We start from the raw sequence: 132,198 nt of genomic DNA on the forward strand, positions 1-132,198 counted from the left end.
AACTGAAGTGCGAGTGTAGAGGAGGAGACGGTGATGTCAGCAGGTCGGTGTTTTTCTGAAGTCATCTTTATTAATCTTATATTATTTGGTGTAACTTTGAGACTATTTTTATATTCATGCACAGACGCTTGTAAATATCTTTATTGAAATCTCCCATAAACCCCTCTTCAGTTTGGAAGACAGTTAAACTGTGGAGGCTTGTAATTTAGCTAGTAAAGATCATTAATGTGAAGGAGTGCCCAATAATTCAATGCCACAATGTTGCATCATATCTGGCCATAAATTCAGTCACCATCGCTCATGCAAGAGCTGCTGAAGTGCAGATCCTTATTTGGTGAAATATGTTGTAATGATGTAATTTGCTATGTCATAATGCAGTATAATGTTTATTTGACAACACAGTAGGATCATGCAAAGTAAGTGCAGGTTTAGTCTATTACAAGATTTTGACGTTACAATATGTAACAGATCAAGAGCCAGAACTGGACCAGGCTGAGATGTAAGTTTGGATCACCTGCTGTGATGCTGGATTTAATATTCAAACAAATCCTTGTTCAAGTGTTTCTGTTGGGGGCTTCAGTACATTTGGTTTTCATAATAAGGTTGAATTATGTCAAGTGGAACATGAGTCAAAACAACTGGAAGTGGCCTCTCAGAACTCGAAGCAGAGTAAAACAACCGCTATACAGCTCGTGTGTCTGAGAGCTATTTCTGAGACAGGTGAGAAAGAAGTGTACCTCCTCTTTATCCCTCTTGGATTTCAGCATTGTCTCTCCAAATCAAACCTCGAACAAAAGGTTCTCTGATGATGAAATTGGGACCCACCTTGTGTCAGTCCTAATCCTGTCAGGCAAATGATTCCACCTGGTAAATGAAGTCTGTTATATTCTCCAACTCTGGAGTCATATAAAAGCACAGAAAACAGTAGTTACAAAAGACAAAGGCAATGCAATGTGACGGAGATCTGGAGAAAGGGGCGTTAGGTAGCTCTTCAGACATCTTCAGCTAAATCATTTATTAAAGTTGAATGCATCAAGGAGAAGAGTGATACAAATGTTAATTAGTCAACCAAAGCAAGGCTACACAGTTCTGCTGTCTGGTGTGATCACATGTTGATGATACCGACCAAATAAGGTTGTTCTATATCTAACATAATTTTGTCCAATCTGCATAACAAACTGACATTGATTCAAAATATACACCTGATATTAAAATGTGTTTAATATTCCGAATACATCTTTATGTGGCGTTAACCTAATTACATTCATACATGGTATTAAAAAATGTATCTCCCCTGAAAACATTGAGATCTAATAGTGGTCGCTCTCTCTATCCAGCTTGTGTTACATCCTCTAAGTCCATGTGGTTCTTTCTTCAGAATAGACAGATACATATGATGATGTGAAGCTACTGTGTCAAAAGACTTTCAATATTTGTTTAAGCAGTACTAAAGAATTACTGGGAGTGACACTTGCCCAATTGAGATTAAAGTGTCCTGTTTGAAGGAAAGGAAACAGTAAAGCACAAAAAACTGGTCATTTCTTTCATTCCTTTATTTCATAAACAATGCACCTTGTGTTACCGCCGTGCTTAAGCACAAAATAAAGAAGCATTTAAAAATAAAGGGGGCAAAAAGTTAAAGCTTGCCTCATGCTGGGAAACACGCTGATGGTTGACGTACTATGTTTGTATTCGGTTGCCAGTGAGGTCATTCCAGGAAACAAGGCTGAGGATGTGTGAGAGTTTGCCTGAAAATACAACGTGGCTCCTGTGTGTTGTGGTGCAGCTGATAGTGAGCACAGATGTGTGTGTGTGTGTGTGTGTGTGTGTGTGTGTGTGTGTGTGTGTGTGTGTGTGTGTGTGTGTGTGTGTGTGTGTGTGTGTGTGTGTGTGTGTGTGTGTGTGTGTGTGTGTGTGTGTGTGTGTGTGTGTGTGTGTGTGTGTGTGTGTGTGTGTGTGTGTGTGTCCGTGTCCGTGCTGTGCTAATTGTGGAAGAGGGCAACACCCTTTCCCATAAAGTGGTCGCCCCAAGACTTTCGAGTTTTTGTTGCTCCCAGGAGCTTCTTAAGTTGAGCTGTTTTGACATTGTGTTCCCCAAAAACAATTATGGAAAAAAAAGACTATCTGATATCAACCATATTCTTTGTGGAAAGTTAAGTTGGAAGTGTTTATTTTGAGGGATGCTGGTGTTTGGGGCTCTTGGTCTGCTCTGTTCCATCAAGCCCTCGACAGTTAATTTACTCTTCATTTGAAAAATGCACGACACTCGGGTGGAGGCTGAGCTGAGCGAGCACAGCGACAGCCTCGGCTCAGGCAGGATAATTGAATGTAGAGAACGAGTCATCACTCTTGTCCTTAGTGTTTTATTTGAGCCAAACAGTGTCAGTGGTGTTCAAAACTCATTAGCCTGTGTACATTGCACCGCTGACACTTGTCTGTGCTTGATACTGCTTTTTGTCATATTAATAGTTGATTCATGATGGCCAAGAGAAGGGAGCCTTTTTAATTTGATCAGGACAGACAAGGTGTTGCTGGGAGATTTAATGGAATTTGTCAGGTTTGAAGTGGGTTTGTGAACAGAAAGTTGTCACCTCCCGCTTCTGGCCCTGCACTGACAGAAATGTGGCAGGGCAAAGTGAGGGACAGCAAATGTCAAGGTGCATTTGTACAACTGTGGTTGTTCTGAGTGGATCCTTGTTGCCACCAGCAGGAAACTGGTTGAGAGTCTTGCGCCTAGCTGTCCTTTCTTGAATTAGTTAGGTTTTGAATAAATTTGTATCAAACATGGGGTTTTAATCGGAGTCGGGAATCAGCGAGTACAAAAATATATGTACCGATCCGATACCACGTCTTTAAAGTATATTACCTTCACCCTGATGAAACTGCAGTTGTGTTCTCTTGGAAATATCTCTTCTTCTTCACAGCTCCAAAAAAGCAATTTTGCGCCAGTGACAAATATAGTTTTTAGAACTGCGAAGAAGAAGTGATTTCTGATTACACAGAGCCAACACCTCTAACACTAGTACGGATTGATTCTCGATTCTTGATACTCAAGTCCAGGTATTTGGAATTTGTATTGGGAAGGTAAACATTTGAACATCTCCAGTTATAGCAATACAATAAGTTATTGACTAGTTCCTTCATTTTTAAAAGGGAGTTGAGTCCTTTGAAAAAGGATTTGAATGAAGATCTTTCTGTATAAACTTTATAAAAGGTGTTGAGACTCTCCCCTGTCAGGACCGGAGAGACCTAATCCACAAACGCAGTCTTGAAATGTTATGGTAACGTCTTATCTGTTTGCCAAACCAATTTGTGGCCAGAAAGGCCTTTCATCCACATCAAAGACCGGCTGCTGCTCAACACATGCTGCTCACACAAGCTCGGCTTTACATCCTCGCAATAATCACCTGCTTAATGTGGAAAAAACATCCTTCTTTGAGAGGCATTTTACATTTGAAGCGTGTCCCCCGCCAGACTGCAAGTGAAGTTAGAGAATCTCAAGTACAACCCGACAATTGACAGAAAACACAACATCATCGAGATAAACATCGGCTTGTGTATTGAATTTCTGCACCATTTGTTTTTGATCACATATGAGCTTCAAACCACATGAATCCCTTCACTTTTTATATCATACCATGCCCCCAGTTATATGAACCATCCATTCTTTTTTCAGTTGAGAAATGAACAAGTCGGGCTTGGATGCCTGGATTCTAGCTGGGTGCTCTCATCAAGCAAAATCTCTGTGTGTCGCGTATTCACGACCTGCATGGGAGGGACAGAATTCCTGAGTTATTTTTATTCACAGGTTGGATATTTGTCTGTGGGAGTCCTCCTGATTATCTTCCTCTTGTGGGTCCCACAGGAAGAGAATGCTGAGCTGATACCACCGCTTTTGTCGGCAGCAGTTGAGAACTGAAGTGAAAGAGGAAGAGAGCGGAACGAGGGAAAGGAAAGAGGTGAGCGAGTGAGGAAGGCCGTTTGTCATGCTGTTCACAAGTGGATGACAAATGCTCGGACGGGTCCAAGTTAGACACATTATTTTCCGATTAAGTGAGAGCGACCTCTCTCATCAGCTGCCCTATGAATGTGCTGACCTCTGCTTTTCACCGCCACACCTGTTTCTATTCAGAGAAGCTAAAAGTTCCACTCAGTGTAAAGAGCTTCCTATTGAAAAGCCAATATGAAGATGATACTACACCAACTTTTGACATTATGTTAATAAGCCCTTACTATGTTTTCCATGGATATTGGGCTCTGGTAGGATTTTTTCTGATCTTGATGGATCTCAGGGTTGGAGAATAGTGTTCGGTCTCGATCCTCCGCTTCTGGCAGATAACGGGTTCTCTTTACTTACAGATCAAATGTGACCTCAAGTCCACACTGGGTTGGTTTTGCAACCCAGCATGGAGCAGTGGGGATGATAATCAGCACCTTCAAATGTGAGGCACTGGTTCCCTACTGGAAAACAGGGGAAGGCTCCATCCTGTTTGGATGTGAGTCACCACCTAAAGAGCTTCAGGTAGTTTTTTTTGTTTTGTTGGTTTGGTTGGTGAGGTGTCAGTAGCAGGTGTTAGACCAAACCATTCTGGTAAAGAAGAAGGTCGAACTCTAGATCTTGTGGCCCGTCTACAAAACAGTCCTCATGAATGGCCTGAAACATTTTGTAGCAACTAAAGTAAAGTGGGAAAAAACTAGACAGAGTTAGTTTGCATTGAAAGGAGTCCGCTGATGTGGTCTGATAAAGAAAGCCTCCTGGCATGTCAAATTTGTGGTAGACTGGTCGGATAAACCAGTTAAATCCCGGAGGGATTATTTAAGTAATCTGGCATGGGTGCTCCACAGAATCCCTAGAAAGATGTGGAGGATGTTGCAGGGGAGAGGGATTGGCTGCATCGGCTGCGGCTTCGATAACCCACAATCCTGGATAAGCAGCGGAAAGGGATGGATGGATGGATTCCATCAATCTGTTATTGATCCCAAGAGTAACTTCTTGACTATATAGATTACCATATAGATTGTAAAATGTCTGTCTTCATTATGTACCAGTAGCAGATAGTTAATATGTCCTGATACAGACACTGATCTCTTATTTGCATTTGGAATCAGACATTGACTGATACATTTATTCAAAGTGACTAAAGATTAGTGCAGTGCCAGTGATTACTTATCATTAGGAGAGATATTTAACTCAAACATATAACATAAATGAAAAACCATTAAGAGTAAGAGCCAGTAAATGTGTACACTACTTTACAGTTTAATGTGTGTTTGAATATATTTGTTTTGGAATCTTCTATTTTCACCAACTGAGGAGCTTCCACCTCTTTTGTATTTGATAAGGTTATTGCTAAAGTTCTTGGCATTCAGAGGAGAGGAACACATGTTGGGCTCCATTGACCAGCCTGTTGTCCTCCTATTATCAGACAATAATTATGGTGAGTCGTGGCACAATATGAGTACGAGACGGTGATGGTGACTGGCAACAGGCAGCCACTTTGTTCATAATTAACCATGGTTTTGTTAGTGCACCGCATGCTAAGTAGTTAATATGCTAAATAATGAGCTGTATTGAAAATAAATGAATGTGTTCAGAGTCATTGATTTGTAACCGTAGTTCATTATTCAGTGCGCAGCAAATAAGCCTCATTGAAAAACATGAATTAAGTGAGCACGCAAATGTGCCCTGTTTATTGTCAGAAAAACCTGCAACTCTTCATCGCCATTGTGTTGGAGACACAATGGCGATGAAACAGATTCAAAATACAGCATTACATCAAAATCATAGTGAGTCATACATAACAGGCAATCATTTCATTTACCCAATCAGCCCTATTTTAATAAACCCAGCAATTAATGATGTTTCCTTCATGTTTTCACTGCATGCAGTCCATTCAGGGTTTTCATAGAATCTCATAGAATTAACAAACATCCAGATATTAAGCTTGGAAGTCTGCAAGTATTTTCAATGTGCCTTACAAATAAAATGTATTACTATTTATTATTACAGTACCTCTATTCGGCCTTAACTGCAAACTTTTCTTTACCTTCGGACTACGATGACTCACTGGAATCCCTCCGGAACCGACTTGGGACGATATCTCATTAGGAGCTTAATGATGGTAAAATGTGATTGTCCAAAGAGGCGCTTCTCCTATTGGCGGCCTCCTTATACCTCTGTTTGGCCACCTTCTGCTGTCACTATTAAAGTGCAACCTCTCTGGGGAAAGGTCTAACTGGGGCTGTCGATCGTGTCTGACCGTGTAGTTATGGCTGACAAAAGGTTGTTTACCTCCGACACGGACTGCTCTCTCAGTGGTCGGCGGGGAAATCGTCTTTTTTTGCGGGCAGGTATTGAAAGTCTAATCTGTTCTGTTCGGGTAATTCCTTCATGTAAAAACTGAGATGTTCTATGTGTGGAGTCTCAGGAGGGGTGTTCAAATCAGTTCATGGATATTAATGCATTTCTCATAACGTTCAGTTTATTGAGGTTTGGAATGCATTCGTAAGTGTTCTCATCTAATGTCGGCATGGGGGGGTTCCAGCCTCCTTGTGAAGGTCAAACAATGGATGGATGGATGAGCCTCTTGTCACTCTTAGCTCATCATGTGTTTTATTTGTGAATCAACTGACGACAAGTTCTCTATTTCTGTTTCTTTTTAACGGGTCAGTGTCACTGGATCCAGAGGTGAACACTAGCATTACCATGGTTGAAGAAGAGGCTGTAATCAAGGTTAACCACTGACTTCAACAGTTAAAGTCGACAGTGCACATATACCGATGGAGTCGGGGAAGTGACTGGCTGTGACGTTGCATTTGTAAAGATCATTCCCATATTTACCTCTGGAGTAAAAGGAGGTCATGTTTTTATTGGCACATTAACTGCTGAACTGTTTTCCATGAAACGTGTTGACGGGGTGGACTCAAGACCCAAGAATAAACTCACTTCTTTTTCGAAAGTGCAGGCAAATTAAACAATTTACTTTCTACTGTCTTTTTTACTATTCTAGTTCCAAACTGACTTTGCGAAACACTATAAAGTGAAAGAGCAACTTTTTTATTCATGAATTATTAGCTGTTGTGGTCGTGTGTAGCATAACATGACATCCTACATTACTTCATATGGCTGTATTGTGTCTGTAGCTGTTAAACTGTTAGAGGGATTATTACTAAAGTATAACTGTGTGTGAATGTTGCGTGTACATGTGCGGCCTGTGTCATCATTTGTATGTTCAGCATGTGCATCCGCGCAGACTGTTAATCACTGCAGCCATCCGCAGCCTACTGTGAAATTATGATCTGTTTTTGATTTAAGCTCAAAATATCATGCTAATCTGACTTGTTTTCTCTCATTATCTCTTCTCCAACCCATCCCCTTCTCTCCTCTTTTCTCCTCATTATCTGTCCTCTGCTTTTTCGCCTTACTTCATCCACATATCTTCCCTCTCATTTGGTTTTACATCTCTCTCTCTCTCTCTCTCTCTCTCTCTCTCTCTCTCTCTCTCTCTCCCGTCTCCTCCTTCCTCTCGCTGTCTCCCTCTCCAGCCCATCAACGTCCACCGTGGTGCTGCTCATTGCTAACTAGGCTGCCTCTCCGAGCCCACAGGTACGTCCCCTCCCCCTCCTCTTCTTGGTGCTCTATTTTTAACTCCACTCTGCAGGATTCTTCCCCATGATTCTCCCTCTCCAGCCCAGACTCACATCTCTGTCAGCACCTCTCTGCCATTCCAGCCAAGTGGAAAGAGACTTTGGACCAATACACGTTTATTAATGTATGCCCATGCTCTGTCCTCTACTTTTGTATGGGAGGAACGCTGCCTCAACTTAATTTTGAACATCTGAGAAGTGAGTGGTGCTGAGAGTCTAGCCTATAGGTTGGTCCCCAAGTTGGTCAAGTGTCTGCATATAAAATGACCTTGTACCAAAACATATTGAATATATGAAGGTATAGAGCCTGGCTGGGACAGACAGGATCCTTACATTGGTTCTATTTCATAAAGCTTCCTTCCACCAAGTTTCATTCATCCTTTGAGTAGTTTTTGTGTAATCTTGCTAAAACAAAAATGGACTGGGGTGAAACATAACCCCTTGGCAGAGCTTATAAGTGTGATGGATAGGAAGCATGTGTAAAATGATAAGGAATTAGTTTAGTGAGAGGTGGTGCAGAAGCAAAGGGATGAAACAGGACAGAGGCTCAAGTCCTAACTGGTACTCAATCCCAGAATGTTACAAGCACAATAAATATAAAACCTGCATAGAGCCATGTTGGCTTGTACTGGTGGCATGGCTGTGGTTCAGGAGCGAGAGTGGTTTGCCCACTGACAAGACGGTTGGTTGTTCATGGTGTAATTGGGCAAGACACTAAATGCTTGCCTGGGACAGCTGTTCTGGCAGAGTGTGATATGTGATAGAAAAGCACTGTGGCTATAAAGAAGCATTATATAAATGCAGCCCATTTACCATTTACATAAATTACTGGAGAACACTGATTTGTGTAACCAGTGAGACCTTCATTCATGCCAAAAATGAATTGCTTCTTTAAGCTTTTTCTTTGAAAACACAAACCACTTGTTGGACTGTAAAGATAAAGTCCAGGTCCTCATGAGACCGCCTGACTGTCTTCTCCTGTGGCACATCCTCCTGACAAGAGCTTAAAGCACGTAACCTCCCTCAGCAGTTGAGGACCACACACTAGAAGCTCACTGCATGCGGATGGAAGAAGCGTGTTTACTAACAGGTTGAGGGGGTGTGCAGTTCTCTCATGTAAACTGTTGCTGGAGGCCTTTTCGCTCCTGTAGTTGTAAAGAACAGCTTTAAATGATTTGAACTGTAAGTATAGCCCTGATATGTAGGCTTATGCTTAGTGTCTTGACCATTTTACGTAATTTATCTAAAGATATAATGAAAAACCATTCTTTACTACATCTAAAACAACTAGACCTATGTTATATGTTGTGTTGACTGTGAGCTTACGTGATCCAAATCTTTCCAACACCCTGAGGGATTTGCTCCATTTTATTCAGATAATGGGATGTTTCACTTCTGTCGCCTTTTGATTGTTTCATATCCGCTTTACCCGTCGTCCAATGACATATACGACGGAGGAAAAACACACTGCTACCCAGTTAGCCAGTCGTAATGGATCATGATTGTTATTTGCTGCTTAATACATAATGTGATTAAACTTACCTCATCCATGAACACGATTTGAACGTGAGAGGCTTGAGGTAAACAACAACTGTAATGATTCCACGCTGCTTCACACCGTCATCAATCTAGGTCTTCTTTTACTTTTTTGATTGACAGACCCTGTGTTACATATAATGTATACAGATCAGAATATCTTTACGAGAGGATTCTCTTTATTCTCACTCCTAACAAAATATCTTGTGTAGATGATGCAGCTCATAGTCGCTGCTTCTCTGTAATAAGAGGTTATCTGTGATCTGTTATCTGCGAGGATCCTATAATATACATGAAGAGAACTACAGACAAATAAAACATTGTGTTCATGAACGATCGGATTGGCTCCCATGGTTACATTGTTTGTCCTTGTTGAAGCTTTTAGGTTCAATGTGTACTTGATCAAAGTTCTCTTTGATGCAGAGGGGAGGAGTGAGTATACTTCCACAATGTAGATGACGGTAATGCACCTTGATGTTGGTTGCCAGCCGCCAATAAACCAGACAAAGAAGAAGAAGAAGCTCATTTAATAAAGAGATAATGCACTTTGACGTTAATGAAAGGAGGCACCTGCTGTTGGCCCGAGCAGAGGAGAAGAAGAAGACACAGTAGATGGCGGTAATGCACCTTGCTGTTGGTTGCCAGCCGCCATTGAACCGAACAAAGATGAAGATAATTTAATAAATAGTTGCATGTTGACAAGCACTGTTTGCTTTTAATGAGATCCTCTCAAGCACAGATTACATTTTAAATACCTGCCCACTTTAAAGACAAATTCCCAGCAGTCAACTGAGAGGGCTGGCGGTGTCTGAGGTAAACAACCGTTTGTCAGCCTTAACCACACGGTCTGACGCGATAATGATCCTTGTGTTCCCAGACGTGGTATTTAGGGCTAAGGACAGACCTGCCTCGCGGCACTCCTGCGTGAGCTCCCCCATGCAGAACTTACACAGGTAGACAGCTGCGAGAGAATCCATTTGTCAAACTCACAGTCCTTCACGGCCATGGACAGCCGCTGTCAATGGGGGGCTTTTGAGTTATTATCGGCCTGTACCAAAAGAAGCATGCAGCCTGTTTTTAGCGGTAGGTTTTCAGAAGGATTTGGCACACATTGGCATTGCAAAACACACAAACACACACACACACACACACACACACACACACACACACACACACACACACACATTATCTTCCCCTTCACAAACCCTCCATGTGCTCAGTCTTTGCTTGTCAAGCAGGCACACTCTGCATCAGATGCAATAGGCCAAGCAGCGGCATGCTGAGATAATGTAGACCATAACACTTCCAAAGTCATGATGTTCCATGCAGCACTGAGTCGAACAGACTTTATTTAGGTGCACTGCCATGTTCTTTGGCTCAATGTCTGCAGCCCTTTCAAGGAAACGTGGAAATGCTCGGTTGGCAAAGTAAGGAGCATCACCACATCCTTACTTGATAATCCAGAACAGGATGTTCGAGGCATGTCATCCTCCCCTGTCTCTTTTTTCCTATGTTGTTTCTCACTAGAGCAGAAAGGCTACACTTGGCTGGAATTGTCTTGGACAGTGATATTTTAGGCGAAAGCATGAGACCCAAGTTGCTGCATTAACTGGAGCTGTATAAATTGGCGGTCCTCAATGAGCCACAAGGGTCTCTCTCTGTCTCTCCTCATTCTGCTCTAATTTTTGCTTCCCCCTTCCATGCTCTCACTCTTTTCTCTCTGATGTCTGTTTCGCAGTCATCCACATTTCCTCCCTCTTTTTCGGGGGGGCCTGGCAAAAGGATAAATAGATGATTTAAACACAATGGGCATTTTTTTCCCGGCCTTTTGTCTTTCCTGCTCGTTGCATTTCATTTCCCGTCCACTCGTCTCCTCCGTCCTCTGGTTTTAATGGTTTCAGACAGCTGTACCCTGCAGCCCGCCTCGGCCAGGTACAGCACTAGATGAAAGGTTTGCAGCCATAGATCTCTTTCAAAGATGCCTTCTGCTGCATCTCTGCTCTCCATGGGAACCCAGCCGTCCCTGCCTGGCAGATGGAGGGAAAGAAGGGAGGAGAGGAATGTTGGAATATTGGTGGAGAGTAAAGGAGAGATGACCAGAGACAAACAGCAACAGAAAGTAGAGGCAGAGTTAGATCTTCGGGGCCTGCGCCGACTCCAGATGTGGAAGTTGCACCTGGCCTCTGTAGCTGATCAAAGAAGCCTGGCATCCATGTGAGAGGGGGGGGGGGGGGGCTGCTTCTTTCACCCTTGTACAACCTCACTCCGTCTGGAGGCTGTGGGATATGACTTTTTTTTGGAAGACTAGATGTGTTTTCATCATCTGACGTGTTGGAGTCACCCTCAGGTCTGAGTTCAGATGAATAGAAACCATCTTCAACCCTCCACCAAATCGTCAGAACCTCATTTGAAATGGGGAAATTTAAGTATCTTGTTCTTCAGCCAATTAGGTCAAGATTGAATTACTCATATATTTGCTCTCTCTCCCAAACTGAAACATGTGGACCAAAAAGCAAAATAACAGTCTGATCTGGAGGAAACATGTTATTTCAACAGAATACTACCTGGAGATGACTTGCGCTTGTTTACAACATTTTGTTTTCACATGAATCCAGGGTACGATCGAGGGGCAGGTCCAGGCACTAGCTGCAATCTCATTGGCCCCCCTGATCTCATGGAAGAATCTTCCAATCATATTCAATGATGTGTGTATTTGCTCAAGAAAAGCTAACAGTAAACAAGAAATGACTCACATGTGTGCACCTTACTGAATAAGGAATTGTGCATGCATGTTGGACATATTATTGGCCCCTCGGCTTAAATTGTGGCCCCTGATGTAGAGAATTCCTTGATCTGCCGCTGCATGAATCCTAAATCTCTTCTTAAATAATCACTCAGATCTGCTGAGTCTCCAGTTTGACATGCAGGGGATATGTGTCACCACTGCTCCAGAATGAGTTAGCGTGTTATTCCACTAGTCTCATGGCCTCAGCTTCCGAACAGTTTTACAAGCCATTACCAGACTAAATCAAAACGTGGCAGCGTGCTTGCAAATTCCAAACCGACTTTTATTAGCTTTTGTCGGGGAACTCATTGCCTTGGAGTAATTAAAATCTTTAAGCGTAAAAGAGAAATGGCGTTTGTCAGCAGAATGCAAAGAGTTTGTTTCTTTAAAATAACAATCCTTGAAAACGTTCTCCTGTGTGATTGCAGGCGAGACAGACTTGGCTGTATGGTTTACGCACATAAATCCTATCTGAAGACAAGCAAGATAATACACTGTCGGTCCAAGCTCCGAGATTTAGCCTCTGGATGCTCAGGTGACAGAGAGGGAGGCAGCGAGGGCAGTAAAACAACTGACAGTTGGTCATTACAAAAGACGCAGGTGGGCCGAAAATCAATCAAGCCGAGACCAGTCTGCACTCTGACAGATGCCTGACGTCTGCTTGATGAAGTGCTCTGCTGTTCTTCTGAGTGAGGAGGAGGAGGAGGAAGATGAGAAGGAGAGGTGTGTGACAGGAGAAAAAAAGTGATGGGAGATTAAGGCATTGAGGAAGCCCTGAAGAGGTGGGAAGGTTATAATGAACAGAATTAAAGAATCAGCAGGAAAGAAGAAAGGGGAAATTGTTGCTAATGCTTGTGAATATATATTGGAGAAACGTCAGAGGAGATCAGCTTCGTGGAAAATGAAGGATGAAAAGAGATCCCCAAAATAGTTGAAGGAAAGATAAGGGAGCTCCGCGCAGGGGAACAAGGCCCCAGACATTTCAAACACCTAAAGTAATTTCATGTGGCTACAGTTACAGTAAAAGCACTGAACAGCACTGTGCGCTGGTTGTAGAGCAGGCCAGAGTCGGTGTTTTGACAACACTTTTACCTAATAGGCTATTTCATGCTGCCTGCTCTGACAGTATGAGAAGGTATTTCAAGGGTGAAATGCCACTGCATTATTGGCCGAAACTCAGTGACTGGAGGCACTTGGTTCAGTGTTTTTTTCTGGACTCATTTAAAAGAAAAAAGTATTTATCAGGGGAGAGTTTTTACTCCGGAGCAACATCTGCGTTGTAAATTCAGTCTTAAAGGTCGACCAAAGTCCAAAGAGAATCATTTCCAACCGGCTTTGCTTCTCTAACAGTTTCAATTGAAGTTATTGAGAAATATAGAGTAATCTTATTTATTTTATCACAGCTTTGTCTGCCGCGGTTTATGTGTGAAATGAAGTGTTGGCACTTGGTAGCATGCACCTGTGTTTACTGTTTATAGTCCCTTTGTCATTTTAACTATACCTGGAGTCTCTGTAGCACAATATCAAACATGTTTACTTACTGACGCTAATATCCTTTGTTTCACTGCAGATCCAGATTAGGGGTCGGATCCAGTTTGCTGCAGCTTCATTGAATATAAGGGACTGTTGGGCCCTAGTCGAAGGTATACACTCTACTGTGTGGCGTTCTAGTTACTCCTGGGTTGCTACTTGGAATATTGCATTGTAAATAGAATATAGCCTCTTTCTTCTCTGTACTCAGTGGAATTAGATTGCACTCAAATACGAATTGAGAGGAGTGATAGCAAGCAAATTCACGGTGCCTGTGTCCCGACATCGTGCCAACCAGCTTCTTCCTCTGAGTCAGGCAGCTCCGATTAGTAGTGAATTTGAAGAATTATTGATTCTGACAGCCTCCTAAATGACATGCCCACACACATACTGCATCTTCCAAGGAGCCTCCAGTCAATCCAATACACCCACTCATCAGACCTCCTTATGCTCAAGTGATGACTATGTAGGTCCAGACCCCGTCCTGGTAGCTGCATTCAGGTAAAGCAAAATTATTTTTGGCTTCACACATACAGAAAAAATGTCTCAAACCCAGTGTAGCCTGAAATCTCTTTAAATAGTCATGGGGACATTTGCTGCAGAATCAAGAATTATGCAATTTAAAGAAAGCGAGTTGGACATGAAATCAGTGCTGAGTATGAATTATAAATTGAGGGAAAGATAGTGGGGGTTTTCAGTTGCTCATCCCTCTGGTCTCAAGTAGGCATAAATCACACTCTTACTACTACTATATATTACTGTAGATGCATCTTTACTCTTATCTTCTTACATAAAAAATTGCATGTAAGAATTGCCTTGATATGTGATGATGAGCATCATTGGATCAGATTCACTGGATGTTCCTTGGATGGACAGTAACATCATTGCTGATCATTATATTGAAAAAGAACAAGTTGCCGTTTCACAGAAAGCAGTTTTGATGGTTATTTTCCATTTGTGGAAAAATATATTATGGTTTCAATACCCACAAGCTATCACAGTGTCACATAAATATCACGTTTACACACACGTACAACGTCACTATTGTAAAAAAAATGTAAAGATACTCTTGGCCATTTTCCTTTATTGATAGGATTGTTCAAGCGAGAAATGGGAAGAGGGAATAAAGAAAGACACGCAGCAAACGGCCGGGTCGGAACCGAACCCACAGCCAGGGCAGGAGGACTAGAAAATAATTTGCAGTGTACTTTGACTTTTTTCGGTTTGGTCCATGTTACATCTGCTAACATGGAGGAGATGGGGTTTATGGCCTATACTGCAGATATCCACCGGGGGGCGATTAAGATAATTTGGCTCCACTTTTGAGGAGCTGTCATATCATCCATCTTTTATATACAATCTATGATGCCACATTTGGACTGGCACTATTTGATCTATTATGCTGCTACTCACACGTTTTGCCACCTCCCTGTATACGTAATGTATTTCTGTACGCCCAGTATACAATACATCGTCAGGTCTTTACACATGTCGCCTGCAAGTATCTCTCAATCTCTATTTATCTCTCCTCTATAGGATTCTCACTCCATTCTCTGGGACATCCTGTATCTCCCATCTTCCTCTCCTTCTCCATCTCTGTCCTCTGTCTCACTTCTTTCATCTCCTGCTTTAATCAAGCATCTGATCACAGGCCCGGGAGGACGGGGGATAATGAGATTAAGCCTGTACATGTTTACACATTCTGATTTACACCGAGCTTTCCCTGTCTTTCTCTGTCTGACCCATATTTCTCTGTATCCCTCCTCCATGCTTGTGCTTTTTATGTCTCCAGTGTGCCTCTCAGGGGCTCTACTGCTCCCGCTTCTTTTGGCTTCCACTTGCTGCAGTTATGGTGCCAGTACACATGCTTTGTCAACCACTAATCAGTCATGTTATTCACCGCACATATGTGAGGCTTTAATTTGAACACTGCTGTGTCCAATCTGATTATTTCACTTCAACCAGTGTCTGATACCTACTCGTTAACTCCCATTGTTTAGCATGGGGCTGCAGTTGTGTTGAGGGTTATGTAACGAACACTCACCTCGGGACTTCATGATGAAACCAGAGCCATTTTAGTGCATGTGTGACTCTGTGTGTGATGCACGTGCACTATTTACACTGACTGATCATTCTACAGACCAGTTCCCCTTTAGTCATCTGTCGTCGAAACTGGCCACAGCGCGGCGTCCCCTTCATGTCACCTGACACTCTGAGAACCAGAGAACCACTCAGCTTTAGCACAGCAGAACAATGTGTTACTGAGGCTGCGGCTACTACAAGGTGTGCAGGATGCCAGGCTTTAGAGAGGAAACATAAAGTATTTGCCATGGGGTGAATTAAAAGTCTCTGCACTGAGCAGGACGGGCCTATTGATCCACTCTGACAGAGATAAGGTGAGTGAGGCATTTCCAACTGTCTGTAATCCTAAACGACACCCGTGGCCCCCAGAGGACGTGAGATACTCATTTGACATAATTGTCCATATCTGAATAATTAACCAATACTAATCACCTTTGTAATTCGTAATGTCTCATCCCTGATCCAAATGTAATCACAAGCAAAGTGGCAAAGCTGCAAAAACCCTGAAACCTGTTATCACTCTCATATTGAGAAGTCTTCTAATAAGATTTCATACGTTGGGCGACATTGTGCCATCCTCACTGTCAGTGTGTTCCAACCGAATGTTGTCCTCCTCAGATCTGTTTTGATCTCAGTAAGAATAGATGTCAGTCATTTGTGTGCTGCCATCAGATAACGTAGCTCTGTACTAATTGACTCACACATCCCGACCTCTCCCTCTTCTGTGGAAACTAGTCTAGACAAACATACGAGTAGTTTTCTCTGCATTTCTTTCTTACTCTCACTCTAATACGCTAATTAATGACTTTGTGATAGACTAATCATTAAAAACTGTACACTCAAAAACACATAAGTCATCCTAACTCCTCTGGAGACGAACAAGGCTACTACAGTCTGTTGCTACCAGGCCAACAGGATTATGGGACACCACAACTCAACAACATTGGGAAAAAAAGCTGTCTCATGATCCTACAATCAGTGTCAACCAAGTGTTTCCATGCCAGGCTACCACTCGAGCGGAAAACATGAACGTCACATTATTTTAAATCTAGATTTGACTCCAGATTCCTTTTAAAGTTTTCAGATGGCACTGCTGATGGGAATGCTTGTCAGACGGAGTCAGATAAGTGTTGTCATGAAACATTAATTTGGCTGACAAACAAAGCGCTTGTTGTTGGGTGGTGTTGCTGTCGTGTCCTGGCATGACTCATCGCTCATTGGCTTTTGTCCATTTTGATTTTCTTTACTTCTTTTTTTATAGCTCTGTGCTGGATTCTAGAACAAATTGTAGGTCTTGTCAGTGACATATTACAGCACCTTTCAAGTATTTAACTTGAGATGCATGGACTGTAAGTGACGTCCTCCCACAATGAGAATATTTGAAGCTCTAGTTTCAGACCAGACATGTAGCTCGCTTTGCCTGTCTGCTAAACTTGAGCCTCTAAATGCATCTGAATTCTATATGTGGTATAAGTTACACATTTCTGGCTTGATGAGCACTGGAACTATCACAAACAGTGCCTAGTTCACACTACACGATTTGGTGTGTAATTGTGTAGAATAATGAAATGAAGAGCTACTCTGGTCCTTAACTCACACAGAGCCATTAAAATCTCTGTTTAGACCTTTCAAAGGGTCCGATAAAGTCCAGGCTCGCAGTGATGCTGCAAAGGTCAAATACAGTTTTAGCAAACTGGAAATTCTGTTCATCTTCTTTATGATTTGTTTTTCTCTCTCGTGTATGAAAAAACACAGTAGTAGTCACCACTCGGTCTTGGCTCCGTGTCCATGGACAGCCTGTCCTCGGCTCCATCCTGTCTTGGTGCCGAGCCAGAGGGTGAAGAAGGCAAATGTGGCTAAGATAAGAAACCCTGGGCATTCCCTCTGCTGAACACACACACACACACACTTAAAGGTACGTTTTTAATCAGACAGGGGTCACCATGTCTTCCGTTTGGTTTATACTATCAGCTCCAGTCCAGTTATAGACCTGAACCTGCCACCGTGTGACCGGTTCACTGTGCAAATATATTCACCACTGCACAGTTCAGCGTCCTCCATATATCTCTGTCAAACTAAGGACAAAGCAAAAGTGTATGAATTCAGCGCTTTTAGGCTTGCGTCTGTTAATGTACGTTTACTGTAGATAGTGTTACACACTACCATCTAGATAAGTGAGCAGTTATAATTGCGTGGTGTTTATGGCCTTCATAGGATTAATCACACCCTCTCATTAAAATGCACACTGGCCACAACTCTCCACTCAAATAACTGTTGAGTATCTAAACCCATCTGCAGCATAGACAGCTTTACTGTTGCGCATGATGAAAGAACACATGCAGCCAGACTTCATTGGAAAAAATGATCAGATGTGAGGTGGCGAGACTAATGGAAAAATTATGGAGTGTACTGTTGCCACACCCGCCAACTTGTTTGGTCATGCCCTCTGAGTGTAATATTGATTTGTTCATGATGATCATTCTTAAATAAGGAAAAAGGGATAGCCAGGAAATACCTTTAACTACTTTAAATATCTTTATTTCTACAGACCTGTGGCATTTTATCACACTGAAATAATAACGAGATTTAGTAAGTTGCTTCAGTTACACAGCTACCATTGGTTTGCTCTGTGGAGCACAGTTAGATTACTGCTCCAGAAGATATTATGCCAAGCGACAGTGACATGTTCAAATGTTCACAGTACACTTTTACATTGTTCTGGTATCTTCAGTATATTAAATATTAATATAAAGAACAAGTGTCAAGCAAGGTTGCACTTTTACATGTTCTTGTGTGTTAGAGAGACACATACAGACACACACAATCATTGGTAAATATGGCTGCTCATGGTAATTTGATATGTAATATGTGCTGTGCCTGGACCATAGTAGGACAACTGGAAGGCCAAGTCTCCAGGGGACAGTGTGTTTACTGTCCCCAGCAGCCTCAGTCCTGCAGCCTGCCCTCATTCTGTCACTGGCCCTTTGTCTTTCATAAGTATTCATCACACTTTCCAAACCATTTGAAAAGAGACATATGCTTTTTCAGTTTGTTCTCTTTCCTCTATAAAGTTTTTTGTTGTGTGCGTAAGAGGTCTGCAAAGTTAGTAAATGGCCAAAGTCGTTCGATCAATACTTGTGCATCACCGTGGAGCTTTGTGATGTCATACTATGCAAACGTTTGTAAAATAGGTATTTGCATGATGTATGCCTGAAAGGTAGTCTGGGATACTCCCCTTACAAAACGCAAAAATTAAGCCGATATTTCCTACGTACACTGGAAGCAGTTGACCAATCACAAAAGACTGGGACAGCTGACCAAGTGTTTCATACAGAGGCTGACAAGAGGAGTGGCAGCAATTGACAATTAGAGGAAAGTGATGTGTTTTCTGAACATTAGAGATTGTATACTGTTTCAAGTTATCAATCAAATTAAAAATATTAACTCGACTGTGAGGATAATATGTCTCCTTTAATTTGCCCCTGGTTCAGTAGAATGTTGCTTGCGGTACAGATACAGTTACATCACAGATGTGAGGTTATTATATAAGGTAAAAGTGACACTGGGTGACCCACAATTACATTTTTTTTTTTCCAATAAGGTTTTGATTTAAGAATCGTTTCAGTTGAAGCTACTTCAAGCAAAATTCATATTCTCATCTTCGGTCCAACTCTGAGCACTGAACAGAGACATAATATATAAGTCAGAAAATGTCTGTTTAATTCTAATGGGCAGTTATGTAAAAGTAGACTACATAGAGGATGGATATTTGGTATCCAGGCTCTGACCTCATAACTCCGAACAAAGAAATGACAACCTCAGCAAGGGGAGTGAGGAGTAATGATAACATCTTCCTTTCAAGTGGAACATGGCTTTAAAACCTACTGGGCCTGTTTAAAATACAACATGAAAAGCAGAGGCCGCCCGAGCAGTGAAGCTCTCAGGTGAGCGTTGTGGCAGAAGGCCGCAAAAGGGTCTGCAAAGCTGTGGCGGCTTTAGTACCCATACATAACCAACAGCAGACTCAAGTTGACCGACTGAAGTAGCTCACAGACTTTGCTTTATCAGTGAAATTCAAAGACTTTATGACATTTTTTATCAGCCTGCAGTTTGCTCTTGTACTTGCTGTAATCACATGGCAGTCTGATAGCCAGCTAGTGCTGCAGCAGCAAGTGCAATATGTTTTGAAATAGCAATCCTCAGACCAATCGCAGCAAAGCAGCAAGGAGCTGCTTTGCACACACTCTGAGCAAACAGGCATTAGTCCCGTCCTGGCCACAAATTGCTGAGTTCATTCGGAGTGCTGGACGCTGGAGCTGACTTTAGAGGAGAGGAACGAAAGACACAAAGTTCAGATGTCCATGTGGTTTAGGTATGTGGTTTAGTATCCTGGCAATCAGTTGTGCATATAGCTGTACTTTTATTTAAGGAAATGCAGTGATCATACTAGGAACCTCACATTGCATTCCTAAAATGACAGAAATCATCATTGAGAAATATTAATTTGACCTGCCCTTGGACTTTTTAGATAGGTCCATGTCTCATCCACTTACATGGAGGAGGCAGATTTTTTATAAACGCTATTGCAGCCAACCATCAGCGAACGATTGAGATGAGTAGACTTTACTTGTGGGAATCTGTGATGTAAGGGATAGAATGCTTATACTGTCATCCAAAGCTATGACATAAAGTGTAAAAAAATAAATAATCTAAATCTTGGTGAGCAAATGTCTATAAGATGAATTGCTAGTAAACCAGTAACAAATTAACAACAAGTAAAGGGGTATTACAGCAGACAGTGAGATGACAAACAGGGTCTTACAGATCTGTGGAGCAATTCACCCACTTGGAAGCCAACTCTGCTTCAGTTAGGAAGACATGGTTTGGCATAGATTATAGGTCCACAAACAGTTATTAAGACAAGGAAGGGCATGACGTCTTAGTCAGTAGATATTTTCAATACAAACACACAACAGCAAACAGTATGTGTTTGAATCAACAGCTCTCAGAGGATTGGTGGTGGATCTAGGTGTCAGTCGTACAGAACACCTGCTTTTCAGGCCACACCTCGTCTGGGACCAGCCACCTCTTACTGTGGCCTACCTTAATGCCAATGTGTGTTTATACCATATGTACAAAGATGGACGACACGACTGCTCACTTAAAGTGAAGCCAAACCATCATTATCATCCCCTGGTGGCTGGCTGTGGTATAGGTCTTAAATCTCACTTCTTCCTTGTTAGTTAATGGGAAATGGACCAAACAAACGTTAAATAATTTGTTTCTTTAATATAAAGTAGTGCATATCACACGGGAGTTTGTTCCAATGACCATTAATCATTTGAATGTGTGAGCGTATTTGATGCTATATAAATAGTGAAACTTCATGAGTGACAGCAACTAGTGATGCAAATATAACCTGTGAACCCTACTGTGCAGACGCTGTCTCCAAATGACATCATCACCTTAAGATAGCAGGAATATTTTGACTTCAACTCTCTGGATAGTTGGGAGAAACCAGAGAACACGTTGTTCATCTTCATGTTCAGTCTATGTGACGCACACACAGCATACAGATAACAAACCACTGGGAAAGAATTGTATTACAAACGGTGTTGGATCAGATTAGTGCAGGACAGGCTGGAACAGAGCAGCAACAACACACCGCAGCAGTGTCCTGGAAAGATCTCTGCTAAAAATCTCCACACCACTTTACACAAACACACACACACACACACACACACACACCCAGACACATACACATACACATACACGTAGAGGTGATTCTCTGGTTTATTTCCCACCTAATGTGTCCTGCATGTGTGATTTCCTGTAGATATGTGAAAGAATATGATGATACAAATACAAGACATATGAAGTATAACTAAGGGACAGATGGAGAATATCATTGCACATACAACAGAGACTTGCTCTGGATGATTAATCTAACCTTCACCGAAGTTACAACTTGCTTAACCCTAACCTAACCTAACCTTAACCTTAACCTTAACCTCACCTTAATTTACCTTACCTAACCTAAACCGTAAAACAAGTCTTCGCCTTAATGACTTCCGTTATAGGGTCTTAATTATTGTCCTCACAACCTATATAAATACAAACACACACACACACACACACACACACACACACACACACACACACTTTAATTAATCCATGACAATAAAATGTGATCTCACCATTATTATAAACCACCTGCACAACTTTAAATCTATGAATATTCTAATTGCTGCCTCTGGGCCTTTTTTCGCAGTTGAGCACGGTATCTCTCACACACACACACACACACACACACACACACACACACACACACACACACACACACACACACACACACACACACACACACACACACACACGCGCGCGCGCTCCTGTTTTACTTATTGATACAAACGAACTTTTAATAACTGCAGCCTGTTTTATTACCCAGGGTTGCATCACTTTCCAGAATAATGAAATGAAGAGCTACCCTGGTCTTTAAATTCAGACAGACAGAAACCTGCTGTCACCTGCCACAAGGATTAAACAGATTGTGACTAAAGAGTTTATTTCAACAGTTTGCCCTCAGATTCAAACTAGATTATCCAATAGGCTCCACAATAACAGTTGTTTGGATATTGTGACATGCGTAATGCTTTGGAGCGGCGTGTCCAGCTCTGCGCCGCTGAACGCACTGAAGCCTCTATCTGCTGCTTTTTGCTTTTTCTATTGTATGGGAGGAGGAGCCGCTTTCCTGTGATTGTCTGGCTGCGCGCTCTCTCTCTCTCTCTCTCCCTCCCTCCCTTGCTTGCTCTCGGTTCCTGTCCTCTCTCTCTTCCCTCTCTCATTTTCCAAAGTTGAATATTCCGCTTGCCTGGGAGCAGTCTGCCAGCGGAGCGCAGCCCCACTGCCTGAACGCACCGGGTTGGTGTCTGGTTCTTTTTTCCTGCGCTGCGCCGTTTGGAACAACACTTGGGGGAAGAAGCAGAAGAAGAAGGAGGAGGAGGAGAAGCAGAACAATAAGTCACAGTATCCCTCCTCTTCTGTCCACACCTCTTTTTGTTTCTTCCAACTTTCATTCCGGGCCACTTCCAAGATGACCGAAGCAAAGGGCGCTCGGCGCGTAAAGCTGGTAGGTGTCTGAAACCCCTCCCCTGCGCGCACCGAGGTGTCTGGCTCGCTCCGGCTGCGCGGGGCTCACAGCAGACACGCCGGGGCTGGGAAAGAGGAGCGCCCGCGAATAGAAGAGGGAGCCGCTGGTTACATGTTTTTTTTTTTGTTTTTCTTCCATTAACCATTTGGGGATTTCCTTGACGCGCTTTAGCTTTTGCTTGAATGGATGAGAGTCAGACGCGCGTGAACATGTGTGAGGTAGGCTGCTGCTCAAACTTACACACTTAGCGCCTCGCGGACAGGACAGGCTTCCTCGTGTGTTTCTGAGAGGACACGCGCGCTCTCCAGCTGATGTGTGTTGTTGTGATAGCCGCTGTTTCGGTGTGACACATTGCGCCAGAACTGCGTGTTTTTCCTGTGATGATTCTATATGTTGCCCCTGAAGTGTCCTGTGCGTCCTGGGATGGTGACAGACTCTACAGTTTGTGTTCCCGTGCTGCGCAGAGGACGAGATGCATGTGTTGCTGCCACACAAAGCATGTGGAACAGTTTGAACCTGCACGTGCATTCCGTCTGCTTATTCCAGAGTCTTTACAGGCTTGGATGTGGAGATGCTGGCTTTATGTGGCATGGAACACATTTTACATATTTATGAAACTTTGTATTTGATCTAGTCAGGAATCGTACAACATATTCATGAGGATTGTTGTGGTATTTTCATTCTGTCAAGCTTGGTTTGCTCATTTCCCAAAAAACGGCAGAACATGGCAGGTTTGTCTTCGTAGGGATCTGGTGACTGGGTCTTTATTTCCTGCTGTATTCATTTTTCATATGGATGAATCCGAACCCTGTGCTCTCTGATTCCGGATCGCCCGAAGCAACGTCTGCAACTTTTAAGTCCAAAACAACGGCCAGCGAGTCGCGTTTGAGTAAAAGCTCCAGTGCCCCAGAATTAATAACTTGTCACATTGTGATGAAATGCACAGAGTTGTCAGGGGAGTGTTGACGTGTCTCCACACATAATTCATCTCATGTGGCGCTGCGTTACCAGACAGTGAACTCAATTGAGTTCTGATGATGTCGCTGAGCTCAGCTGTCGGTGTGAGGGAGCGTGTTGGATGAAGAGCTGCGTACGCTGCAGGGCAAGGCTGCTTTAGGAGATCAACACTTGTGTGAGAGATCAATGTGTCAGCTTTAACAGGTGGAGTAGCTCGCTGGGTGTTTATCCGGCTCTAACCTTTTGCTTAAATCGCTTGTTCTGAGCTGAATCCCCTTTCCCTCCGTGTCTGTCTTTTCCCGGATCCAGCTGCTTGAGCGAATCAAAGCCATGACAACATGGACTAAACGCACTAACCAGTTCAGCCCCTGTGTGCTCGTCCTATGAGTGCACTGTAGCAGCAGTTTACCCAGAGCTGCCCCGTCCCATACCATTACACATCATGGCCCATCAGACTAGTTACACATCAGCACTCTCATGTATGCTGGAGGCCAGAGCAGCGTCGGCGCTCCAGGCTGCCACTTATACCTTCAAAGGCCATATGTTCTCTCCCCTGACTGTCTCCGTCTGTCTGTAGGGTTGTTATCATGTGGGCTTCCCTCTCTCTATCTCCCTCTATTTCTCTCGCTCATCCTCGTTCTTTCCCTCTTATTCCTAGTGGCCCATTTCCCCTTCTCTCCTCTTCCATCCGACTCTCAGTCTCTCTCTCTCTCTCTCTATCTCCCCTGTTACCTACTGAAGAGTGGGTGCAGAACCCTGTGCATTACAAAGCTCCCTCCTCTGTGTCTGCTTCACCTGCTGTAAACCGGTTTTGTTTGACCTCTTGTTCTAAAAGTTATTCTATTCACCGAGGACAAGGGATTAAGAGAAAGGGCTGGATTTAAAGAAACATTAATAGTCCAACGATTAAGGCTCTACGACCTCAGTTCAATTCCATTGTTGACGTAGACAGCTGCAGACACCATGTATGCATAGTGGATTTAATTATGCTCTGGTTGAAGGATGCATTCTGTACATGCTCAGTAGTTCTGCTACTCTATATTCTAAGCATGAGCAATTAAATTAACTGAACAAATTAATTGGTGACATCCATGCAAGAAGGAGAAGCTGCTTTGTTGTGGTGTTGTCTTTGTGTTTTTATAATGAACGTTACAGGGGAGGTTAGTGGTGGATTCAGAATCCTTTTGTTTTTTAGATCATGCACAGTTGGTGGATGCCCTGCGTACACTCACTGAAGAGGAAATACACGTCACCCTGACCTGAGAGGACCCTCACATACTTGATGTGGACAGTACAACACTGGTTTACTGGTCAATGGATTGAGGGAAATCAATTATCATTGTTCAGCAAAACTAGGTTTTGAAAGCATGGGCCCAAATCATTCCCCTTCATGCAACATTTTTACATTCCAAATAGAAAAATAATTATCTTGTTAATTGAGTCTTTTGACTTTTTGTGCAGTTTGTGCATTAATCGGACCATTAGAGGAACACAGCACAGAAGGTCACTGGTGTCATTGTGTCCTTTTCATTCCCACAGTGCTGATAGTTTAAAACCAGGGGATTAAATTTGATTTCAAAGAGATCAAGCAACAGCAAATGTCCTCAGATGTCTGGGACATTGTTTCGAAACATGGTGCATGTAATACTTTAATTACTTAATGAACAATCTCAACACATTTAAACAATTGACCAGCTTTAAGTCCTCCGTTGGTCTTTCCTATCCACCACGAGTTTCTCTGAATTGCCCTTTGGCTTGTTTCTCCTGACTCACGCCACAACGATTGTCTGAGTAGCATCATGTGAGATGATTTACAATGCATACAATTGGTCTATGAGTTTCCCAGGGTGATAAACCTGTGTGTTGTAAAGGCTAGAAAAGCTTAGCCTGGTTAAATAGAAACGCTTTGTCTGATTTCAATACAGCCAGAGTATTTGTCGGTCTTGATCCCGAAAGGGCAGTGTCCTGATTTGGACCGCAGACCATCTATAAGTAACCTTGGGTCCAAAATCATATCTCAGATTGCCCTCTGCACGTTTTTTCATGAAGGGAGTTGTAACATTAAGCTGATTCATAAAGGTGTCTGGAAGTACTTAGCAGATCATAAAATATATTGTTTTCCACACCTATATTCAAGTCCTTAAGAGTCCTTGAAGACTTAAGAAATAAAGTGGAAAGTTCAGCAGCTTAGACACAAGCCAAGTCAGACCTGTAATCTTAGTGGAATTTCTTTCATTTTCTTTCGAGAGGTGAAATAAGTCATATATGTATGATTCCAATAGTGCCAATGAAAGTTCTTGAAACTCTTCCATTGACTGAGATGAAACTTTGAAACAGAAAAAAACGGAACATGTGAAGTTGATGCTGCTGCCAGTGATGCACCTTTCATCCCAGAACAGCATCTGAATCTGATGAAAGGGGGGAACAGCTAAAGACCATAATGTGTGTGTGTGTGTGTGTGTGTGTGCGCTGAGGTGGTCAGTTTAATGCAGCCGCGGCACATACCAAGAGAAGCCATGAGGCTGCACCCCCGATGTTTTAAAATCCCCTGCACTCTGCTTCAAGCCTCACCATTCGTCACAGTGTTTCAGCTTTCTGCAACAAATCCACACCGAAGCGATTCCACTAATTCTACTCGACAGTTCAGCAGCAACAGAAACTGTCCGTTTCAAAAAACAACACATGCTCTCCTGAGTTATTTCCCCTCTGCCGTAGTGTTTGCGCACATATGGTTCGTAAATGAGCTGCGAAAAAAAAACTCTGTATCGGTGAAATGTTGAGCCTAAATCAGCGGAAGAAGGAGACAATTCGAATACACTGTTAGGTTTTAGTGTTTGTGTTATGGTGGTTGAACGAAAGGCATTTACTTTTATTTTTATTTTTTATCGTAGCAATGATATCCAAGAGGACAGGCTTTTATGGGGGGCACATAACTGACGTGTTAGCGCATAATCAAAGTATGGATTTCAAATGCTCTTCAGGGCCTCATGAGTTGTGAAGAGCAGCTTCAAAGACACAAGCAGTGACACTGCTAAATATATCTACATATCAAAGTATTGAAAGTGCAGCGAAACCACTGGAATCCAGTGACCTTATTAATGACAAGTGTAAAGACAATGTGGCGCTTAGCTATGTTAAACGGGAGGTGTAGAAACAGGTGGAACAGTGGTTACCTTCCTCAGCCACAAACCAGGCACAGTCTGAAATCCAGACAAATCCTGTTTAGAGTCATATATAAAGAATGAAAGATTCCCACCATCTTTTGATTCCCTTAGATTAAACCTCCTGCAACAGATTGACGGGCATCACAAGCGATTTGCAAGGACTGGCCATCCCGTTCAGCCTGAGTGGCTAAAAACAGAATAGAAGTAAATTGTTTTTATTTTATTTATATTGTTCATACAAAGATGAGATGCAATTTATCTGCACGCTTTAGTAGCTGCAGTTATGACTGTAATATGTGTGAAATTATGCATAAATGAAAGCAGTAATCATTAGTTGTGCAGTTTACAGAAATTGAATGAGAGCAGCAGACTGCAGAGTCGTGCTCGGGTGAAGTCATTAGGAAGTGGTTTCCTGTGTGATATGGACTTGATCAAGGGTTTGAGTGTGGGAGCAGAGGCAGACATAGCATGGACGAATGTATGGTGTGACAGACTGCCTCCTGTTATTGTCTCCACACGTCTTTGATCTCCTCGCTGCACTGGGTTCAGGGAAGGTCCCTGCCAAGAGACACTCGCCCCTCTCCCAGATTCACAGTGCATGTAGCGCAGTAAAAAATACCCATGTGTACGTCTCCCCTTGGCCAAAAACTCTAGTATTATTATTAGTATTATTGTTATAATTACTTTGCCTGTACTCATTTGGTGTAAAACATCAATCTGTGCCGTGGTGAAACTTTATATGAAGATAGATGATGTGTCTCCACTCCCTGCCATTATCCAGAACACTAGATACGAACACTGCCATCTTTTTAGTAGCGGTCGGGGGATGTAGTAGTTGTATTCCGTCAAATAAGTAAACAAAACGTAAGTATTAAATTCAAGTTCTATCAAATGTGACATGGCGTAAAATTCATTTAAATATATTGAAATTAAGTGTTAAAACAACGTAACATTACTGCCTTACTGTACTGATCGGTCGGGTTCGATTGAAGGTTTAAATTTTGAAAGAAAGTGACAGCCGTGTTGGACATACACCAGTGTGATAAGAACGAGCTACTTCACTGTTCCTAACATGCAGCAGGTGGGATTTATGACCAAGACTACAGCCAGCCATCGGGGGGGGGGGGGGGGGGTCCAGACTCTTTTAGGGAGCTGTCTGGTCCCTGCTGGTCAATAGACACGCAAGTGCAAACACGGGGATGAGGGATAAGTCCATTTCAGGAGGCTGCTGAAGAAACTCTCATAAACCTAAGATGCCTGAGATTCACATTCCTTAACGTGGCCTGGCACAGAGCAGTTAGCATTTGGTCAGCTAAATGCATCAGACTCCTCAATTACTATGCATTTGAGTTGATCAGTGTTAAACCAGTCAGAGCTGCAAACCAAGCACTGTGCTCATTCCCATCATCATCTAATCCACTTCCCATAGTTTGCTGATTGGTCCAGCTTCCAGCTGCTTCTCTCAATTGATCCTCTGTGGATGTTTTCCAGTCTTAAATCTTCGAGCAAAGACTGAGCTGGCGAGACTGTGGCCGTCTCCTGGAAGGAAACTAAGCCTCACGTATACTGGGGAAGAAAATTCCTATTTTGCAAAGGAAAGAATGGAACACACTCTCTCCAGCACTGTACCACTTTGGACCACTAAGAGGATGAGGACCTCAGGTTGCTTACTATTCCAAAACATATTCCAGGCCAGATTCTTTGTGCTGTCTACTGTAATGTGGAGCGCCAGGGTTGGGTCGTGTGATTTAAGCCGCTGCTTATTAGGTTATATGTTTACATGTGTGAGTGGATCAGATGACAGAGTAGCAGAGGCAGAGAACATGTTTTGGACCAGTCCTCAAAAGTAAACCAGTGAAAGCAAGTGAGCTGCAAGCAGATCTCAGGAGCTGCAGCTTAAGGCTCCATATCCCACATATTCTAGATTCAACGACTCACTGACCATAACGAAGAGAAATGGAATTAGGAAACACAAGATGACTACAAAAAAAAAAGAAAAGAAATGAGGACAAGTATGGCTATCGCACTCCTGCCTGTGCATCCCTCCATCTGCTGCCAGTCCCTGTCTTTATTTTTTTTATTTCACCGTCTCATCTCCAGCATCATCGAACAGATGTGACAACCTATTCCACTGACATTAACGACAGTGTGATGTGCACAAGTGTTGCCTACGTGGATGACAGATTACACACTCTGTTCCAGTTAAGCAAATAAATGTTCTGGTGCAACATGTGCGCTGCAGATTACAAACATAGAAAGATCTGTCACAAGCGACAGGTACTTGTTTACACGTCTTTACTACATTAAAGGTTCGCTGGCTGAACTCCAGAGGGCCAGAGGGTGAATGTCCTGAGAGTTTCAATAACCTTACACAGCATCAGTTTGCACTGGAAGCCCCATGAGGTTCAAATCTAATAGTCTGCCACTGCCCCAGCTTTAGCTGGAGTCTATTGCCCTGAGAGTGGTGCCATTTGAAACTAAATTAGCCACAGAGCTCTCCACATTGAACCCCATTTGACTGTCTCATTGGCCACAAGAATATTCTTGTCTTTTGAAACTGTCTTCACAAGGAGATTTTGAAGAACTTGATTCAAATTCTGAGGCGTTAAAAGGATAGTTCACCCACAAATTATAATTCTCATTATCTACTCACCACTATGCCTATGGAGGGGTGGATGAAGTGTCTGAGTCCACAAAACATTTTTGGAGTTTCAGGGGTAAGCAGCGTTGCAGCCAAATACAATACAATTGAAATAACTGGGTCACCACGTTTTAAAACACATTAACCTTAAAAGTTTATTCAGGTTCGCACCCCAAAAAAGGAACGACCATTGGGTTTGGGACTGTCTTGGGTTATCCTCTCTTGGGATCAGGTAGGGTTTGGACAGAGCCCGAGCCGCACTCTCAATGAAATGTGTCACAAAAATATAAAAATAAATACTTGTGGCTTAAAATCCTGCAGTACAAGCTTTGAAAAAGCTTCATCTACATGTAAGGATTGTAATGCTATGATCAGGCATCTCTGGGTCCTCTTATTTTGAAAACAGTGCTCACTTTCTCAGAAAACATGCATATTATAGTTTGGACTGAACAGTAGACTTCCAGCTGTAGGAGTGATTGTGACCTTAGCTTGACCTCGACATCTGAAGCGTGCAAATCTCCAAAAACTCCAACCACTTGGGTCTTAATCCTGAGAATCCAGGAAGCGAGAGCCGCTTTTTTTCCACTCCAGCCCAACGGCAGCAGCTGAGCCGAGGAGGCAGCCAACCTCCCACCACGCTAGTTAACAGCCAGCTGCCTGTGTCCGCTCCTGCAGCAACACACGTGCTTCCCATGATCTCAGCTGATGGCACCAGGAGCCTGGGATCAGAGCCCAGGTCTGGCGTCACGCCGCCCGGGCCAGAAAGCTCTCTGTTGGGTAGAGTGCACCACACCTCCTCTCTCGGGGGGGGGATGCAGGAGCCTTAGAGGTTGTGAAGGTGTGGAGCTCTGCCAGGGAGTGTGACCCACGGGCAAACACTGCACATGTGGAGTCAAACAGCAGGGCGTGTGAGCGGAGTGTTGTGCAGCTGTGTTTTCAGGTTTATGGATTTTTAACATTGCATGGATTGTCTGAGGACGTGAAGTAAGAGGACTTGCCTCCGACAATTCCCAGCGATAACTAGATGATGACTTTTGTTTGAATTTATCAGTACGCTTGATTTGCTGTATCAAGATCCATTATTATACTGAGAAGTCAAGGGGAATGTTGAAAAACGTACAATGTTTACTCAGATCTGCATCCACGTAATCTTGCTTAAAGTCAAACCAACAAGCATATACACCCGTTATTAACCATCACTCTCTTTATTTTCTGGTCCATTTAATACATTTCTGTTGCCAGCACAGGCCAGGAGGCAGTGGGGATAAAAATAGAGGGATGGGTCACTGGAAAATGGAGGAATAAGTTTAAAGAGATGGATCGAGCAGGTAGGAGTCGGCAGCAGGAGGTGTGTGAAGAAAAAAAGATGAACGGAGCAGAGAGCAAAGACAAAGTCATGAGGAGAGAGGCGGCAAAAAGAAGCTCGTTCCTCGACTGACTCATGCACTCACATGCACACTTTATCACACACACACTCATTCGCTCAGCAGGTATTTTGAGGCGCACGTCTCTGAAAGCTGCTCTTTTCTTCAATTGTTAGTTGATATCAGATTTCTTCCCCTCTGCTAAACATGGATCATGTGTCAGTTCTTGCTGAAGGTTCATATTGTAAGAGTATCAATTCCTTAAAATGTTCAATTGCTCTTCTGAAGTTTTATCCAGACCAGTCATTAATAGGAGTGGGAGTTCTCGGGCGAAAAGCGCTTGACCTGAGCTTCTTTTTTTTCTGTCTCTAAGCCATTGGTTCAGTCCAATATTGATATAACAGCAGGCATTGTTAACCTTCACAATTATTCTCTCTGGTTTTGCACCTCCCCCAGAGACCGGCTATTTTTAAAAGGCCGGCAATGTTGGGCAGCTATTGTTTAACAAACAAGCTATTGATTTGTGTCGGTTTCAGTTGAGCTGCAGCGAGGGGGAGGGGAGGGGTATTTTGGATCCAGGGTCTTTAAAACATTGACAATTTAAGCCATCTGAATTTAAGGCCTTAAAAAAAATTCTGTAACTTACTAGTATAAGAGTATCAGAACACTTTAAGTTATAACGTTATGAGAAAATAATTTCAGTTTTGAAAATAATATTGAACTGTGAAGAGAATTAAAGTCAAAATTGTATTCCCAGCATTTATTGCCTGTAAAAGGACAATATAATTATTAAAGTGCATTTTTACTTCTGTTAAGAAAGATCCACATAGACTGGAGGAACACTCTTTTTTTAATGATCTTTTTTTGTAATGTTATCACTTTTCTCATAAATTATGACTTTATTGGTCTGATAGTACAACATTATTCTCAAAATGAGTACTTTTCTTCTACATTAACTAATATTAGGTTGGTCTTAATTGTTTTGACATTAAAATAAATCTGCCTGTAGTTCGCGAGAAATTGTGGCTGTTCCCGAGTTCTCTACTGGAACCTCATCTTCAGTTGTGGGGCTTCACATGTCTGTGGGACTTGACAAAGGTCTGAGATTGAATTCATTATGGTCTTTAAAAGCAGAAAGACACTTTTCCTAACCTTCTCTACCTTCACATAATTCATCACTAGAAGTGCTTTTCCTTTTCTGTGACTTTGGAAAAAATCCCCCTGTGTTTCCCTCTTAGTCAGTGAAGTTTTCCCTAAGTTAGCTGTGACAGCCCTTCACCACAAATGATTGTTTTTCTTTGTGCTGCGTGTCATAGAGACGTCATTGTTGCCGCGGCTGTAATGAGCAGCCTCATGTCTGCCTCTGTGTTGCGCTGCGGTCGCCTTTCCCCCCAGAAAGTACACAACAGCAGCTTCCAACATGTCTCACAAGGGAGGAAATAGCTGTTGTACGATAATAAGATTTCCCATTTCGATGGAGGCACTAATGATTTGTTTATCAGCGATCGCATGAAGCTGATCGAAACAGATAGAGCTGTAAAGCCGCCGACCTTTCAGCACGCGGAGCCTGCTGAGCCAATCGAACGGCAGCCAAGAAAAACAATGGCTCATACACGTCCCCCCTCAAAGGAAATGCCAAACATTACATTGCTGTATAAATAGAAGCCTCTGACTTTGTAGAGCAAGAGAGCAAGATAGAGGACAGGAACCCCCTCTGCCACCTCCTCTCTCCTCCTCACTCCCTCACGCTCCCCCCCCCCCCCGTCTTTAATACCTTTTTTACTTTTTTCTCTCGGGGTGTGTGAGCTATTTTTGAGCCGATCTCTCTTGACCTCACCGTGTTTCTCCATCTCCTTTAGTTTACCTTTGTATTTTTTATATGCTCCTCTCTTCCTCTCTCCTCTGTCTTCTCGATGGAGGGTCACCATGAATAACTGAACAGCCTAGTAACACCTCCTGCTTTATTAATGCCACCATCTACTACAGTTGAAGTAGCGAATGGTCCTCCTGGACGTACTGTGTTGCAGACTCTGACCCAAGGTGAATGCTTTTCTTAAAGAGCAAGAAAGCTGGTATTTAATAGCTTTTGGTCAAGCATCCTCCTCTCGCTGCTGACGGCTCCGAGCAGTTCGGTATAATTTATCGGTAATGAGAACTTTCCCTTTGCTTACGGCTAACTGCAGCCTGGGTTCGTCTGGACTCGAGTGCCAGCACAACAAGCTGCGGGAGGTGGAGCAGGGAGGTTGCACAGCGCCGGGGCAGAAAGTCCATCAAGGGTCTGAAATATTAAATAGTTGACTTCATTTTGTCAGTTCACACAGTTAATTTGGGAAGAAGAAGTGATCCCCAAAACGAAGTTAGCTGCTCTGACTGTGTGACGGGGTTTTGCCGACGATTCAGACGGGACAATTCCAGCAAGCCTTTCATCTGTAATATCTTTTTCATCAGCTGTATAAAGGTATTTCCCTCGGCAGGCACTCTGCGCTGACACTTTGGAAGATTGAACCCCAGCTGCCAGCGTAGGCGGATTTAGGAAACGGCATTGGTACAGGGTGTAGCACGCACACTAATACCCAAGGACCCACACACATTTGCCACCAAGGCCATCTCTCGTTGACTCTTTGCCTTTAAAGGTTTCAACAGTTTTTATTTTGCAATTGGAAAACTTTTCAGGAAAATATTGTCAATCTATTGTTTTCTTGACAGTCCAGTGAGATATAGGTGTAGGGTTGTTGGGGGCAGGGAAGGCAATTTCCTGCTGAAAAGATCCTCTCTTCGGGAGCTGAAAGTGGTGCTTATATGGTGCATAGATTGCTTTTTCACGTGGATGTGGAGTAAATTTGCATATTTATAGAAAATGTCAATATAAAGTAAGCCATTAACTTGGCACTGTCTTCCTGTGCGCATATATACACAAACATTCAGATGAAAATGTAGAAAAATTGCGGCTGAATTGGTGTCAACTGTCAACAAATCCAAGCTCGTTTTCTTGCGAGGCGAGACTATGCCATTTTCTTTTCTTTTTTTTTACATTCCGCTGCGCGTGCCTCTTATTTTTCATTGTTTTAGTTTCATCCCTTTCTTGTCGGGGAAACGTTTTCCTCCAAAAACTAAACGTCAGTGCAGATTTGTCACAGTCAGTGTTGTAGCTCTTGGACAAAATGAGCTGGCTTTGAAAATGTCAATGTCTATGACAGTAAACTTAGTCATACAATTCAGCAGCCAAGTCGAGGGGGGGGGGGGGGGGGGTATATCTCACTTTCATGGGAGTAAAGCAAGCTAAACTGTGCAGATTGAGAAAGAGAATGATTAGAATGTAAAAAAGAAACCTGTTTCTTGCTGATTGTGGATACATCTCCACTTGTTCCTTTTTGTTTTGAACTAGCATTTTATCCAGGTCAGATTAGCTTGTCTCAGAAAATCACCTGAATCGGAATAGATGAAATACACTGTACTTTGCCCAGAGTCTGTGACCAGCCTGAGAGAGCAGCAGTTTACAACCTAAACTCGAGCCACTGGGCTTCAAGCTGGTGCCTCTGTTCTCCTTGTCTTTTTATACTTTTGTTGCTCCAGCACGCTCAGCCACGACTAAATATCTAATAAGCTGCTCTGCCAACTTCTGATCCTGGATTTGCTCTCACCTGGGCAAATGCACATGAATAATGGAGGCGGCGTGAAGTGAGGCAGGGGCATCATCACCACACAGCATTGTGTTGAGGCCTGATAAGGCTCTGCACCGCAGCCGAAGAGCCTCGCAGAGCTCATGAGACGACGTCTGACGTTATTAACATTATTACCCACTGGCTGCCAAGCCGTAACAGGAGCGAGTATTAAGTGGAGGGCAGAGGAGGGGAGGTGAGCTCTGCTCCCTGTCACAAGCCTGTGAAAAATCTCATTTCATTTTGCTTTCATGTATAAATGCATTAAACCAATTAGCAAATCTGGCTCTGGCCTCGCGCTTGACATGAATTGACTGTTTATTTTATTTTCCGTTACTTGCATCAGAGCCCTCATCAGCACAGTTGACAGACGGTAAAATAAACCCACACGAGACAAACACGGCCTTTGAGAACGAGTGTGGGTGTTTGTTATCATGCACACAGCTGCAGCCACAGGAACAAGACAGGGGCAGACGTGTAGCACTGACAATTCAGCATTTAAACATAGTAGTGCAGGGCCTGTTGTAAACATGTCTGTTTGGTGTGGGTGGTAATGGCGGATGCAGCTATCTTTCTGAAACTTTGGAAGTGACCTGCAGTAGCTGGGCCAGACAGATTTATGGAATTATTAGATAATAAAAGATAGATAAAAAGCAAACAGTGGTCATGTGAAGGAGCACAGCACTGCACAAACTATTGCCTATCGCCATAAGAGATGCACTATATATTTAAGTGACAGAGAGAAACAATCCAAGCAAACACAAATTCACCAGCAAAGCTAATTTAATATAGAAGTGGGGCATAGTAGCAGCACTCAGAGTCACATTTAAATATATGTTAGAAGAGAAACATGCTGGTCCACATACAGTTGAGATAAACACAACCGGTGCTCCCCTGTGTTTCAAGAGTTGAGAGATATGAATAAATTGTAAATCAATGGAAGGCAGTGTTAGCAGACGTGCCCACTTTAATGAAAACATTTTCCTCTAAAAACAGGGTTAGGGTTAGTCTAAATGGATGAGACAAACATGATATAAGATGGAAGCCACATAATACCTTCAGATGTGTCCGAGTGCAACTAACGGACTCTAGATTTATTTTGAAATTGGGTTAGTAATAGGAAGCGTCCACAGTGTGGCAGGGGGGGGTTAAACTTAAGCCTGTCTGCTCCGACTGCACTGAATGTGAAATGGAAACACCAGCTTGGCTGCATTACTGTTTACATTCTATGAATAGGAATCACATGTTCGATGAAACCAGCCCGCCCTGAGGTCTCTCTGCAGGGAAAGAGAGAGAGAAAGGGGGGGGGGAACAGGAAAGAGAAAGGGAAGACTGGGGAAGAGGGAGGCAGGAAGAGAAGAGAGAAGGGGAAGGAGATAGGAAAAAGGTGAAGGACAGGAAGAATGATGAGGGTGGACCGAATGAAACCAGCTTCCTGTGTGATAACATATTCCTTTTTATCCTGTGAAGTAGCTGCAGTGAGACACACTGCTCCTGTCGACATCCGCATGGAAATATAACACAACAAGTGTAAAGCGTTGCTAGATCCCACTTATATAATCACACACTGTAGGTGTATCTGCGTCTGCGTGTGTGTGTGTGTGTGTGTGTATGTGTGTGTGTGTTCTGGTCGACTAGAACGTTGGATCAGCCCAATTTCTTTTTTTCCAAAACCATACATGTGAATACCAGTATAGTTTGGTCTGGACAAACTCAGTGGTCCCTGGTCTTGACATGCGTCTTCTATGCTTGTGAGTATTTTTAACCCCCAACTGCTAAAATGAATTGAGCTCCAAAAAATGTCAGTTTTCCAATCCACTTAGCAGCTGAGTTCCACTGAATCCACTCGAACAATGTCCCAGTTCATTTAGGTTGAAAGGCTCTGCTAAGGTGATTAGGGTGAATGGCCATGTTTGGATGCGGGTCACTAATGAAAGTGTCCATAGAGCCGTGCTACACGAGGCTGTTTTCATTAGGTCTTTTAATGTGTGCACCCGTGATTAGTATGTGGCTCACGGCAAACTGTGTCAGATTTACCATCATTGCTCAGACAGGACAGCCTTTCTCTGTGGAGGGACACGCGCCGGCTGCAGACGTGGTGTTTAGTTTCCCCATAAAGTCATGAATGAAAGCTCCCTCTTTTTTTCGAGTGCAAGTCGGAGAGAGAGAAATCAATCCCTACTGTCTGGTGGAGCCATGTGTCTACATCCTCACTGCTCCATGAAAATGTCAAGCTTCATTTTTGAGATTTCTTCCAGGCCAGCAAATTTCAATCAGTAATGTTTTACCGTTTCACAAATCCGTTCATTTGTTACTTCCATCTTTAACCTTTTGCCCCGCTCGGAGTCATGCGAGGAATGCTCGCCGCATAACAACAGATGGAGGTCACAGACTGGCGGCTGGGCTTGTCCGGTGAATAGCATCTGTCTTTGTTTAGTCCCATACAACTGTGGAGAATCAACCTGATGGATACCATGCAGCTGGCCTTTCACACACCTCTAGCAAACAACTGCTGTACCAGAGCACACTGGGTTTCAAACCAGCACGGTGTCCCCTTTATATAAGTGGAGACACCAAGAAGTTTAGCTAGGATCGGGATTAAAAAGAAGCAGGAAGTGAATGCTGGGGACTGCGTTGTTGTTTTCAAAAGTCTGTCCAAACTAAAAAAGGCAGACAAAATACAATGTGGCAAGCAGTCTTTCTAAACTCATCAGTTTCAGACGTTCAGAAACTCTGCGGTAGTGTTTTAAAACTAAAGCAGAGAAGTGTGGGGGTAACCTGATGTGTGTGTAAGAGTTAAAGATACACATTTGGAATTGGATGGATGGATGCTCGGTATAAACCTTGCACGGAAGTAGGTCTATAGCATTTCCTGGAAGTTATCACACAACACAACAAATCTCGCTGATAGATGTTAACCATGTGGCTCTGGACGCACCTCAGCTCGTCCTTTGTATGTTTGAAGTGGGAACACTTTGAGAGGAATGTATTTCTCATGTCCAGTCAGTTTTAGCAAATTATATTATAAGTCCAGTATTTTTGTATCCTGATTTAAAAATGAGAATATTTTTTTGTGTATTTGTTTGTCTGGGGTATGTTAGATTAGAATCACTACATACGATTTATGTTCGAGGGTTCAACTTGTCTGTAACTACCCTGATGCAGTGAGCATTAATACAAATGAATCAATACAAACATAACTTTCTCTATAGATGTAGAAAAACAAAACAATAAATGTTATCCAGTATTATAAAAACAAATTGTAAATAAAATATGGATTTCCATCACAAAGCAGAAAGCATGAATTAGAGCCTGGGCGCTCTAGACAATGGTCCCATTAAATGTAAATATAACTGCTGAACAATACCCTGTGGTCCGGAGGTCGGGGTGTGGCGATTTTGTTTTGTCTGTGTTGCCCCTTCGCTCTAGCATCATCAAGTGTCCCATTAGAACAGTGATCCTATTCTCTGGCTCGGCAATTTTTAGAGTGCAAATTCAGCGGGGAGCAATCTGGTTTTTACGAGAGGATTGTTTGCACAGGGATAATCATCTCTGTTCCACAAATGTCTTCTAGTGCATGCGTCAACAAAGTGAATTCACACACATGTAACCAGGTACCCAGGGGACTGCGCTTTTAAAAGCAAACTGCCGCTTTTATTGTTTCAACGTTTTGCAGGATTATGAAATGACAGGAGTCTCTTAAACTGGCGGGGAATTTATTACCGCTGCCATATTTATCTGCTGTAATGGAACGGCTCTACACAGATCTGCTCTGTACAGATCTGCTCTGTACGTGCTTCAAGTCGAATTGAATTGGGCTTATAAAATTTGACAAGTTGGAAACTATATAAATAGAGATTATCAGTAGCACTTATTCTTTTTTATTTACAGGCAGCTTTAGCTATACACATTTTTAAGGATTATAAAATATTTTTTGGACAAACCTTCAGTAGCAATGGAACAGCTTGAATGCTACTAAACAGTCTCTTATCAAACCTGAGCAGGCAGCGCACGTATGATTGACTGCTGTGCTACTATAAAGCTCACACAGGTGCAGCTCCTTCTCAGAGTCGGATGTATTAGTATCACTCCATGTCCTGTATCTGACAGCAGATCAGCTTCCACATCCGCACAGTGAAACATGCTTTCTCTTTATCAGTGTTAAGCTTCACATTTTGAAGGTGCCTATATATAATGTCGGAGGCAAACGGACAAAGCAGGTGCTAATGAGAATTGACTGAATGTGTGTGTGTGTGTGTGTGTGGTGTGTGGTGTGTGGTGCGTGGTGTGTGTGTGGGTGGTGCGTGGTGTGTGTGTGTGTGTGTGTGTGTGTGTGTGTGTGCTCTGATGAAGATTATTTATGTAACCCTCCTTCTCAGACAGACTCCTGAGACATCAGCCATGTCAACTGTCTTGATTTTACCTATATGTTTCATTCTGTTTCAGTAAAAGCTCTGAGTGACACAGAAAAACCAGTGTGTGTGTGTGTGTGTCTCTGCCCTGAAGCACCAGCTCAAGCTGTTCTCCTTCCAGATGGGACACTTCACCTAAACAAGAATGGCGAGAGAGACAAAGAGACAGACAGAGTTTGTGGCTTGTAAATGTGCAGCTTTGGCCGTGTGTGTGTGTGTGTGTGTGTGTGTGTGTGTGTGTGTGTGTGTGTGTGTGTGTGTGTGTGTGTGTGTGTGTGTGTGTGTGTGTGTGTGTGTGTGTGTGTGTGTGTGTGTGTGTGTGTGTGTGTGTGTGTGTGTGTGTGTGTGTGTGTGTGTGTGTGTGTGACTTCTATAATGCATTTTATACACAATCATAAAGTCATACATCGGCTTTATAAAACTCTATAAATGTTTTTAATCAAGTATGGCACCTTGTACCAAGGGAGTTGTAAAGTGTGGTGGTGGATGTTCCTTAAGTTTAGCATTCATAATGCTGTATATGTCCAGGGCTGCTCTAACATTTAAAACAGATGACAAAAAAAAAGATTGGAAATGATGACACAGTCAAGAGGAGTTATAAGTATAAGTAACTTAAAGAGCAAGACAGAAAATATAATGAAAGACCATTAATGATAATGACATACTGACAGTAACACAAAACACAGTGACCAATGGTTCAAGACAGATTATATGTCTTGCATGAATTTAAACAATCAAGTAGTTGTATAAAGCTTTATAAATGTATCACTGTGCTTATAAACACGCGTGTCCAGGAGAGTGTCACCCAGACATCTTAACACAAAGCTGGTGATAAGTGTCTCCCCTCACAGCCGACACTGTTTCCCCTGAGTGACATAGCTAAAGCTTAATGGGCCTGTTGATGGTGAGTTAAAGCTCAGTGTTAATTATAACACCATGCTCCGTTAAACTCAGTCACATTAACATCAGCAGAGGCAGCTCTGGCCTGGGGAATTAACTGAGGCCGCTGATTCACTCAGTGTTTGAATATGATAATAGAATTGTAAAAAAGAAAGATCCAGCATATAGTAGCCGTGCACTCTACCAGCTTGATCGGCTGAGTAATTGAAGGTTCAGATTCTGCTTCTAGCTTCTAGCTTCCTTGACAGATACGATTCCTCAGCATACTTGTTCTGGTAACATATGGTTTGTTACTATGAGGGAAAAAACGGAGCTGTGGGAGTTGTGTGATTTATTTTTTACCCTCAGTTTTATTTGTCAGATACTGATTATAGAGAGAGACAGAATTTGTAGAGAATTATTTTCTCAAATGGAATAGTAGAGTAGATACTTGACCAGAGCCTGTTGAGATCATAGAATTTAAATAAAGATGGACGACATGACAGCTCCCCATAAAGTGAAGCCAGAGCGTCTGGATCCCCTTCTGGTGGCTGGCTGGAGTGTAGGTCGTAAATTCGACCTCCTCCGTGTTAGTGAATGGGACCTGGATCAAACTTAAAAAGTCAAAGTACATCTCAAATGCATTTTGCTCAAAGTTGGTTTTCTGTAATTTGTGTTAGTTCTTATCACAATGATGTTTGTTCAAGGGTTCATTCTTCTGATGAATTTGGTTTTATTACTTTTTTTGAAAATGAGTTGAAATACTGTATTGAAAGCTGACACCCAGTCCTGATTGACCGAGTACGTGTATCGATGGAATCTTGCCCCTGCAGCTCCATCACCTGATTGCTACTCAGCAAGATTGCGGTGTTCCCATCAGGGATAATTCAGTTTCATTTTTGGATTGTGGGAGGAAATGAACACTCCTTACACTCTACGGTCGGGACCCACTGAGACCAGATGGGCCAGGTCGGGTTCGGACAAAAAGTTTCTAAATAATATTCAGTTTCAGGTCAGTCACGCTGGCTTGGATGGTTATTTACACAGCACATGCCTGTAGTCAGGGACACAGGCAATACCCATGTGTGTCAGGGACAGTGTCACTCCCGCTTACATGAACTATATCAGAATCGGGTTCTGTTTAAACACCAAAAAAGGGCTCGGTTAGTTTTCTCTCAGGCACAGACGGGTTCAGATGGAAAAATGCAGCCCAAGCATCACTGGTGATCATGAATGGTTTGACAATATACACTGTTGTTCTTTGTTGCATCCGTTTTAGCTGCTCCCAGATTAAAGATCACGTGTTCCTGTAATGACCTGATGTCCTTCACTGTGTACTGGAGTGACTCAGCCTCATAGATAGGAGCCGTGTTTCCTGCCGTTGACATATTCTATCCCTGATAGCAGTCGAATGAAAGTGTTGTTCAGCCTCAAGCTGCTATCAATCATTCCAGGCATTCTCACTGAATATTGTAACGTCGTTTTTTTTTGTGTGTAAATTTGTCATTTGTAATATCTTATCAAGTCCTAGCCGTAGTTTCAATTATTCTACTCTAAAGACATTTAGAGTTTTTATCGCTCTGAATGAAATAATGTATTTTTTCACATTGGATCAAAAGAAAAGGACATTCTATTGATTGTGTGCAGTGTAAAGGCTAAAGGTTATTATCATATCATTACATCATATTTGTACCTTGAGCACTCAGCCCGAGGGGCCAGCGACCTTACCTGTCATCAACAGTTCTTGAAAGTTGCCGTCACCTCTCCTCCTCCCTCATCCTGTTTGTCTGATTATTTTCTTGTCCTCTGCAGTGGATATAAATCCAACCTATCGCTGGTGAGATGAAGCAGAACTTCATGTGTGTTAGCTCACCACTGAACTGTCTGTTTCTCTAACACGGCCAGACTGTGTGATAACAACCACATAAAGCATCTGATAAAAAGCAGCCAGGGTGAATATTGGAGGAGGGCATAATGTGCTTGTGCACACATCAGCATGACTTTCTCCTAACTAAAACGCACACTCGGATACAGCCACACACACTCATACACAACCCACACTTATTTGCAGACAAGCACAATGCCCATTTGCTTCTATCAGTGTAATATCTGCATGATTGCCCGCAAGGAGTTACTCACTTCATTTAACGATAATGCGTTTTGTAACAAAGCCTCTGTATGCACATAACTAGTTTCTTCAGTTGAGTGCCTTTCTCAAGCACTTAGTCGCTCCTCAAATCATGTTTGCTTTGAACACTGCTCAGAGTCGAGCCACAGTTTCTGGAGCAGCAGAAGAGAGGAGACGGTGGAAATGATTCTGAGGCTTCCAGCTTCGTTTCTGACTTTACACAGGCCTGTGTTCAGCTGCTTTGCGCTGGTTCCTGAGATCATGGTGCCTGTGAATGCATCTGAACGACCATGTTAGGATGGAGTCACAGCTCGACAATACAAATAGGTTGTGGATGACACAGTTCAGTCAATATTCCCTGACATGATGATGTAACAGATGAGGACGAAAATGTCTTGTCCCAGCTGAAGTCTTGTGAACACTGTTTACCATCTGGAGTCAGGTTTATCTGATAAAGGCTAAAACACAATGCAAGATACATGTTTTTAGATTCATAATACAAGAATCACTGAGCAAAGGCAAATGACATTTTTTTTTAATATGAATTGGCAAATAATAATAACTGGACAGTGGCAGTAATGGTTCCTCTTATACTACTGTTCAAAATGTAGTGTTGGTTACGTGACAGAAGCGAAACTTGGAAAAATCAACCTTAGTGGTAAAAAACAAAAGTAAAAACTTACATTGATGGTTAAATGTTAACAAAATATTGACACTGTAAATTAATCAGACAGAAAAAAAACATGTGTAGTGTGTAATAAATGCGAAGCCTGGAGTTTAAGTGGAAAGACAGGAGGCTGTTTGATCAGCTACTGGATAATGTTATAGACAAGCACCCATTGTGCTCTATCATTTCATGCTCAGCATCTCCTCACTTTGAAATATGACTCGGAGGAATAACCTGCCGGTGTCCTGTGTTCCCGGCCTCTTTATTTCACCTGTATTTTATTGTAATCTCAAAACTAAGTCATTTTTATGTTTCTATGACCTTATCTTCAAAGAGGTCATTCACCGGAGTACCAAAAGTGAAAGGTAGTTTTTTTACTGATGAGTTATAAAAAGTAGAATCCAGCCTGCCACCAGTTAACCCTGCGTGACGGGCGCCATCTTTCAAACTCGACCTGTCCTAATGAAATTGTCACTATCAGCTATCTGAGGTTGTCTGGTTTAATGCTGTATTTTCACGGCCCCTGCTTTGTTTCTTTTAAAAGATGGCGAACTGCGCTCCTGTGCCCGTGAATCAGCGACCAGGGGGTGAATGGGGTGTGGTGGTGGAGTTATTGGTGATTTCTCATGTCAGTGGTTTTAAGGCCACCCAGAGGAGACAGTTTGATATGCAGCCTGTAAGGCGCGGAGATTTGGAGGTCTTGGAGAAGGAGGGGGAGGATCTGAAAATCAATTCTCCTGTTTTACTCAGGCCATGTTTACACTGTCCGGCTCGGAAGTGTTGTCTGGAATATGCTTTGAAAGGTAAAAATGTTTTTGTTAAGGTTTTATTGCTCAATATACCATTGGAGGTACAAAAAATGTCAGTGGAGAGTGGGAGGGAGAAAGATGGAAGTGAAAACAAATGAAGGTTAAGAGTTTGTCAGGGTGTTGAGGAATGTAGAGGCTCTCTGTTCTCTACAACTTCCTCTTTCTTCTTGTGCTGCTGTGCATCAGTCTCTCCTCTCCTCTTCTCTGCTTTTCTGTTCACTCCATTGATTTTTGCTTCCTCCCTATTATTCAGCCAACTTCTATTTCCTCCTTGTACGTTCAGTCATTCCTCTTCCCACATGCCTCTGCAGGAAGAGTCATGTGTTGAAGGCTGCTGCGAGTCTCCAGTTGTAAGCCGAGCAGCTGAGAAGCGGTTGTACAAGAAATATGTTTGTTCGGATTGATTTCTGCTGAACCTGTACAGCTCAGTATGGACACTAGATACTGGTACTTATTTGTAACCAGTGACTGAAATAATGATGCACATCTTTTCTCTTCTTGCAGGTAACTGGCCAGCTTCTGTGGGAATTGATGTCACCTTCAGATTGGTTTAACTGAAGATGGAAACACTGGAGTCTGAGCTGACCTGCCCGATCTGCCTGGAGTTATTTGAAGATCCCCTGCTCTTGCCCTGTGCTCACAGTCTTTGCTTCAACTGTGCCCACCGCATCCTGGTGTCCCACTGCTCCACCAGCAAGCCCCTCGAGTCGATCTCGGCCTTTCAGTGCCCAACGTGCCGTTACGTCATCACGCTGAATCACCGCGGGCTGGAGGGCCTTAAGCGCAATGTGACGCTGCAGAACATCATTGACCGCTTTCAAAAGGCCTCCCTTAGTGGCCCCAACTCCCCTACTGAGAGCCGGCGCCTGCAGCCGCAGCGGCCCTACACCGCCACCATTAGCGGTACAGTAGCTGGGACGGTTGGCGGCGGTGGTGGTGGCACGAGTGGAAGCAGCGCCCGCGGCAGCCCGGCCACTTCCAGCCACTCCCACCCGCACGCCAACCACACCAATCACGTGAACCACACCAACGCCAACCACAGCCCGGCTGTCGTTGCCAAAATGGATCCACGCATCAGCTGCCAGTTCTGCGAGCAGGATCCGCCGCGGGAAGCCGTCAAGACGTGTGTGACGTGCGAGGTGTCGTACTGTGACCGCTGCCTGCGTGCGACACACCCCAACAAGAAGCCGTTCACCAGCCACCGCCTGGTGGAGCCGGTGCCAGACACGCACATCCGTGGCCTGACTTGTCTGGAGCATGAGAATGAGAAGGTCAACATGTACTGCCTGGTGGATGACCAGCTCATCTGTGCACTCTGCAAGCTGGTGGGGCGCCACCGAGAGCACCAGGTGTCCTCGCTCACCGAGCGCTTTGACAAGCTCAAGGTTAGTTCCTCGTGTCCTTTCCACTTTACAAAGCATGAAGTCCGATCAGCAACAATTTCTATGTCCTGGCCTCATTTTTTTCCTGTCTGACTTGTGTGATAGTGAAGGTAAGTCACAACTGCTAACAGGCTTTGATTGAAAGAGAAATGATGATTTACTCCTGAGCATTGTCCCACCCGGTCACAGGGGGTCTCATACACAGCCTGCAACTTTCAGTTGTGATATCTTTGTTTGCAGTTTGCCAAACAGCAAAAAATCTTTAATCCATCCATCCCCACCGTGGGGATGTTCACTCTGTGCATTTCTGTTGACTGTGAACTTTTGGTACAGCTACAATTGCATCATACACACTCGCATCAGCTTTTGTTCAGCAAGTAGAACAGAAAGACAGATCCCAAACAGAGAGAGAGAGAAAGGGACAATTGGGAGGGTGTACTGACTAGAAGGGCAGAGAGAGAGAGAGGGAGAGCAGGAGGGAGGCTGTGCTACAATAGTCGATGAGCTGGCATTCCCTGTGGCTGCCTAGCTTTCAGAGGCTCTGCGAAAAGAGCAGGACTGCTGAATCAGGGTGGACTGAACAGAGAGAGGCACTAGCTGCTGCTAATTCCATCACTAAAGACCTAAAGCAGCCAGACACAGCAGCTGCTCACAAACTTTTACTGGTCAAGTGAAAGTACATAAACATTAGGGCTGGGCAAGAAAACAGTATATCAATAATTATCGCATTATAACTTTCATCATCATTTTAATTTTATCAAATAACAAAGGTTGAATACATATTAATATTCATATAACGGTGTGCACAGTGAGGAGGTATAACCTATGAATTATTCTACATTTTTTGCTAATAAGGAATTTTTAAACCCACAACATTCACTCTTTCACTGAGACACAAAATCTGTCTCAAAGGAACAACTATGACTATTAATCATAATTACTGGTATCAACTGATATGACATTTTTTTATCTTAATATCATTTTTGGACTCATCAGTCAGTATACACAATGTTGTTATACACAACATGCTTCAGTCTTTCCAAAATGGGCGAAAAAGTCAGAAGTTTTCAGTCTAACAAACTGTACAATAAACTATTAGATATTTAAAGGGGATTGTTATTTTTGGATAGCTTCTATCAAACTCTAATAGCCATCAGGAAGGGCTTTTTATTGTTTACTGGCATAAAGGAACCCCCTCATTACTAGTTAACACTCTGGTTAAGGCTTTATGATGGTTAAACTGTTTTCATGCACCCCTGATACTCTGCTAATAAGCATCGTTATTGGTATAATAAACCAACTGACAGAATCATTCCGAGGAGTTCCTTCCTCCAACACAACACTTGAGCTAAATTAGCATACGGGGGAATAATATAACAGGCTCTGTGGTTCTTTTTACTTTTCTATAATGCATCTGCACAGATCACCAAACCAAAAATAACAGCGGTAAAACCTCACTCTGTGTCCATATTAATGTAGGAAAGGAAATTTACATACTCACCAGACATGAATTTTTAATGTGGAGATCCAGGCGTAAGAATTTGCCGCGTTGTCTAATAGAGATAAATCTATTTCAAGTTATGAAAGGAAGACTGAGGTTGTGTGTTTTTACACGATCTGACCTGCTGGAGGAGTATGACAGCACTTTGAACCCGTTGGCATCCTGCAACTGGTTTAAACCCTTTTCTCTGGCTACTCCCACAGTCCAACCAAATGCAGATTGGGATTAGGTTAATTGGAGACTTTAAATTTATCATAAGTGTGAATGTTTTTTTGTTTTCAATGGTGTCCCATCCAGCCTGTACCCCACCTCTCACCAAATGTCAGCTGGAAATGGCTCCAGCCTCCCTCACAACCCTTAAAGGATCTGCATTATGGATGGATGGCAGAGAGTTGCTCTTGCTTTTATCACCCCTCAGTTTGATTGGTGTAATCCCCCGTTTGCTCGCGTAGAACAGTCGCCTCCCTGTCGTCTCCGGTAATAAATTAAAAAAAACGCAGCTGCTCGCCTTCTAATTGGAAAAGGGGAGCGTGATCACATTACAGTGGCCTGCTGTCAAACTCAATATTGATTCTAAAATTTTGACCTGATGCACCTTCACACTCCATCACGATCACTGAGGTCGACCGACCTGATGCTGAGATGGAGGCTTTTGCAGTGGCTGCCCCTCCTCTCTGGAACAGTTTGCCCATCCACATCAGAACCAGTTTACATCGTTAGTTAAGGCCCACTACTTCTCAGTTGCTTTCAATCTGTGTTGAGTTGGAGACCTCGATTTTCATTCTCAAATATATATGATCTTTTAATGTTTTATTGCTTTTGTATTCTCTATGTAGGCTCTGTTTATATGTTTCTTTTTCATTATTTTAGGTTTGTTATAAAGCCTGTCCAACGCTATGGTCTGCTGTGGTTGTTTTTAACTTGCTTTTAAAATAAACGTTGACATGATTAATGGTGCTCTGAAAGGGTAAAGGCTGGAAGTAGCAGATGCAAAGCAAAGTGTTACAAATAGCTTATACTGAATGTTGTGCAGATTATCTCCTACGTGTTGACGTGCTGCTTTACTTACCTACTGTAGCTCATTGTAGATTATAGAAATACCTCTGATGTTTTCAGTCCCAGGGAGTGAGGGCGTTTCCACTGTTTCATTGTGTGAAATGAATGTCATTGTGTAGAAGTGGACACCTGAGAAAGTGCTTCACTGGCAGTTTCGGGGGGGCCGTATCTGTGTAGAGAGGCGTGTTCTCTACATTGTGTGTGTGGTTTTGTTTAAATGCTCCATTTCGCACGGAGCATTTGGGCTTTTTTGTCGCTCTACAGTACAAAAGTGTGGGTGTAAGAATATGTGAGCACCGTTTCCAGTGGCACTGTTAACATTCCACATGCAACCAAAAACCCATCTCATTGGGTCCCTGAGGTGAACACAACAACAGCGGCGATGTGCTCCGCGGCATAAAACATCAGTTTTATTTTAGTCCCAATGCAATTCCACGTCCTGTATTATTGATGATTTGCTCCACCCAAAACTTTGCCTCTCACTTTCAGTTTTGCTTCAACATGTCAGCAGAATTCCACCTGCTCAGCACCTCTCATCGACCTGCCTCGCAGTTTATTTTCACGAGCATTTGCCCTTGGGTGTACCCTCCTCCCTCCACCTTCGGTCTCCTCATCCTCTACATACTGTGGGAGAGCGCTGCTGTAAGTAGCTAGCTCTCCCCCCCCCTCCCCTCTACTCCTCCTCTCCGTCGTGCCCGGCTGTGGTTCTTTTGAACGTTCCCCGTCCAAGGCTTTGAACTTTCTGGACTTTGAAATCCCCAGTTGGCCCAAGATCTGGGAGGAGACGGGGCCCAGTCCGAGCTGAGGCTCAGCTCATCAGTGGCAGCTCACTTATAATCCTCTTCTCGCTCGTGGCAGAGCGGAGGAGAGGGAGTCCAGTTTGTGCAAAGCTAATCATGGAAGATGTGAGTCTTGCTCTGCATCCTCTTTTTTCTTTTTTTGTCCTTTTATCCATTAAAACACTCTTGATTGAGCTTCAAGTCATATGTAGCTAATATTGCTATCGACTGGACTTCTGCAGTTCCCTAATCAGTCTAAATGCCCATTAGTCAATAACACTAACAGAAAATGTCACTCTGTAGTCTCCGTTTGACCTCCTCCTCCCTCGGTTTGATCTCTGACCTCTGGATTACCCTTCGCTTGCCTCCACTTCCTCTGCGTGCTGTGTACGCTGGGAGCTGCACTGTCACAAAATGATTTCTCACACATAATGGGAAAGGTAAGCTTCCCCCGGGCAAGGCGGCGGGTGGATATTTCAGGAGAGAAAATGCCGACAAGTGCCGGCGCTGTAAGAGACAGAATGTGGCACAGATGAAACTGCAGGGAAGTGACTTAATTCCCTCAGCAGCTGTTAAGCAGAGCTCTTTGAAGCAAAGACATTTTGTGTCTTATAACTGGCAGACTTTGTTAATAGTTTTTTTACTTTGATTCGCTTAAAAGACCCGCGGCATAAAGGTACTGCACTTTAGATTTTAATTTGTTTTCACCCAATCAGATTCAAAGAAACCACTTCCAGCTAAGATACATTCAGTCGTAGCAGAGAATAGCTCATCACCTGCTGCTCTGGAAGTGTCTGTACTGCAGCCTCATTAGGATTTAAATGAGGCAAACGTTGTGGCAGTGCATCATCGCGTTCCAGAGGCTGGGTAGAGCAAATTAGAAAAGTGTCTGTGTCTCAGGACTTCAGTCGTACATCTGAAGGAGCACTGCAAGGTGAAAAGAAAATCTAAATGTGGGATTTCATCACTCTGGTCAAAATTGACTTCACTTTAATCTGCATTCATGACGTTGATGTTGCAACCACTAAACATGAGGTATAAGAGGTGACATACTTGAGTGGCTTTGATGCAGTACGCTGATCTGCGAAATCTACGAGAAATGTGTAGCTGCTGTGTTCATGAGATTAGGGTTCGGTGAGAAGAGTGATCAAATGTGTTCAGTAACTACGTAGCTGGAGCCAGCAGCTGGTTAGCTCAGCATATTTGCATAGCCAGTGATAAAGCAGATAAGTGTTAACAGTGAATGTCAGGAGTGCTGTTAAATGGAGTTTTGGGGGTTTGGACCTCAGCATACTCGCTGTTTCCAGTCATCATGATATGCCAAGCTAACAGTCCGCTGGCTCCGGCTTCATAGACACAGTACAGTCCCAGGTGACTTGTTCAAAAATGCATTATTTTGTACGTCCAGATCATTTACATGTCACCTTTAGAATCTTAGAAAATTGTTTTGTTTGTTTGTCAGTGTTTTCTTTTTAATTCTGCTCCATCAGAGACATTGTCAACGTAGACACCTGCACCTCAGTCGCCCACATCATTGTGACAGTGATGGGACTCAACAGTATCTGAAGAGCCCAAGTCCTTGTTTGATGATAAACAGGTACACAAATTACAATGAGAGGTGCAGAGGAAGCTGAACAAAGAATAAAGACACAGTAAAGGTTAGCTGAAAAAAGACACAAGACAAAGGCAGATATAGTTTCAACACATCATATGAATAAGAAGTCGTCTTTCTCTTCTTCTCCGTATTACTGGCAGTTCATTTACTGACTCTCTGGCTCCCTGCAGTGTGTGTGTGTGTGTGTGTGTGTGTGTGTGTGTGTGTGTGTGTGTGTGTGTGTGTGTGTGTGTGTGTGTGTGTGTGTGTGTGTGTGTGTGTGTGTGTGTGTGTGTGTGTGTGTGTGTGTGTGTGTGTGTGTGTGTGTGTGTGTGTGTGTGTGTGTGTGTGTGTGTGTGTGTGTGTGTGTGTGTGTGTGTGTGTGTCTGCAGTGTCTTGACAGGTCTCCCACTTACTTGCACTAGATGATAGTCTGCTTTGCACATGAGAAGAATGATGAGCTATGTTACATATTTCCAGGCGATTATTGGATTAATTCCTGTTTTGGAAGAAGCGAGTCATAGCACACTGAAGCCCCCCCCCCCCCCATCTTCTACTTCCTTTCCGTCTAAGCTCTTTAAGCCACTGGTGACAAACTTTTTTACTGTGCAGCCCGTCTGCTCCTGCTCCTGACTGCGCCACCATATATACAGTTTTTACTTTGCTAATCCCAGTTATCACACGTGTGCATGATCACAAGCATTTAATCACACCCACCCTCATGTCCCACCTCTCTTTTCACACACAAAGATACAGGCCAAACCTCAAAATACGGGATCGGCTCACCTAACCTGATTATATGCCAAAGGCAGTAATGTCTCCACGAGGAAATTAAAAAGGCTGCCATGTCAAGTGCTCAGCCAAACTGGATTCTTCTTCTCCTCCTATCTGTTTCTTTTTGCAAACACGGACAACCTTCATATTATTGTGATCCCCCCCCCACCCGACCCCTTTGTCCTCGACCTTTAACACTGTCACCAAGTAAGAATGATACATTTTGACGCAGATCCAAATAAATGGCCAGATCCATGATGTATGTTACTCTTTCTCTGCAGCATTTCTTAAACCCTGGCAGCAGCATGGGTGCACATGCACAAACTTCGCTCTCAGACGCAATAGATTGCAAGTGACTGGTACACAGATTGAAAAATTAAAGACTAGTTCTCAAACTATGGAATCTGACTGTCTGCATGGACACTAACAACTTTATGGATGATATTGGTCGCACACTGCAAACAGCGCTGCACAACAATACAAGGCAGCCTTGTTATGACACAAACAACATCCTTTCCACCTGCCCTCTCTCACTCCTTTTCTCCCCCTCCCTCATCTGGCCTCTAGTCGCTCCATCTTGTTTTAGGTGACCCCCCCTCCTCTCCGCCCTCAGGCGCCCACACACCCACTGCAGCCGCTTATGTTGCTGGTGAGAGGGAGACTCACAGCCCTCAGTGTGTTTTGTGTGTAGGAGGGTATACCATCGCTTTCAAACCTATGAAAGCCTGTGCGGTATTTACAGGTGTGTGTGTGTGTGTGTGTGTGTGTGTGTGTGTGTGTGTGTGTGTGTGTGTGTGTGTGTGTGTGTGTGTGTGTGTGTGTGTGTGTGTGTGTGTGTGTGTGTGTGTGTGTGTGTGTGTGTGTGTGTGTGTGTGTGTGTGTGTGTGTGTGTGTGTGTGTGTGTGTGTGTCAAAGCAGGCCTGACATGTGTGGAGTGATTGGGAACTGAGTGTGTGATGCCAAGGGAAATCATGGTTCTATCTGGAGAACAGTGGAAGATGGTGCACAATGAGTCATGCTAACACAGCCGCCAAGACTCCAGTTGAAAGCTTTTGCTCTGCCTGCATGCGTTAATGGGCATCAGGACGCGTGCACGTGTTTGTGGATGTGCCAGAGCCTCTACTTCACTTCACTGGCGTCCTGTCGATGCATCATGCATGTGCTGTGAAAAGCTGCTTTAATCAAACCAGCATATCATCAAATTTAGTGGGTCATGATAAAAGAAAGCTTATCAAGTCACTCCCGGCCATTGAATCATGCATATGCACAATTTATGCAGAATGCAAGTGGAAAGCTTTTAAGGGCTTTGGTGTCAGCAGTGATACAACGCATCACGGGAAGAGGGAAATAACTCACACAGCTCCTCTCTGACGGCTGTGTGTACGTTTCAGAACGATGTATCCATTCCATTTATCCATTATCTGATGCCTCTGCTCACCTCCATAAAACCAGAGCAGGGTTCACCTGGTTTTCTCACTTCAGGCATCATGATGCTGATAATCACTGCTGTAGGAGGCTCCCCTGAAATGAATCATCTGGAGTAGATAATGCAGCTTCTCCTAAGGTGCACATCAGCAGTGCTGTCAGTGTTGTCAGTTCAGTGAACTGACACCTACCTCTGTGCCAGTAAAGTCTGCAATAAGTTTACAGTCATTTCTACTTGTTTTAACTTTCTTTAAAAACACCCAGTAACATTTGGCTTTTGCAACAGGAATGGATACAGTCATCATCCACTCCCCGGTCAAATGACATGTGCAGGAGACGTTGTTTCTGGGCTCTAGCTCGGATTGGCATTAAGGAAAATATGACACACGGGTGAACGTGCCAATTTATTTTATTTTTCATTATTTTGGTAGCGTGGACGCTGACTCAGCATCTTCTGGGGATTGGCAGCCGAATTTGAAAGGCTGAAGTAAAATTATATAAAAGTAAAATGATATAAAATTGCAACCATCTTAACATTGTCACCGGTCTCCACGGTGCTTCCTCCTTGCTGTGTTTCCTGCTTCCGAAGCATTGATTACAGACACATTCATGACCTGGAGCATGACTCACTAATACAAAGACAACTCTTCTGCTGGCACTGGGAGAGGAATCAATCATCTTTTCTAGCTGGTGTACACGCGTTAAAAAAAAAAACTGCATGTAGCCACTGCAATTATGGGTATCGTTTAGGTGTATTATAATTTGGTGTGATTATATATATGATTCACTTATTCTGAACATTAATGATTCTTCAAGTAAATCTTATAATATCAAATGTGGGTTCCTCGTCCGGAAGCCTCAAATATTTATAAAATCTTTATAGAGTTTTATTGTCACGTGGTGTAAACACTGTTTTAGAGGATTTATCACGCTCCCGGGGATATAATTCCTGGGTACACTTTGCTTGGATTAGAATGCAAATAGAACCCCTAAAAAAACACTGTATATCAGCACAAATTTTAAGGAGGATCAACCTCAGCCTGGGTCCCAATATTTGTTTTTTTAAATCCATGCAGGTTGACCCCTGCACGATTTTCTTCCTTTTGCCACCTCTCTTGCCTTTTTCAGCTTAAAACCTAAACTTGCAGCCTTGTGTGTATTTTAGTGTGAAGCGGTAAGAAGCTGACAACGTAGCAAAGCTCAGCTGAGCCTCCGACACTTTTGGCACTCAAAGAAAATCAGTTTAACTAAGGAGCTGATAAATGCAAGATGTGCGCCCCCTGCCCCTTCTACCACGCAAACATATGCATCCATGCATGCCTGATTGAGATTTGTATATGTTGTGTCTTATTTTGTTGCAGAAGCTGAATGTGTGTGTACAACACGGTGCATCATAATGCATGGCTGATCATAAACTCATTACTATTTATGTATTTGAGTCAGATGGCTGGCAGCAGCTCAGCACAACATAAGAGGATTTACACATTAATCAACAGTGGAAAGCTCTCCTTGCCTCTTGCTGATGTAATTTTTTCTTTGACTTCTGAGCATTTTGACTCCGTCCCCTTCTGACAGTGCCACGTTATTTTCTCTGCGATATCTGAGTAAGCACTTCCTGGTATTAATCTGCAGCAATCTGTGGCACAGATCACATTTATACGAGGAGCAGGGAGGTGCTATGAGGAAACTGATGACACATGCAGTCTAAGAACAACACCACCAGGCCTGATTTAGAAATTACATTTCCCTGTTTCTGGGGAATTTGTAAGATCGTGAAAGTTTGATAAAGTCGACGGGTATACAACAGTTGTCTAATTATGTCTTGTGGCTTTGGGACAAAGGCAGCAAAGAATTAAAGGAGTATTTACACTGAGAGTGGAATGTCAGCATGGAACTCTCTATTCTCTCCTCCAGCGTATGTTTTGGTGTCTGTGCATGTGCTTCCTTTCTGCCTGGGCTGCGAGCGTGACCAACTCCCCATCCTGTTGTGAGGCTGCCAGGCAGGAATAGTGTGTCACCAGTGGAAAGATGTTCAGTTTGAACTATTGACACCAGTGTGAGACGAATAGCACGTTGTCACTGGCCTGAGGACAGCAGGGGACCTCTGATTCATGCCCAAAACTTAAAATAGCTCTGTGGTCACTGTTCTCTGAGCTGCACCAGCAGAGCAGTAATCATGGTTTTTATAACAGCCATAAATCATTTGAAGTATCAGAAGGCTGAAGAGTGAATTTAAAAAGGCTCATTGAATAGTCACCCATTTAACTATTTCTATTCTTCTTTAAAGTTACTTTTTTGCTTTGCTTGTTTGCCAAAGTTCTACAATTCATTCTAAACTCCTTTACTTTAACATGTATGTCTATTGCTACTTTAGTCGATATTTTTGTATTAATAATGGACGGAACTACTGTAATGTGAGGGTCGTTCAAATTATGAAAAACAGATTTAATTATCCCCCCGACCTTCGAGTTCTCCTTCGCTCTGTGGAACTTTGCTGCATTGTTTCAGGTCATTGTTTCAGTTTTGTTTGCCGACACAACTTTACGATTCACTTCACTGTCGCTTCTCTGATCAGTGACGATCGCAGCCACTGTGTTCAGGTAAAATCCCAAACCATGCGGCAATGCATTAAACAACCAAATAACCGGTTACATCAGGTTGCCAGATATACGATTAAAATGAATGCTCATGTTTCTCCATGTTTGTTGGATGCGTTAAATGTCAACTTTGCTCTTTAGGTTGAAATATCACCTTTTACAGAGATTAAAACCAGAAGTGTCTCTTGTTTATTGGATCTGGTTTTAATTTCCCAATCCATTGTTTGACTTGGCGATAGTTCTCATCCTACATTATCCCTGTTTAGTGCTCGTCATTTTTGGAAGCAGCGACTCTGTCCACTTCAGCTTTGGCTCGAAGACAGCTGCTTTCTTTTTCTCGCAGCTTTAGTATTGCAGCTGCTTGAAATGTAAAACGCATCATTTCCCTTTCAGAGCACCGAGGAGAAGAGCTCAGTGACACTGGCTGTTTAAGGCACCAAAAGACCAGAAGTGGATGTGGGCCGTGACGCCTTAAGTTAGTGCGACACCACTCCTGCCTCTTTAACATCATCTCCTGAGCTGTGTTCAGTTCCTGATCTGACGTCACTGAGGCGGCATTTCTTATCCTCTCACAAGGCCGCCATTTTTCACCTTAAGCAAGACCATTAAAGTGTCAGAGCAGAGCGAATTTGGTCTGAAGGTCAGTGGAATCGGTTGGATGAGTGAGAAAAAAAACTGTGAAATAAAGGAGAAGATTTAATCCAGGAGGATGTTGGCAGTTGATGAATTTCTTTGAAAGGCCTCAGATTTTCTGTCTGATCTCTGTCATTACTTAGGAATGTGATTTCCCTCCATACGTCAGCAGCAGACAGCTCGGTAAGAAACTGCAAGAGAGAAGTGAGAGAGAGTTTTTCCGATAGTTAAAAAGATTCAGCCTAAAATATGTGATATGTGAATCATTATTGTTTTATAGCAGAAGCTGTTTAGTTGTAGAATGGAAGATACAACTCAAATTCATCCTGTAATGTTATTTTTTTTTAAAGACCTGCCACCTTGTCCCATCTGAGAAAGTAATTAACTATAACACATTTCTGGATTATGGACAGGGATTATATTTAGATTACCTCATTTATCCAAAGTGACCCACGACTGATTGCGATTATAATGTTTTATTTTGACATTATCTTGAGGAGAAAGAAAAGGCCTAGTCGGGGGGTTTCTAAGAATGTGTTTGTTGCTTTGGCAAAGCTGAGCAGAATTTTAATCTCCCACACTTTTCTCCATCTTGACGCTCAGTCTCCGACACAGCTGCCTTAGACAGAACTGTTCTCCACCGCGTTCCAATCTCATGAATCCACCGCTTCCTGAAACACGCGTTCTCGGAACACTTTCACACAATATAATAATTAGCATCATTATCTAACACAGTCCCGCTGACAAATATACAGGTTTGAGTAGGAAAGTAGATTGTGTGTTTTTTAATTTGCAGTTACGTTTGCATTGTTTGTCATTAAGTTTTCATTTAGGAAACAACAGAACAAGTTGGGAAGAGTTTTACCAATTCCAAACACACATTTACAATAATCTGGATCTGAACAAGCAGGCAAAAGTCAATCAATGTAGAAAATACAACCATTGTTTCTGGTAGAAAATAGAAAATGTCTGCATGTGTTTAGATTGTACATTTAAAAAGTTGTGTTTCCTGTCTTTAGCAGTTTGGGGCTTGGGTTCTAAACTGCACTGGGACTTGTACACCTCAAATGAACCTGTGTGTCGTGGGAGAGGCACCAGAGATTAGAAGTTCAGTTCATGATGTACAAGATTTATAGATTTACAGGATTTTCGACAGAGTTCTGCCGCGGAAGCTGGGAGAAGAGGAGCAGCAGGACAATAAGTCTTTGAACTGACTTTGTGATGTGTCGTTATCTGGGAGCTTGTACATTTCATGTGGAAGGGAGACTGAGAACACAGGTTAACAGCGCTGTGCTCCGGCGTTCCCGCTCTTAAAGCCGATGTGGGGTGCTGATGCATGCTTAATAGCACGCAGGGCCCCTTTTATGGCTTCTAAAAAGGGACACATCACCTATCCTCTCTGGACACTGTAATGGTGACAGCAGCAGCCGCCATCTCATCCACTAAAGCTCCACAGAGAAGACGCGTCAGAACAACGTGTGCATCTAAGGTCGTGCATGCAGCCCTAACATGTAGTCCTCACTGACTGTATATAAATGGAGCTTTAATATGCAGAGAGGTTCGGGGTTAATCACGGTAGGATGGATGGAGCTGCCGTGTCAAAGTCCCGTCAATACACATGAGTGAGCCTCACTTATACAGCATCAGACCTTTTGATGTGTATTTTGACCCTTTAGTTTGGTCGATGTCTCTTGTGCTAACATGGAGGAGGCAGGGGTTTATGATCTATACAGCAGCCAGCCACCAGGGGGAAATCCAGACTTCAGTTTTGGGGCGCTGTCATGTCACACTATGGGAGACACCATGTGGGTCACGATTCTGATTTGACAAACACGCAGCAGCAATGTAGACTTTTCCTTTTAGTTTCAATTACGTATATTTTCTCAATTGATCTGTCTGCGTGAATGAGATTTAAGAAGATGGCCAAAGTTTTAAAAGTCCATCCACATGCTGTATAAAAACAAAGACACTGGTCGTCTCTGCATTTGATAGCACTGGCTGTTTTTAGCTCTGTATAACTTCTTTTGAGATTTCCCTTTGGAATGTGCTGCAGCTGCCTCTGCTCGTAAAGCCACCCAGCCAATACCATTACTTCTCTTTATTACTGAGACCTTAATTGTCCTAAAACCTCAACCACCTCCGAGAGAAGTTATTATAGAGACTATATCTGTTGTGTCGTTTTATGTATTCCATTCTGCATGCGGTTGTTTCATTTTAATTAGATTTTACTATTCCGACAAAATCATTATTTCTTTAGAATGTTTTATTGCATTGATTTGTTCAGTATTTATTGAGCCAGAACTTCTTCAGACCCGATTTGTGGTGTAAAACCTGCTGAAGTAACAGTGCAACAAAGATTGTGTTCACTAAAATGCAGAAGCTAATTCCATCCTCCTGATCCTGACGTCTCTCATCTGCAAACACGTCCCTGGCAGTTTCTTGTGTGCTGGGGTCATGCAGAGGAAGTTCAGCTCCCCGGGGAGTCGTAGAGACAGGAGTGCTTGGTCCAGATATTGACGCCAGAAAAAACAAGCGTGCAGGATTGCAGGAACGCAGGGAATGCGTCTCCCCTATGTTCAGAAACTGTACAGAGGGTTTCCTGGTTCTGTGACTCTGGTGCCGGAACACATCAGGAATGCAGGGGCAGTGGAGTTGAGCCTCAGCTATGGCATGCTGCTCTCTGGCTGTCATGCCTTAGGAATTTGTCATTTCCTTAAGTCTGCTGGTGCTGGGATTTCCCACCCGGTGAATCTGTAGCGTAACATGTGTAAGGCCGACTAACACCAGAACATCTGTGGACGCCAAGAACATTTACGCGTTCAATCAATCGCGTTTTTCTTACATCGCCTCTCTCTCTCTCTCTTTCTTTTCACTTCCACCTCATCTTGCTGAAGGGTCCATCTCAGGTTTCAGGTCCCCTACCAGCAGCTGGTATGGTAACAGGTGTCATGTATATAGACGTTATGTAGCTGCCATCAGTGCTACTGTTACATGACCTCCGCTATAAATAAATAATAGTGACATGATTTACTGTGCTGCTTCCTGGGCACAGTCAGTCCAATTAGATAAGGCAAAGTACAGTAGGGACAGAATAAATCACTCCGCCCACCTTGAAGGAAGCGAACCCATCTGTTAAGGTGGACAGAGCTGCTTTGATACTAATGGAGACACTTTGTCTTGTCACTGACCACTGCCTCCATCTGTGTGTGTCTGTGTGTGTGTGTGTGTCTAGAAGTGTTATTTGCTGACTGACGGCCGGGCAGATGAGAGCCAGGTTTTGTTTTGTTCTACAACTGAACGCCCGCAGGGCCCGACAGGGGGTTACACTGTGGTGGGTGAGATAAAATGCCTCAGAGTGGAAATCTCACTGTTTCTCTGCAGAGTGCATCTAGCTCAGGGAACTGTCCAGCGGGTTACGAGGCAATCAAATCACACAATAAACTGGATTTGTGCAAAAGCAAGAGTTTTAATCTGAAAGGCAGGGAAATGGGGGGAGTATATTTGCTGGCCGACTGAGTTAAAACCACGCTGTGATCTGTCAAGATAAGCAAAAAGTCTTAAAGAAGAAAGGTTTTGTGGAGGCTAAAGTTGAGGCTGCAGTAAAAGTTGCCTTGGAATCAGATGCTTTACGTCAGAGCCGTCCGCGCCTCCTCCTCCCTACCGTCTATAATAAAGCTTTATTTTGCAATATGAACCCCTTCAGCAGGCAGCACATTCTCAACCTAGATTCCAACCCACACACCATGGCATGTGCTTTTATATAAATGTTGCATATATGAGAGAATTCGCCCCCCTGCTGGAAACGCCAGTCGTCGTGTGCTTTCAGAAACGAGGCGTTTGCCGCCTCTCAACCCTTTCACCCAAGAAAACCTTATCACACTCGCACAGAACCCAACCCCTCGTTTGCAAGTCCATGAGCTCAGATGAACTCCTCTGGAGATTTTTGCAGGAACCTGACAAGTGTAAAGCTTTTAGTTCGGGAAAGTGTCAGTCACACCAGATTATTGTTCCTGTTATGCAGCTGAAGGTTTAAAGAGATGACGCGTACAGCACCGTCTAAAGCGCAGATGACAAACAGACTCCAACCAGAGAGTAGATTAATTTGTAGGAGCTCAATTATTCAAGATAAAACATGTCATTTCCAGTCGGATGGCTGTTTGCAGTGAAGCTCTTCTGTTCTGCTTTAAGGGCAACTGGTCCTATAGCATGAATCTTAAAGTGAGACGCACAGATAGCAGAAAGTCTCAGAGACAGGATTCTGTTTGTCACAGTTATTTAGTTAATCAAGGATAAAGGCGGAATGAATAAACAGAGGATGAAGAAGATGAAGGTCAGGGTTGAAGAATAGATGAGGAGGGGGCACGGCCGACATCGAAGAAGAGCGAGGATGAGCGATCAGATGTGGCAGGGAAGAAATAAAGCAAGTAGTGGGGGTGGAGAGAAGCTTCACAGATTCCATGATGTCGGCTTTCAGGGTGATTCATTCGTCATCATCGCTCAAGATTGAGACAAACCCTTGCTCCTACCTGGCCTGCCTCCAGCACCGCCACAGGTGAGGTTCTCAACACAGTCAATTGAATATGAAATAGTGAAGAAATGAGGTTCATTTAGTTTAGGTGTCCTCCATTTGCATTTTAAGGAAAAACATTTCAGCAGTCACTTGGTTCTGCATGATTCACTTAGAGGAAGGTGATGCAAGGTAAATCTTGAAGATTAAATATCTGCTTTTGATAGAAGAAGGTCTGACTGGAGTTTAAAGCCTCAACACCATTTCACCGAGCCGTCCTTCTTCTGAAGCGAAGATTTGCAACATTTAGTGAAATACATTATTTACTTTCTCCAGCGAGAGTTCCACAGGAAGACTTTTTTGTATCTGGAGCCAGTTAGCATGGCTTAGCATATTGCCTGGAAACAGGAAAAACAGCTCACCTGGCTCCGTCTCAAAGTAACAGCAATCCTTCGCCCATGCAGTTTCCAAACCTTCTTAATTAACGTTTTTGTTTTGTTTGTTTACTCTATAAACAACAATGTCTGACAGCAAAAACGTGCTGCCTATTTACAGCAGGTTATGTGCCAAACAGTTTCTTGGACAAAACCAGTATAACCTCCTCCAGTTTTCTGGCAAATTAGTCCTGGCCAAGGAACAGTTTGGCTCATAACCCCTGCTGTTTGGCAAATTTTGTTTCCTTAGGACAGAACAAGTTGAGCTATTCCCCCTTGTTTCCAGGCCGTATGCTAAGCTAAGCTAACTGCTTACAGCTATTTGTATCTGTACAATAAAATCCACCAGAATCTATATTTTGACTGTCAAACTATTGCTCGATAATTGCAGCAGTAGGTCTGTAGGGTATTGAATTTGGTAATTTTTATATTTTTTTGTATTGTTTATGGCATTTTTGTCTTTAGTTAGATAAATAAAGTGGAGGAGATAGGAAATGAGGTCAGGGAGTAGAAGCTGCTGCCTCAGGCCATTGTGGCATTTAACCAGGAGGTTGGTGGTTTGATCCCGGCTCACCCAGTCCAAAGTGTCCTTGGGCCAGATACTTGATTTAAGCCAGACCATACTGATCGTCCATCCCTTACCATCTCACCGTATTTATTTAAATAAAGGATTATATATATTTTATATTTTATTTATTTCGATGCATAGAAAGAGATTATTATGATGATGAAGAACACAATCATGAGGATGACTGCTCCGATACCTCACAAATATTTTCTGTGTCCAGCCTGATTCAGTTGCTCCTTCCTGGCAGCCAGGTCTCAAAGGAGAAGAATGGCTTTAAGGTGAATGTACCAGCTCAACCAGAAATCCTCACATATCCAGGGTTTGTGAAGTGCACATGAATTTTCCACAAGCACAAATGTGCCGCGCCTCATGTGTCGCGAGTCAGATTATCTGGTCTGTCACTTTGCCACGAGTGATATGGTAAAACACCGTCAAGGACTCTGAAAGCTGTGGGGCCACAATGAAAACTTTACAACTGTCAAGTCAGTTATTCAATGCGTCCTCACGGGCAAAGCGTACACAGCTTTGAATCGCTTTGTCTTCAGGGAACAAAAACACCAACTGCCGGCACTAAATATATCAGTCTCTCTCAATGACTTTCAGCAACTTCATGTTTTCCTTGGATAAGATCTAATAGGAGACACTTGGCTTGACTTGACCAACAAATGAGGGCTGGGGCTGGATCCTATGACATGAAGTGTTCCCAGTGGGTGGATGTGTTGTGCGACGGCTTCGTATATTTACAGTTTTAAACCATTGATCGTTGCATCATGTCAACATCTGTCCAATGTGAAATTATTCGGCGACGCTTGAAGTCACTCAAAAGGAAAATCATAGTAAGTCCCCAAACCACATTTGTAACCTTCAAACAAATGTGACTTCTTTGACTTCATCTCTTTCTCACCTCAGGTTGACACTTTCTGCTCACAGGCTTAAAGTAGCGTTAGTGAGAACAACAGAGTTCTGTTCGGATTAGCTAACAAGGCTCCATTGACGGCCAAGCTTATATCACGGCCGGGTTTTTTTGCACAGCACTTGGTGCAGCTAAATTCAAGCAGGATTTTGGCACCTAATTAGAAAACAGATCCCGATTGTAGTTATTCAAGTAAAAGATGTTGTGTGTGTTGAGATTCATGCTGCAAAACATGAAATTGGAAACTGATGTGAAATTTCCTGCAGTGAAAGAAAGAAACACGAGGTCGCCCTATGCTTGTGAACACATCCGCATTGTTCAGATAAAAAAATATACAAGTTTTATTCCTCATAGTGGGATATTATTCCAGCACCCAGATAACCAATCAGGTCGCTTGTTATTTCTCCTGACAGACATCTTCTGCGGCAGCCACTTGTTCCTGTGTCATAATGGTTTTAGAAATATGGAACCAAGCAGAGGACTCCGCGTTCCCATCAGTCAGAATGACTCAGACCCAACACACTGCTCTCTCTGTTATTGCATTTTAGAAAATACAACGACATGAATAACCGTGTCATATGAATGTACCATTGAGCCGGCAGCTAGAAAATTGTATTACAGCCCATGATACGCGGCGGCTCGGTCCCCGTCTGTCTGTGTCTCTTGCTGTTAGGCGCTCTTTTTTCATTCTCTGTCCCTGTCTGTGCCTCCTGCCTGGTTTTCCATGCAGCAGCTAAGCAGGAATTGTGGCTGAATTAATTTCTGAGTAAGAACCATTAGCTATGGAAACCAATCGGTAGGAGGACAGAGGGACAGGTGAGCTCATCGTGCTGCGAGCTGCTGCTTGGAGCTGGTGTAGTTGAAGGTTAATACCAAGGACATGTGATTAGTAATAAGCCACAGAAACACTACCTAATGAGCCGGGCTGTGCCCTCGCTGTCACACATGGCGTATTTCCCAAACACTGTATGTCATATTTACAGTGCATGTCTTTATTTATTTTTTCCTTTATTGGTGTATTAATGCACCAAAGTTTGAGAAAAGGCAGGCAATTTTTCATCGTTTCTGGAAGATATAGTAGGCACACTAAAAAAAATCAAGAGCCGGAAAGCAGAGGAAATATCAGACACACTCAGGGGCTGTGAAGGTATTACAAAATCTAAACCTTAAATCAATAATTCCTGCTCTCAAACTGAAAGACCACACTCTTGAAAGAAACCTGAATACATTACCTCATCTGGGATTTTTGCCTTAGTTAGATTATCAAGCTGCTTCACATTATCATTAAACCAGGTCTTTTGTTATTGTTTTTGATTGAGAGACGCCGGCTGAAGTCTATTATTATGCATTCAACAGAGTTACCCTTCACTTCCTTTATATCCATGTATGGCTGGAGACATCTACTGCCTATACAATTTTCCCTTCTTTTAAATGTGCTTTGTTTCCATCTGTCCCGTTGTAATGCTTCAGTTTCAAGCAGTTAGTACATCTCCTGGAAGCATCTTGATTTCAGTTCAGCATTGTTTGAACAGTTATCTGTGGGTGAAACGCATCAAGCAAGAAATCAATCACACCACCCCGGACATGCAGCGTGCATCCTGAGCTGCTGTTTGTGATCATATTCATCTTTCTTCTATCTTACAATCTCTGCCTCTTTCAGTGCTGCTGTGTCCATCACATTATTCCCACTCATTAGACAATAGCGGATTCAGTTATACCTATTGTAATCACTACAGCGCTCGGTGCTTTGTTACTGTCAATATTGCACATAAGACTTCTACCTGAGTATTGATGTTTTATTCTGGCCTCTGGTGCCGACCAATGAGAGCTGAGCTACAGCCTCCATCTGCACAAAGCACCCAGGCTGAGCCGCACTGATGATAATGTCTTCAGTCATGAGTCACAGTGGTCGGCTGCAGCTTGAGTCTTCAGGACAGGAATAATCCTTATCTAGCCCACAGCCAGCGGCATCAGCCTAATGATATCATCTACTGTGAATACGGCTGGACGTGGATAACAAGGATCTGTTATGAGCTGCGCGGCGCACGATCCTGAGATGATGAAACTGTTTTGATCCACTCGTACCTGCTGATCTATAAAATACTGTAGGTGCTGGTGTGTGCAGGGGGAAAGTAGTTCATAAATCAATGAGGACACAAGGGCTTCAAATGCACCCACTGAGCTGAAAGAAGAGTTGGAACAGTGTCAGACAGATCAGAAAGATTCTGCATCTGTTGCATCAGTCCGAGTTCAACTTCTACTCCAGACTTTGACCAGTAATATACGTTGTCCATTCAGTTTTCTGTCAAAAGCATTAGATATAGATTCAGTAATTACCTCACAGCATCCCACAGCGCCTCTCGGCAAGAAGGTTCGATTCCCGACTTGGCCAGGGGCCTTTCTGAATGGAGTTTGAATGTCTTCCCTGGTCTGCAGAAACATTCTCCAGGTACCCAGTCCAAAGACTGTCTGTAGGATCTGGTCCATTCTTCTCCATTGTTCTCTTTTAAGCAGAGATATTGATCGCACTGCCAAGCAACTAGTCTATGTGTTATTTTCCTTTCTCACCAAACTGGATTTGCACGGCTCCAACAAAAACCCAGCGTAAGCCGAGTGAAATGAAACAGAAAGATCCTTTAAATCCATTCAGCCATATTCACTGTTTTCTACTTACCCCACTTCATCTCTGTCTGGCCCCCTGTAAATCTACTGCATCTTTACATTTAGATATCACACCATTCTCTGCCTCTGATCTGATATTAAATTATCTACTGAAGAACCACAGTATCTATTGTGGTATTTGACAGTCTGGGATATGACTTTGTTTCATGCATTTATTTCTTTATTTTCTTATTCTTTGTCCTTTTTTACTTATTTCTAATAGTTCTGAGTCATTCGGTCCCAAACCCCAAAAAGTAATTGGGAAGATGAAATTCAACACAGACCCATGGGATATGTCTGAGTCAAATACAATGCCAGCTTGTGTCTACTCTCGGCTGCTGCTCAGTAGTCCTGACGATTTTTTATCTCCCTTCTAACCTACAGAGAAACGTATTGATCCTAATCCCCTCATGTGGCTAAAAACTTGAATTACTATTGGATTTGTGTCCATTTGGGATGGCTTTTTTCTCTCTTATAATCAGTCTTGAGAGGAAAAAGCAATAGGGATTTGTGAAGCATACTCCAAAGAGCGGTTGACTGGGACAGCATACCATTTGCCCCTCTGTGCCTCCTTCCCCTGGTTTCCTGCTTCCTTTTTCCTTCTTTTCTTTTTGAGAAACTTCGTAAAAATGTTCCCAGAAAACTTCAAATGAAACTAAAGTAAGGATCTTCTTAACGCCTGCTCCCATTTATTGCTGCGCTCCTGCTGTTCAGGGATCCCCTGAGTGTTCACGCAGTCGCTCGTATAGCTTGAAGGTCACAGGAGTTAACTCATCTGTAGCATCGCATTAAGAGCAAACACCAGTAATCAAAGCTTAAAATTCACTGTTAAATAAGATTACATTTTGTTTGTTGTACATTTGTTGCTTTATGTCGAGTTGATATTTCCCCTAAATGACGAGCAAAGACAAAAGGTGTAAATGAAACCTTGCTTAATAGTCAGATAGAAACCAAAAGTGCCAACCTTTGAGCTTCTTAGCAACTCTCTTAATTGGGCACCAGCCCGAGGATTATGAGACAAGCGTGACCGTTTGTTACACTCCCTGGCAGTTTGTCGGTCTCAGGAGTTCTGCCCTATGGACTTTTATCCTCAGACAAAACCCCAGTTTCCCAGCAGGCTTGTGTTACAGACACGTCCGCACTCTGAAAAGCCCTGTGTTCACAACAGCTGTAAAGTGAGCGTGTTCCATTCTGTTGCTCTTCTCTCCAGTTTAATCTCTCCCTCTTTTTCTCGCTCTCATTTTTGCCTCATTGTTTCTCTTGTGCATGGGGGAGGATCCTGCATTAATTAAAAGAAAAAGACTTTTGAAGTCGGATGCTCGGCCTCGGGAGGTTTTGCTTCATGTTTAGTTGAGGCAGCTGTTGCAATTATTGTTGTTGTGTTGTTGTAGCATCCCAGACATTCAGGTGCTGGACACTCATTTTATTAGACAAGTGATGCAGTTACCTTTGTTAGTTTTTCCTCCCGAATCAAATCACTTTGATGTATTTATGATTTTCTCCCTCCTGATATTTGACCTCAAGCAAAAGTCCTTTAATGATCCTTTAACAAAGTAGAGATCAAGATCAAGACCATTCCTCAGATCTATCAATAAAACAGCACAATTTAAGTCTAAAAAATGATTTCCAAAATTGCCAACGGTTGATTTTTTTTCACATTTACTGTCACAGTCATATCAATTAATAATTAGTTATCACCGGCCAGGGTCATAAATATATATATATATATGAATCAGCCGGAACTCGATTCCACGGCTCCATCCCCTGTTAACAAGATGCCAGCGTTCGTAACTGGCTTTATTTCTGGATGGAGGAAGTGGAGACATCTGTCTGCAGTCTATGGTGCAGAGTCTGTGAACAGTGATGACGAGAGATGAAACTGTGACAGCAGTCTCAAACCAGAGATGGATGTGTGGCTGATAAACCTTACATCACACCCAAGTCTCCTGCTATGAAAGACGGATCATTTTACCCCTCTCTCCAGTCCCGACAGATCTGAAATATGAAAGAGGAATATGGATCATCTGTAAAGAAATGAGACCAGGACCCCCTCAACATGATGAGGTCATATGAGGGGGTGGTGATCTAACCCAAGATGATGGGCTGTCAGCAGCTGCAGTGGTAACTGTGCCAGGATGGACAGAATAAGGACTCAAGAAGCAGGACAGAGAGAGGAAGGAGGCAGAGATTCAGGTTATGGGGAGAGGAGACATAGTCTGGAAACGGGTAAAAGGTAGAGCATGACAGAAAGACGGATAATAAGGAGAAAGGAAGCCACAGCAGAGACAGAGGACTGATTTGGAGGCCTGGCCAGATTGGAGCTACTCGGCCAAACTGCCCCTCTCAGCATGGGACTGGTGCCTATTTCCATCCCATCAACCCCCTCCATCTCTGCCCCACTCTCTCATGCCACATCCACAGCTGAATCTGTGAATGAGTGATATTACCTTATGCTAATAATCTGCAGGCTGCCCGAGAGAGTCCTATCACGGGCCTAAAGCAACTGAAATGTAATTTGTCAATCATTTCCTCCTCGGCTTTTATTCCTCCTCCCTACATTGTGACTTGTCTTCTTTGGCTTTCCCATTTTCTACCTTCATTTAGCTCCATCTCCCTGCATATGTTGTCTGTCTCTGTGGTTGTGCTTCTCGGATTCACTTCCTGGAAATTCTACATTTCCACGCCAGTAAACACATAGGTGCACGTGTCGATAAATTCCCAAAATAAATAAATATGTTAAAATGACCACCGTTGCGGGTAGAAACAACTTAGCAAAGGTATAGAGAAAGTTTAATAAATGGACATTCAGATATGACTTGATAAAACAAGCTGCACACACAAGCTATTTCCTACTTAGAGTTTAGTTTTTATTACATATTTACACAAATAGCTGTCAGGTGTAACTGTGTAACTGCTAGCTAAGCTGTGACAAGGGTAACATTAGCTTGGTTACATGTGACTTAGACTAAAGAATGATATTAATCCAAATAAAGTGTATTTGGATTTTAATTCAATAGTATTGACACATGTGACCTGACATGAAAGTAACCCTACATATGACTCACACATCGTTTTCTATCTGAAAGGGCCTGAAACATTAGAAAACAACTATTTATATATACTTTGATATATTTTCATAATAAACATAAAACAAAGTCATGATTGCATTCAAGTGACTGGAATAAAATGTAGTGCATTGCTTGGTTCCATTCAAAATGTAGGGATGTTTTACAAATAGCTGCTGCAGCCCCGTATTTCTGTCTTTTTACCACTTCATTCGTGTAACCATCCAGCCAACACTTGCTCCCTCTCTCACCCTTCCCTCCCTCCTCTGCCTCCCCCCTCTCCATCTATCAGTGGTTCCAACCATCCTCGATGTCCGTTGTGTGTTGCAATGAGTTGGTTGTTGACTGTTGATGGGCCCCCTCCCCTTTCTCTGCCGCTTGTGCTGCCCAGTCTGCATGCAGCAGACTGTGTGTGCACACACACATGCATGTACGTAAGAGGACAGAGGAGTTTGTTTCTCCGCCGTCTCATGGGAGACAGCTGTGGTCTGATGTATTAATCATCTTCGTCTCTAGATTGCTAATTGATGGCCCATCTGTCCCCGCTCACTGGTATTCCGCTTCAAACTCAGCCACACACAAAACACAAATCGCTGCAACACAACAGCAACAAACACGGTGCTGGTTTCAAAACTGTAACTTCAGTCAAACACCAGTTCGCAAGGAAACAAATATAAACAGGCAGGGGGGAGCCACACTGTCTCATCTGCATTCAAGACCATGTGCATGAGACCATGAGAGGAGAGTTTGTGTCCAACTTATCAGGGAGGAGTTCTCCTCCTCAGCTGCTGTGAGTTCAGGAGGCAGACGTTGTGCGATCACGATTGTGTGTGCAACCTAAATGTGGGTGTATGTGTGTGTTCGTAGGCTTATCAGGTGAGCCCGGGCAGAGTGTCAGATGCGGTAATGGAGGCTTCAAAGACAAGCGCTGCGGTGAGTTCCCTGGCTGCCTTTTTACCAACGCCCCCCCTCTCACCACCACCAACACACCCAACTCCTCCCCGCCCTCCACCCATATCCTTGCTCATGGGCTGCACACAGACAGGCACGCAGGTAGACACCTGGAAGGATAAGGAAGTGATGCAGGGAGGGACGTCAGCGGCGAAATAAATAATTAAGTGGATGCAAAGACAAACAGACAACAGACAGAGTAAATCAGATTGAGGGACAGGCAGAGGAGGAGCTGCAGCCGCAGGACAGACACACACACAGACACGCAGTCAGAGAGTCAGGGTCGCGGCCAGGTGCTCGACCAGCCCACTTTCCTTTCACCTGCATGAATAGAGCCACTTCAAACACCCACCGCCCGTCTGCTGCTTTGTTCTGACGCTCTCTTTGCAGCTGTGGTTATTGTTGCCGGTGTTGTTGTTGTTTTGATGCCCATCATCGTCGCCGCCATTGTTGATTTGCTTCCTTTGAACGGCAGTTCTATTCCTGTCTCTCTCTTTGCTTGTTTGCCATTCTCATCTCCTGTACTGTGTTTATATGCTTGAGTGAGTTTATTTACATGCGTTTGTGCGTCCTTTATTTTGCATTTGACAAACAGTCACAACCAAGGAACAGTAATTGAGTGTTTGATCATCACAGTTGCAGGGATTTTATAAAGCATGTACAGGTCAGGTAGACAGCAAATTATATCACAGACAATATGTTAAATAAATGTGCTATACAAGCATTTGAAGCCATCGCAAATAACCAGTTGCATTATGGGAGTATCTCCTCAATAACTTTTCTTTCTCCAAATGTTTCAAAAGCTCATTTCCAGGTATTGACGAATAACTGTAAAACTAATTTGCTTTAATATAACCAGACCTTATTGCAAAATCAATATCTTTTTTTTTTTCATACAGAAAACTCAAAGATAAATGTCCTTTTTGTATTCTCAAATTTTTCATGCAAGCACAATAGTATGGGCCAGTTTTTATTTCACTGATTTATCACCACTTTGATAAAAACTCTCGTTCCTCCACCCACCCTGCATTGTTATTTTAAGGACTATTGCAGCATGCAGGTTTACAGACCTTATTAGCATTTGGATCCATTTATTATGACTGTTATTTTGTGTTTACATTTGTAAGGAGAAACTTTTCATGGATTTCATGTCTGGCAAAGAGACAGTGGAGCAATTATAACAAGAAGAATGAAAAGAGTAGAGCGTCAAATTGGGAAAACAGAGGGTAAAGCAGAGATAAGTGCAGCAACATTTCCTTTCCCATAAAGCGTCAATACCATTTTCATATTATCATACCAGCAGCTCATCATTTCTTTTTTTGACCAACTTTAAAAAATATGTATGCCGTGTGATGAAAGGGCCTTCATTAGTAAAATCAACATAATTTTGCTTGAGGTCAAATATCAGGAGGGATATTCATGATGTAAACTGTCTATTTTCATTACATTACTGTATTGCAGTTTTAACAGAACAATTGTAAATACTTAGAGAGGGATATGCCTGTCAGTGGGATGTACTTAATACCACACCGACGACATCATGTAGCACGATGTTAGCCGGAAATTAAGACAAGATATTCTTTGTCTTCCTGTGGCCAGGTTAGCAGACTCGGGTTCCCATAACGATACTGGAATGGCTCTCAGTAGTGTGCATACCACAAGAATCCTTTTAAGTTCATACAAGTTACTCCAAATTTCACCCATAACTATCAGTCCCCTAAACATACACCACAGGTTTGGTGCTGAATCAGCCACAATTCAACTTTAACTCATAACGAATGCTAATGTTGTTAATGTTATGTCTTGTCTCCTCGTTTTCCTTCTCTGTCCTTTCTACCTCCTCCTCCTCTTCCTCCTCTCTGCTCCTCCCTCCATTCCCCCCCAAAACAGCAAACCCTGGAGAACAACCTGACCAACCTGGTGAAGAGGAACAGTGAACTTGAAAACCAAATGGCAAAGCTCATCCAGATTTGCCAGCAGGTTGAGGTATGCAACACGTCTTTGTATTTGCATTTTTAGCTTTTTGATGGATTTAGTTGTGAAAGTAATAAAAAACATGTTGGAGCCATCTTGTTGATGATAAGGGAAATCAGCTGCGTGTGACTAATTCCCCAATTGGTTGGTTGAAAGACGGTCAGTGGCCGTAACTTAGCTCTGCTGTCACGCCACTAAGGCCCCCCTGGATTTGAGTGAAAGCTGCTGCAGTCGCCCATCCCTCACTATTGATGCATCAGGCTTCAAACACAAAGCTTCTTGCTTTTTGGCTCATGAATAACTCACCAGGACACGAGGTTTAAGGCCTTAGCCTGGATGGATTCTCTCTTTCTCTCCCTCTCCCTCTGATTTATTCCGATGAATGTCAGGTGAACAATATTGCCAATGCATTAATGATAATAAAATAATATACATATATATTCAAAACTCTTGCAGATGAACCATTAACACCCAAGTCATTCCACTGCTTTTAAAATCGGGGTCACCACTCCGACTCCCTGCTCTTTCCACTTCTTCTGACAGAGGGAAAAACTTCTGATTGAAGAAGTGGTACAATCTGTGTCGTATTTCTCTTTTTTTCGTACTCTCTTGCTTTTTCCGTTCCCCTCTCTCTCTCTCTCTCTCTCTCTTTTCAGTTCCTTCCCGGGTTAACGGAGGGTGAGCATCAGGAGGCAAAGGAAGGGAAATGGAGAGAGATTTTATTAGAGAAAAAAAAGCTTTAGAACAGACTTAAGCTGCCTACTTCCTCTAATGTTGATGGTGTTGGCAATAATATTGTTTTTAATAATAATAATATACAAAAATAAAACTTGAGAGTACTTCACGTTGTTCAACACTATTTTTTAAACGCTTACTGAGAGAAGAAAAATGCAGAGGTCACAATCATAATAATATCAAATTGTTCACATCATGTCATCTTTACTTGCAGATTTATTCATTAAAATCGAAACACAAGGTGTCTGTGACCTCCTGTACTTTGCAGACTGCAGCTCTCCAGATAATCTGTCTCAAACCATTACACAGTCGCTCTCGGTTACCATCCACTCTCAATCTGTTTAAAAGGGTGGTTATGTAATTCAGACAACTTCAGACAATGGAAACCACTCTACTGTGGGCACAGCTTCAACCAAACGCACTAGTACAGTATTTCCTATTTTCAAGCTGCTAACAGCTTAATGCAGTGCTTTTACTGTGTCATAAATTCACATTGTGTGCCTCTTCAAGGTCATCGACCGAACTGTGCCTGTTTTAATACAGTGTGGTTTGGTCTTCATGTATCTCACTGTGTTGAATAGTATTATAGTGTGAATTGCTGTTACACCACTCATCAGTTTAATTCTCGCTGGCGTTACCCATACAGGAAATTTATGCTCCCTAGTCCAAACCGATAAGATTATCTGTCAACGGACGTATATCTTCCAAGTGGATCTTTATTTGACTTGTCACAAGCTCATAATTTTTCACAGCTTCAATTTGGTGACAACCTTGGAGAAATGTTTTCTCTCCGGTTTCCCAGCGGGAGCCCCCACCTGTCGGCCGAAAATTACAACCCAGCCAGTCTTGTCACCGTTGACCTCTTGGGCTCCTGCTGTGATTTAATGGAGGTGCAGCGTGGAGCCAGCCTGAGAGTACTAATACTTAGCCACAGAGTGCTGTCTGCGCAGTATCCCTCAAACCCAAACACACATACGCACACAAGCACACGCTTTCTGTTTTAGCGCGCCTGCTCTTAATAAAACGCCATCATTTCTCTGCGAGACATTAATGGCTGCTGAGAACAAATGCACCGTGGTGCTGCCATCATTCTGTGTGCCGTTCGTTTCGTATTAGCCGGAGCTGACTCCACTCTGAGGTCGGCCAGACACAACTCATGCAGCCGGGCACGCCGATCGAAATCAAATGATCGCAGTGTGATTCATTAAGTACAGACAAACAGTGCTAAATAAAAAAAGATAAAAAGATCTTTTTTTTTTTGTCTCCGTCTGCATATCAACGTTGCACCACCATCAATAACAACAGCAGATCTCATCACTTATTCATCAAAAGGAGCGATAGCATGGGGCGACATGCTCCACCGACTCTTAAGCTAACTATTAAAAGAAACTATATGTTTTATCACTCTGTTTTTACCCATTCATAACTGTTCTCCAGTGTGTTGTAAATGTCAAAAGTCCACTTTAATTATTGACAGGAGTGCACTGATTTAAGGTGGGTTCACATTAATGTGCCGTGGCTCTTTATGGATGGCCGCAGGAAAGCGGACGAGGGAGAAGGACAAACGAGGAGAGGGAGGATGGAGAGCGATGGAAATGTGAGGAACGTAGAGGAGTGGGCGAGCTCTCAAAGGAGAGAGGAAAAAGGAAAAGGGCAAGATGAAGGAGAGGGAAAGAGCAGGGTTGAGAGGGCAAGCCGAGGAAGTGAAAAAGGAGGACGTGATTGTTAGAGTGAGTACCGACAATCTTTTTGACCCGACCAGATGAAGGCACGGTGCGGAAGAAAACGCTCAGCAATAATGCACTACAACACAGAAAGGGAATTTTTTTCTTCTCCAAAAAGAAGCAGGCGGTGTGTGTGCAAAGTAGGAAATCTCTGAAGAGCTTTGAACGTGACCTGGATTCCTATCCGTCTTGTTTGCATCAAACTGTATCGGCGCCAGAGATGTGATCAAACACTGTGTGAATCAGCTTCCAGTGTGTCAGCACACACAGCGATGGAGCCCTGTTCTCCTGGGGTTCTGTTCCACGGGTTATCTTTTCTTCAGTTTTAGAAAAGATGTATTGACTTGATGTGTGTAGGATGTGTCTTTCTTGTGAGGTCTCTCTCTCTCTCTTTATCACAATATTGGATGTAGGGCTGATAAATCTGTTGCTAGGCTTAATAACATTCAGAATAATAGTCATTGTTCTTGAAAGCGTTGAGGAAAAGGGCAGCTTTCCTGAGCAAAGACAGTGATTGTTGTTGAGCAAAAATGTTAATGCTTCCATTGAAAGCCACACAGATGGATGTATGTAGAGAGGAAGAAGAAAAAAGAAGCTCCTAGTCGCCGTTCAGACCTGATATTAATATCCATCCTGAGTGATCTGTTCACAAGCAATCAGCGTTAAGTATCGAGGGCAAATGCATCCTCAGTGTGTTTATAGATCAAATCACAGATCAAATCACTCCCGCATCCTGGACCATTGACCAGCTGCAGTTCCCCAATAAATCTAACAACACATTTTTACACTTCTCTATGGAAAAGCTCTGTTTTGCTAACGAAGCGTCATTTGATCTCTGTGAAAACAAGTGAAGTACGTGTTAATTTGTATATGATGTTAGTAGGGAAGTGAAATTCAAGCACAACTGGTCACAAGAGAAACATGCAGGACCCATTTTAATACCAGGAGTGAACAGATGAAGTTCGAGCTGTCGACTTGTGAAGGGATCAGGACAGATGTTAAATGCAGGTCTGAACGGGGCCATAGAGGCTGTTCTGTAAAGACTTTTCACCCCAAAAAAAGATATGACACATTAACTGTTAACTTTCACTTGATTTGTGAATATTTCAAAATCATTCGTGCTGAATTTGCTGTTTCTTCTAGCGGGCTTCCTTTGAGCTTATAGTGAAACCCTCACAGATGGAACATAACGTGGCTGTGGGCTCGGGTCTTCAATCAGCCTAAAAGGGCGCATGTCATTTGCTGCCCAATCGACCTCCACTGGCTACTCCCGGCGACCCGAATCAAATTCAGCTGACTAATACTTGCCCACAGGGCGACTTCTGGGTCTGCGCCCTTTAACTCAAACCTGATGACACGTGCTTATGCTCTTTCTCCACTCAAGTTTTTCCCCAAAGGAACATCATCTGGCCTTGTCATCCCTGCATACAAGGCAATCACATTCCCCCGATGGTAGAACGCGCCACCCGAAGCCATCAGAGCAGGGGCATCCCTCTCTGTCCTCAGGTGCCTCTTGAAAACCCATCTCCTCCATGAGCAGCTCCTCTCCTAACACTCCAACACCCTGACATGACTAACTAGCACTTACTGTGGACTTTGAGTGCACCGCTTTCTCCTAACGCAATCTTTTGGTCTTATTCGATGGATTCAGCACTTGCTTGAAGCTGTCCCACTGTGTTGAAGCTTTAGTGTGCCTCAGTTTTAACACACTTTGGATAAAAACATCCGCCCAGATGATTCATTGTAAATGTTAAGTTTTATTATTTATTCTATCTAATAATTCCAGAAATTCCAATCTGTCTACGTGTCGGTGAAATCGTATCTGGAGAACCGTTCATCTTATCGGCTCCATACTTGGCAGGTGTACTTTTAAGGGGGCATGGAAACGCATGTCGAATTGTTTGAGATTTTGAAGTGTAATACGAACAATATTAATAAAGTTTGAATAAACAGTCGACCGGTAGCAGTGGCTGGGATTCTTCAACATAAGAGACATTGTTAGAGAATTTTGTTACTTATGGACATTTAAATACCCCGAAAGTTGTTTGTGACCTATACTATGCCAGAACTGAATTGTCCTACAGATGGTTGCCATCTTGTCTGGTGTGGATAAGGTGGACCCTGAGAGTCTGTGTCATGATCCATTTGGGTACTAAAATGCTTCTTTGGACTTTGAAGCTTTTCGGTTTGACTACGTTAGAACAAGAATCTTCTATGTTAACAGATCCATGTTGTAAGAAACTTATATATTCAAGTAAGGAAAACTGAGGCTCTTTTTTTGTCATACTGAATAGAAATCCAGCCTCATGACATCTTCATCAGACATGTTGATCAAGACATCAGTGCATACCACTGTGTCCCATTCGGTGTGTTCTGCCAGTTGAGCTTCACTGACCGTTGAATAAACAGGTGAACAGCTCTGTGTGAAGCAGTGGTGGTGCGGCTTCATGCTTCTGCAGTCCTTTACTAGCTGTGGCTCAGATACTGCCGGTCACTTTTACAGTTTCAGAAATAAAAGTAAACAGCCCGTTCCAAACTGGCAGGTTTATAACCAGCCAAGTAGTTTGAAACCCTCTGGTTAAATTCAGCCACCAAATAGTAGCAGTGGAAGTTTTTCCCTCTTCTCCAAATGAACATCTCGAAGGAAGCACACACACCATTGTAAAAGTTTTTGAGCAGATTTCCATTTTATCCCTATGGAGCCTCTTCTCTCTGTCTTTCTTACATAATACCTCCTTGAAGACATGCACATTTGAGATTCAGAGCATTGTGAGTGTACTGAAGCTCTCGATTTTGTGTTTACCATCTTTCTCCTCCGAATTTATCCTGAATCTTGACAGATGATCACATCTTTTGATCTCAGTATATCTCCTTCCTGCTCCCTGTTTCCGTAGGTAGTTCAGGTAACCGTCCTAAACCAGAGAACGTGTTTTCTGACAAAGCTGTTTTCCCGGGGCATCTTACTGAGGGCGTCCTCTAATCAGACGTAGCTACTGTATCTCATGGTGAGGGGAACACAAGGGAGCACATCCTCCAGACAAAGCTTTGAAGAAGCAGTGAAAAGCAGCAGCCATTTTTCCAAAACCATAGAATTGAGAGCGTGCATGTGTGTGAGTGAAGACCGATTTAAAAAATCAATCACGTCAGACAGAGGCCACAGTGGGTTTGAATGCTCAGACATGTATGTATACTGATTAGACAATGAACTGTGAGTCATTAAGCCAGTGCCTGTCTGGGTTTATGTACACTGCTGCTGTGTGCAGAATAGAAATCGGCTGTGTGAAGATGGCTTAATGTCGCCTTATCCTATCAGCTCTCATCTCTCCTGTCTTTACCTTTCTGCCGTAGCGTCAGTGAGAGTGAAGAGTCTCATGATATTGTTTGTCTTTGCTCTATTCTAGAGCCATTTGCAGTCAGCTCTAAAAGTATTACCCCAAAACTTGTTGGAAGGACGGGTCAGGACATAAACCATTACATTTTATTGCAGATTGGGGGTTTATCCAGGAATCTCTTATCCCTTGATGAGGATAACCTAATGAGGATATAACATCATCGACCAGATGAGGAGACTGCATTCAAGCTGCGGTTCTTCGTGGCCTCAACTAAAATGACATGAAACTGGACTCAACTGGTCTTTAAGGACTGTCTTAGTTTATCTACAAACACATCATGTGCACACTTAAAGGGGAATTCCAGTATTTTGTAACCTAGGCCCTATTTATTTCAATGTGGGTGTGTACATGAATAAAACATTTCCAATCAGCCAAATATATCACCTCCGCCGGCTGCCCGACATTTTGTATACCGTCACAGTTGCCCCATAAGATTACATTGTAGCCACTGCATGGTCATGGCTGATGGCCAAGGCAATCCGCTTGTCCGTCTCCAAAGGTTTTGTGAGTAAGATTCATTTACACACACACTTTTATCGTGTTACATGACCTTTGCATACAACCTTTCTGAGCACTGCCTGGGATTCTCCAACAGAGCCCTATTAACATTTCGTAAATCTGGACTGGTCACTCTGGAACTCCCTTTCTGGAGATCTCGGTTGGGCAACATCAGTACCGTCTTTTAAATGTCTTCTTAAGACTCACTCTCATTCCCCTGGATGATTCTTTTTATCATCTATAATAATATTTAGGATGATGAATCAGTTTCGCATGTGAAGTTGCTACGTCGAAAAGGAAAAGATGACACAGGGTTGAAAGTTAAGTGAACACAGAAATAAAGCAGTAAATGTGCTTATGTGCATATAAAAGCTCAACGGACACAATATCAGTTTTTAAGGCCAGTCTTGGGTTTTATGACCAGTGAAGCGTTTCCAATTATCACCTCTTTTCCACATAACCTCCATGATATATGTCTCACATTTGCATCTTCCCTGATCTCGGCTGCATCCATAAAGTCTTCGGCCCTGTTTTAGAGCTAGGTGCATCTCAGATGCCATAAATCTTCTGGACATGTCCTCGGATCTGTGGACATCACAGATAAAGCTGTCACACTGGGTCCTCGCGTCTTTTTTAGGACATCATGTCTGAGACACCAGTGTGGGGGAGATGTAAGTGGTCAGTCAGACAGAATGGAAAGAATAGGGGTAAAATAAGGAGTAGAAGGAGGCATGCAAGGCTGATGGGAGCAATCGAAATTTAGATGTGAGCGTTTTGCTGCTATCGAGAGGTTAACAGCCATTCTGAACCTGGACCGTTCCTCGCGAAGTTTGGAATGGGAGCCACATTGTAGAGAGTTCTTCGATTTGAGAGCCACATTGTTCAGTTTTAAATCGTCCAATTGTCTGTTCTTGTTGTCTGCAGTTGTTACTCCAGATGTCCCCAATTTTAAATCGGGGGGGGGGACTAAAACCGAGGCAATATGGCTGAGCTGCATATTACAGTCAGGATATCTCTAATATGAGTGTGTACTGCAAAATGGCAGCATGATAATTTATAAAATCTTCCAGTTGAACTTCAGTGCAGCTACGATTCTGTTAATAATCCAATTATAAAAATATTCCCATTATCCAATGTGTTAAAAGTGCGTAAATGAAGGATTTACACTGTAACTTATCAACCCTAATGTCAGAGCGATGGTGAACTTGGATATGTGAGAGGGAGACCATCTGACAGCAGTGACAATAGGACCTGCTGATAGTCTAGTTAGCTGCCACAAGTGGGCGCTAAATTACAAAATTAAGTTTAACAGCTGACATCAGATCCTTTATTGGGCATAAGGCTGAAAATAGATTAGATGTGAGGCGATGTATCGCCTGGACTTCATATCCTCTAATTGATATTTTTAGCTTCAAAAGGTCAAGCACTGCGTGACTTGTTTGCCCGGCAGCTCGCCTCGGGTGTAAACTGTATGATCAAATCATCATGACACGGTTGAAAAGTCACGAGACGCTAACCATGAATCATCTCCCGGCCCTGGTGTGACTATAGATCATATAAACTACTACAGACTATTTTTAATCTCTGAAAATCGTTATTTTCCACTAAATTCTTACATTTTGTAATTTACAAACCTTAAGAAATCATTACCTAGTGTTCATGTATACACTCTTCATCTACTCATTCTAGCACTGGCTTGATGTATTGCACACTATGAATGAAATATTGAAGAACTTCCCCCCCCTGAGTGCACTTAGCATTACATCAAATGTAACTCTACAGGATGACTTGTGGACAGCGTGTTAATCATTTTAAACACGTGCAGTAGTAATAGAAGAAACAACTGTATGGGTTCGTAGTAAAATTATTTTTTAGCAAACCTCGAGTTTAAAATAAGTCAAAGAAATAAATTAGGATTTTCTCTGACGGTGTGAAGCGGTGATTTAGCAGCAATTTTTCAGGATCCGTTTGTTATTATGAAGTTTCAGCTGGGAGAGTGTTTCTATGACAAATGCTCATGGCACAATCAAGACTGAATGAGTAGTGTAGCTTCATTTAAACTCAAACTCAGCTTTCAATTCATCAACAGAGATAGGGATTATACACAGTATCTCTGGATGCAGCACAGAGTGGGTGGTGTCACCTGAAGCCAAAAGAAAATACAACAATATATTTCATTTTAACTCATTTCCATTGTGTATATACATGGGTGAACAAATTTAATTGGGACACCATCACCAAGATAACACCAACTCTGAACTCATCCTTTGCTGGGAAAATGCTGCACATGCTCAGTACAGAATATACAGAAAAGGCACATTTCTTTGGATATACTGGTGCCCAGTAGGCGATTTGTAAAGAGGAACGAGGTGGTAGGACCACTTTTTGCCTCGCCCTCTCTCTCTCACACAAACACGGACCATCAGTCACAGTCACATTGAACATCAACAGCACCGGTAGAAATCTCACCTGCGCCACTGGCCGTTAAAGCGATAAAGATTGTTCTGTCTTTGGCAGGCAGGCAGGTTTCAACACAGACTCGCCCAATAAGCACACAGTTGTCTGCTGCAGGGGTCCTACACACCCCCACTCCTAACCAATCAGCTCCAAATGTGAATTATCTGGAGACATGTTCCCAAAGCAGCATTCAAACCAAGTTAAGTCCTTCTGAAATGAAGAGATCTCCTACTAATGATGCTGCTGTCCAGTTCTGCTCAGTCCTCAGCGTTTTGATCATAATGGTCTTGATCAATCAAGCATAACCATAACATGTGGAGCGGATTGTTTATTTTCTGTTTGTTTTGCCAGTGTAAAATGAGTATTGTGCAGTAAGAATAGATATTGATCAGGAGAAATGAATGAGATGTGATGGATATTAATGCACATTTGTTTGCAGTAATCCCAAAATGTATAGATAACCCTAATCAATGTTTTTTAAATAACCTGATTAGTATTTATTTTGACATTCGGGAAAATTAGATCCCTTTATTCTTTGACTATTTGTCCTCTAAAATAAAAAAATGTTATCCTCATCAGTTTGGGGTTTCACTGATTTTCACACCGATGTTCATAGCAGGGGGCCGCTGCACAGTCCTGAACATGGAACCTTTTAAATCTTGCTGCAGTTGTTCTTCACCAGTAATAGACCAACATTTTAACTTGGGGTCGGCACTGTCTTTCCATCGGCCCGCAGAGGTGTCTGATGAACAGAGGGACACGCAGCGCAATAGGTGTCGGTTGTTGTGTGGCAGGGAGGAGATGATACCATCAGGAGCTGGCAGATAAGGAGGTGGATGATGTTTATTGTGAGTCGAGAGAGGAGGAGAGCTCAGCTGTAAGTCACAGTGATCCTGGACGTCTGCATTTATCCTGCTTAATTACTAACTTGCAGTCATAAGATGGCTATTTGCAGGATTCATTGTGTGTGTGTGTTCAGGTGTGTGTGTGTGCACGTGTGTGTGTGTGTGTGTGTGTGTGAATAATGAGGCTTAAGTGGATGGCCGTGTTGTAATGAGCTTTGCAGGGTGATGAGTGGAACTTGGGGTGAGTGTTTGAATAGACTGCAGCACAACTCTGTAAAATGTATGTGTGAGGAACTAATCAAAATGAGATGAGTCACCCTGTAGATGTATATTCAAAACATTTTTCTATTATTAGAAAACATATGGAGACATAGCCATAATTATACTGGACTATTTTAAAGATATTACTTGACCTCATTTTTTTTATCTATTAAAGAAGAGAAAATCAATAGTTGCTAAAAACATTCAAATCACCACAGTCTACTAAAATCGAACATTCATACCGATATTTTGCCAAGTGAACTTTGTCCTCTGAGTTTGGTCTCAACCACACACAAACAAATTGTTACGTCCAGAGTTTTACAAATGGGTATACGTGTGCAAAGGGAATTTTTGAAACAATGACACCACAGTTAACAAATATCTGCAGTACTGTAAAATATTGAAACAAAACTACAGACGGAAGTTTTGATTCAGTTTCTTTCTGTTTAACATACTAGTAAAGTTTTTGCTTCATTCAGAGCAGTGATGCACTTTTGAATCCATGTTTGCATGTAAACACCTTTACATTGAATGCGATAGTGAATCAGATCACACAGCAGTTTTTCTCTCTCTCTCTTCATAAACTCAGCAGAGATTCAGCAGCAGTGCTTGTGATCTTCTGAATGTTGAAGCACTGCCCGAGGTGCTGTGGTGGCCTCTGGTGTAATTGTTCTTATATGTTCCAGTTGGCAGACCTGCTACTAACCGTTCAGCAGCGCAGATTCACAAACAGGGTTAATATTTCAGTAACATCCAGCCACCCACACAATTTGGAGTTGGCTGTTCATTTAGTGTTGGCCTCGGAAATAATCACAGAATCTTTCAAATTATCACATTGGAAGCAAATGAGGCGAGTGAATTATTGAATCTCGACGCACGCCAGTTTTTACATACTGGACACTCCAGTAACCCTCCGTCTATTTCAGTGAAATGGTTTATGTTTGTGATTTCATAATGTCAGCATGATGATCTCTGTGTATTATGGTCTCTCCTGTATAAGCACAGGCAGTGGTTTTAAATCCTGCAGTGAACCCATTTTTTATGAGCTGTGAGACACTTTTCCTCCGATGCGCAGCAGCGTGTTTTTGGCAAGTGAGTCTCTGAGGGTTTTTTAATTCACTCCTGTGTGTCTGCTTCTGTCTTCAGGTGAACACAGCCATGCATGAATCTAAACTGGTGGAGGAGTGTGACGAGCTGGTGGAGATCATTCGCCAGAGAAAACAGGTCATCGCTGTGAAGATCAAAGAGTCAAAGGTAAGGTTTCCCCCTGCCGCCTTCATGCTCCATCAGTCTCGGGTCCAGCCAGAGAGAGAGATTTGACTACAACAATATTTAAATTAGTTTGAAATGGGGAAAAACATCTATATATCTGCCACCCTCTGAGAAGATTTTCTACTCTATTAGCTTTCTATGTGTTTAAATTCCCTTACCAACTAGTTGTTAGCGTTCCATGTCGGCTGTTTGGCGCTGGGCAATTACCACACAGTTTATTCTGCAGAGATTTTATGCCTCAGCACCGCTGTGGCCAGAGGCTCTGTGTTTTCGGGTTGCCCGTCCCTCCGTCCCTGTATCTCAGAAATTCCTCGAGGGAATTTCTTCCGATTTGGAACAAACATTTGGACACCTCATGTTTGTCTAATTCTCGTGAACACAATATATTAGGAACACCAATGCCTGGAGGGAACTTCAAAACATTTGGCACCAAAATCCACTTTGACTCATGGATGACCTGATTAGAATCTGGTGGTCATAGGTCTCTGTGATGTCACAAAACATATTTACTCATTATATTACATGTCATTTAGCTTTTGTCCAAAGCGACTTACATTTTTAGAACACTCAGCATTTATGAGGGGTCATTTTAGGGGTTCAGTATCTTGCCAAGGACACTTAGGCATGCAGATGGGAAAGAGTGGGATTCGAACCGGCAACCTTCATGTTGGAGAATGCCCACTCTACCCCCTAGGGCCAAACTGCCCCAAGAATCTTAAGAATTCGAATCAAATTTTTTATAAGATACACTTAATACAATTAAAAGTCCTTCAAAAGTGTTGCCTACATGCATTATATTATTTGAGTCTGGAGAGACATGGATGTAAACTGCAACTTGACTGGTTGATGGAGATAAACAACCACCCACCAGTACAGTTAGTTTGCAGGAAACAATCCGGCCTGTTGCAGGAAACGATGTTGACGGGAGCGTTCAGAGAGAGTCACGGTTTCCGTGTGTTCCCAAAACAATGAGCTGAGTGGCTAAATGGCTCCATAAAGACACAGAGTTGAAGGATAACTGTCTGGTGGTTTTACAGGCCAATTTGACAGCACACATAACCATTTGATTTATTGTCCCTATAAACCGCACTGATTAATGCAGTTTTAGGTTTATAACAGAGATGTGGACTTTATTGCATTCACACCCCAGTGGTTCATTAATAATTCATGAGTTCGAGCAGTTATGTCTTGCTGCCATTTAAAGCAGCCAAACTGCCAAATACATCTTCAGGAAGCTCTGGGTCGCTGTCCACTGGTACAGAGGCAGATGGTTTCCATAGCTCTGGAAAGTATATATTTGTTCAGGCGACTCAGTGTTTTTTGGGTTGTTTACCCAAACGCACCCAACATGGATGCTCTGGGACAAGTGTGTGTGCGGGGGGGGAAGAGAGAGAGAGAGAGTCTGCCACATGCAGCCAACCAACCTAAAAGTGTGGGGAAAGAATTTGAGGCAGCAGCAGAAACTGCTCTGAACATTGTGCTGCTGTTTCAAAGAGTTTCAACTACTCACTGTTATATGTGTGCGTCTACATGTGTATGTGTGTGTGTGTTCATGTGCACATTCCCTCCGATGTGGAAATGGCTGGTTTATTCCCCCTGGAGTGCCCATGGTTTCAGGACTGGCAAACTCTGAATCTCACGCTCCCAGAGGTGAGGTTTTAAGCAATTGTGGCGGATGCTCTGAGGCAGCATAAGAGCTTTGTGGAGAGATGAAAGATTTCAAAACACTGAGCGCAAGGACTTGACTATGTGTGTGTTGATGTGTGTGTGAGTGTGAGAGACGGAGGGAGGAAGTGTGTCACTGTGTGTCCGCAGTGACTGCAGTAAAAGAGCAAGGCTTGGTCTCCTGAGAGTCTGGGTGTGTAAAAGGCTGCCGAGGAGAGTGAGAAGGCAGGAGGTAGAGGTGAGAGTTTGCAAAAACACATAAAACACCAGAGGAGGGTTTGATTGATGTCAGTGTGCAGATGATGTGTTCATATTTAAGAGCAGGATGAAGGCTGTTTAAGGGTCAAGGAAGATGATTCAAATGCACTTTGAGTTATTCAAGTAATCTCCCAGCTGAATGTGAAGGCGAGGAGAGGACGGGAGAGGAGAGGTAGAGGAGAAGGAGATTAAATGAGAAGAGAGGAGAGGAGAGGAGACAAGAGGGGAGGGCAGGTCATTTTGAGTATTTAAGCAAACTACTAATGCTGTTGTTTTTGCTGCCGAGGACGGTGTCGGCATGGAGAGCATTCAGAAGTGACTCTGCAACAGAAAAACAGGATTATGCAGACGTGATCATGGAGAGCAGACCAGTGGGTGCTCCTGTTCTCTGTCTCACCTCCTCTTAACAAGCTTAGTCTCTCTCTAAGGAGACCCAGCAGTCATGCCTAATCTCCCTGCCCAAACAAAACACACAGTATTCCCAAGGCATGCTGTGTGCAGGTGTTTACTTTTTTATTTTTTTTAAATCATCTGACTGCCTGTCCACTTTCCCTCTCTCTGTTCTCTAATTCTCATCTTCAAAATTATTTCAACTGCTCCTTCAGAACCTTGAGGATTAACAAGTAAAATGCCCCTTTTCAGGTGTTAAGTTATGTTTTCAAACAGAGCTGTCTCTGACAATCCGTTATGTGATTTTTTTTTTTTTTTCTTTCATTTTGCTGGTAGAGGTGGAAAATGCAAATTAGGCATTTGGCAAACAACCTTTAATTACATTTACCTGATGAGGAAGGACCCCTTGTGGCTGTGTGCTTAATGACAGCTGTATCCAAATCCTGTATCCAAAATTTGTTTGACACTACGTAGGAAAATCGTTTAGAGGTGGAGGCCAGGGCAAACGGCTGGAGATACAAATCATTAGACTGTGTGTAAGCAAATAAATTAGACTTAAACTGTGTCCGAACTCACCCACTGATCACTATATAGTCCACTATTTAGGGAATTAGTTAATTTGTAGGGCTGCCGGAATGTTAAGTGACGTTTTGTATACACTATACAGTGGATTCATTACATCTCACAGTGCATCATGAGATTTTCACTAACCGAGCAAAATGTACCATCATGCATTGCGTACACCCGGATGTTGACAGTAAGAAAAAATGGTTGGGAGACACGAGGAGACAGAGCAGCACAGCCTTCTCTTTCTGTTGATCCTCCTCCTCCTTATTCTTATCAAAAATGTCTGAATTGTGTTGAGGATAAAGACGCACGGCAGGTTTAAATTTGCCGTCTGTTTTACTGTACGACGATGGGTTATCAGCCCATCACAGCACAAACGGCAGCAAACTGCAATTATGACATTTTTCCACTAGCAGACATTTCTGCTGTTGTATTTGTTAATCCTGCAACAATGACGTAATTACCGGCACAGAGAAAATGTCTACTAGTCTCTTAAAGCATTTTTTTTTTTTTTTGCTGATGCGCTCACTATACAGTCCTCTGTATAGAGGTCCCTGTCTAGTGAGTAGGGAGGAGTGAATGAGCCGGTGATTTCTATTGAACATGTAGCAAAATATGACAATGAAAAGATTTTTTTACGATCAGGAAAAAAAATGCAAATTCATAATCTTTAAAAATAGGCCTGTTTTTTTACTTTCTTTGTAGTGGGTTTGCACTCTGTGCCATAGGAACTTTCATACTAAAACAGTGGATGGATTTGAACTGCAATCTTCTCGTCCTCCGTGAGCCATTTGACGAAGCAACATAACTTGGCGACTTCCTCTCCAGCCAGATGTCTGTAGGCAGGTCACTTTCTCACTGAGCGTAGCCATTAGCAGCAGACTGATGAATCAAGTCGATTCCTCGCTCGCTCTCATCTGTGACGGCTGTACCTTTTGCCGCGCTGACAGATTCTCTCCCAGGGTTCATTTCTGCACTAAAGACATCGAGGGACTCTGTGAACTGTTTTCACTGATCATTTATTTTCAGGTTTCCATCTGTAATTTGCAAAAAACTGACATGCTTGCAGAAACTCTTTGTTCTCAAAGTGTACTGCATGCTTACAAGAAATATATTATAATTCCTTTATGTTATCATTTAGTAACTCTTTGGGTTAAGTTTGCAGTTGTACTTGACAAAGTTAAAAGTAATGCAGCCTAAAAGAAAACAGGCTTCAGCCAAATTTCATTACCTGATAGAAAACAGAAAAACAAACCGTAATACTGATGGTCCGGCACTTCGATATTAAAGTTTGATTAAATCGTTACGCTTTAAAAGATGCAGAGACAACAACCTGAGACACACACAGACCGTGTTCATTATTCTAAGAGGGGGGGGGGGGCGTGATAATCTGTCAAATTGTTGTTTGCTGGATATGATGCCAAATAATAACCCATCCATTAAACCTGTCTGGCTTCTCCTCTGTGCGGTCAGCAAGGTGGTCATCATTCAAAAGGACAACAAAAGAATCAGATTAAGAGCAGCTAAGACATCAGTTGAAAACACCATTAAGTCGCCAGTGTCTACTGGAGGCTTCTGAGCAGGAGCAGCAGAGAGTGCACATTAGATGCTGTTATGATTCTTTTAGAGCTTTTGATGTCAAGCCTCTTGTGCTTGATTTTTTTTTCTTTTTTTTTTTTGCATAATTCAAGCGCTGCGAGCAAAAGTACAATCGCTGAAAACATAAATGACTAATCCTTTAAGGGCACTGGTAATTGTCGGCATCATTCTGGGTCTTTTTAAGTTTTATTTGGGGGTTAGAGATCTGAGCGCTCGGGAAGTTTGCTGTTCTCAGAAGATGAACCAACTTTACTGTTTGAAAAGTTCAATAAGGTTTAATTTGATCACCATTGAAGCGATGCGCTCAATAAAACAAGCTGGTATTTATGATATCGTGCCTTTTGTTGCGAGTCGGGGCTCGTAGACAGCCTGCTTTACTTCCTGTGGAGAGTTTCATTTCACAAAAGTTCATCCGGGGATCAGGATATGAGCGGTAATGAAGATAAATGGATTACTTTAATGTCAAATTGGCCTAGCGTGGCTTCCTTCTGCTCTGTTGGAAATTATATTACAGTTGACAAAATAGAGTGAATTACAAAACCCTGTGTGTGTGTTTGTGTGTAGAGAGTCGGATCGCTGACCTGGCTGACTGACCGGCCTCTTGATGTGCACAGCATGGTTGTTTGCAATGAAGATGAATCAGGTTAATAAGGACATCCTCTTCTCCTTGCTTTGACTTCAGGGTATTCTTATTCCTGCAGTTATCTGTGCTGATACATTTGAAACTCTGCTCACCAGGTTCATGGAGTTTAAGTGTTTATATGCAAACCTTATGTCAGCATTTTTAACCCACATAGAAAGTCACAGACGCATACGAGTTTAGAACATGAATAACTCTCCGTACAGCTCGTTCCTGCTGCTGTTGTATCAGATAACAATTATGTAATTCACCTCTGCTCCTCTATTGTGAAACACGGTCATGAGGTCAGTGAGAAAATGTGGCTGCTTCAACTCTGACCCCATAACCAGCCCTCTGTCCTCTCTGCTGCATTCTTTGTGTCTTCCTGTCTCCGTCTCTTCCTGTCTGTGTCTGTGCATGTCACAGTGTTTTGTGTGGGTGTGCTGCTACAAGAAATCTAGAGGGTTTATTATTGAGTTTCTCACAGTCATCAGACACAAATAGTTTTTGCATTTGTGAGAAACACATTAAGGCCAATTTATGCTGCTTGTATGAAAACAATCAGACGATTGAACCGTCACATACTTCAATGCGTCCATTACGTTAGCGTAACAGTTATGCAATGCATCCACTAGAGGGCGGTGCAGAGGAGTGAGCTTCTGACGGCAAACATGGCGACTGTGAGAGGACTCCATTTCTTGAGTTTTATTTAAAGATATTTCCGTGGACCTCCCTAAAGTTGAGCAGGAATGAGCCTTCATGGGGTGACGTGTTACATTTTTAGCTCAGGTGAATATAAAGGAACATGTTATTCTATTTTCCCTCCATCGGTGGAATAAAATATTGTTATCTGCTTACTGTTGTGCTACAGGGTGTTTTAATGTTGTTGTTCGCTGACACCGATTAAACTGCAGCTATTGATAGTTTGCAACATCACAACTTGTTGGTTTCACCTTGGAATCATCTTGGTGTAAGGGTGGGAAAAGTTGCTGACTCTGCACAGTGATTTGGCAGCAACTCTTTATTTCCTGGAAGTGTTGCACATATTTGTGCATTAGAAACTGTCAAAATGATGAATAACTCACACGGAAATCAGTCTATTTTCTGTTTGGGGTTTACGAATCTCTGAGGCACACCCTTGAATTGTGGGAAGTGGAGTGAATGGGAGTCGCCCTGAGCCAATAGAAAATTATTTTCAGCCACAGGAGATGAACATCTATAGCACCAAAGAGCTGCTTTTTGTCTGAGTTCTCCTTCATGGTGGCGTGTGGACGCTCTCACTTCTAAGGCCTCAGATTGAGCGATTGGACGTAAATCTGTACTGTCTCAACATGCACTGTACTTGTCTGTCTCTCAGGTGATGAAACTGCGTAAGTTGGCCCAACAGATCGCGAACTGTCGCCAGTGTCTGGAGCGTTCCAGTGCCCTCATCACACAAGCCGAGCAGAGCCTGAAGGAGAACGACCACGCCCGCTTCCTCCAGACCGCTAGAAATGTAGCCGAAAGGTGAGTGATGTTGTGTGCACACACACACACAGACAAACACACACACACACACACACAAACACACACACAGGTGAGGTAGAACAAGTAATGAAGTTGTGAAATGAACTTCGTCTGTAACCCCAGTGTTTATTGTCACTAGAGCAACAAATGTTTGTTTTAAGCTTATTTACAATAAAAAATTATAATCGACACCAACAGCCCTAGTATCAACGATTCTAATGGGTTTTGTCTTAGCTTTTCATTTACTTAAATTAATTTAACGTATACACAGATATTTTTTTATTTGTAGGATGTTTATTTGCAGAGCCCTTTTATATTTGCACGTCGTTTTTGTCGTTTTTCAGGAAGGCCTTTTTTAATATTTATAAATTACATATTTGCACAGATTGTTGATCTGTTCACACAAACAAGATGAAATCTTTGGCCACAAAAGAAGAACCAAAACATAAACAAATGCTCTCACAGACAAGGGCTCTTTCCTCCTTCCTGTGCTCTGGGGCTTTCTTCATTATTGCATTCCTCCGTCTTTTTATTAAAAGTCTGCCGTGCACTGAGAACCTGCCTGCCTACCTCCTGATTCCATTGGATGAATCTGATTTCATTTATTTCAACTGCAGTCAGGAGGAGAGTTAGTTTTTCACTCTTTTCCTCCTCTGTAATCAGTCGTGTAATCTCGTTTCCTGACACAAAATAAAACTTTTCTTTCATATATTTGACTACACTGATTTGTTGTTGCTTTTTTAATCAAATGCCAACAATGAGGTTAGTGTAATAACCTTTTTTTTTCTAGGAAATTCAATCTAAGAATAGGGTGACTAGTGAAATCAACATTGTATTAATCCCCAGTGTCAGGCCTGTGTTGAAAATCATCCATCATTTAAGAGGCCAGCGCTGCAGCACTGCAGTTTCCCTCATCCCTCCCTCAGCTCCTGCAGGTTTCGACTTCTGTCTGCAGAATACGTATCTGGTCTAGCACCTTTACTTTGGCCAGGAGTTAGCTTTTGTTTTTGTCTAGCACCTTCCTGGGCCTGTTCATTGACTCGCAGGTTTCTCCTTAATGAGGAATGAAAGTCTCGAGGACCAGCATCAGTGGTTGTGTGAAGCACAGGGTGCAGCCACTGTGCTTCACACAACCCCTGATGCTCAAAGCACAAGTCGGCACAAGTTGCCACAAAGCTGCAAAAGACTGCGTCAGTGTGTCAATGTGTGTACAGACAAACACCCAGGTGGGAATGTGGTACAGGATGCAGACACTTCTGTTTGATACTGTGACACTCTTTTCTAATCTTTACAGTTGTCTTTCTGAGTGTCACTAATTCTGATTTATTGTCCCCTCTTTTCTTTCATTTCTCTCCTCCCCAATTCCCCCTTGTCTCCTCATGCCACCTCCTGCCCCTCCTCTTCTCCCTTATCCTTCCCACTGCTACCAAAGGGTTGCCATGGCGACGGCTTCCTCCCAGGTGCTCATCCCTGACGTCAACCTGAACGAGGCCTTTGACAACTTTGCCCTGGATTTTTCCAGAGAGAAGAAGATTTTAGAAGGACTGGATTATCTGACAGGTACGAGTTCAGTCTGTATGACGCTGCTGGCAACATTGAGAAAACTTTGAAAAGTTGGAACATAACTTTTCTTGCTTCTATATTCAATCCATCATTTTAATTATGACAATATACAGCCTATGTTCTCACTATGAATATGTTGTTGTTTCCTCCATGTTAAGCTCCAACCCCGCCGTCCATAAGAGACGAGCTGTGCACCGCCTCCCATGACACCATCACTGTTCACTGGACGTCAGAGGACGAGTTCAGTGTCACCTCCTACGAGCTGCAGTACACCATCTACACCGGACAGACTAATTTCATCAGTGAGTCACAAACACACATACACACACACAAACATGCACACAAACACACACCCAAGTATGATAATACAGAAAATAAGATCTGTACTGTTGATGATAAATGATCAGATAATCATTATCAGAACAGATCAATGGTCTTTCTCACTTTAAACCTTGTTCATTTTATCCTTATTCAAAGTTGTAATATTCCTGAACAGGATTTAGACATTAACATTTACCGATTAGAGCTGGATGTCTCTCACTATCTAAATGAAGGGTACGGGAGCACTTCGGAGGAGGGTAGGGGAAAATCTGAGTGGATAATAGTTACACAGGGGAGGTGAAAATAACCACTTACTGACATAAGGAGGACAGGATTAATGTACAGAATCGGACACACACACACACACCCCCGCTCCCCCCCGTTGATCCTTTTCCTCATCTCCTCTCTTCCTCTCTGCATAGCCTGACATTTCCCCATCTTACCATGCAACTCAAGTGCCCCATCCATTTGAAACATCAGGATACATTTCAGCTGTGAGCCCGAGCGACTCAGATATTCAGCCGCGTGCTGCCACAGAGTCCTCGGAGACTCACAGGGGAAACTGACAAAGAGAGAACCCATTTAGCTCGCAGCACCACTTGAGTTTTTACCATTGCATTTCTCGAAAAACATTCCAAGTGGCTAAACGCTCCCACTTGAGCGCAATCCCGGGCTCCGTCTGCCTCCCTCGTCCTCGGCCTCGGCCCTCCCATGAGGAGGGGAATGGGGGTTGCGGGGTCTGGTGAACCCTACCCCTGCAGGAGCATCCAAGCACAGCGGCAGGAAAGAGAACCAGCAAGTAAACCGATTACCACAGAGAAATGTGAGCAGCGTCAGAAAAGCCAAATACAACATAAAGTAAAGATGGCTGCACTGTTATTGTGAAGCTGTTACCGGTGGCCCTCTGCAAGCTGCAGGGGGTCTTTGGCTGTGACCCGTCTGCCACTTATTTTACAGTTTGTAGTCACATGTTATTTATCATCCACCTTCTATCCTCTGCATCACACACACATTGTAGAGCGTCATCTTGTATTGTAAGATCTCGATCCCTGCACAGAGAAAACAAGAGGGAAATTAAAACGGAGTAGCTGAGTGTAATTGTTAATTAATTCATTTAGAGAGGAAACAGTAGGTGTTTTCTACTTTGGCCTTCAGTTTTGATTTACACGCTCTTAAAATTGTGCTTTAATGTCAGCGATAATGCTGATGTAATCACTCTTTGTTTATAGACCTGATAATTAAATGCTACATCCTAATGTGTTCATCAATAACGCAACACTAAGGGGTAATGAGGGTCGTAAATGACGTGCAGCCTTTTTGCTGACTCAGATTTGACCAAGAGCAAGTTTAACTTTTTTTAGCAATGCTTGTCCACTTTCATATGATTAACTATGATTGCATGAGTATTTATATATATATGTAATTATTTGCCCAAACAAGATATAATATATGTTATCTATTGAGTTTTTACCAGGGCGGATAGGTGTGTATTCTGTTCTTATGTATGACAGCCTCTGTTTCCGGACATAATGCTAAGCTAAGCTAACCATCCTTTGGCAACATAGCTTTCATTCAGCACACATACATGAGAATAGTATCATCCTCTCATCTGAACCATGTTAAGAAATGCAATAACGTCTATCCAAAGGCACACTCATGCAGGTAGGGAAATTTAATCTCTGCTTTTGACCCATCTGGTGAAGGACACACAGAGCAGTGAGCGACCATGTACGGCGCTCAGGGAGCAGATGTTGGGGGAGTAAGGTGCCTTGCTCAGGGGCACTAGACAGGGTAGGGAGAATCTTGGATTTTTGGACAGATCAATCCAGGTTCGTCTTTTGTTGTCTCTCCGTGGAGTCGAACCAGAGACGAACCAGAGACCTTCTCTGCCCATAGTCTGAGTTTCTGCCACTAGACCACGACCTCTCCCAATGGCTATTAATGGCTGAATAACAGATGATATCAATCTTTTTGTCCTTTTTTCTTGGAGGTAACTAGAACTACCTGCCTACTGACTGCAGCTCTTATCCCTCTGTTATGTGTATTCATAACCAGTAGCCTGTGGCGTAGAAATAACATGATTATCACAGGTATCACAGTGGGTTTGAGGAAGGACCAGTGTTCGGTTAAACCTCATTCACTCTGTATCTCAACAGGGCGTCTGTCAAATTATCAGCAGGAACAAACTCTGAAGCGATGTTTGATCGAGTACTGAGCACTAAGTTTGAACTCGTTGCAGAAACATAATGTTCCTCCTTAAGAAATGAAAAGAGGAGCAGAATGCACACACGTGCAAAACATACTCATGTAACAACACGTGCACACAAACGCACACTGTCACCATTAGCTCCATATTGCATCATCAAAGAGAAACCCTCATCCAATCCCAAGATACATTGTGTTTCTACTCCCTTCTTATTTGACGCACAAACACACACACACATACATACACTGTACATGCACAAACACGCACTTGATGTCTGGATACAAGACATCAGCTGACGTGTGTCCTCTCTTGTTTAGCACATTTTTTCCAGTGGCGCTCCTCACGCACACTTTGAAGTCACAGCGGTCTGTAAAGCAGCACTGCTGGCGTCAGAAATCCCCTTCTCAGTTGCAGAAGTAGTGATGGAGCACTGCTGTGTGCTGACCTAATTCAGTTCAGCAGAAACGCAGAGGTGCTATGGAGATCAAAAGGCTTTAAAGTGGAACAGCGCAAAGTCCTCCTGCCTCGTCTCTTGTTGTATCGTCTTTTTTAAAGGCCCACAGAACATCGTAACCTCCCTGGTTTTAACCGGATGCGCCTAAAACGACAGGTGGGAGGCATAATTTCCTTAACAACGTGGGACAGCTGTCCCAGTAGAGCAACCATATCACTTTATCCCATATAACAGCGTGAAGATTCTGGTAAATCTGCTGGCCATCATTTTAAAATGTGTTTTAAAAAAAGCCCTTTTAAACTCCCTCCCTTTTTTCTCTCTCTCATCTTAAAGGAATAAATAAGTCTTCTCCTCACTTCTCTTTGTCTGCGTGGAGCTCTTGGAAAGCTCGACAGATATGTGAAGACGCAGCCTTCACTCTCACTACAAGAGTCCCTTCCCCTCATTCATTCTTAAAGCCGCCTCACTTTTAAAGGCCTTATTTGCGTCCCGTGAAGTATTTATATTTACAAGCAGACTCTCGGCTTTTACTTATGCATGCTGTTACCATCTTGCTCAATAATTCACGGCGCATCCTCACCAGAAGGGACATGACATCAGGCATGGCCCTGAGAGCTCTGTCTCTTTCAAGATTTGTATTTCCCTGCAGTTCTGCACTGGGGAGGGCGAGATGAGACTATAAGAAGGGATTGTTATTCTGTTCTAAACTCTACCAACATTATCCTCGGCTGTAGCGCTGCTTAACACGAGGCCTTGGCAAGGGTTCACTGGATTGCACTGGGAAATTGTTCAGGTGGGTTAAAGAAAATGTATTTAAGCCTGGTGGACAGTGGCTCCTTTTAGCACCGCCTCGCAAATGTTTGTTCATAAAACATTTTTTCCTGTTGGCACATCCTGTTGTTGCCAAAGGTCAGGATAAGCTAAGAAATATTTACAAGTTCTCATCAACTCTCCTGTATAGATCTCTGCAAAACACCAACTCAGGTCGACCTGAAGCTACATGGTCATTTACTGTGGCTGTACTTCACAGGAAAGGATTCTGACATCGTGACGCACAGATAATGTGGGAAAACGATTCAGTATAAAGTGAAGAAGACAACAAACTTGAAAAAAGGAAGCAGCCGGCGATAAATGGATATATTTGAAAGCAGAAGGATGTGGGTGTCCATGGCCCTGACGCTGGAGCATTTTGTATTAGGCACTGAAACTGTTATTAGGGTTTATTTCGTTTTTTTTTATATGCAAATTTGTTAACCGTTTCGACCTTAATTATATTTCTATTTTACTTTCAACTGTTAGTTTGTTAAATTTCCATTTCTGATTGGCCATTGCAATATAAAAGCCAATCCGAAAACCCGCAAAAGGATACCAAACCGAAGAGCTTGCTGTTGTATTTTTTTCAATTGCTATATCTGATTCAAATAAGTTCTTCACAAAACAACTCAACCTTAACACAAACTTCTCACATTTTATTTTGAGTTGTTTATTTCAGCTTTAAAATCAGGGGAACTACATTTCATATTACAAAATGAAGAAAATCTAACATAGTAGTTTTGGGTCAGTTAAGGTGAAACTGTATAAATTGTGTTATTTCACAATAACAATAAAGACTTGAGGCCAAAGGAGCACCTCACTGTTGACAATCCTCTCCTCAGGCCTGAGCTGAGATTTCCTTCTCATCCTTCACAACCTGCTGCAGCTGAGAGACCGAAAAGACAGTGTTTAGAGGCAGGTGACTGCAGAGCCAACCCAACCCTCACTAACCCTCCACCGCATGGGGCTTTGAATCAAAGCGCTCACCAGCTGGGGGGCGTCCGTATTGCCCAAGTTTTCGTACACATGAACATTGAAGGCTATCATACTCTTTCACCCTCAGGCACTCAAGAAAGAAACGCACTTAGTAAAAGTTCCTCGTTCTTAATGGGTAATGGGCTCGGCTTAGTTAACACACAGTAAGGAGAGCATGCCATGATAAACCTGATGAAGAGGTGATGGGACGTGTGGGTAGGAACACGTCACTGTTTCTAACTGTGTGATGAGTCACGTCAGATTTAGAGAAAGAAATAAGACACTGCTCGGGCTGGTGAGAACTGTTTTCACTGTGTTAAACAAAGCTGAAAAAAATTCTCCTCAGGAAACACTGGAGCTCTGCTTATCTCGAGAGGATCAACGGGACATGGTTATTCATGTGTGTGTGTGTTTGTGTGTGTGTCTGCCAGGTTTGTACAACTCGGCCGACAGCTGGATGATCGTACCGAACATCAAGCAGAACCACTACACGGTGCACGGCTTGCAGAGCGGCACCCGGTACATCTTCTTTGTGAAGGCCATCAACCAGGCAGGAAGTCGCAACAGTGAGCCGGCACGCCTCAAAACCAACAGTAAGTGAGGACACCTCTCCCTGCTTATCAATGCATAATAACAAGTCTTGTTCTGATTTTTTTTTAGTAAAATAACATAAATGCATTTCTACTGGTTCCGAATCAGATCGTTACGTCTTCTCTACGGACTGCAGCCAAGAATATATGAAAGCAGGAACTTTGAGTTACAACTGTAGTGCAATTACATTTAATGTAGTTTCTTAAATGGGATTGTTTTCAACTCTGTTTCTCTTGCAGCGGGTGCGGTTCTGTTCCGAACCGGTTGCTGCATGTCTTCCCGATTCTCTCTCCCCATTCCACACTTGAACTGTACTGTCAATAACAGTGAAGTCCCAAAAAACCTCCTGAAGAACACATTGAATTAAGTTTTCCATGAGAGTTTCGCTGAATGATTTTAGTCTTAAAGTATCTAAGGCGATGTTTTTCTTTGGGAGCAAATCTCTCTGACCCATTTCTATTTCATCATGTTCCCTGAAGGAGGGATGTCATCATCGTGTGACTGATGCATTGAATCAGTTGCATCATCTAGAATAAAGAATGTGGATCAACTTTCTTGTCAAAGACGGAGTTCACAGGCAATTGCTGTGCACGACTGTGGTCACAGCATGAGACACCGGTATGACTGATTTCAGTTGAGCTATATCTATAGTTTAATTTACACCCAGAGGAAAGTTGTGTTGCTCAAAGTTTGCTCTTCTGCAGATCAGGAGACAAACTGGTACATTTTTACATAGTCTGATATGTTTTTCATATTTTTCTGAAATAAATCACATGGAGAAATTGGTGCGACAAGATTTCCTCCAGTAAGTCACATTTGAGACTATTCCAAGGGAGAAAAAAAAGGGGCCATCAACAAGTTTAGAGGGTTAAGTCTCAAGTCTGCTCGAGACTTGCTGACTGTAGAGGTAACACAATGCAGTCTGAGTTACACTGGACTGAGGCTGAATCTGGTCCCAACTGCTGGAAGCATATTGTTCAGCTCAGGTTGTTTAAGGTATCATGCTGCACGCGTATTAAAAAATATCTCCTATCAATTATTCAGTTTTACCCTGTAGGCTTGTCAGAGTACTTCTAAATTTCAAACTAGGCATGTCATTTCGTGGGATTAGTTCAGCTCATGCTGCGTAGAAACATCTATTTTAATGGTAAATATAGTATATACATTTTTCTGCTATTCTTCATATATATATATATATATATACATATATGAATATTGTTGTGAATCTAGGACTTTGGTAAACTCATAACAATTCATCGACATGACTAAAGATATATATTCACATGAGATCTGAAGAATTTCTGCTATAGCACCAGATTTACTATTTATGAAATGCTCTAGATCAAATTTGAGCCTCTGCATTGACAAAGCTGATATTGTACTGTCAGTGAAAGGCAATTTTAATGCTAATGTATTAATTGGGAAAATGCCCTTGGACCCCAGAGGGTGAAGTTAGGTATTCAGTGAACAGCAGAGAGCTTCTTCTTTTTCTTTATTTTCCTCTCCACATTTCAGCCTGTGTTTAGTTCGGCTAAAGCTTCCCTTTCAGACTCAATGGTACCACATAAAGCACCATGTAGCACAAGCACAGCAAGTGGAGAATGTTAATAGGCTGCATGACATCTCCTTTGCTTCTCCTCTGCATGTGCTTTGGTTGACTGTGCACCTCGACTGTTACTCAGCTCAGTTACAGTGTTCCTTGTTCAGCAGTGAGATTCTAAACACAGAGGAAACTGTGTCTTTGACATCTTCAGTACTCTGACTTTCCTCGTTCATGGCACACGCTGTAGTTCTCTCTCTAACTAGGTGAATGCAGTATTTTTCCTGCACTCGGAGGAGATTATGTTTAATTGACACATCCGCTACCTTCTCAGTCTCTGCTTCTCTCCTTCCCTTTTTTTCCCTAAAGTTGTTTTTTGCTGCAGAATCTTTTCCTCATGGCTTTGAACTGTATTTATATTTTTTGTGCCTCCCTGTCTCAATGAACACACACGACAAAGTGACAGGGGGCAAAATGTCAGCAGATAAACTGAGAAACTGTGTAAATGCCTTTATGCAGGTCGGGTTTTATGGGTTACAGTAAACCCAATACAATGCAAACATAGAAAACACACCACCAAGGCCCAACAGTCTCCTTGAATTCAATCAAGCTGCACCAAATTCTACTTATTGATATTATTTCTCAAAATGCGCCCGATTTTGTATTTTTTCATAAAGAACCATTCATTATTCTCGCAGAATTCAAGTAAAATGTTGGGGTAACAAATGTGGATCCACCCCAAAAACAGAATACATCAACAGACAGGGCTGAAAACATAGCCTCCTCAGCACTGGTTAAAAAAAAAGAACAGCACCAAGGCACGGTTGTGTAACATTACAAAGAGATCCTAGTTCAAGTAATGATTTTGAATGTGCCTTTTAGAAGAGTTGAAAGTCACATGTATAAAGTCGGATCACCCTCCTCTGCCTAATTTAGGATGTGCCTGAAGGAAGCTCCATAGAATTTTAAATCAGCCTTAAATTGCAGCAGCGAGGCTAAACCGGAGTTGATATGTCAGCACCTCGTAGCGGCTGTCAGGAGCCTGGCTGTGGCATTTAGGATTAACAGTAATCTGGATACACTCTGCTGGCTAGAGTAGGTTGGTGGAAAACTGCACAAGTAAAAAGGATGATCGCTCTCCCTCTCAGTCACTGCGCACAAATACTAAACGGACTGTGAGAGGGGGAGCGCTCCAGTGAATCTGAACTGAATGAAAAGAAATACACTTCTAAGCAGATGTGAGACAAGGGAACTGAGGCCCACACACACCAGGGGGTCCCAGTATGAAGCCTATTTATCACATACTTAAATGTATTTCTGTGGAATTACACGTGTCCTCATCCAAACTGAAATAATCAGCAGCTTCAAGACTTCAAAAACCAAGCATAGGAAAAAAAGAAACCGTAAGCTTACAAAAAGTGAGACGGTACTATACAACTAATCTAACAATACAATCTGGACTCATTAGAAATGAAAATGAAAATAAGTCTATTTAAGTTTGTTTTTTTTGTGGCTTTTTAAGTATGAGAGAAACTTTTGCCAATTCTCAGCTGACTATAACCTATATTGCCTTTAATCTGTGTCGCTTAAAGCAGCTATATTCAATAGTTATAGCTGCTGATGTGCTCAAGACTTTATGGGAAGTCATTTGCTTAGAGTCTGGGAACTTTCTTGTGAAAGGGAGTTGATGTGGTGAGAATGATCTCTTCTCAGCTCATTCAAAAGCAGAAAGTTGGTCTGCCCGCTGAGACGAAACAAATGCGTACTTTGCATTTTGTCCCCATTTTGCTCATATTATCATGTTTCTATTTAACTGATCTCGTGCAGTGTCAGTTCTAAACCTGCCTGTCTGGAAGAGGCTGTTTGTTTGGCCTGCGGTGATGCTGGTTGCGGTTTTCTTTTCTAATACTGTGAAAGAGAAGCCTGCATGTACAAATCGCCCTAAATTTGACAATGCACTTCCTTGGGCACAATAAATGCCAATTGTGAATCAGATGAGATGAATGGTTCTTGAGCTGTGCGAGCCACAAACAAAGACACACAGAGATTTCAGGAGTTATTACATAGAAATACATATATAGAAGATAGAGGCATTTAGTTAGTGAATGGGAGGGGGGGGGTGTAAAGAGTGCTCTGCCCTCTCTTCACCAGTACACCTGTCCTGCATGTGGAGCTGCCATCTGGTGCTTTAAACACACACACACACCCACACACACAATCAAAATCTTTGACACACAGACTGCCTGTGGGACATGGAGCATGTCAGTTCTTTAACTCTTTTTCTATGGCATCAGAGTGGATTAGTGGCTCAGCGTGATGTGGGCACGACATGTAGCCGAGGAGCATTTAGAGGTGAAGTGCAGGGTATCTGCAGCCGACAGTTCACAGACACACAGGACTCACTGCTGTCCCACTGGGTTCAATATAAATGGCAGCCAGAAGCAGTTCCATTTATTATGTCCTCCCTTGATACGGACAAATGATGAGTTATTGTAGGTGTTTTCATCATCAGTCTCACTTCTGCCAAGTTCTGCCTTTTTCTGACTCTTTCAGAATTTGGCATTACAAGTAGTAAGTAGTAGGGGCATGTCTTGCTGTGCATAGAATCATATCACAATCCGACAGTCGATATAAAGCAGTTATACATTATTATTCAGCCAGTTTTGCCACATTTCCTAAAAAAGGAGTTAAAATAAAGCAATTTCTTGGAAGGGAAAGCATGTTTTCTTTATCAGACTTACATAAAATAAATATATTTATGTGCAAAAGCAAATAGAGAAAGATAAGAGTGGAGAAAGGATTAAAGTGTATTCAAGACAATTATATTTTCTTCCTTATTGTACCCTCTCCAAAAAATGTATCTCAAATTTAGAATTTACATTAAAAAATTCACCAAATCAGACCAAAAGTAACATTTTACCAGGTTTTACAGTGTGAGATGTAGTTGAAAGATGAAACTACGGATATTTTCCACTCAGTTTTCAAAAGTCTCTTTCCACATGACCTTTGTTTGACAAATAATCTCACTCCAGACGAAAACACACAAACAACTGCAAGTGCTCAAACCAGCGTGCTGAGCCAGTAGGAGTCGATAAAGTCTACATCAACAATCTGTCAAATACCAGACAAGAAAACTTTCCTTTAAAAACTTAGAATGAATGTTCTATTTTTAGTATCAATACATATCCATCCTTCACTTTTTACCCTCCATACTTTGAAGTTTCATGTCCAGTACTTGCTAACAAAGATAAATACTTTACTGATTGGGAGTGAAATTTAGTATTGTATAAAGATGTATAATGTTGTTTAATTTGGACCGTCCCACTCCGACTCGCTGTCAGTCCTCCTCCTCTTCTCCCTGTTGTCAGGGGGAGAAGCTTGTCCACCCACAGTCAAGTTTGGTTGAGATTTTCAGCCTCTGATTGGCAACTAACATTTTCCCGCTGCTGCAGTGATCGAGACAAGCCGTCAACAAAACAAAAACACTCCCATGATGGAGCTTTTTTTGGTTTTCATTATGGCACCTGCACCATGTGAGTTCATGCACGACTCTGTCACACGTCTTTGTCCCTCTTTCCATCTCTTCTCTCCCACTCTCTCCTCCCTCTTTCTCTCTGAGGAATTGGTATTCAGATTCAAGTTCCTCACTCTTAAGTTCTGGTGCAGTGTTTTTTGGATTAAAATGGGTCACAACAAAAAATGATCACAAATACCACTCTTTGACAGGCTTATTGTGGTTCTCCGTAGATTCTGCTGCTGCTGAGCTCGAGCATCAAGCCTCTGAGCCGAGAACCCGAGTTCTTGAAGTCACTTGAAGTCTCTCTTTTTTGTCTGTGGCTTGATTGGAGGGTTTAGCTGTCGCATCTTTTAAGATGAGAGGCTCTGGGGGCTTTTAGCCTAAGCTCATCATATTTCATGCAGAGGCTTGCAAAGCAAAGAACACAATGGCAACTTACACAAATACTAAAAAGTCAAGACATCACAACTGTGTCTGTTCAAAAGAGAAACTCCCAAAATAGAGCACTGTATATATAAAACACATTTGACAGGGGTAAACCGTGAAAGTGTGGTTCCGCTAAAGCAAACTCAGGTTAGTAAATTGCTGTAAGTTGCTCCTGTACTTCTGAAGGCATCGTTAAAGTCTGTTCTCTTGCACAGAATCATGGTGTGACCTCAAACTCTCCAGGCTCCTCCACTCTGTCCCTCTTTAACCCTCCTCTTGGCACGTTGTCCTCTGTTACCCCCGGCTATGGCATATGCCCTCCCTTCACTCTTTTCTGCCATCTGTCAGTTCGTCCCCGAGATAAAGCTTTTCATCTCAAGATGTCACAAACATTGGGCCTCATGGTGGGGAAAGGCCGGTCATGCTCATTGTAATCCCCAATAGATCTACACAAAATGACACTTTGTATACATGTTTGTGTTTGTCTTACAGAGAGCAAGAGCTTGGGGAAGCAGGAACAAGGTTTAGTGATGACGACATTATAAATAACCTGTGTCTGAAGCTGTTTTTATTCTTCATACGTTAAAGGAGATGTATTTCTCTAATGTGTTCCCAAAGTCCCCCTCAGAAAACACTTAGGGATACTCACGTCAGTAGTCCGAACAGTCCTGTCATGTGACATCACAATGCCCCACATTTGCATAATACGCGCTTTGTGGCTAGTCTTGCACGTACCTTAACAAAGCCAGGCTTAAAGAGACAGGAGCTAAATCCATGTGTTTCAGACACAGGCTGAAAGAGGAGCTGCAGCAATGGACATTTTTAGGAAAGTGATGTGTTTTCTGAACATTTGAGAATGTCCATATTTACAGGGAGTAACCCAAATTTACATTATGAACCAGAATATGAGCATAATATTTCTTTTTTAACATGTTCTCTAATAGCAAATGAAGATTTGTAATTAATGTACAATAGGCTTCATCAGGACCTCCCCTAATTCCACATAGAAGCCTGTTTACAGGTCAACTAAAAAGCCTTTTGTGGCTCCAGTGGGGCGATGCACAAAATATGATCAATTGCCTCAGGCTGTGTCACTTGAGTCAGCGTTGGCTGGGGCTGAGTATGAAATACAGAGTTAGAGAGAAGTGGGCTTACAAGACCTCTGCAGCATGCGCCTCATCACTGCTCGAGGCTAGCAGCTCGAGGTTACATTCACCACTATCAGCATAACACGTGTGAATCACCAACTCCACTCTCGGCTGTCGAGTTGCATTGAAGGGAATGCAAGTGGTAGCGTAGAGTTTGACTATAAAGAAGAAAAGGACAGTATTCTTGGTTCTGCAGTATTAATTGTATTTTTCATCTGTATTTATATCTGTATAGAAAGTGCACCCTGGGCGTGACAGGGTCGTAAGACTGTTATGTTTAATTGCCGGAGCACTTCACACATCCACCACAGAACCATCTTGTGCCTTTTCCGTTGGCTTGATTGAGCCAATATTTAAAAGCATGTTGTGAAGTCTTCCACCTTTCACAGGCTTTTTAGGTCACTCCAGTGAAACCACTCACTGAACCCAGAGTGGCTCAGAGTGAACAGTGGTGTTAATGCTGTAGTATATGGAGGTATCACCGTGCTGGTAGATGCTCACAGCTAACATGTAAAGTAACTCACAGCTTCCTGAAACGCGTATGAATTAAGTATGATGATGGGTGAGTGTGCGTGCGTGCGTATGTTTTTCGGACCTTTTGTTGCTATGACCACACTTGTGCATTTACGTTAGAATGAACTGTGGCCGGGTTCCTACACGACTGTGGTCTAAAGTGAAAGAGGAAACCTACAAGGAGACGGAGAGAGCAAGGGAATGAAAGTGGATGAAGAGTGACAGATTGAACGTGAGAGAGGGGAAAGTGTTGAGCGAATGAAAGACACCAAATAGCTCTTTGCAGGTAGGAGTGTCTGCAGACATGAGTGCCCTCAATCCATTGCATTTGAGACATTAATCCAGTCCAGGCCTCAGCGATGTACACAGGTGGCCCAAATAACATTCAGGTCAGTACTTTTAAAAGTCGATGAAGTTCAAGTACGTCCGTCCAACTGTCACGATATCTTAGGAACTCCTTCAGGGAATTCCTTTGAATTTTGTAACAACTTTCAGTTGGACTTAGAGATGAACTGAATAGAATTTGGTGGTTAAAGGTTAAAGGTCACTGTCTCTGTGGCCTCGAAAAACCCTTGTTGCCTTGTGAAAGTGTTTTGGTAAAGGGATAGTTCACCGAAAAATGAAAATGCACTCATTATCTACTCAGCACTATGCCGATGAGGGGTGGATGAAGTCTTTGAGTCTAGCAATCTCTTCTCGAGTTTCAGGGGTAAACAGTGTTGCAGCCAAATTAAATACAGTAGAAGTAACTGCTGGAACTGGTTATGCTACCACGCACTGCAAAAATGAACATGGCTTCAGAGGAGGATACCAGAGGACAATTGGGGCTAAAAACATGGTGTTAATGACGCCGTTTCAAAACAAATTCTAATATTGCGGCTCACGGACACTTGGATGACTCAACAGGAGCAGCTTGGCTGTTGTTTTTTTTAGTTGGAAGAAGTTGTCACCATTTACTTCAAATGTTTTGGATTTGGCTGCAACTCTGTTGAGTGAATAGAAAATGTTTCTGTAAATCTATACCTTTAAGAACGCCTCAAAAGGATCTTTCCAAATATGGCACACATTAATATTTGGACTAACGGGTGAACTGATTAGATTGGAAGGGGGTCAAATGTAAAGTTCACTGTGGCCTCAGAAAACATATTTTGTCCTTTTGAACATGATATCTAGTCGTGTGGACTCAAAGATCAACTGATAAGATATCAGTGGCCAAAGGTCACGGGTTCAACGACCTTATTATTGTTAATGCAACATGTGAGTAATATCTGGAAGGGCTTTGACTGCACTGGTTGATGGATGCAGACAACATCAGGGGAGATATTCTAATTTGTTCTCAATGTTAAGATTCTTCTGGGCCACAGTTTGCAGGATTTACACATTTGTCTCACATTTCCAGCCTTTTTTTATTATTTTGAAATGATCATAGATAAATTCCTATAAGCAAATTTAAAGGGAAACCAAAAATAATGAAGCTTGTCTAATTTATTCAAAGCCTGAGCGTGGATCTAGTCATTTTAACATTCAAAAGATAGAGCCGCTTCTTCTGGCTTACAACATAGTAATCATTATATTTTACCATGTTTTTATGCATTCACAAGCGTGAAATTGAATTAAGGTTGCATGAGTTTGGTCACAACTTATGAGAGTGGCGGCCGACAGAACAAGAAAGCACATGAATCTCGACAGCTTTTATTAGACTGTGGCCTGTTTATGCATTTTAATTGGCCGTCTGTCTCCGTAATGAATTCCCACCAACAAGAAACCAAGTAGCAGAGGAAGAGGAAAGCAGTTTCTGAATTCAGGAAAAAGTAAAAGGCTCAAATTTAGAATAAGTATCGCCAGCTTTATGTTCACAGATCAGTGCAGAAGTTTAACAGTGTTCTTCTGCTGGGTCAGACCACTCTGACCCAGCAGAGTGGTCCCTTAACATTGAGGTTTTCTAACATTTTCTTGATTTATCAGAGAATAAATCATGAATCTTGATGGAGATCCAGATTTTAAATGGGGCGGAAGTGTGATGATTTTCAAAAAGGGACCTTACATTTGCTAAATGATCCATCTCTGGTTAACCCTTAAAGTTCCCCACATTCTCTTCACACCCTGAGAAGTGAAATTCAACTTTTGTGGATTGATAGTTTACTTCCAAAAGCTCCAGATTCCATCCTCCTAGTTTAACATTTTCCCCTCTTCCACAATGTAAAGCCTCAAAACATCAACCTCCACTTTTGTGGTTCTTGTAGTACAAAGCTTCAGGATGGTATGAGTTAGGAGTAGCAACAACACAAATCCAGTCTCAGATACGTCCTCACACAGCGGCTCTTTATTGTGAGTGTGAAGACAGACTCTATTTAGAGTGAGCAAATTGTTTGTGTCAAAACAAAAGCTAATCTGAATGCACACTGGCCTTCCTCTCAGCCGCTACCGAGCTGGCAGTCAAACACTGGACTGTGGACTTTGTGATGTTCGTCATTCTGTTGGTAAACTACTCTGGGTGTCCATATTGCTTGTACAAAGCAGGGAGGCGGCAGCTGCCCCCAGAGAGTCTGTGCACTCTGTGTGCAGTGTGTGTGTGTGTGGTCTGTGTGCAGTGTGTGTTTGTGTGTGTGTGTTTCTCCGATCCAAGTCCTTACATCCGGTAAGCAGTTAAAATCCAAGCTGAAAATATCACATGTCAAGGTGCCCCAGGGATATGCACCTCTTTACTTCCTGCTGAAGGACCTGCAACAATATTTGCTCAGAATGCATCTGTGATGACAGGCCTCAAGCTACCATGCAGCCCCTAAAGTAAACCGCGGGAGGTGGGGAGGACACAAGGGAGGAGGAGATGAGAGAGGAAAAGGAGTAATGGGAGTAGAGAAAGGGAGAGGTGATAAGGATGATAGAAAAGCAGAGACGAGGAGGCATTGAGTGGCGGTTGAACCACCACTCGATTCTGGTGGAGGATCTTTATCATGTCTGCGCCCTTGCTCTTTTCTGACATTTCCCCTTCCATTCCTCTAGTGTGTGATTCTCAAATGAAATAATAATCATAATAATACAGTAATAACGATAATAATGTTATAAATCAAAACAGAGAAAAAGCCAAGAGAAACTGGATCTGATATGTAGACTAAAATCACATTATATCATTTTAATCAGTTAGGAATCATTATCCAACTATATCAAGCAACCAGTAGCAATACCAGTGAATGGATATCAACATCTTCACAGCACAGCTTAAAGGATTAGACGGGTGAAAGATATTTGGATTCATTTTATTATCGACAAATCAAAACCAAAACAAGCTAAACTGTTGAATTAGATGACACATTCTTTCATTATAATGAACATTACTTTATTTTTTAGAGGGTACAAACTACACTGCCCTGGTGCTGTAAGTAATCCCCTGATGTGTATAATGAGCAGCTGAAACTAGTTCCGACAAATGCATTGGCTTATTGCTCGTTTTCTGACAGACACAGTGCCGGGCTGTGAAAACAACAGAACCCTCTTTTTTTTCTATTTTAAACAACGTGTCAACAGTTTTTAAAGCTTTGTATTTATTTTGGAACAAACTTTTTTGTTTCTACGCACTGAAGGAAGAAAGTATTGTGAGACGGATTAGAGACCATTTTTGGTCGCGGCCTTTACACAGGATTCAATGGCAAAAAGAAAGTATAGTATACCAGCAGTTTTACAGCAGAAAGGATTTACTGCATATCCAGTATTGCATTCCTGACATGGTCTCAGCGCTTTGTTTCAGAATATCTTGCTATCTCATAGAGGAGGGGTACTCTATTAAAATTCAAAGAGCTCCAGTTAGTGGAGATTTGGAACGCAGGAGGGGGCCCGAGTCCTATTAAGCTAGAAATTTTACAATGCATGCGATCGGGCTGTGAGTTTTCTGGTCTGTTAAACCAGTGACATACAGGCTAGTAAAGCTGTGCTGGTTAAAAATAGAATCGATCAATCAACATTTCATATTTTTCAGTGATTCACTGGTTGTCAGTCCTGGTAGAAGAGGATGACGTCTATATCAGTGACCTCAGTCATACAGATAATGGCATTGACCTTCAAGCTGACCTGAGTGGGCTAAAAATATATTTTCTTTATTCTGACTGTCAACATAGACATGAGCAATCTAAGACCCCAGACAGCTTTATATTTTTATTTGTATTGTTTTACCTTAATGTGTTAAAGGGATATAAGAAAGTACGTTTTACAACATTAACACAGTATTTCAGCTGTCATTGCAAAATTAATTAAAGTTAGCGAGTTAGATGTGGAATTTAACAGCAAAAGTTAGAGAAGCCTGATCCAGGAATATTTTAATGGCTCAGTGTCGACAAAAATATCTGATCAGCATCCGATCCTTTCATTACTTGAGTGGACTGTTAATGGACTGTATTTATATTTTAAGTTTTATTGGCCACTCAAAGCAGTTTAAAAACAGTTTACATTCACCCAATCACACACTTACAGTACATACAGAGCTTCTATAAACAGCATTTCCTCTACGACACACTATTCATAGAGTTATCAGTGTATTACACAAAGACACGAGCCAGGGATCAAACCACCGACCTTTCACTTAGCCTCGCCCTCCTGAGCCACAGCCCGCCCCCACTGTGCTCTGCTGTGTGTTTTGACCACCTCAGCCAGCGAGGGTTGCAGCTCCTCTCCTTCAGGCCACCTGCTGTGCAGCTTCATGCTGAATATGTCCGAGAGAATTAGCCTGTGTGAACGTGAAACTATTTACAGTGGTCCAGATATGACGGTAGGAAAAATACAGATTTCGAAGCTTCAACGCTAACAATGAAAAACCCATAAAATTACAATTATCGCTGGTTGCGAGACGTTAATGGGGCGATGCTTGTGAGCTAGTTCAGGCAGCCATCTTGAGCCGGGTTGCTTTAATCAGGTGACGTGGCTCACTCTCCAAAACCCTCCACAATACACACCCTCCTGATTTGATGCTCTATTTAAGCTACAAAGATTTCTCATCGGTCCCTTTGCTAGTCGATGTCTCTGTTGCACTGCGTCGGTGCTGCTGCCTGTTGATTCAGCCCCTCCACCCCCCCAGCATCCACCTGTAAGCTCTGACGGGGGGGCTAGATAGCTCATCGCTCCCATTATATTAATGTGATTATATATGGGGAAGTCGGAGCCCACACTCAGAACTCTCACTGTTCAGCTGCTGCAGTAAACATTTCAATCGTGAATTGTCTGACATGTTAATTCTTTAAGGAACTTATTTAAAACTGGGCTGATGTCGTCCCAGATGAACCTTTCAGTCACATCATGTCAAAACATTTTAATTTAATAACACAGACCTTCAATGTTTGTATCATGAAGCTCATCAAAATATGGTTGGTATCATTAAGAAGTCTATAGCTGTGTTATTTGAGTGGGTCAGGTAAATCAGTTATTTCATTAACATGAAAGTAAAGTAAAAATGAGTTTGGGATCAAAGACTTTGATCACGGTCAGAATCACATTATTAAGTCAGCCCTACATAAAAGTTATGAACCGCAATATCACCAAGTCAAGATATTGATCGGCATTCCTTTAAGTCTACATTTAATTTTATTCTTCAATTCATTAAGTACATTCACATTAATACTGTGCTGACACAGGTAAAAATGTCTTTCACATGCTTTTGCTTAAACCAGCACTGTCTCTCTCTTTCCAAAAATGTCTTATTAATCACAGTTGAATTCTAAGCAGATGGAGAAGCCTTATTTTTCTAGCTCTGGTGTTAGAAGACTCCTCCGAGTTCATTATACGGTGAAGTTGGAGGAAAAGATCATGGCCTCCTGTTTGTCTTTGCTCTTCTGTAACACAAAAGACATTTTCAGCTTTTGGAAAAGTTTCTTCGAAAGAGACACAAAAACATTGGGCAACAATAAGTCAAGAGGCAATAAATGTGAACTTGTGTACCAGAAGTTCATGCTCTGCACATCTTACTTCCCCAGTGATATACGCTTTCCCCATCTGGGTTTCATGACGGATGCATTTTTAATCTCAACACTGTAAATCTGTGTTTTAGCTGCACATGAAAGTAGTCAGCCCCGTCAGATTACATACCACATTACATACGGATCAGTCAATTAGAAGCCAAGTGCGACTATGCATTTTAATGACACTGAATGATTTGTGAGTTCGACATGAGATGTGGGAACCTGTAGAAATGTGCTGTTGTGCCCTGAGAGCACTATGTAATTTATCTCACAGCGGCACCTCCATCCATCTCTCAGCAAAAACATGAGCCAGGGAAAAGGAGGAGCACCAGTCAATTTTACTGAATGGAAATAAAGTGTATTACCAAGCTGCTGTCCCACTGCAGGGGTCTCAATAAGGATCCAACAGAATGAAGTGCGATGAAAAAGCTTTTTATAAATGTTCCATCAATAGTTGCTCCTTTTATTTATCTCCTCTGACCACCAGTGGCCAAAGGCATTGTGTATTTTGGACTTCTGTCTGTCCATCCATTGCAAACACAATCTTTTTAGAACGCCATGAGTGAATTTTTTTCAAATTTATTAAAAATTTCCAGTTTATTTATTTATTAGATTTATTGGCCAAAGGTCGAGGTCACAGTGACTTCTTGAAGCACTTCTTTTGAAACAGGGAATCCTTTAAAATTCACTGAAGGTAATGTGGAGTGAATTCGAGTGGTTCTAGGTCAAGGGCACGGTGGCCTCAGAAAACATGTGTTTGGCATCTTGAACAGGATTTTAGACGTCAAAGATCAGAGTGAACTCACATGATTCTGGAAAACAAGGTATGTGGACTGAAAGTGCAGTGGTTGGTGAAGGCAAACTAACTCAGAGCAGCAATTCTAGTTTCCTTGATGTTTGATTCTTTTTATTACAAATTTTCCATTAAACACTTGAGTACAAAACAATGTGCAGCTTCAACCCAGTCAGAGCAGTTGGACACATATTTAATTACTGTCCTGTTACTGTAGAGTGGAGTTAGACTATCACAGACACTGCTAATGAATCCAGTCTGTGGGATGTGTCTGTATTATATATGATAAAGAACCTGTCAGCAATGTGTGTGTGTGTGTGTGTGTGTCTCTGTGTGTGTGTGTGTGTGTGTGTGTGTGTGTGTGTGTGTGTGTGTGTGTGTGTGTGTGTGTGTGTGTGTGTGTGTGTGTGTGTGTGTGTGTGTGTGTGTGTGTGTGTGTGTGTGTGTGTGTGTGTGCTTGTGTTCTACAGGCATGTAAAAAAAATTGGATCTGAACTTTCTGTGCTGTAAACATCCACTTTTTATTTTTGAACTGGTCTGTTCTCCTAATCTGTTACTCCACACTGGTTCCCTACACCTTAAGGCCAGCAGCATAGCACTGCAGAAGAAATCCAATTTGGCACATTCTCCAAGCGCTGCTCGCAAATACCAGTGTGCTCACTGTGACTCTGGGTCTGTTCATTTCATGGCAATTCTGCAACATGAAGGAGCCTCAGTGGTGGATGAGGTACTCAGATGCTTTAGTTAAATAAAAATTGAATTTCTATAATGCAGATGCTGCTTTATTACTAGTGAGTAGGTTGAAAGTATTCAAAGTAATCAGAATATTCGATTTTTTTTTTTTATTATTATAACTGAAGTGAAGTAAACAGATCTTGAACATACGAAGCTCAGAAGATTTTGCCATATCCATGTAATTTATCAAATGTTTACATTTCAGATCAGTTTCTAGTTTTATTTGTCATGTGCACGTTAACACCGGGTCAACAATACAATGAAATGTGTTGGACGATGAGAGACAACTCAGCTCCGCAGTGCAATAGTTCAATTAAAATAAAAGCAAGGTAGTAAGCCCTTACTAAAATAAGTGAAATGCATCACAATACTAAAACAAGCTTTGCTGTGTGACATTCAATGACGCAAATGTAGTGGCAACTTCAACTGTATGGAGTGTGTATGTGTAAGATAGTGCATATTAGATAAGATGTGATGTTATTGGACTTATTTAATCAGATGTGTTGTGATATGAACAGTCCAATGGAGTCCAGCTGTTGACTGGTGGCAGAGGTTGTGTCATCTGGAGCATGGTGACACGTGGTTCGCCAACTTGACAGGAGCAAGCCAAACACAACAGCTCGTTCAGTGCCTCTGTATAATCTCAGTATCCTACCGCTTATGTAAATGCATTTTTATTCTCACATACCGAGAATTCATGATTTAAACCCAAGCTTGTTATGCATGACTCTTTCCATTTAGAGGAATCCTGCTCATGATGATTCGAAACATTTCCTCTTGGCCACTTACTGTATGTCAGCTGGTGTGTGTGTGTGTGTGTGGGTGGGTGTCTGCTTGTCTCTACTGTCACGTGTGTCTCCCTTTCCCCAACCTCGGGCCCAGCCCCGGTCTCTAAGGAGTCATCCCCTGGAAAGGCATGACAGAGCCCCAGTGTTTGGAAATGGCTGTGCTGGCAGCGATAAGCAGTTCAAAGAAGAGAGCGCATTAATGTAATTGGCTGCCAGCAGCACATTGGCCTCGTCGTCTCATATCCACATGCGGTAACACACACTCACCACACGGATTACTGGAGGAGAGTGTGCGAGAGAGGATGAGAGAATAGAGGCAGAGAGATGAAGTGAACGACAGGGAGGGAGAGAGAGAGAGAGGGGAAGAGGGGGAGTCGCGGCCCTCATTGTGTCGCTCATTAAGCCGTGGGAGGCTCATGGAGGCTGAGAGATGAGATGAGAGGTGTCAGAGTTAAATGTCAGGTCTGGAAGGGACGTGGACACACACACATTCACACAGATCGAGAGAGAGAGAGAGGGGGGGATCTTCTGCCAAATCTTCAGCCTCGAATTATCCCCCTCAACTTCTCCTCTCCTCCTCACTTTTTAACTCCTCTCTCTCTCTCTGCCACTCACCTAGTTTTGCCCTCTCCATTTTCCACCCATTACACCCAAATTACTGCTGTCATTGCAAATTGAGTTGTTGCGACTCGATAGCAGCATTTCCTCTGAACAGGCCGACTCAGTGGGATGAGGCGAAGGCCATTTCCTTCAGCTAATTTGCGATTCTGTGTGATGGGAGGCGCGGAGGAGAATGCCGGGTGGCTTCCTCTACTGTTCTGGAATGTTTTTTTAACCAAAGGCTGAGAGCGGCTTTGAAGTTTACACCCTCGTCCTTGTATTTAAAACATTCTCCTCTTGTGTCTATGTTCTCTGCTCACACTCCTCGTCCCACTCACACTTTGCTGCTGTTCCCAGTTCAAAATATGCTTTAATTTTTATTCTCACTCTCAGCTCTTTCACCCTCTGACAGTATTTGGAGTTCATGAATCCAAAATAGAAAGATTTTTTTTCTCCTTTGAAGGAAAAAAAAATGAGGCTGCGGTTGAGATCGTTTGTAATTACTATCTCAGACGGGAGAATTCTTAAAGATGCTCTCAGTATATTCATATTGACTATGTGTAATGTGAAAACTGTTGTTAATAGGTTGAGACCAAACGAGAATATTCACATAACTCTGCATCTAAGACCAATATCATCCAGTAACGTCCCTGGAAGTATTAATTACCAGCTGTATGCAACACATTTGCCATATAAACTTAATCCACAAATTGCAAATGGCAAACGCAAACAATGTTATTACTGAGACTACATTACCCATAACCCACCTTTGTGTCCCGTGGCCAAAAGAATACACAGAATTAAAGTTGTTTTTTTGTGAACTGTTTTGTTCTGTGAGGAGATTCTGGTGTCAGGAAATCAGGAAAATGTTTTGCTTTTATTTAATGGCTTCAATTCGATATTTTATATATAGTGCAGCTGATATCAATATATTCCTTCAACTTACTGTCTCTATCGTATTCAGACACACTTTGGAAACTGTGATTTTAGATGAAGAGGAACTATTATATTGAGAAACCGTGATGGTGATACTGCTGTTAGGGATGATGATGATTAGGTGATTATCATTTGCAGCAGTCGACGCCAGAACACAGTAGCAGCTCCTCTAAATAGAACGTTCTGCCTCTTTGCAGGTCAACCCTTCAAGCTGGACCCAAAGACGGCTCACAAGAAGCTCCGCCTGTCCAACGACTGTCTGACCATGGAGAAGGACGAGAGCTCGCTAAAGAAGAGTCACACCCCCGAGCGCTTCAGTGGCACAGGCTCATATGGAGCAGCGGGTAATGTCTTCATTGACAGTGGGTGCCACTACTGGGAGGTGCTGCTGGGAGCATCCACATGGTATGAAACACAGACACACACACACACACACACGCACTCTAATGCATTATATAAGCCTGCAAGGAGGTTTTGTAAACTGAATTCTTCTTCTTCAAGGAGGTAAAAATCTAGGCTGCTGTGTAAACCCCCCGACACACACAGCAGACACACACACTCCCCACATGAAGTGTATACTCTTATCCTCATTATATTAATTTCACTAATTGGCTGTGAAGTAGACCTCATTCATGCAGGAAACACCCAAAGGGCCCTTGTCTATCCTGTGTCCTCAGCACGAGGTAGCTTGACTGTGCAAGTGAAGTTATTAAGGAGGACACCAGTCTCAGATCACTAATGCATTCCAAATTATTCCCTCCCCGCAGGTATGCCATCGGCGTGGCCTACAAATCAGCCCCAAAGAACGAATGGAGCGGCAAGAACTCGTCCACGTGGGTGTTCTCTCGCTGCAATAACAACTTTATGGTGCGCCACGACGGCAAGGAGATGCTGGTGGAGGCGAGCCTGCAGCTGAGGCGGCTGGGCGTCCTGCTAGACTATGACAACAACTCGCTGTCCTTCCACGACGCGATGAACTCCCAGCACATTCACACCTTTGAAATCTCCTTCCTCCTGCCCGTCGTACCCACCTTCATGATCTGGAACAAGTCGGTCATGATCCTCTCAGGGCTGCCCGTCCCCGACTTTGTCGATGGTTTGGCCTCAGATCTACAAGAACAGCAGCAGCAGCAGATGGGCCTGTGCCGACAAGAGTCGCCGTATTTGACCGGGATGAAGACCTGCCACTGAGAAGGAGTCCACTCGGGCCTGGTGACTTACGTTCTGCTCTGATCTTCATAATGGGTGGACTGGTCAGTTTTTATGGACTTAGAAAGAGATGGAAATATGCGCAGAGAAATGTCAGTTTGTAGCCATCCAATGCTTCAAAGATCCATCAGTGAATGGGAACAAGGTCTCTTGACTGAAGACGTCAGGGAACGTGAAACTCATCTGATGCGCTGGAGTCGCGGAGGATGTGAGCTTTGGTCTGAGTGGACAGAGCAGGACTCCTGGTTTTCTTGACCATTGAAGGTCTTCCTTTTTGATTTATTGTCTTCTTGATTTGACCCGAGGCAGAAGACCAAGGAGGGAATGTTTGAAGTGCAACATGTGAACAGTGACATTAATACATCATTAAAACTGAAAAGAAGGAGGAGGCAGCCAGAACATAACCTGAATAAAGACTTTTTAAATCTCCATATATCTGTCATATCAAGGTTATCTCAAAAAAGTCAAAAAACTAATGTCCACCCTACTGCGGGGACCTCCACAACACTTGATGTTTATTTAACCTGAACACTCTTTAACCCCACCATGCCCTAGTTGAACGTCCCTGTCTTATCATGCATTAACAGGCAAAGAACAAACTACTTACAGCCAAAACATTTCTCCTGAGTTGAGATGCAAACGTGAAGGAGCTCACTCAACTAACAGCAGTCTGATGACATTACTCCTCTCTGTCATAAGGACATATCTCAGTCACTGTTCACGTGGTGCACACTCTGTCCCTGAACGTGGTCGTTGCTCAATCTGTTCCTTGGTCTTCCTCCTGGTTTTTAACCCCAGCAGCTTCCAGGTTTCAGGAAGTGTTCATGTTGCTCCCAGATATTAAATAACATGGTCACTGGGGATTCAGATTTGCATCATGTGACTACTCCACTTGTATAATAAGAGGTTTATTGAACACTAGAGTAAAAAAAGTGTTATTTATGAGAAAAAAAAGATGAAGATGGTTTACTTTTATTATTAATCTCGACTTATTCATGCACTTTTTGATTAACACTACCTCCCCTCTGTGAGTATTTGAATAGGTGGAGCTGAGGTGTGTTGGGGGGGAGAAAGTGACGACAGGCACTACTGCTGATTGGGTTCAGTCATATTTACAAAATAATTTATGATTATTAATTAAAGATGGTTACCAGACATTAACCATCGAAATGTTTATTGCAATAAAACTATGCTTAAACTACTTTTTGTGTTTGCTGCAAACACCTTATCTGGACCCTCACAGCACTTTGCTGTAAAGTTGAAAAGGTTATTTTCGCTGCTTTGAACACAAGCAGTGACTTCCCCTCCCCATGCGTCTCTTCGATAGCGAATAGTAAACTGATCTTCTTTAGAACAGGGATATGATTATGATGTTGCTGTTGACATTTTTATCACGACGAAAAGAAGATCAAATAATAGCTGTTTTTTCTATTAAAAAAAAAGTTCACTCTGATTTCAACTCTTTCAGGGAAGGAGGGGGTTAACACTTTAACTTGCTGTCTGTCACTATGTCATGGCATGATTGTGTTTTGTGTGATTTGTTAACACACACACATGCACACACACACAAACACCAACACACGTCATGTTTTTGTTTACGTTGGCCTTGTCGTGATAAATGCATGATACATTTTAGGATCCCGCACTGTTTGACTAGGTGATTCAAGAAGCTCTTTTCAATTTCACCAAAACTTGTCTTCATCGGACACAACAACACAACAGTTCATTCACTCCATCTGAGCTTTAACTCACGCATCCACACTCCATAGTGGCACAGTTGATGCAGATGTAGGAGGTTGTGTAGGGAGGCGTTGTGATAAAGTGACAGTGGAGGTTAAAAAAAGGAAGAAGATTTACACACCGTCTCGTTGGACACTTCATGGCCATTCTTACTCATTTGTACACATCACCGGGTTTGTCCTTGATGTCGACTGTCACGTTTATAGACGCGCTGCGATTAGCTTGACTTGGGGAAAAACCAGGCCACCCTGCAAACACACACACACGATCATTTGCTCCGGACTGCGGTGACTTATTGACGAGCAATGGAGAGCTAGTGAAAATCGGACACGTCATGGCCTCCAAGTTTACCTTTCAACCTGCAGCGTTCGTTTGGGGCCACGGCGTGACGCATCCATCATGGGGGGTTCGGTTTAGGTTGTGATCGCCTCAGTGCTTCTGGCCACAGAGATAATCCACTGGTTGAAGATAACTCGGTGGCAGTTCCAGTATCACAGAAGGGTTATTTTTCCTTCAGGCAGATATGTGGATGTTACCTGACTTCCAGACATCTGCCCATCTAACGGAATGATGTCGGTCACAAGCTCAAAAATGAAAAATCGTGGGGAAAAAAGTGTTGATTTGTGATCCGGACTGACAAGCTCAAGTCATCTGTGCAAGTGTGCTTGGCTGGGTCACTGCATGATTACGTGACCTCGCTGCAGGTTCATAACTCTTCTACCTTCATGATGAGGTTTCTTATCTCGAGTCAAACATATTCTCTCTTTTTACCCCTCAAAGAAAAAAAAAATGTCATGAAGCGTTCATTGCCATGCATATCAGACCATTTGCAGTGCTCTTCCTTTCTTTGTGTCACAATTCAATACAGTAAAATATATACAGTGAATGATTTTCAATAGCTACCCACACCTCGTAGTGAAGTGTAATACTCTAGAAACATTGCAATAGATTCTTCTTTTTGCTTTACTGTTTGTGTAACTTGGGAAATTATTTTTACAACTCAAAAGAAGTCCTCTCCTTTTGGCATTTGGACCTTGATAAACAGCACAAGAAGAGCTGGCTTTGCTTTCATGCAAGGCTTCCTGTTTCCATTGATATAATTTCAGCCAGAGAGGAATGTAAATCATAGGGGGAAATATATATTATATAAAGTTGTATAATATACAAAATATATATGAACCAATGTTATTTATGTGAATTTAAGTCCAATAAAAAACCTAATCCCAGATGTGTTTGAGTGGAGATTCCTTTTTGTTTTACATTTGTGATTAAAGAAGATGCCATCCTTTTAGAACATAGAACAAAAGGGAGAAGATTCATTAAAATGAAAATGATTGAAGACGGAGGGATCCATTTCTTTATTCAAAATTTTTGAAACACACACACCCTGTATTTCTTTTGAAAAAAATGTTTGCTTGTTGATAAACAACAAATAAGGTGGTTATTGAACAAATAGACCTCACACAATAACAAACTAATTTGTCCAAACCAAATAACACAAGGGGGGGACTTAAATCCCCCATAACATGGCAGCACATGGTTTAGTCCAATCAGCTCATTCCTAAGCCCTCAGTCAGGTGTGTGTGCCACCTGACATCAGATGGAAACTAGATGAAGAAGAAAGAGAGAAGCCATGACACCAGGAAGAGATCCCAGGGAACAAAGAAACAAAGGGTTTGTGTGATGTAAACAGATGTAAATGATGATGTTAAATATTTGACTGTGGTTGACTGCAAATGAAATGTGCCCATGAGGTAAACTAGATGAGAAAATGAATTAAGGCCTACGCAAAGCTAATGCGGTGAGTGAGTGTGGCTTGAGGCCATCACACTCAGAGATGTGAGGAGCAACACTCATGTGAAATAGCATGTAGCGACTCTAAGGGCAGCTTAGCATAGCATGGAAAACCGCCATGCTAAATGAGGCCAGTTAGCCTAATTTAGCATGGCGGTTTTCCCGGCTGTGGCTGTTGCCATCACACCTAGATTGAGATGGGCATGGCAACACACAAGTGAAACAGGATGTAGCTATTCAATGGCTAGCTTAGCATAGCAGGGTAAACAGTTGCTAACTTAAGATAACTGGTTAGCTAAACTTATGGAGCATATTTACTGCTACGTTCAATGTGTTTCTTTACAGTTACTGTACAGACATGTGAGTGTCTGTCCTCATATCAAACTTAACAGCAAGAAAGCAAATAAGCTTCTTTCAAATTTAAGATTAAGATGCACTTATTAGTCCCAAACACATTCACAGACATGCAAAGGCACACTAGGGAAATTTAACCTCTGCTTTTGACCCATCTGGTGCAGGACACACAGAGCAGTGAGCGACCGTGTACGGCGCCCAGGGAACAGATGTTTGGGGAGTAAGGTGCCTTGCTCAGGGGCACTAGACAGGGTAGGGAGAATCCTCTTGGATTTTTGGGCAGATCAATCCAGGTTCGTCTTTTGTTGTTTCTCCGTGGAGTCGAACAAGAGACGAACCAGAGACCTTTTCTGCCCATAGTCCAAGTTTCTGCCACTAGACCACCGCCTCTCTTGTAAACCAGTCTTGATGTTTAAAGGTTCTAAACTCGTAACCTGATGAATGCATAAAGACCAAAGCCAAATGTTCTTTTGGGAGGCATCACGCACATGGCCTTGGACCGCTCACAGCCGCCTGAACTCGATCTGCTGTGTAATTCAGGCCCCAATTTAAAATTCAAGTCAAAGCTTCCACTGGGAGCTGAGCCTTGGATTGGTTAAAGGCAGAATGGAGCTGGCAGGTCGTCCAAAGCTCAAGGGGTTAGTAGGACTATACCCTCTTCTCCCTCATCTGTCATCACTGGCATGAGTGCCTCGTTACAACAGCAGAGTACTCGAGTGCATGGGTCCCAGCAGTGCCTGTGAGCTTGGCTCACACACTCAGAGTGACCCCAAAATGATGAGCAAAGCACTGACTTGTTTTGCCACACATTTTCCTGTGAGGCAGTTGTGAGTCTCTCAATGTCATTGGGGCAATCTCAATTTAAAACCTTTAAAACGTTCCTATTGACCAATATACATTATATATTATAAATATGTTTTTGAACAGAAACACCAAAATATGAGGCATTATGTTTAATCCATACTATTTAGCCCAGAGACTTGGACAATGACTCTCTATTTTCTTCCACTATCCTGAAATGAAGTCTGAATATCCCAGGTTGCCATCTTATTTAATGGATTTGACCTGGTCTGCTAACTGGGATATTCACAGTATTGCAGCCTTAATAATCACATGCACATTGTCTCCCCACAGAGAATGTAAACTTTGTCACCTCCAGCAGTAACTTCTCCGTTGAGCTGGTGAGTTTTGCTGTGACAAGCAAATTCTCTCTGGTTTGTCATTGTTGCGGTAGGTAAATGTAAATTTGTTGCAAGATGATTCCGCTTATACGTGTAAACTGCATGTACCCGAAATTCTAAATAGATGTTACCAAAACTATATTTTAAGTCAATCATTTCAGAATAGTCTCCATAAATACCAGTTATTATTGTTTAAACTACTTTTGGTTCATTAATTCCAGTAAATGAAGGCAAGCATTCCTTTCAGTCTTTTGATAACAGCCATCAGTATCTGCTTCATCCCACCAAACCTGTTGTCTCGACTTTCACCTGCTCAACTAGCACAGCTTAACTACACAAGATTAACACTCAGCAGACTGATGCTGATCACGTAGTGCCCACTGGCCATTTGTAAAGGCTGAGGGGATTCCAATTACATCCATTACCACTGCCTCTGGTCTCTAGATCATCACTCTCTAACACTCTCAGATTACTGAGTAGACCGGTCTTGTTTTATCAAAATTATTTTGTATTTATTCTTTTTTGGGGGGTTGTATCGATGGGGTACAGGCCTCAGTGCCTTAACGCTGTTCACAACTTAAAATCGGGTGTCTGTGCTTGTCAGCTCCTTTCCATGTGAGACAGATTAGGGGGTGTTTTAAATATGATTCTCACTCCGGCTCTGCTCCTTCGCACCGCTAGCCAGCTAAAGCAGGAAAGCCATTGATGTAACCTATAATTACATTTCTAATTGCAGAATAATTAGGACTCCCTGCGTAGCTCGTTAAGTCATTTGTCACCAAAGTCTCTAATGTAGCATTCAACAACTTTCTAATTATACCAAATGAAGAGTCTACATGGTGGGGAGCCTTTCGCAACTGTGGCCTGAGTCTTTCCTGACGCACCCTATTCCATCAACTCAAGTTTTTATTATTATTACCTACTAACTGAACGGGTCATGACATTGTCCACCCGGGACGCCAGAAGCTTTCTTGAATAATAAGCCTTGTAAACGTGGTGTGATCTCAGCTCAAAAACGGCCTCGTTCCACCTTTGAAATACAGCAAGGTCACATAACTTCACTCTCCAGAGAGCAGTAAAAGACTAATGCACGTTGTTATCACCAGCAGGCAATAGATTATTGTAATGTTCCCCCCTCTGGTCTCTCAAAAAAAGACTCAGCTACAGCTTCGGCTACAAATGCTGTTGTGAGTTTTTTACAGAACACTAAAAAGGAAACGTCCTCATTGTCCTATGTTCAGAATATTGTGCATGGGCACATCCCAGACAGAGCACTTCGGTCTTTGACTCCACACGATTGGTCCTGACCAATCACCAACTGTCTCAGCAGTGATGATTAATGAGCCAATGCAGACAAGAATCTAAAAGGCAGCAAGTTATTAGCTGTCTTCTACCATCCACTTTTTTAAAGACCTGGTGTCCTGTCTGAGTATAGGTGTCTCCTCAGTGACCGACAAGAGATGCAGACTCAAGTAAAAGAACAGTCAATGTAGATGCATAACTGGAATTGATTGTGTTAATTCGTTGGCAAAACCCAAGGCCTCAAAATGCAGCCTAAAACAAAAGATTGTTTTTTTTGTTTTTTGAATTTTGCATCTGTAAGTGCTTACAATTGTCATTACTGAAAAAATGACACTTACTTCTATATTCTCTGCTTTCCAAGCATTATGACACAGCAGTATGGAAACAAGCAAATTATACTGTGAAATATCATGTCTGTTCAAGAGCTGCAGTAGATTTGAATATGTTTTATGCAAAAAACTGTTCTACAAGCAGTACAGCCCCTTTAAGAAAAGGCTCAGAGTCTAAGTTGTGAGAATGGAAAAAAACGTCTAAATTGCGGAAAAAACGTCTAAATTGCCCCCTCTGTGACTGTCTGCATTATAAACACGTCAAATAACATGTCCTTTCATTTTAGCTTATTCTTGTGCTGATGATCATTCAAGGGTTAGTTTTTCAGATGTATAGTTTTAATTAGCTGTTTGATGCGATGAAAGCAGGCAGAGATTGACTTGTTATTGGTCGTGTGGTTGTATCGGTGGAAATACCACAATCTGACTCCCTAATGATTACTGTTCAAAATCTGGCTGTCGGGCCAAACAAATTGTTGCTGCTGCTGCAGGTTCTCGGGCAGAGGTGGCACAAAATAAAGTACTTTCCGAGGGTTCATTCCTAGCATTGACTTTGATGGCTCTATAAATTCTTGAATCAGTAAACACATGCAGATTGCTGCCCTCTCCCAACGGAGCCAGTTTCCCATTTCCAGGGCATTAAACTTAACAGTATTTTCTCTGAACTCATCAGTAACCTAATAAATTGTGCAAACAATTATTGGCCCAGCAATACACTACTACTGTCGACGGCACATATGTTATTACTCTCCAAGCTTTATCAACACAAAAGTCCTCATGATGGAAAGAAGTTGGACTAAAATAAAGTGTGGAGAAAGTCATTGTACTGTGTCCTGGTTTTCTTACCAACATTTAAGTGAACCATTACTATTCACTTCACAGAAATACCACCCCCTCCACTTATTACACCCAAATTTGTCATCAGCTGTCGGCGGCCTGTCGGCGAGTTGTCATTGCTGTTCACGTCTGTCGGAGCTATAAAATGCACAGCTGGATGTAATGAACTGCAAATTTGCATGAGGGCCCTGACCCGTTTCACATTCACACACCTGCTCCAGCTGCACCCACCTGAGCAGAGTGCAGAGATTTCAACAAAAGCTGCATTTATTGCCATCTGCTTCGCGAGAGACACTTTAAATCTGGCTGAATAAGAGGCTGATCTGCTTTCAAACTGTGTGTGTGTGTGTCTGGATGTGGGTGGTTGCGCATGATTTATGCTAAGGTTTTGTTCCCTAGGTGTCATTTTTGCCTGTTTAACCTTTGCTTGAGGAAAGTGAGGCTCCCTTTATCCTTTCTGCAGAGTGGGTGAAGGATAAAAATGCAGCATCACATAATCCACTCAGTAAATCAAAGTTATGAAAAACAGAGAGCGCAGATCAAAGTGAAGTGATAAAAATGACTTGCCTTTGGACCTGTTGAGGCAGACAGGCAGCCTTTACCTTTCCTAAGTGAGGATGAATTAGACCACGGCAGAGGAGAGAGAGACAGGGCTTAGCTGCCTGCCTGCAGGTTGATGGAAGAGAGCTATGAACCCTGGGAAATGAGGATCTAAACAGGCAGTAGATCACCAAGCCCACTGGCTCTGTCTCAATCAGACAACGTCTCACTCCTGCAGACACGCACTAATACTCACACCACACAGTCGATATCTAGATTAATCTGTGGGGGGGAAATCCATCAAGCGGCCCTGGAGGCTTGATGGTCCTGCTGAGAGAGAGTGATACGTCCAGGTGCTTTAGAGAGATCTCATCCAGATGGAGATGACAGTGTTAGTTTCATGGAGATACTGTTAAAGTCACTGACAAGTTGATGAGCAATCAGGGACGAAGGGCAATTTCACACCTGAAAGTCCAGCAAGGTCCAAACCAAGGTTCATGTCTTTCTTACATTGTTCACATCCATTCCCATGTGTTTTGGTTTCAGATTGCAACTTAGGGAGCAGACTTAAGACTTTAGTTCAACGTATGAGAATCCTGTTGTCATCACTTACTTGGGAGGTGTCAAGTTGTCCTTAACAAGACATCGAATGATACATAGACAGGTTTTTTCCCTGTCTGAGAGAGTTTAGTTAATTTTCTTACCAGACAATGTCAGACAAGTCATACTTATTGCAACAGCAGCACATTTTAGTTTTTTTTTGGCATTTAGTCTCTGACTTCATCTCTTCTTCTCTTGTTCCGGACTGTGGTCCAAGGCACCTTTCACACCTGTTCTTGTTGTTTGGACTAAAGTCAGAAGGTCCAAACCAAACAAGGTGTGAAAGTTCCGCTAATGGTCTCTGGCTAAATTTAGTGACTACTCTTCATCTAGAGAAGCTGCATAGCTCACTGGTATTTGTGTGTCATGTTGGTTTATATGAGAACGATTGATAGAATAAATGGTTCAGGTATCAGTTCCATGTCATTTTGAAAGCTCTCTTCCATAAAAGTGTATTTATAACACTTATGAGTGACCCACACTTGTGGTGAGAGTGCATCACTTTTAACCGAGCTGTCCTCAAGATTGAGTGCTTCTATTTGGATGAAACATTTGAGAAGAGGTTTTGGTTAAGCCATCGGGGAGTGTGTCTCAGAGGAGCTCTTCATCATCCCCTACAGCCAATTTCACAGGTTAATGGGTTAAAAAATACACTCAGGACTTTCTCACTGAGGAGTTGGAGGTTGCAATTTACAGCGTTTTAAACTGGATGGTTAGAGATATAAACATTGGCGCAGTCATTATTTGTGAATACACAAAGTTTCCCATGCATCGCTACCACATAGACGGTGACAGGAACCGTGTTCAAAAGCTTAAAATGAAAATATTGAAGTTTTGAACACTTCACGAATAAATTATAGTCCAGACTCGATGACATCAGAGGCTTAGTGAAGAAGAAGTGAAGTTTGTTGAAGCAGTAAACCAAGAATGACAAAAACAAGGCCTCCTTTTTTGGAACCTGTGACGACTATAGTGAGTCTAATTGATTATGTTAACTCTGAACCTAACATTTTCTGGGGAGAGGTCATACTAAAACCTAACCTAACCACACACCCAAACATCTAAATGATCTTCTGTGTTATCATTAATATCAACATGTCCGCTCTCTTCTCTGTCAGCACCCTTGACGTTAATCAAGCCATCTTTCATGCTGATTGAAGCCGATTAGCTGGAGACTGTTTCAGGTTGACATGATGACTTCATTGGATGTGCTCACAATATAAATAAGTCTCCTTGAACCCTGTGTCTGCCGTGTCTGTGTTAGAGATGCTCAATACCAGGGATGTGCTGTGTCGGCTCCACAAATCCAAAATAATATTTTTAGAGAGTATATTTATATACAGTGTTTGGCTATATTGAAAATAATGGCGTCTTGTACATTATCTTTCAAGGCATATATTGAATAAACATGTGACTCTACAGCACCGTTTGTGAAGTGTATATACTTTATATGCTGCATACAGTGTTTAGATAATAGTATCACAAAGTATATAGCCTCAGGCAATACTGAACTATCTATGATTAGCCAATATCGGCCGAGAATTTCACCTGACTGCTTCATTGTTTGCAATATATATGAAACCCAATGATTTTCATGAAAAATAATGTTTTTTTGCTTCAGATCATTTCAGGCCAATTTTTTTCTAGATATCCCCACACTACCCACACTTGGTGGATCTCTTGTGTTTTTCTGCTGCCAGATGAAAACGTTGAGAACAGTAAACCAGCTCCGCAGGAAAAGTGTGTTTTTAATTTAGCTTTCTCACTTCACACGACGTTAAATCAAACCACCATATCTGGTCAATGACACAATCTGTGATGAAACTCTTCTATGTAATAACTTTCATCTTGTGAGTTGCTCACACAAACACAATCTGCAAATAAAATGTCGTGCAGTTCAAGATGAGTAACATCCTCAAGAAAAGGTAGATTTCATATAATAGGCTTCTGGTCACAAAGTGAAATGAAAAAGCCACACTGCTGCAAGTGTGTGTGTCACAATATTCACATGTTAGAGATGGTGACCAACTTCCCCAATATGGGACAAACTTTGTCCCACAACTCTGGCTTTGACCCATCTGGAGGCAAAATAAAGAATGATACTTGTGATAAATGAGTCTGGCCAACAGACACCATGCAACATTAGCCCAGAGCTTTACTGTTCACTTTGCTCCAAAAGCTTCAAATAATGATTTATTGAAATTATCTGTGGGGATGTGCAAGAATGGTGGAAGAAACGTTTTCTCTTTTATCTGATTCAAAAGAGATAATTTTCTTTCATTTCAGACTTTGTCGTGCAGTCAAGCAAATATCAGGTCTCATTAAAAGCTACGTTAGTATTTACATTGGCTATGAACTGATGTCATTTGTTATAATTATTGGTGTTATATTCAGATTATTCCCTCCACAAACCCAGTAATAGTTTGTGTTTATGTGTGTATGTAATATGTTGTGTGTCCATCCCTGAGGCCTTTACTCGCTCTTCCTCCTGACCAGCACGAGTCAGATGCAAAGAGCCTGTTTTCAACTACAGCTGCTGGACCGTAGAATCTGCCACAGGCCAGAGGGATGCAGGCAGCATCGCTGATGAGCCAACGCTGATGATTAATGCAGCTCAGGACATATTATAGTGTTGTATAGAAAAGTGTGTCACAAAATGAGGTTACATACAAGACGATGCTTAGAAATGTCAGTGGCTGTAGATCAAGGAAATACTGAGTCAGAGACATCATAAAAAAGAATCCCTTCCATACAAAAGGTTCCCAGACAGAAAAATTTGTATCATGTACATTTTAGATCTGGCTCTGTATTTCAATATTAAAATTTCCTATGTTTCTTATGATGTTCTTGAAACATAAAAAAAGGCTAAAGTATTCAGAAGTGTAAACATGTGCTGTTTGGCAAACAAGGTTGGGGAAGGAGGAAATAGCAATATGTGGTTTCAGTAAAACAGGAATCTTATAGATTGTATCCTGGTCATAGCCATGCAAACCACAAAACACAGCTTTCAAAATAACCATTATAAAGTGCTTCACAAAGAGGAAAAATAAAAACAACAAAATATTAACTCATCAAAAACAGCAAATGATAAAATACAAAATCACCTATAATACATAATTTAAAATTAATAGCAAAAGAAGAGGATTCAGTAAAAGTACGTTTTAACACTGAGGACTCAGGAGTTCCTCAGTTAAATTAGTCCAGTTCCATTATTCCTGCTTTGAATGTATGTTTGTGACCAAATGCTCAGACAATCAATTTGATTGTTTTCAAGAGTTGTGTGGAAGCCTGAATTTCCATTTCACAGTCAACAACACATTTTTCTCTATTGACCCATGCCTGACCTCTTTCTGTGTCCACCTTTCACTGCTGTCATTCTCAAGCTGAAGATCGACTGTAACGGAGAAAAGAGAGCACACTTTCAGCCCTTACAGGAGATTTAAAAGGTCACAGGTCATGTTCTCATACTGAATTTGCAATTTGTTCTATTTGTTCACTTTATACATTTGTATTCTCTGTATTCATCCTCCTATTTAGGGCCTGAGCACTGACAGTCTGTATTTTATAGATGGTACTTTCAAGGGTTGAGCAATCATGATTATTATTTTTAATTTTATTTTTTTCAGGCAAATTAATTATTTTTTTGTTATTATACTTTATTTATTTTATTTAATTCCTGCGCAGAAGCGGACCATGCAGGATCGATTTGATTTAATGTAATTTAGTTTAGATTAATTTAATTTGATTTAATTTTTCCATTATGTTTGAACCATGCTGCTCCAAAATGTTTCCCCTTCATATCAATTGAGCAGACAGTGGCTATGATGAACTGGAGAAAAAACCTGACATTATTTTACGGTGAAAACTTCCTGTGTATCAAGTGTTAAGTGCACAAAATTTAACCCCCCCATGCTCATTTTTGTTCTGCAGGTGAATAAAAGACTATCCCCCTGAAAAGTACAGTCACACGAGGTGGCAGTGTTCTGCTGCCCTCTCTGGCTTTTGAGTCTGTTTTATCTCTTCAGTGTGGACCGGGCTACAGGGAAGCTGATTAATGCACCACCACACCCCCACAGCTGGGAGTCTACATAACTGCACTGAGATAAAATGTATAATCACTGGAGGTCTGCAAAAAGTTGTAACGATTTTTAGAGGCTGTTAAGTTGTTCCTAAATGGTGAAAGTCCTTCAACATGAAATCCGATTTAGCACTTAAATGTTTCCTTCATTATTTCAATGTCTAGCAGCAGGTCAGGCCCAGAACACTTTTTTTTTTAACTTCAACCCAGCTTTTATAGTACATGGTAAATATGCCTCTTTTCACTTTAAGGTTAACACACATAGCTATTACTATAATTACAAGAAATCGTTGTCTGTTTTACTTTTTGTGCAAATATATACATTGTTGCTGAGGTACAGATTGAGGTTTATTTAATGTAGTTGTACTAGAGAGGAAATGGCTTTGCCATTAAAGACCTTAGAAGAGCAATGTTGCGTGATATTTGAGGAAAAGCAAAGATAAGTGCTTTTTATGACGCTGTCCAATTAAGGTTTATTTTAGCTGAGGCCAAACTGATTCAGACAAACCTTGCAGCAATGTTGCCCCGTGCACAGAGCTTTTATATATGCCTCAAGCTGGGCTTTAGATAGAAAAGGACATTTTTAGAGCCAGAGAGGGAATTCATCACCTGGGCAGCAGCCATGAAGACTTGTGAAACAAGCTCTACACAGACAAGAGAATGCCTTTGCTGTCCATCCTAATACTACTGCACACTTTATATTTTATTCAGATTGCCACATTTGTTTGAGTAAATGCAATATTTAGGTTGTGCATTCTCAATCATACACTGGGGTGCATGCTTCAGGACGATGAATCCATCACAAACAGGTACACAAACACATAAAGATAAACAGGGAGACTTGGAGGGGCAGCAACATGCACATAAAGAGCTCTGTGCAACTTCTCCTAACTTCCTAAGATGTGCTCAGATCATCCAGCACTCAACTCAAATCCTGTTTAAGCCGACTTACAGTGCCAACAGGAGTTTGATCCTAGTGGAAGGTTTTTTACTCTGATCTGATTTGACATGATATTGTTTTCCTCCTTTTTTCTCTTCCCTATTAAACATCTTTGATCTCTGTCTGTCTCTCTCTCCCTCTCTCTGTCTCGCACTTCCTTCATTGACTTACTTACTTTCATACAACCTTTTTCTGATTTACAGGAAACGGTCATTTCCAACCTTGGGGGCCCTTCGGTGGAATTAGATGCTTGAACTGTCAGCGATAGAGAACTGCTGGATGTTCGAGGTGGAAGGGTGGTGGGCAGAAAAAATACCGCAAGGGTACTGATCCCTGGGCTGATGGAGAAATAAAAATAATTACCTGGGTTCTCTGATTTATGCTTAAATGCATGCTCGGAGCCATGCCTTTACTCTGCTCGGCTGTCTGATTCACGGAGCCGTTATCCCCGGCCTGAGACTGCAGGTGTCAGTTTAAACATGACTAAAATCTCTGCCTTGTCCTGTTAGGGAGGAGAGGCAAGGGAGAGGCAGTTGGAAATCAGCAACAGCTTTTAAATGTCAGACCTCCATGCCCCGGGTTTGCCTTTTAATCCAAAATGAATCATAAAAAGGTTACGAAGAAATATCACTGAGTACAGAACTGCTGAACCAGTGTGTTCGCCGTTACAAGATTACTTTGGGTTGGCAGTGAGCAATGGAGCTCATAGATTATTTTTTCTATCCACATCTCTGTTCCTATGGCACTAATAACTGGCATCCCTCCATTTGTTTCCATAGTAAAATACATGGATATTCAGGTTGACCCAAAACTGAGTTTAATGAGGCGTTGTAGACCAGTGGCTCGGCCCTGAGAAGTCTGTGGTTGGTGATATCAACATGTTTGTCGTCTGTATTATATTTGCTTACTGTGCTGAGAATAAGGGAGATCTCAGTCCCAAATTAAACTTTGGTCCATTGATCCTTTTAAGCACTGTAACAATACAAATACCTACCACACTGCCGCTGCATGTCTATTAGAAGTATTACCGTAGCTATTAAATTGCAGGCGTGTGGGTTTTTTGTGAGGAGGCAACTATTTAATTCTCCTTTCTTCTGTTTTCTTTTCTATTCTTGAGTGTGCAGCTGCTGCAGTTTGTTGCTTAGTTTTTTTACGGCAGTTATATATTGTCATAAATCCCAGCACTCCTTAAGCCTGATGGGAGAAAATGTGATTAAAAATTGCATTCTAATAAATCACCAAAGATTTCATGCACTCACTCGAAAAAATAGATTTTCACATAAAATAAGAGATTGCCTGTGGTTCCCCTCTGCTCTGGAGGTAGGAAATCAATCATGTCCTTCACATTTTTTACGAGTGCGACGACTTTTTGAGTTTGCGCTCGTGCTTGGTCAAATTTATGTTGTACATTCTACATAGGTCAGTTCAATTTCCAGACATGAGTGAAATTCATCATTGCCAACATGAAAGATGCCAGATACGTCATAGTGCTGTAGGGTCAACCCTCAGGGGGCTTAAAATGGTAGCTACCAGCCATATTATGAATAGTTTGATTAGTTTGATCATCCTCATGCAGACAGATTCACCTTGATTTTTCAGGCAAATACAATCCATCCATTATCTACATCTTATCTCTTATCCTTTGAGGGTCAGAGGAGAGCTGGAGCCATTTCCTGCTGACATTGGGTAAGAGGTGGGATACACCCCGGATGGGTCGCCAGCAAATCAACGTGACGACATATAAAGACAAACCATTGACGCTGTACTCACGTATGCGTTAAAGACGTCAACTGAAGCACTTACTCAGTTTGAATGGTGTGTGTGTGTGGGGGGGGATATCGCGGGCTGCCATATTACATTTTGCTTCTGTTGCGTTATGCTGCGTTTGTCAGAAGTTAAGCAGAGAACAACATTTCATGCCACACCGGAAGCAAAAGCCCATCAAATAACCTTGAGGTGAAGCGGAGGCAGCTGGCTAACAGCTGGTGTGTGTTCATCTTGCTGGGAATTTTCTGTCCAGTGAACTTTAGCATTGTGCTGATAGCTAGCATGGTACATTAGCTTGCTTGGTTGTCTGACCCGAGTGTGAAACTGTGATTGTTATCGTTTTGATGATCCTGCTGGCGCCAAGCGTTGCATACACGTGAATCCAGCGTCACAGTACCTGGAGAAAACTCACTCAGACACAGACAGACTACTCCTAAATAGTATTGTGCGGATGGGCCAAAGTGAAAAAGCAGAAATACTGTAGTAGTGGTAGAGAAATACATAATTCAGGTAAGTTCATAGATGAGTTATTTTCTTATTATAACGTTTTTCTTAATTTCCATTTAAAGCTTTAGTTAACTCTCATCCTCTCCGCCCTCATTTTCTCTCATAAAGATCGCGTTGACTCTGATTGTATGCAATTATCTGAAATCCATAACAGTTCGGACAGTGTCTCTTTTACTTATTTCATTTCCACACCTTGACAGCAGCTCACCATTCCCGATGAGGAGCGCATGCACACACACACGCACACACACACACACACACACACACGCACAAATAAGCACCTCAAGGTCTCCTTCATGTTTGAGCGACCTCAGAAATGATGTGCTGATGACACCTAAACAGATTGTGTAATTACTTTTGCCCTGGTGGCACTGGCCTGTAACACCAATCCAGAATTTTAGTGTTCGGGAGCGTTTGGCTGCAGCTGGCATTTATGAAGTGCATGGTGCAATTCTTTTTTCTTTTTTTTTTCAATTTCTCATTCATCATCCCAGACAACAAAAACAGCATGTCCAGGAGAAGGGGGGGGGGGGGGGGGGCTGAGAGGGTTGAGGTGCTGGAGAGGTGGGTGATGAAAGTCTGTGAAGAACAATTCTGGTTTATCAGAGTGGGGCCTGTGCGTTCACTGTGACCCCTTCCGGGCTCAATCTCATATGTTTTACTGAAAGCAGGCAGTAAGGGTTGTCCTTTATTTTCTCCGGGAACTTTCGATCCCTAAACCTTTGAGTTCATGCTAAGCATCCTGCCTTGTTTACCAATATAAACTGAAGAGCCCTGAAAAGGTGGTAAGTTCAGCCTATAAATGGACCATCGGGAAGGTGTTGGACAATATGGTGGCTGGTGGTCTCAATTCATCCTGACAGTTTTAAATAACATGTTCTTTTCAAAATTTCTGATTTGCTTAAATATAGTTCCTTCTGGCAGTTTCTGCCTCTGGGCCTCTGGGCTGTCATGGATGACATGACAGCGGCGAAAAGCAAAGCCGAATTGCAGAGCCGATCAACAGTCACTCCTCTGACATAGACTCTTTTCTCCGTCATTGACAAGACTACCAGGATCTATCTAGACTACATTGGGCGTAGGGTTCTGTGGGTTGAGGTAGCACCTTCGGTCTCTGACAGCTGTGCTCTCACATAGTTCTCCTCGTGTCTGGCCCCGTCACAGCCCCGTTCTGCTCCTCAGCTGGCGGGTTAATGGATGTGAGTGGGCTGGTGTAGACATGAAGCTACTGGGCAAAAGATTGTCAATGTTACTCAAGATGAAAAGGGATGGATTTGATTGGCACACAGCTCCTCAATGCAGCCCCCCCGCCCCCCCGACACTGATGGGTTACGGGATCAGTGACAGACCTCACGCCGCCCCTCACAGTGATAATTATAACTGGCTCGCACAAAATCTATTTGGCTCCCAGTCAATAATCTGAAGAACGTTTTCAATAACAGGAATTTAATTTAAATGTGAAACTCCTGTCTGAACAAAGATGAACCCCGACTCAGATGAGTAAATACAAAAAAAAGAAGGTCTTGTGGTCTCTAAAGACGCCGAGCAGGTGGTGTTGGCAGCGCGATGGCACTCGAGGAGGGGAAGTGAGGAACTGGTTTCTGTGTCACACGGGCCACACGGCTGGAAACTGATTTATCAGGAGCAGTAAATTACCTCTGAAATTAGTCGACAGATGTAATGAAGCAGCAGTTACCCTGCTCACCAAGGAGCACACTGCCACCCACTGTACCGAAATGTGTGTAATATGTAAAGATGGTGCTAAATTCTATGGATGGAAATTATTTAAAATGAAGCATTTAAAAGTTAAACCATCAATATATTAAAAATTATGGACTAAAACTTGTATTATACATATTAAACAGAATAATATCCAACTAATTTATGTATAAATAACATTTAGTATAAATTTGAAATACTCAAGTTCAATCAACGTTCATTAAAATTGTGCCTTATGCACATTTATGCAGATTTTTGAATCTGGTTGACAGTTGTGAGGTCTGCAAACAGAACAATGAATGATTCTATTCATCTGAAAGTGAAAACTAGCTCCTGGATATTTGACTTGGGTCTGTTTGCTCGTTACTCTTTTACATGCATGGATAGTTTAATATATATTGTTGACGCGCCTGCAGTTTCCTGCTGGAGTAAGATTTATACATTATGGGCCTTGCAGAGAAATATCAAAAGATTAGTGTTTCCATTCACCAGTGTGTGAAAATCTTAAATTTAAGACACTTTGTATGTGAAGGAAGTATCAGTTTTATGTTTTCATTAATAATGAACAACCTCCTAAATCATCAGGAGGAAGCAGGTGCTTTATGCTCAGTAACAGAACATAAATAATTTTCACCCCATCATATTAATGCTAAAAGTTACAAGATAGCATTTTAGTATTCTGATACTCACCGTGAAACTTAACAAGACTTTTCTATGGTTACTTTTTCAAGGCGTCCTTGGCGGTGATATTGAAGGATGAATACCCAGACTGCACTGTTCCTCTCCACTCTCGCTCATTTCCCCCAACAATGCTCCAGTGCCACACTGTCCCTCAGCGAGGGATTAGTCAGGTGAGGATTTGCCACGTGCATCAAATCAGGCTCACAAAACATGCCATCCTCCCAAGGGATGTTACACAGTCCTGCCAGACTATTCAGCTGAGATTGCAGGGGCGCGCACACAAACACTCACTCACACAATCACGCACTAACTGTTACTCCTACTCCTTCCTTTTAGGTGCACTCGCCAGAAAGACGTCAACAGGAATAAACAAATGCACAAACACTGCAGAAAGACAGAAAAACTTTTTAATAAGTAGCATATATATCTTTCTAAAATACTCAGAGGAAGAGATCTTTCCAAACCATTTTTTTCCGATTCCAATACCTTGACTTTGTGTATTAGCTGATACAGAGTATCACTTTAAAACCAGTGTATTTCTAAAAAAAAGTAATTGTTATATGTTTATATTGTATATTATGTTGTATTTTTAACAGCTGCTAATGACCCTGTACAGACAGGATGATTGCTCTCATTGAAACTAAAGTCTAGCAAACTGTCGCTGTTTTACTTGTGAGACTTTCCTGGGTGAAATACTGCTGACTGCTGTTTTCTCTCTCAAATTGGATTACTTGCCTTTGTCCTTTC

The 132,198-nt window shown here is 42.4% G+C and overlaps 1 protein-coding gene across 3 annotated transcripts; it reads left to right on the forward strand.

Annotated features, from left to right (window-relative positions):
* Positions 1–3,863: 3,863 nt before the first annotated feature.
* mid2 (midline 2) lies at positions 3,864–116,044 on the forward strand. 3 transcript variants are annotated; one of them, XM_062394125.1, is made up of 12 exons: positions 3,864–3,959; positions 7,546–7,606; positions 43,915–44,795; positions 68,167–68,232; positions 70,141–70,236; positions 81,283–81,390; positions 87,864–88,012; positions 89,445–89,572; positions 89,734–89,877; positions 94,776–94,937; positions 112,071–112,278; positions 112,641–116,044. In XM_062394125.1, exons 3-12 carry the CDS (start codon positions 43,971–43,973, stop codon positions 113,062–113,064), a joined length of 2,310 nt encoding a protein of 769 aa, XP_062250109.1. In that variant the 5' UTR covers positions 3,864–3,959; positions 7,546–7,606; positions 43,915–43,970; the 3' UTR covers positions 113,065–116,044. The 3 variants fall into 3 exon arrangements, with proteins under 3 accessions (XP_062250109.1, XP_062250108.1, XP_062250110.1); XM_062394124.1 differs by lacking the exons at positions 3,864–3,959; positions 7,546–7,606 and adding an exon at positions 22,444–22,709; XM_062394126.1 differs by lacking the exons at positions 3,864–3,959; positions 7,546–7,606; positions 68,167–68,232 and adding an exon at positions 22,444–22,709.
* Positions 116,045–132,198: the final 16,154 nt, after the last annotated feature.

Source organism: Platichthys flesus, chromosome 8 (assembly GCF_949316205.1).
Source record: "Platichthys flesus chromosome 8, fPlaFle2.1, whole genome shotgun sequence".
In the NCBI taxonomy this organism is placed as follows: Eukaryota; Metazoa; Chordata; class Actinopteri; order Pleuronectiformes; family Pleuronectidae; genus Platichthys; species Platichthys flesus.

Excerpts from the sequence above, each read along its gene's own strand:
- mid2 (XM_062394125.1), top strand. The coding sequence starts at position 43,971 with ATGGAAACACTGGAGTCTGAGCTGACCTGCCCGATCTGCCTGGAGTTA. Across the intron at positions 94,938-112,070 it reads GGCACGCCTCAAAACCAACA|GTCAACCCTTCAAGCTGGAC; the intron begins GTAAGTGAGGAC and ends GCCTCTTTGCAG. Across the intron at positions 112,279-112,640 it reads CTGCTGGGAGCATCCACATG|GTATGCCATCGGCGTGGCCT; the intron begins GTATGAAACACA and ends CCCTCCCCGCAG.